Here is a 129,224-nt window from a genome sequence, read left to right on the forward strand (position 1 = left end):
TTGAGGTCGCACACATTTCGCATAAGGTAGTTTTCTTTACTTTGTGTGCTATAACCAAGTTACGGCATATAACAACTAACATTATAAATCGCCAATTGATCTATTCAGCCACTGTGCTTGCGTACAACTAGCCTGACGAGGTCGCGTGCGATGCGCCCTCCGCGGTGCGCCAAACCAACACAGTGAAGTCTGATGCCGTTCGGTCGGCGAGGGCCTACTCACGCCTACATGTCAGGCGAGCGTACAACATGGTGTAAATCATAATAGGTTTTACAGATAACCCACAATTCAGTGCGTGCATTATACTCATCATACGTCTACAATGCTCAGTGCCATTGATATACATAGTAAAATATCGAACTTAAATTCAACCAAAAAATATTAAAAGAACTTCCATGCTTTTTCCATAACAGTACTTTTTGACAACATGGAAGTATTCTGTCCATGAATAATTCACTTCGCCCGCTGAAAATGCAAAAATAAGCATGGTTCATGCGGAATGCTGAACTTTCTGAAAGAACATGTGGCATCCATCATGTCACAATTCATGAGTATTGGTCAATTAATAAACTGAATGTCCAGCAATATACTACAATTTAATCCTAGAAAAAATTATTATGTTTCTTGGCAAGCTTCAGCGATTAAATAAATTAAATTATAAATTGATTGAATTTGATAACAATATAATTTGCTGGAGTTCAAATGTTCGTAACCTTGGCGTTGATGAGTAAGGCAAATCATGATAGCTAGTTTTGCACTGTCATTTTATGCGTAGGATAAGTCTTAGGTTCAGTTACCGGCATAATACTGTCGTATTTTTCTGTGTTGTGTCAATATCATAACGTATTATAGTGTTTGGTTCTAGCACTGTGTGCCGTAATAGCGAACGTGGACGTTGCCACGTATGTGCGACATTTATGTTGATAAACTTTGATTTTCCCCCAATCCAACGCTCTTCTAATGAAATCACGAGCACGAGTTTTGACCTGGGAGCGACGTTCACTAATTTACGCCGGCGACTAATTCGATATCTTACAATAACAAAAACATTATCTAATTAAAGCTTAGTAACGTCCCAGTTTGTAGTCGTTGGTCGGCGCAACAGTCAAAATCGCCACCTTTCCATGACCCGTGCAAGCATGGTGAGACGACTACAGGCCTTTAAGCCAGGCACAGTCCCTCTATAACTAGCATTGCGAGAATTCCTATCGAGCTGTAATTGCGTTTTGGTGAAAATGCAATTCTTGAAAGAGTAGAGAAAATACTGTATTCTCGTTTGATCTTATTTTAGATGGTCTATGGTTTGATGTGTCAAGTTATTCTTTTTGCTGGTAAATAAATAAATAATAAAAAAAATGTATCAAGTTATTCGTTTTGCTAGTGAATACATAATAAAAAAGAATGTTTTCATCTATATTCATTTTCGTAAACTAAGAACTAATTTTACAGGGAAAAATGTTGTCAGCCCCGTGTATCTGTTATGTTGACTTGACCACCTAATAATTAACCTACCGTAAACAGCGCCATCGTCGGCAAAAATAGTGAAAACTTATTTAGGAAGAGGCAGATACTGCAATCAGTGGCTATAAACTTATTTTAATTTTATTTTGTATTACTTTTGTTATAGATGCCTTTTTATTTTATTTTATTATTTTACTTTGATTTTGGGATTTTTTTAAATTCCATCCTAAATACTAGATAAAAATAAAATAAATATACAAAAAAAAGCCAGATTGATCAGTAGTATGCAGGGTTATCGAGGACATTTCTTGTATACAGATTTCCTGTCGTTTTTTTTTTTCACATAAACTTCATCGAAAGAATGTAAACACTAAATATCTATAGGAGAAACTATCTGCACAATGTCGATTCTGTACTACTTCCGTTACGAGTAGTTATTCGGCGGGGATTTGGCTTTTTGAAACGTTTAATCAAGGTAGCTTTTCATGATATAATAGAAATACTGGTGTTTCGTCTTCCTGAAAGATTGAACATATCACATACGTACATTTTAATAACCATTGTTTTGTATTTATTCGCACAATAAAAAACAATTATGATAGATCAGAATTTTACATTAAAATGTCAAGGCATTCAATTCAAGTTGGGTATGTTTACATTACACATCAATATTTCAGTATTGGTAAATATAAACAAATATTTTACATTTCCAACTTTTAATTCATAGAACAGGTCGAAAAGAAAACATATTATTTTAACATCGGTACACATGTAACATTTTTACACCAGTCACGATAAATTGAATTGTTCGTCCTATATTTGGCTCTAACACTCTCACGTAATTTTTAAATTCATTCCAAAAATACTCAACAAAGTCACCGCTGAAACATTCGCCTTTAAAAAAAAAATCAGCGACCGAAACGTCAGTTTACCTCACAAATATTCTCCACCAAAAGCCTGCCACTTTTTAGCGATTATTGTCAGCTTTTACATAAACAGAACTAGAAAGAAAATAGCATTCGATCATTTGAATGAGAGCTTTTATCGCATGTTTCTAAATTGTCGTGAAAGGTTTTACAGTGCGTTGTACTTTCGCTGGTTCCCGGCATCCCTTGCGAGTGGTACGCCATGACACGTTGTACTGTGCGAATGTTATTCCACCACTAGAGGGCGCGACACACTTCACACATTGGATGGATAATTCACTTATCGTGGTTTCAGCGTTGAATTACATACAAGCACGTGATACAAGTAAACTCATACTTCTTTCAACCAAAATAGCTTCACATGATCCAGCGCCCTCAAGAGGCAACAAATATCTTTAGGGCAACTGAACATACCGTAAATACAGATGAATATGGATAGGGAGGCAGCCTTTTCTTAGCAGATAGATGAATCATCCACAAGATTGATGAACCATTTTTTAAAAAAAGTCCAATTCTTAGGCAATAATTCAATATCCTAATAAGCTTTAATCATGCACAATATGGGGGTAACGTTTGTCAAAATTGAAAATCACAGCCGAGTTAGGTGCATGGAGGTCGTAAATAATAGTCTAGTTGTTGAGAAATGAACAAACAGAAACTATATATGCATTATGAAAAAAAGGTCTTTTTTTATTTTTAAACAGAAAGGGGTGTGAGACGAACGTACAAGCATATCATGTGTTATCTAGTAAAGTTGTCCTTTGTCCTACACCTTCAATGTGTCAATTACATTCATAAAAAGAACAGTATAATACAATGAAATGTAATACAAAACAATGAAGATTCTAATCCATGCATGACTTCCAACAGCCCACCTTGCCCATATCTTGTACTTGAATCTCAGTGACACCCACCATTGCAACTTGTCTTGATTGGCCACAATTGTAGCTAGTCGCATGATCCAAATGATCACGATCAGTTGTAGAATGATCTGCTCGTAGATGGATTCCTGACTAAGTTCAGCACAGGAAAGAGGACCAATTCTTGCAAGTTTCCATTCAAGTACTACTTTGACGAGGCATTTAAAACCAGACGTAAACCTCTTAATCTCGTCAAATCAATCTAACAAGTCTCACTGTACCACTGAGCAGCTTTCTAAAAATAACCAAGGGGAACCCAACTCGAGTTTTAACTGGATGCAGGTAGGAGGATTTGTTCATTTTTTTTTTCTTCTAATATTTAAATTAATTTTACATAACTGGAAAAACAGTCTATAAGACATCAGATTGTCAATCAAATTGAAGAAACCACAGCAGAATCTTTGCCAACTCATTTCATTTTACCTCACCACACCTTTAGCCTGGAGCTATCTATCATCAATAATCGGCATAAGACTAGTTAAGTTCAAGACTCTTGACACAAATGTTTTTTTTTATCAAACCTTTATGCTGTTATAGATACATGTATGTAGAACAGCAGCAATGTCATCTACAATTGCTGAACCAGGGGGGATGAAACTAAAGACCCGCTAGGCCAAACAAAAAACAGGCGGGGGTTCCCCAGACCAAACAATGATACCAGAGACCAGTTGTGAAGCTACAAAAGACTCCCTAGACCTGAAATGAACCAAGCATCTTATGTGGCAGTGGGGGGTATACGTGTAAGTACAATTTTATTGGAAGAAACAGGAAAATTGGCAAAAAAAACACTAGAATTTAGAATAGGTACATCATAAAATAAAATATGAACATCAACCCCAAAACTAACTCTCCACAAAACAGATCAAAATAGCTATTTGGATGTTCCACTGTTTAAACTCTGATTCTAACAAACATTTTTTTTTTGCATTTGTCTTTGAACTTTAAGGAGACTAATTTAAAAAAACAAAAACGCTTCATTTACAAATCTGTGTAAGTCTCCTATTCTTCAATAAATAAGACAGTCTGTTGCGTCACTATTGACGAGTAGCTCACAGATGAGTACGCAGACACATGCGTACTTGCATTTAAAACCTTTTTGAGCATATATTTATAGGGCCAAAACGCGGCCGTTAGCTGAAATCTTGTACATTTCAAAGATACAAAACGTTATAAATACAGAGTGTGTAACAGAAGAGTTGTCGGTAATTGCGTACTTCAAATGCTGATGAGGAAACTCTAGGTTACTGAAGTTGTACAAGATTATTGGTCCAAAGAAACAAGGTCAAAAATGGTCTTGTGCGATTTTTGTTGTATGGTCCAGTAAAAGATGCGATTCTCAACTTGCTGTATCAAGTGAGGGAGTGAAGTACGTAAAAAACGCCAACTCTCTGGGGAGAATTATCGCAGCATGGTTCTATGACAGAAAATATTTAACAATTAATTCAGAGTTTTCAGCAATTTTATCGCAAACTGAAAGAACCACAAAGATATCGTACACCTTCACATCAAATTAAAACTTATGAGGGTCAATGAACAGGGTGAAAACAAACAAAGCTGAAACTGTGCTCAATTAATTTGCAACAAGAGAATAAGGTAAATAGCTAGCAATCACAGTAGATTTCTCAAAAAAAATAACCAAATTACCATACTCGTTCGACTTTGAGCTAGGGGTACTCGGGTCAAGAAAGCTAGTTTTCAAGAAGATAGGCATCGAGCAACCACCTATGAAAAATTATCCAAATAATTCTTGTTCACCATGACCAGATTATGGAGAATATTGCACATCTTCGGAGAAAATAAAATTGGAAATAAGTTGTGTTTTGAAAAACGTAATTTGGAAGTGAATTACTGATTTCTAATAAACGGCGAGATAATTTAAAAAAAAACAAACTGAGTGTCAAAAAAGTATTTAACACTTGTAATACCGTTTACATCCTATGTACAATAGTCACAACTGACGCTAATTATGCAGGAAAGAAACAATGTTCAATGACAGGGTTTCATTACATGGCGGTTCAATTTTGGGGTGTTTTGAGAGTAGGTTGTGGGCACTTAAGTCGAGCACGGGCGTCAAGTCGGACGAGTACAATATTAGTTCAGATAAAACAAATGGTAGAATAGTCATATATAGAAAATTATTTGCATGCTGCTTATTTGACCTGGTAGTGTATTTTACTTGCCCGCCTGGAACCCCATTTTCTCTGCACTTTCAGACCAGGAAACAAAACAAAACATTTTAACGGATAATGTACTTCACATTTCTAGTAGTGTAAATATTAATGTTTGCAGCAAACCGTATTTGATCTATTAGTAGCACTTGGGTAAATGACTGCCTCTATTCAGTTGAAATAAGTCATTTTAGTTAATGATATAATTTATTTGATTTTGAATTTCTGTGCATATCTATAAGAGATGAACCTTTAAGATAGCAAATAAGTAGTTTCATGTACTGTACAGAAACCATATAGCATATGATTGGCAATACAATTCAAAGATATATTTCAATAACTTTTTTCTGAATTGTAGTCACATTACACAATACAATACACTATGATAAGCTGTTGAATTGTAATTATTTTAATTTCATGGTGGGCGGGAAAGTGTCGAAAGTGGGTGGGGGTCACACTGGAGAAATTTCAGGAAAACTACAAACATCGCTATTTTTTTTTAACTGACTATTGGTGCAAAGTTTCGTACATTTTTTACATTTTCAATGAAATGGACAATTTCTCATCGATTACAAGTTTCGATCTCATTCAATATGACACAGCGAGGAAGACAAAACACAAATACTTAAGTGTTCTAAATCCCGTAAAACAATTCATGTCTGGATGCTTGACAGCAAAATTAAATAGACAAATACAGGTCAATATACAGCCCCTTTGAAGCAAAAAGTTGAAATCGCTAAATGATGAATAAAGAAAGCAGAGCACGAGGAGAGACCAATAACAGCTTTGTTTGTTTTATTTACACCCTGTACGTCTGTAACAATGGGTCAGCTGATTACATATATGCAACATAAGTGATAAATTATACCAAATCTTGCAGTCATATTATCCGTTATGTATTAGATGTGGATTCATTCTTTAACCTCTCAAGTTCATGTATCTGTTGTTGTAAGAATAATATCCTGTGAATAAATAAAACCATAAATTATGAATTAATGAATTATGAAAGTGGGTCGGAATAGAGCCATGGACAGTCCAGGGAATGCGTTAACCCCATATTTTGCTTCCCGGACTCCAATTATAGAAGAGGAACCCAGTTTTTCAGACAAGCTGGGGTCCAATCTCTAATAAAGTCTCATCCAGGGTCAAATTTCAATTTCTTAAAATTTAGTAAATGGGACTCGTCTTGCCGAGACACTAGCGCAAACCCTGGACACTACTACTTGTATGCTGTGGGTCAAACAGAAATGAGCAACATTAACTTTAGATCAAAGATGGATGGATGGCAGGCCGGCGGACGGACGGACGGACGGACAGACAGACGGACGGACAGACGGACGGACAGACGGACGGACGGACAGACAGACGGACGGACGGACAGACGCAGAAAATTTGTAGGGTCGGTACCTCACACAGGACCAGCAGTGTGATATTTTCTCTAACTGGACACTTGCAATATTCATGATGCTGTGTGGTGACACGCTCACTATTATGTCACACACAAGGTACAGGGCAACATACATGCAGGTGATGAAACACATTGAGTATACGTACAAACAGCTGGTGATGACTGAATGGGGGAGCGGAGTACACGGAGGTGATTTGATGCAGCTACTGTATAGCACGAGTACAAACTAAACTTGTTTGTTGGAGCTCATATCCTCGGGGGCGGAGCTACATCTCAGACGTTCTACGTTGCTAAGACGCGCATCACTGTACCACGTATTTCTATGGGCTTTGTGCGCGCTGCTGTGGAACGCCGGTGGAAATTCGAGAAAACAACACAAACTCAACTTTGAAGTAATCCTGAACAACCAAATTCATATATGTTACACACGTAGGGCTAATCTTGTTACACTGTTCAGGGGACTCTCAACAACCATCGCAAAGTACCGTTTTCTGGTCTTTGTTTTCACCGCCAGGGTTGCCAGGCGGTAGAAAATGCCCGGATGTCCGCCCCCGAGGATATCAATGTGCAAGTAGTTATTGGATGAACAGACCTACTATAAATTACAGATACTTTTGCAAGACAATGAGGTCAGTCAAGGGAATACCACAAGTCTCATCCAATATTGACCACTGTAAGCAACTTGTTAATTAGGAATTAGTATTATCTACAAAGTAAAGGTCAAGCTGAAATTATAGCACGGCGATAAACAGGCTACTGTGAAGAATAATCCCCCCCCCCATGTACTGTTAACACTTATCAAATGATGAAGTTTAATCCAATTGTTGATGTGATATTTCACACCATGCACCACAGCTGTGAATAATATGCAACATGATTGTGTGATAAGCAATTAACACATAGATGCATGCACACACACAGCATAGCAGAATCAATGTACGCACTGTTCTGTGCAAGTGGAAATCGAAAAGAACTATTGACGGTCCACCAATAATTTAAAATAACAAGTTTTCAGTGAAACATGTAACCATTTTTAAAATATGCATACTTGCAATATCCATGTGGTACTAACACAATGTGTCATAGTGCTACATACTCACCTTTGTTCTTGTAACGTTGATTGAATTTCGGAAACTCTTACTAATGATCTAGCAAACTTTAGATCCACAGATATTTGTGAACTATTCTGACTACCAATAATATGTGCCTCTTCATTAAACCTCTGAGCCTAAGTAATAATAACAGCATGCAAGTCAGTTTATTATGATATTGCGTTATTATTATTAAAAACTCACACAAACCAAAAATTCCATTTTTTGTATGCTGGATTATTAAAATATAACTTATTTTGACAGTGAACACACTTACGTATGTGTATAACGCTTTTAATAGAAGAAGTTTATGAATAAACAGCTTCGAGACCGAGTTTGTGTTCTGAATTTTACTGCTTTCACTGGAGAACTAACCCTGATTTGATGAACAAGCTGTCTGCAACGTACCTGTCTTTCAAGATGTTCGGCCGGCCACCCAAGTACATGATTCGTTAAAGTTTCATTATAATGCTGCACCAACGATGAAGTTAACGATACAGATGACGGTAGTTGTGGGGCTGATGGAAGGTTACTATGGCAAACTCCCGACGTATGGCTACCTATACTCCGTGCAGGACTTGCTTCCCTGTAATTAACAATAAATGATTACTTACATACAGTGTACAAATTCAATGGCTTGGAGGTCATGGATGTTTCTCCTGACATTTTCGTATCCAAATTTATTCATGTTCAACTGTTAATGGTAAAAACAGTGCTTTGTGCCATAAAACAATTATATTTGGGACTATGTGATATGGCTAAGCGACTTATAATGGCATTTTGGTAATAAACAAATTTGACTCCACAGAAAGTTTACATTAAAGATACACAATACTGATAGCATCATAGAATTCAAAATTGCAGTTACATAATAAACATCATCTCCGGGCTTACCGTGATTTATGGCTATTAGGCGAGTCCGAACTTTTCTCCTCATGTAACTGTTGTTTATTAGATAATGATGGTGTGGAAACATGTGTTGAATGCGGTGAAAATTGCGGAGATGACAAATCTGACGCTGCAGACGCTAAAGACATTGGCGACGCTTGATTTGTTGCTGTCAACAAAAGAACACAAATTAAATACAAACCCAGAAGTGAATCAAATTAAATCAAATTGAGTCTCTCTCAGTCTATGGTTATTTTTACACAGCTGCTTGATGGTCCTGTTCCAACTTGCTAGATTAAACTGCATGTAAAGTGATATTAGAAATCTGTGTACTGGTAATCAAAAACAAGGAAGTGTACAGTAAAATCTGCATTAGAATCCCCATCCCTAATGGAAGTCACACCCATTCTTTTTGCCCAATTTATCATTTCCTGAGTGTAGATGCTCTACAAGAAACCAAACACTTTCTTCTGTTGCAATATACCATTTCAATAGAAGTCAAGGCTTCTAATACATATTTTACAGCAATGACAATTTTTCTCCTTTTATTTCAGCTGTCCATAGAGGCTTTCAGTGGGTGTTGTGTTGTAGGTGAGAAGTAGCCATGGGCATGTAATGTTTCTGTATGACTAAAATCACTGTCATTTGGAAACCGAGTAAAGTCTACATAAAAAGAAGAGGAGTCTACTCACCACTTGTAATATTTTTCTCTACTTGTTGTAACTTTTGTTGTAAAGATTGACCTGAAATAACCACACAGAAATGACAAGATTACCGACAATTCAAATGAATATGCAGATTTTGTAATTCCTAATTTAAACTATATGAAAAGCAAAAATTAGTTCATTTTATAGTTCCTAGACTTGACTATTTGTTTTAACTACTTAAGAAAAATGTTGCAGGAAACATTAAAATGCCAAAATTGTGCATGTCTGATGCTGTCATACCAACAAAAGTACCAGGATGTGTGACCTTTAAAATTTCCACTACCAATTTTCCCATTTTCATCACAATTTCAGAAAATAGTTCCATTTATATAATCTGCACTTCCTTCAGAAGATTGGAACAAAAATAGGCACACGTTTTGAGTAATAACTGACAATTGATTCAAATTTTGTCTGTTGACCCCAAAATAAGGGTTCATTTCCAGAAATATTGAAGAATACAAGAAAAAGGTGCAGAATAATTTGAAAAGGTCAAGGGTCATGAAAGTAGCCTATAGCATTAGTTGTGATATCTCTTACCATTATAGGAAAGTTCATCTGTTCTTGGACCCTGTTGATTACTATTCACAACTATTGGTGACTTGGACGACTGTCGATGTAGTAACGGTGATTTGAGTGGATGATGATGATGCTGTGAATGTCGAGAACTTGTTGACTGGGGAGTGGTCGGTGATGACATATCCTGTACAAGAGGGGATTCTGCAAACAAAAGCACAAATAATAAAAAAATTATCCAAAAAATGACAGAGGTGCATGCTTTACTGTAAAGGCATATTAAACCTTTGAAATTCACGCTAAAAATTTAGTACAAATATTTTCACATTTTGTAAAATTTTCACTAAATCTCATTATCATACATTTCTTTTAGTTTTTGATCAAAAGTTTTGTCAATTTTCATCAACATTTTGTGCAGTAAGAAGCATACTGTATAAAATAATTTTGTAGATAGTGCCAAAAGTTGAAAATGGAGCTCTGAAGGTTTTTATCAACTGGCATAATTTTTTGCTATTTCCACTGATAAGTGTAATTTGCTAATCCACATGAACAGGTAGAATTGTAGTTGTACCCCCTGCTTCACTGTTAATTTGTCAACTGAAAACCCAGGGCATATGCTCAAAATAGTGAAATTAAATAACACTGAAAATAAATGGTTTACACTACATCGTATCTGCTCTATTTGTTGTATGTGAATGACACAGGTTTTCTATGGTTACATAATTAATGAATGATATTCTATGATAAATGCAAATTTGGTTGATACAGTATTAAAGGAGAGAGGCCTACTCATAAATGCAAATTTATCCATTTTGCAATAAATTGTACTTTAGTGGATATTTTGTCAGCATATTGCTTTTACTATGAAGCAGAAATATTATGCCACATCTCAAATTGTAGGCTAGTGATATAGGGTGAACAAAATCATGTATTGTTATTGATGGGATACTAAATAGCGTCAACAACTACAATTGTTCTATGGAATTATTCCAAATAGTGATTTTTGAAAAATATTAAGAATAGTTTTTTTTTCAAAATATGTCATTGTAAAACCTGAAACAAAAAATGCTATTTTCTGGTTTTATAGGACAATACCTCAATTATTTTACAAAACAAACCAGTGCAAATGAGTAGGCTTCTATCCTTGTATCAACATTCTTTTGCAGGCTCAACAAACTAATGAACATTGTTATATTAGTAGGGTAGTATGTCTCATTAAAATTTGTGGATTATTTAATCAAAGTTCAGCGGAATCTACAAATCATGCTCGAGTTACTTTAACATGCAGATGTATTTTCAAACTGGATAAATGAACATCATTAAAACAAGTCGCAAAAAGTAATAGTTGCAGTGTAATCTGATTACATCAAACATTTTGTCGGCAATCTCCACCAAATTACACCTATCTGATGTTCGTAATACAAATATTGGATGGTATGACCAGAGCAAATGAAGAAGAGCTATTCACATCTGACACCAAACAGATTAATTTACAACTTTCCTTTCAATGATCATTCCAAAATATATTTATTTCAAATACAACCATTGCAGTTAATATGTCTCAACGAAACAAGAGACGACATCAATGGCCCATGGATTGCGACTTTTGCAAAGAATGCAAGACATTTTCACAAGCAACATATATGTAATATACAGGTAATATTTTTCTCAGAGTGACGTGAATGAAAAGCATAACGCATTGTTGGTTTTCATCAAAGTACAGCTAACTAATACTAGTCAATTTGCAACCTTCAATCATATACAATCCTATCAGTAAAATTTACTCAGTTTTACAGTATTAACAAAGCACTGCAGGCAGTATTGACTTGAGACACAAATAAGATTCAACCAATGTGATGTACGACAGCAATAATTCAGATATCCAATAAACTCACCTATATTATGCCTGTGTAATGACTTTGTTGTTTCTGTCGTCGTCGGTGTGTTACTTGATCTTGAATTTTTATGTTCATGTTGTCTATTACTAGTTTGTTGTGTTGTATCAGACGTTCTTTGTAACGCTGACAACACTGGTTTGTGTTGACTTGGTCTGTCATACGTTGAATGACGACTGCTAGACTGGGTCTGGTGCTGTACAGGCCTGTTAGCATCACTGCTGGAATGCTTAGATTCAATTCCTATCAAATAAATATAGTAACTGGACATTAGTTTGATTTCAGACAGTGTATTTATTTGTTACTTTGAATGTGAATATGTGCGGATTTTTTCATTACTGTTAAAAATTATGACAAAGGTTTCTCGGAATTCTTGATCTAATCCTAAATGTCACTGCTATTTGTACTCAACACCAAAAAACGCAACCAGCTATATTGTTGACTGGATTATTATGAGCCCCTCCAGATCATTACATGATTAGAACAAGTGACGTCAAACCACCTTTACGAGGATGCGTCATTCGGCTTAATGCACTAATTTTCGAGCATTATGACACGCACCAGACACACCATCGCCTGTGTCCGGATATTTCATACTGTGTCAGTAGATACATTTTATTTGGATAACTTGACACGCATAGCAAATGAGCTGACAATGTTGCTGTTTTGGTGATCAGAACAATATGTCGTGAAAAAGAATAAATCAAGAATTCAGGAAAAACCAATGTCATAATTTTTGACAGTATAAAAATTTCTGTCCAAATGTGAATTTAAAATAACAATGCATAGTGTTCGTTATAGGTTCCATTCAACATACTGTAAAATACTTTATTTTTGTTATTTTCACTGAAGAGATGATTCTATGAAAATAAAACCCAGCAATTATACTCTTTTTCTTCTATTTTACATTCCAACTCATCTAAAATTGGTGAAAGACCATACAAAACATCCACGATTTTCTATGTAAAACAAAATAAAAGACAAATCCAGAAATCATGAATCAATTCTTCTCCATGGTTTCTTTCAACACTGAAGTGTTCAGTGGTACAAAATTTAGTGATTTTCCAATGCATCTGCGGCAAAATTAAGTGCTTACAGAAGTATTACTGCCCAAGGGAAGTGCCTCATGCTTCTAAATCAATAAACCAATTGTGAAAGTATTCTATGAAATTGTTAATCATTTCCTGCTTTTTGCGATATCAGATTTTGTTTCTACATACTTGAAAACATACATGCATTCTCAACTTGTATGTTGTTACAGGCCTTGACGTTCAGAGTTGAGAGGGCATTTAGTTTCACAAACAAATTTGCCTCAATGAATGATTATCCATATCTTTCGAAAGCTACCACAAACAAATTTAATTTCATTTTAATTTACTACTGTAAAATACTTTATTTTAGCTGCAATTAATTTTCGCTGAATAGACATTTTTAGTGTTTTGTATGGAATTTAGTTTCACAGATTTTTGACAGTTGACTGAAAGTATTCGCTGGATTTTATTTTCACTGAATCATTTCTTCAGCAAAAATAGCGAAAATTAATTCCAAACAAAAATAAAGTATTCTACAGTATTTTAATTTCACAAGAGTCAACTTTTGTGGAAAATGCGAAGCAGGAAAATTGCGGATTTTTTTCCTTATTAAATATATCGCAGTTTATAAATATATATAAATTGTCAGAAGTTGTTACATTTCAAATCACAATAAAGAGTTAAAATTACATATGCGTTTTTGACAAACCAAATACATTTCCTCCTGACTATGGTTCTTAAAGACTGTAGCAGTTTTTAGGAGACATAATACATTGAGCATTGGCCATCAAGGCAACTGCTTTTTATGTCACCATCAAGTTCAGCCCTGGCAATTTGTGATCAATTTAGCTCCAAACTAGTTTTGTTGGCATATTGGCAATGTGACAAGACTAATCACTGAAGGACCAGTATTTAGTCGTCCTTATTTCTACTTACCCTTTGATCTACTGCCACTACTACTGCTACTAATTGTATGTAAAGTTTTTGGTCTGCTACTGCTGCTACTACTACTAATACAATCTTTTCTCTCTTTGAGCTTTTGAAGCTCTTTGAGTAAAATATCCCTGCAAAGAATGAAAGCATCAGTATTAATTCATTTGTTATACATAGAATAGATTGTCTAACTGACAAGTTGAAGAAAACCTGGTGTCCAACGCATTAAACTGATGACAATATCGCAGATGTTATTTACATCATTAACCCTTGTGTTCTCAGCCTATAAGTACATGGGGATGACAAGGTCATGGTTAAATGTTACAGTTGCACTCTGAAATCATTCCTATAGCTTTATTTAGATCATTATGCAAAATATTAAATGGCACAAACATGTGCAAATGGCATGAAAAGGATTTGTGATGCATATTATTCTGAAACAGAGGCTAATCCTTGCGAGTTTTTAAATATTGGAACGCTATCCAAAGCAGTATTAGAACATGAACTATTAACATTCAGACATGCAAGAGTAATTTCAATGATTTGTACATTTTTACCACAAGTTCAAGTTCAAGTTCAAGTTCAAATTCAGATCATCAAGTCCAAATACATGTATGACCTCAGTGTACAACTTTAATCCAGATAGCATTTTACAACATTTTTTTTTCTAATTTCAACTTGTATCATCCTGATAAACATTTACCAGTTTCTAAGTCATGATTTAATTCTCCCGGAAAATACTCTAGCAGTGCAAATAATATAAATATGAAACATTAGTTGGTCTACTTATTAGTTGTTTATTTAGCTTCCAAACAGCAAAGTCGACACTACAAACAATTAGGCCATTAGAAATGTCAGTCTCTGAATTTCAAATAAAAGAGATATAACAAAATTCTACAAGATCTCATTTTATGTGTTAAAGAAAGTTGAATGATTTGAACTTTTTTTTATAGTTGAGTTTAAAAATACTGATCAGAGGAACATGCGTTGAGAAAAAATTACTTCACAATAATTGACAAGCATCAACAATATAAAACATGAAAATAACCATAATATACTTTTGTGTTTGCTGTAATCTTTGTTTGTGCTGTTTTTATGTTTCACACATAACACAGGATCTCAAGAAGTTCAGAAAATGGGACAATCATCAGATGAAGACCAGCAACAATATCACGACACAATTCACTCCAAAGAAACTACACACGCACTCGTATAGAAAAGTGATTCATAGAAGTGCAAAATCTTGGAAGGTCTGGGAAGGATAGTCAGGATGAAATTCAAGTAATAGAGTTGCATTTCTTTTATCTGTATGGTGACGTACCTCTGTGCCCATTCTTTGGGCTTTTCCCACTGTGAAACCTCAGTTCTGAAGTTATAAAAATATTTTTTGCCAGATGAGCTGATATGATCGGACCACTCAGCACACGCCTTATTAAGCTTGTCCAAAGTCTGAAATAGAAATGCAAAAATCAATGTTAAACATGATATGGATTTATCACTTGAAAGTGAAGTACATGACTGTGCAAATCTGGTGGATGACCAGACAGGGCAAGAAATAAATTGCGAATTCAGGACAAAAGCTGATAGGGAAACACTTTGCAATTTTTTATATGCACTTTTTTTTTTGAGTGAACTCGCCAACAAGAATCAGATCAATTGATGGCAGTATTAATTTGGGAAGAGTAAGTGGCACACCAATTCATCAATGTTCTTCCCATGAAAACATGCAAGTCAAGGCTTAAATCATTAAACAAGAAAAACAATATTATTATAAAGTAACTCATTCGATATTTGTGCAAAAACAACAATAACTGAACTGTATAAAATATCCCTGGCCATAGTGGAAACTTGAAAGTTGTGTCAGCCGTAAACAATCATAGCAGCTTGTGCGTTACCTCAATTAATACAGATCTACCCAGAATGCAGTATTTCAGTTGTTCGACATAGCGTTATGATTAGTATGCCCTCAAAAGGAAAAGCAAAACTGAAATAAACCAATGAGTACATGCCGACCCAAATAAATTCAGCAGCCTTTTTGTTTATGGCTGTTTATGAACAGCGAGGACGCATCTCGCAGAACAACTGTGGAAATCATAGACAAATGTAAAGGTGCGGAAATCAAGCATGGCAGTAATGTTTTTGAGAGCAGCGGCGGCGGCTGAAAAGAGTGGGGTTTCTCAGAGCAGCATTGCGGTAACTTAGGAAGAGGACGATTCATACCATTTCTTACATTAGAAGAACATAGGACAAGTGTCTGAATCAGAAGAACATACTAGCTCAATTCCAGATCCTCTTGGATTTACCTTCTAAAGAACTTGGACTCCATACACTTTGTAATTTAAAGTAGAGCATCACAACCTTAATTTATCCCTGAATGTCTATCTCTCATCATAATCTATCCCGCCTTGTTTTGACTTGTCTAAGCTTCAGAAAGTCAAGTTTAGAAATCATCATCCATCCATGATGAATTTAAAGTTTGAGAGTTGGTCTGCAAACATTGGACCATGTTAGCCTGATAACCTTCCAATTGTTTTGTAGTTTTTCTCCATAACAATTTAGTCATGTTGCTTAGATTTTCCTCACTAACCATGTAAATGTATTCCACAGTGTGTGCAGAAAAACATGCAACTGTCATCTATTGGTCAAAATCTTATTCAGATTATCAGCATCTTGCATATAAATCAGCCAATCAATCTAATGGCCACTCACTGACTGCCAAGTCAGAATCTAGACCACATTTCCCGACAGTTAGGGAGAGTACCCATGAAATAATAGGAAGATAACAAGGGTAAGCCCATTTGTCAGTTTTCATAATGTTTCACAAAGGGTACGTAGCTTGGAGTTTGATACTGAGAGACCAGTGAGCCTGAAGCCCCACATTTTATAGTGTTGATATAACACGTTTCAGAACGCGATAGTTTGATAACCAAGTATTTAAATTTATAACTATTTCAGGTCAACAACTTGCATCAAAAAGACCCAACTGTCACACGCAACGTAATATTACCGTAATTGGTATAGTACAGGTGTGATGGTCCAAATACCAAAATGGCAACAGTAACATAAAGACTTCCCTGGCGGCGATGATAACATACGAACACGGAGTCAACAGATGAGGTTTCAACTGGTACTGGTATTATTATACTCTGCAAACATCAAGTACAATAACTCGGTAAAACTCCAAACCTCCAATAACTAGATACTTAAACTCCAACACAATTCAACGAGATCTCCGATCTGATCTCAGTGCTGAACAACTCCCCTATATATACCCACACTGTCTATAAATAGACCATTACATCAGCATACATAATGAGTCTGGAACTTACTACAAATTTCTAGAATGTTCCATTACCTATTCAACCAGTTTCTAAAAATTCCACCCAGACACAGTACGGTTCTAGAACATTCTCAGTGACACGGAAGTGGTAAACAAGTCGTATGCGACATGCCTCCCCTCTCAAGAATATTATAACATATAATATTACATGACTAGCAACGACGTCAATAATACGAATACGATAACAATTTCAAATAAAACAACAATACAATATATCAAATCGAACTGAGTACATAAATTCGAAAATCACATACAGTAGAATATAATAAAATATGAAACACAGTCATAAACGAATAACATTCTACTATACTGTTCAAAAGTTCCTCAGTCCAGGAATATCCTCAACACGATGATTATATCCTTGCAGAGTCATCGCCCATCTCATCACTCGGTCATTTGCAAACTTGGCTTTATCCATGGTCGACATCAGTAACGCGGGATGGACATTGTGCTGCTCGATGACCAACACCCCGACATACAAAACACCGGATACTACTGCCCTGTCCCACATCAGTATTATCAATGGCAGTGTCATTATCGTTACGCCTCACCTTGTTCTTCGTGGATAACTGTCGATCATGTGCCACTAGGTACTGCTTTGCTATTACTGCCAACTCATCTAAATCTTTGGGTGCTCTTTCTTTAAGATAAACTGCAAGATATTTTGTACAGGCACCAATAAACTGCTCCTTCACCATCAAGTCGGTAACACCATCATATGTTGCTGCAGTGCCTGACAACTCAACCCATTTAGCAAAATAATTCTTAAGCCGCACAATTAACTGGTCAGGACTCTCAGAACTTTCAGGTTTAATTTCACGGAATCGCTTCCTGTACCCATCCTCTGTGAAATCGTATCTTGTCAACAGCGCCACCTTCACACGATCATAGTCAACTGCATCAGTGTCGGACATTCTAGAATATACTTCCAGTGCTCTACCAGTCAACAGCGCACTCAATTTTGAGGCCCATCCATCTCTATGCCAACTCGCATTCGTTGCAAACCTCTCAAACCGCTCAAATTTATTAATAACTATCAAGTTCGTCCTTACCATCCACAAATGCAGGCAACTTTGGTGACTGTGCATCACTGACCACATTTCGTTGACCGCCAAAATCAGCCTGTTGGAACCCCGGCATTGCTGCTTGCAGCTCTAATTTCCTTAACTCAAATTCTCTTTCCTTTTCTTCCGCTTCCAATCATAACTTTTCCTTTCTTTCCTCAATCTCCATTTCCTTTTCTCGCTGTTCTGCTTCCATTCGCAATTTCTCTCTTTCACCTGCTTCCGCTTCTAGCCGTAATTTTTCTTTTCTTTCCTCAATCTCCATTTTCCTCACCTCTGCTTCCCTTTCCTTTTCCCGCTGTTCTGCTTCCGCTTCCAGCCGTAACTTTTCCTTTCTCTCCTCCCTCGCCGCTTGTCTCTCAGCTCGCTGAAAACTCAGTTGCTCCAAAATAAATTTCCTTTTGTCTTCTCCAGTCATTCCCAGTTCATCTGCCCACTCCATCAACTCTTGTTTCGACATATCTATTATCCCGCTGGCCATGTTGTCTTCAATGTCTTCACTGATCCCGGACGACCCCCCAGTTGTCACACGCAACGTAATATTACCGTAATTGGTATAGTACAGGTGTGATGGTTCAAATACCAAAATGGCAACAGTAACATAAAGACTTCCCTGGCGGCGATGATAACATACGAACACGGAGTCAACAGATGAGGTTTCAACTGGTACTGGTATTATTATACTCTGCAAACATCAAGTATAATAACTCGATAAAACTCCAAACCTCCAATAACTAGATACTTAAACTCCAACACAATTCAACGAGATCTCCGATCTGATCTCAGTGCTGAACAACTCCCCTATATATACCCACACTGTCTATAAATAGACCATTACATCAGCATACATAATGAGTCTGGAACTTACTACAAATTTCTAGAATGTTCCATTACCTATTCAACCAGTTTCTAAAAATTCCACCCAGACACAGTATGGTTCTAGAACATTATCAGTCACACGGAAGTGGTAAACAAGTCGTATGCGACACCAACCATTTGGTGATAAATTCGGATGTAGCTAAATCATTGGTGCGCAAGTTTAAATGCTATTTCACAAAAAGTCTGGGACTTTCACTCAGTTGTTGAATTTTCTAAGACATACATCAGATTACTTAAGACGCAAGGGCATTGAATCTAGTTTTAATGGATTCTACTGCCTACTCAGTCAAGACGTTTCACTGATGAAGCAAGGATTGAATTGTGTACCACTATATGGTACAGAAAAGAACTTGCTTATCAAGATGTTAGTTACTGGGAAATTGGTTCTTTTGGGGTTCATCCAAGCATGGGCAATTGAGCATGCATCGCCAAAACTGAAAAACTATTTTGCAGGGTATCAAAGACAATATATAAAGTCTATGGAGGAACAATATATTATAAACCGAAGCAGGGTTTAAAATTAAAAATTAAAGTCAGCTGTCCATTGGAAAAAATCCCAATGATACTAGCAAGATAAAAAAAATTGAAATAAACCAGTCATTTTGGGTTTATCATCATTTTACAAAAACTCTAGAGCAATTAGCATTTTGGAATATCCTATCTGGTCAGTTAGTAAAAACTTGGTATCTTTTATTCAGCTGTTGACAGGTACAGGAAATTTATATATTACATATATATATTCACAGCCTGAACTTTTATTCAGTTGACTTCCTCATTCAAAGCACCAATTAGAAAGCATGCATTCAATTTTGTGTAAAACAATGCACTTTATACACGTGTTGCAAACGCATGGTATATAGGAACCGTAACATGGTATATAGGAACCGTATCAAACATAGTGCTTTACTTATTTGGAAATTTAGAAAACTAAATTCTTTAAAATTTTCTTCTCTTGCAATTTTGTGGGATTCCAGAGATCAGTAAGATATTTGATTTATTATACACGTCTGATAAGATATTGCTATCGCCAATATTTTGAAATTCTAAGAATTGCTTCAGTACGACACAGCATTCTGATTGGTTAATAACAGACTTGACCAGTCAGGTCAGAAGATGTTGCAGGTCAAATCGTGCATAATAACATCATGGAATTTACTTTGCATTGAGATTTTGCCTACAATCAAAAACATTTAATAACGAAGATAATGATGAAACTCATGATTATGGACGTTTGTTTCGTCATTATAAAAATGTAAAAATCAATGGTGACGCAACTTATCAGGCAATTTTTTCACCTAAAAAAAAATCTAATTCCCTTTCTAACCAGGCACTAAATAAACAAAAATTGTCATTTGCATAATTTTTCGAGAGGCTGCTTGAGAGAGGTTGATTTTTGTACCCTGTTAAGTCGGATGAGTATGGCAGTAACATGGTTTAACATCAAAACATATGTCCTCCATAATCAGTCACAAAAACAACCATTTCAAAATTAATTGAATATAGGTAAATACCTCACTGATATTTCTATCATGGTTACTATGACGATCGGAACTGCTATGAGAATTTGAGCCAGCATTTGATTGATGATTAGTTGAGTTTTCTGATGGAGATATACTGGAACCTGCAAGTAAAGAGACATCTTGTCAATGACAAATTATACAAATGCCACATAGACTCCAAAAAAGTTAACTTACTTCCCTACCTGCATAGTTCGACTACGAGTAATTATTAAGATCATTTGTAAGCATTCTGCCTAATAAATGAGGGGCAACAAATTTATTACAATGTTTTGTTTCAAAAGTATTACATAATTGTTGTTAATTTTTAGCTTTTTTAAAACAAAATTTTCTGAATCAGTTTCCATAGGAATTAATGATAAAACATTTCAATTTTTTAATAATAAATACCATTCATTAATTTTGTTATAACTACATGCTTTTTTTACCATAAAAAGAAATTTTGACATAAAAAACCCTTTTTATTATAAAAACAAAAGATAAATTGTTTGAAACATATTTCCAAGTATGTTTGAACGTTTTGCATAAAAGGTAATTTGATGGCCATTTATTTAGTTTAGTAAACAGCAACACAAAACAAGCAGCCTGTCGGCTAAGATAGCTCCGCTGTTAGCAATGCACATTTCAATTAAAGAAGATATTAGAAAATGAACAATATGTATAGTATCAAAGCAATGGGACTTGCTGTTTTCAAAAATATCACTTGTCACCAAAAATGACGAAAATATTCACCAAAATTAGCGAATTAAAGGTATCATTACAAAATGAACAAATCTGAGAGAGGTCTACATGTACCGGTAGTACCTATCAAAGCAATCAGACTTGCGGTCTTCAACAAGAAGTCGAAAATATCACTTTTTATCAAAAATGACAACAAGCAGCCTATCGGCTGAGATAGCTCCGCTGTTAGCAATGCACATTTCAATTAAAGAACTGAAGACATCATCACAAAATGAACAAATCTGAGAGAGGTCCACATGTAGTACCTATATATGTAATATCAAAGCAATCGGACTTACAGTTTTCAACAAGAAGTCGAAAATATCACCTTTTACCAAAAATGACAAAAATATTCACCAAAATTAGAGAATTGAAGATATCATCACAAAATGAACAAATCTGAGAGAGGTCCACATGTAGTACCTATATATGTAATATCAAAGCAATCGGACTTGCGGTTTTTAACAAGAAGTCGAAAATATCAGTTTTTACCAAAAATGACAAAAATATTCACCAAAATTAGAGAATTAAAGATATCATTACAAAATGAACAAATCTGAGAGAGGTCCACATGTAGTACCTATATATGTAATATCAAAGCAATTGCACTTGCGGTTTTTAACAAGAAGTCGAAAATATCACTTTTTACCAAAAATGACAAAAATATTCACCAAAATTAGAGAATTAAAGATATCATTACAAAATGAACAAATCTGAGAGAGGTCCACATGTAGTACCTATATATGTAATATCAAAGCAATTGCACTTGCGGTTTTTAACAAGAAGTCGAAAATATCAGTTTTTACCAAAAATGACAAAAATATTCACCAAAATTAGAGAATTGAAGATATCATCACGAAATGAACAAATCTGAGAGAGGTCCACATGTAGTACCTATATATGTAATATCAAAGCAATTGCACTTGCGGTTTTTAACAAGAAGTCGAAAATATCAGTTTTTACCAAAAATGACAAAAATATTCACCAAAATTAGAGAATTAAAGATATCAACATGAAATGAACAAACCTAAGAGAGGTCTACCCAAGGTACATATACACCAAGTATCAAAGCATTTAGGCTTGTAGTTTTCAAGAAGAAGTCAAAAAAGTACAAGTCATTGTCAATGACACGTCCCCGTTCCGTTCATATTTGAGTGACATATACATTCAAAGCAGATCATGACCGAAATGCACCTGCATATGTACAACACATTGTGCTAAATCTGAACAAAATCCATCCATGCATGACTGAGATCCGGTTCTGGAATTGTGAAAATATGTGATTTTGATGCATTTTCGGCCTTAAAATGGCCATCATTCCGCTATTGTTAAGCAGATCATGAAACAAATGCACATATCTATTTGTGACATGATGTACCATGTGTGTGTGAAGTTTGAACTTGATCAATCCAGACATGTCTCGGATACGGATCCAGAACTGAATTCTTTAACAAAATGGCCGCCAGTCGGCCATTTCGAATTTGATCCGAAAAAAAAAAAAGACGTGCATCAAGGTCCTATTATGTTTAATGTATGTACCAAATTTGAACAAAATCCATCCATGCATAACTGAGATACGGGTCCGGAATGGTGAAAATGTGCGATTTCAATGCATTTTCGGCCTTAAAGCGGCCCCCATTTGGCTATCGTTAATGAGATCATGAAACAAATGCACATACATATTTGTGACATGATGTACCTTGTGTGTGTGAAGTTTGAACTTGATCAATCCAGACATGTCTCGGATACGGATCCAGAACTGAATTCTTTAAAACAAAATGGCCGCCAGTCGGCTATTTCGAACTTGATCCGAAAAAAAAATGACGTGCATCAAGGTCCTATTATGTTTAATGTATGTACCAAATTTGAATGAAATCCGTCCATGCATAACTGAGATCCGGGTCCGGAATGGTGAAAATGTGCGATTTCAATGCATTTTCGGCCTTAAAGCGACCGCCATTTGGCTATCGTTAATGAGATCATGAAACAAATGCACATACATATTTGTGACATGATGTACCTTGTGTGTGTGAAGTTTGAACTCGATCAATCCAAGCATGTCTCAGATACGGATCCAGAACTGAATTCTTTAAAACAAAATGGCCGCCAGTCGGCCATTTCGAACCTGATCCAAAAAAAAAAATGACGTGCATCAAGGTCCTATTATGTTTAATGTATGTACCAAATTTGAACAAAATCCGTCCATGCATAACTGAGATCCGGGTCCGGAATGGTGAAAATGTGCGATTTTGATGCATTTTCGACCTTAAAATGGCCGCTATTCGGCTATCGTTAATCGGATCATGAAACAAATGCACATATATATTTGTGACATGATGTACCTTGTGTGTGTGAAGTTTGAACTTGATCAATCCAGACATGTCTCGGATACGGATCCAGAACTGAATTCTTTAAAACAAAATGGCCGCCAGTCGGCCATTTCGAACCCGATCCAAAAAAAAAAATGACGTGCATCAAGGTCCTATTATGTTTAATGTATGTACCAAATTTGAACAAAATCCGTCCATGCATAACTGAGATCCGGGTCCGGAATGGTGAAAATGTGCGATTTTGATGCATTTTCGGCCTTAAAATGGCCGCTATTCGGCTATCGTTAATCGGATCATGAAAAAAATGCATGTGCATATGTCCCATATAAGGTGTGATGTATGAGTGAAGTTTGAACTTAATCGGTCCATGCATGTTCAAGATACAGGTGATCACGGACGCACGGACGCACACAGGGCAAAACATAAGTCCCCGTTTTCGGACTGCGTCCGAACGGGGACTAAAAACATTGACACGGACGACGACGGACGACGACGACGGACAATCACTCATATGATAAGCTCCGCTCGACAAAGTCGACAGCGGAGCTAAAAATATTCATAGCAGAGCTAAACAAGCAGCCTATCGGCTGAGATAGCTCCGCTGTTAGCAATGCACATTTCAATTAAAGAACTGAAGACATCATTAGAAAATGAACAATATGTACAGTATCAAAGCAATTGGACTTGGGGTTTTTAACAAGAAGTCGAAAATATCACTTTTTACCAAAAACTACAAAAATATTCACCAAAATTAGAGAATTGAAGATATCATCACGAAATGAACAAATCTGAGAGAGGTCCACATGTAGTACCTATATATGTAATATCAAAGCAATTGGACTTGGGGTTTTTAACAAGAAGTCGAAAATATCACTTTTTACCAAAAATGACAAAAATATTCACCAAAATTAGAGAATTGAAGATATCATCACAAAATGAACAAATCTGAGAGAGGTCCATATGTAGTACCTATGTATGTAATATCAAAGCAATTGGACTCGGGTTTTCAACAAGAAGTTGAAAATATCACTTTTTACCAAAAATGAAAAAAATATTCACCAAAATTAGGGAATTAAAAATATCATTACAAAATGAACAAATCTGAGAGAGATCCACATGTAGTACCTATATATAAGTAATATCAAAGTAATTATACTTGCCGTTTTTAACGAGAAGTCGAAAATATCACTTTTTACCAAAAATAACAAAAATATTCACCAAAAATAGAGAATTAAAGATATCAACATGAAATGAACAAACCTAAGAGAGGTCTACCCAAGGTACATATACACCAAGTATCAAAGCATTCAGGCATGTAGTTTTCAAGAAGAAGTCGAAAAAGTAAAACATTGACACAGACGACGTCCAATCACTCGTATGATAAGCTCCGCTCGACAAAGTCGACAGCGGAGCTAAAAAGTACAGACAAATTTGGGCTAGTCCGGTGATGAAAAGGTAAATAATGAATGACTGACTACAATTATTGTTATACATATTATTAGTTCAGTTTTATTTGGGAATGCACCGCGGTAATGCACCAGCAAAACCCAATAGTTATGCTGAACACCAAAAAGGTTCAACTCTACCCTGGATGGCTGTACTGAAAACTTTATTTCCACTAGCCAAAATTCATTCACTAATGGTTGCATCTTTGGGAGAACCTTGGTTATGGTCTCAGGTGCTTGTGTTCGATCGGTCCAGGTTGATACCACAGTCCCAAACATGCATCTTCCTTTGCAAAAATGCATTATATATCAGCATTTGCAATTAACACAAAGAAGTCAAGAGAGACAAATGACATTCAATGTCCAGAATGCCTGGCACAAAACAAGTGAAGAAAAAACGCATGTCCAATCTAACCTTTCATAAAGGCTAGTCTATCTATGACAAGATGTCTAATAATTGACAGTTTCAGCTGGAGCAGCTAGAAGTTTGGGAATCCATAAAATAATGTAACATTTTGGAGACAAATTTTAAGACATTTTAAGTTGTTATCAATTTGCCATTTTAGTAGAGGAATTTTACCATACTTGTAACAGTAGGCTGATCATCTTAGTTTAATACAATTCACACATCTACTTTTTAAAGCACTAGCATTCATTTTTCTAACCTGGCTGGCTGGCTATAGCATGACAACCTAATATCTATTCTTTTGAGTTTTGACATGGCCAAAATTAAAATAAATCTGCAACACAACTTACAATACATTGACATCAAAATGTTCAATGTCGTTATCAATATTCCCTTCAAGTCCTACTTTTTGCAATATTTCCCAGTAAGGAACTTTCAGTAGTATTTTCTGCATTTTCTGCTACAAGTTCTTGAGATGAAATCAACACATTTTTTAGCGTCAAAATATCAGAGGGATACCGGAACACTGGCAGTAATACTACATATTCAGAGCGATAAACGAATATTTAACTATATTACGTTGTATGAAGGTCTGAAGGTCGTGATGAACTTTGGTTCAGAGAATGAAACAAATGATCCACAAAGGCTATACACCTCTTAACCTAACATGATTCTGTTTCTGATAATTATTTCAATAACTCTGCTATACATTTTGATCGATAAAAAAAATATACCAATCAATAAACATGTAATAATCAATACAAAATTTGCAATTATAAATATTATTCCAGGGAAAAAAAGACATAAAACACCTTCCCAAGACAATTTGTTCACAACTCTAAGAAATCAATTTTGCAAAATGTCCATAATGCTGCCAACAGTTCATGAAAATCCTGTAACAGTTGCAGTATTTTCCAGATATTTACGTCAGAAGCAGCTCTTTAACAAGCCAAAAATTTTCAAGCATTTTCAAAGATTACACACAGAATTTTATGATAGATGATTAGAGGATGGCCATATATTAAAATTATGACTCGTCCAAGTCTTTTTGTGTACAGCCCTTCACAATTTATAGGATGACTATTTTAATTAAGTTGCTATGTATTAACAATAATTATATTATACCAGTATATTGATGGTGTTAATCCATTGATTTGATTGGTCCAAACACAAAATTTGCATATGCAATCCATGGTATATTGGCTGATAATGCACGGCTAAACCAAGTGGCCCTGGAACATGAATTGACTACAGGTTTAATACGGAAATACATAAAACCGGTATTATTTGATTTTTAGGTAAATATAGTGGTTAAATTTTAGAAGAATATTGAAAAAAATACTGAATTAAAAACATCTGAAAAGTTATATAACTATAATATTGCTTTTTGTTAATGGTGGGATCCAAGTTGTGAGCGTCGGTCGTTGGGCGATTGTCGTTCGCCACACAAACCTAAACCACCGTCCCTTAACACCGTGAGGTGCCTACACGAACGCCAGAATGCTATGTTCTCAGTGTTGTTACTTTGAGATGGATTGCGAACTTCCAACAAAGAAAACATGATCTTTAACTACAAGATACAATTGAGGGATTTAATGACATAAAAATGCAAAAAACTATGAGTCACAGGCAAAAATGTATGCCACCAATAACAACCGGTGTCCGGTAGCGGCAGCTGACAAAATTGCAGTGCACCCGGGTAATTGTCATCTGTTTCAAAAAACACAGGACAACGCAGGATTCAACGGCGATATATGGTATTGTAATTCTTCACTATGGGTAAATAAATTACAGGAGATAATGAAGGTAATTTCGAAAGCTACAGATTTGTGCCGAGTGTACACCAACCACTGTATTAGAGCGACGGCGTGCAGTCTTTCGGCCGGAGTTGAGACAAGGCATATCATGTACGTGTCACAAAAACGATGCGAAAATCCGATCTTACACCATCAAACGGCGGGGGTTATTGCTTAAGTACTGTATATCATTGTTTTAGTTGTGATTACTGCAAATCCGTTTTGATCAGGAAATGCTTGCAAAACCTTGTTAACAACAGTTTTTCTGCCAAAGATACCCCAAATTCACACAGCTTTTACTTGTGAAGTCACAGAAAGAAAGATTTTTAGTTCTTGACAGATTATTGATAGAAATCTGACTTGAGTCTTTGTTTTTGGAGGAGACAATTCTATTGTATATACTCGCTTTCCAACGACATCAAAATCACAGGAAAAGTTGACGAGTACATTCATTCTATAAACTTCAGAACCCAGTGACCTGTCAAACAAAGCATCACTATTTCCAGTGTTCAAAGTTTTTCACGAACATCCTTTTGCAATAGCAAAACATGATTTACACCTATCAAAATATTAGGCTCACGTAAAGGTAACATCAAAAAAACTAAAATTGTGGACAGTTGCTTGATAAATGATGGTAAAATGTGCAGAAAGCTGTTGTTTCCTGGCAGGAAGACTATTGAAATCATTGAGGACGATGCTGAAATTATAGAAGTAATTTCAATAAATACTAATGTCATGAATGAATCACAGGTTAAGTACTTAGATGCCACATTGGACTTCCTGTTTGAACTTAATAGTAATGGAAAAAACGCTTTCAGGTCAATTAAATTTATCATGGTAATTTCTCAAAAAATAGTATTGGAAGAAATGCTTTTAGGTCAATTTATCATGGTAGTTCCTCGAAAAATATGGAAGTTATTAGTAATTGCCGAGGAAACACTGGTAATGATTGTCACACTAGAGTAAAAGACGTTCTGATATATTTTTATCTTTATCAAGAGATCAACATTTCTTTGATCTAAATTGTATGATAATCAGACATTGAATGATAATATATGCTGCAATCTCAGTTCATATCTGCCACCAGGTGCTCTGTTTCCATACAACAGTACTGTTATGACCTCTAGCAGTTTTGACCCAAGGTTGACACCGAACAAGATTTGACACCTCAGTCTCACGAGTATACGCGATGTAAAATTCCTATTTTGACACTAAATTAGTTGTTCTAAAATTAACTTTGTTGACATGTATCCCATAGTATAAATGTGTTAGCTGGCTTTGTCTATAGTGACAGTTATCAATAAAATAACGTGTGACCTCGACGAGGTCAAATTGACTAAGAATTGCGCGAAATGCTTTGAAGTAAGCTTACCAATCTCTTGTCATAAACTGCAACAGAACAGTGGTCATAATGAAAATCACAACATGACCACACCCCCTTTCCATGCTTTACACCACATTGTGCTTCCTTTGGCATGAAATTGATCAGACGAGAATGATTTTTCTTTTTAACGTTTACAGTGAAAATATTGTTGCAGCAAAAATTGTGCCTCCATTCCCATTGAAAAACAACCATGTTTGGTTGTTTTATTACCTCTCTGTTTAGTCCTTTGGGAGTATGACGATTTACTGCTTGTCTGTGACCCGATTCTCGGGCTGCCACTGTTGCTTCGACTATGTCTGCTACTCGGCGAGTCCGTCTGGCGTACACTTGGCGATTCCTTTCTTCTATCACTTCGTAATTCATTGTAATTTCCAGATTGGCTCTTGGATGGGTTCTTCCCAACAGTCTGAAAAAACAAAGCAGAATTAAATGTTCACAATGCACAACACTTATGATGGATGTAAACAATAAACTTTCATAAACAGTAAATTTCAAAGAAAAATTTCAGGAAAACCAGAACAGAATCACAAAATTAATCCAGTTAATGTTTAGCATGGTTCCTCATAGAATGTTTTTTGTCTAGTATCGGAGACAAATCATAACAGAGCTAATCAAAATTACATACAGGAAGTGCTAGGAGATGACAACCTCACAGGCCATGTAGAGGTCAACAAATTTAGGTCAGTTTTATTTTTCAAATAATTTAGCATAATATGTTCGAAGAATATCCAAAATACAAGGCTGCTTTGCCTTTTCATGTTTATTAGTCATTATTTTGGGGGTACTGATTTTTTTGTTTATTTTCTGCAGTGAAGCAGAATTCGATATAAACAAATCATGTTTTTCATATTTTTTAAATCAGATCGAAATGATCGGATACACTTTCGCTTTGGAGAACGGCAGGAAATGATTAGCAGTGAAGCATGCTGCAGTCTGTTCACCAAATTTTTAGTTCCGATGTAAAATTTTAACAGTGTTTCAATTTTTAATGTGCAGATGTTTTGCACTTGCACAGGAACGCAGCATGAAAGTTAATCGTCTCGTCGCCCTGGTTTATTTCGCGATCTTCGACTACAAACCTGGTATGGATGGGCTCGGTTTCTATCATGGTACCTACAGGAATAAACAAATAAAATATAATTAATATAATGAACCGATGTGCTGGAAATCTAGCTCAGAAATTGCACCACGAAAATGAGAATTATTCTGGGATTCCCTAACAAATATGGCGGATGTTGCCCTGGTCAGTCACAGTTTCGTCAAGGAAATAAATCGATCCGTACCCATCGTGGAGCCTTGGATGTGTTCTTGCATGCATTACCATTAATGCTAGTGTTTATGGAGTCGATTTCAGGGCAAATTAGCCGTTAGGATCTGTAGGAAATTTGACTATTCGACTCCACAACACAAGGCATCTCAATAAGGTGGGGAGGACGCCATGACACATACGGGTATTCTGAAAATATATCGTTACGAATCGGCTACGTTCGGAAAAAAAACTCGGATGTAATGAACGAGGGGTGAGTCTGGTGGCCGCGGAGGGGTCCCCGATAAACAACTTTTTAATACAGTAATTTAGATATTGACGAGAAATGTACATGTTTGTAAAACAAATAAACTATATAGACATACTTGACAAGTTATTTTAAGTAGTCACCTGAAACAAACATTTAAAAAAAATATTAATTAATATTTTATGAACTTATTCATAAACAGATGTGCAAGTAGCATGTTTTCGACGGATATAGATTAATTTTAATTATAAAACACGCATAATTTAAAGACCTGGCTACTATTGTAGCCGGTCTATCAGTTATCCAATAAATTCTTACCCGCCAAACAAATGGTATCACCCAATCAGTCAAGATTGGTCACGTGACGCACAGTTTCAAGATGGAGCAAAGCGAGTAGGCAAGGATGTGATCAAGGTAGGTGGTATTTTTCGAGACTTGCAGATTCCCATGCCCAATATTCATGTATCACGAAATCACCCTGGTTCCCCGTAATTGAAGTTTCAGAGACTATTGGTACAACATGTAAGAAATCGCGATGTTTATGCGTATGTCTCACAAGTGTACCACTACCTAGTGGGCTTGCCTTCGTGTTATTGTTTTTGATCGTGGAAGCTTTGGCGCGTTGCTCACCAGCATTTCACCGAGTCCCTGCAGTACAACGGCGGGTGACTCACTCACAGTGCTTCATATTTGCAACATTCTATCGCGATGTTGACATAAACCGTATGCTTACACCGGTGAGACTTAGTGATTCAATTGTGACTCATTGTACTTGAAAAAAATACACACGAAGCCATGGACCATCCGCACGCATTTCATTGCCGATCAATCGTACGTATTTCTGTGTTTCAAATAATAATTGCCGATTCAACACTAGCCTCTTCAACACTTCCCCGTTTCTTGTGCAATATGTGTGTTGTATCTTTGTTTCCCCGTTTGCTCGCGCACATTAGCAGTTTTGTCGATACGCAACATTTCGAATAAACCTCGTACGCTCTGTGAATCATTTGTTCCGAACTCGCTAAGTAGTTAATATTCTTTTTTAATTGGGTTATTGATTCTGTTTCCACCTCGTAAATATAATTGTACAATTATTCCTTGAGATATTTTGCTTGATCATGACGTATTTGTGTAGTCAAAGTTGATTTATCATCACCGTTGCCAGCCAATCACAGATGACAAATACGGAAATAAAAATCTTTATTATGGCTAATCCTTCAGTAATGTTTTGTATGCTTTGTAATTTCTTTTCAAATTACCATGAAATCGTGATCCCGTGAATATATTTCCTGCTAGATTTAGTTACAATATCAGGTGACCTATTAAAAGCTTATTTTGTCATTTTTTTTTTATGATTTCCAACGAAAAATCTTACTTTGGTTACTTATAGGTATTATGTATATAAGACAGGTGTGGATTATTTAGTCATTTTCAAAACCAGATGAAAGTATGTTTATCCATTTTTTTTAACTCACTGGTGTCTGAATTTAGAGTACAAGAAAAATAGTAATATCAGTATAAATGAAATTAGAGAAACAGCTGATTAATAAATGAAATTTAAGAATTGTTATCAGAAATATTAAGGAGAAACAACATAATTTATAATTGCAGTATAAAAAAGTAATTATTAGTCAAATAAACAATCAAAAGTTAATTCGTAGCAATCAGTCTTGGAAGGTATTTTCATCGCTTAGTATTTAGTGGGAAAGGATTTTTTCTATAGCATGCTTAAAATTCATTACTTGTACTCAGCGTCGACTTCTGTTATCCGGAGTTCGAGCATTTGTACTGTCTATACAAATCAATTTCTGAGATGGATAATTTGAATGGGTGTGTGTGTGGAAGTATGATAGAGGCTCTGAAAAGGGTTGTTGTCCTTTATATGAACTCTAATGTTTACATTTATTATTATTATTATTATGTCCTTGTCTTTTCAAGTAGGATATTCCCTTTTATGCCGTTGTCACTAAACTTTGCAAGTGTTTTATTTTTTACATGTGCTAGACTAATACAAAAACGAAAACTATGATTTACATATCTCAGGATATATTCCAGGATTAATGATATCTAAAATTAATGGATTAACCTAATATGTTTGTACTTTTTTAAATTAGCAATTTTTTTTTTCAAAAATCATGAATTAAAAAAATTAAAATATTCAGGTATTGTCACTAGATTTTATTTTCATTTAATCATTTTTTCATTAAATATAGTAAAAGATAAGTCAAAGCGAAAATAAAGTACTTGACAGTGTACAGAATTACTTTTGCTTACTAATGTGTTTAAAGGGCCAGCTGTCAACCCTTGGGATTGCACTGGGGAATCATGGGTCACCCATTGCTCATGTTTATAATTTTTTCGTTTGTTTACTTTTGTAATTTTGATTGGTTGAGTATGTTCACTCTAGATAACTGTTTTTGTGTTTTATTAGCACTGCTATAAAAGCCCAAAATTTTTATAGTACTTTTTTTAAAATGAAATACAAATCCATTTCTTTGTTATGTTAGTTTAGTCTGATTAATTGCCTTTAGAAAGGTTATGTTTGTATACTCGCTATGACACCAATTAACTGATAGTCTTGGGATATGTTAGGTACCCAGTTTCCTTATTTTTGATCAATGTAATGAATAATGAAGTCCCATATCTTGTATCCATGGTTACTAGATACCATATTTGATTCACTAGCAGGGCATTTCCTTATGTAAATTGTCAAAATATGTAATATTTTTATTATTCAGTATACAAAGAATGAGATTTATATGTATATTTATTTGTTTATATGCGCTTCTATTGGAAATGCGCTTCTAATAGAACAAATATGGTAATCCCTATTGCCCTAGTGTCCATTCTATATTAAGCTACGTTCTCACACGTATAAAAAACGTCGGTGTTAACACTGTTTTTTTTCTTGTGCAAATATTAGATAATCTGCTGAATTGTCTTCTCGTGTTCTCACTCAGTAAAAACAGCGGTGTTTGAGGTTTGAATGCTGGCCTTCCACCTAATATTTCGTGTAGTTCATCCCAAAATGGCATAGTTTTCGGATCTCTACTGCTTCTGTTGTTGTGCTCAGTCACTTCTCTGTACTTTATAAGTAAAGTTTTGGTCTTCCAATTAACTTTGTAATGACGTCCTGTCTAACCCCTTTTCAGCCGCTTTTTCTGCAATCACAGCATATACTATAGCATCCCTAGATGCTCCGTCCATCATTCTTTGAATATTGGATTCTCTCTATACAGATATGAGTAATTTTGTTTCTTCGTCTGACCAGTTCGACATTCGATCTGTAACCTCTGACGCCATCTTGTGTAATGACAAGCATAAATAAGTCGGCAATAGACGGAGTTTGGCCGTTGTATTGTGTTCACATGGCACATTGGGTTGTGCAAGAGCCGGTGTGACAACAGCCTTTAGGATCTGGTCCATCCTATTTACGACGGTGTCAAAAACGCCAACGCCAAAACGGCGTATTCTGTTTACACGCACACATTTTAACAATGTTCTCAGATAAAAGGCGTTGTGACAACAGCTTATTTCGTCCAGTGAGAATACCACTTTAGCTAAGACATTCTGAGAAATATTGGCTTTTTTCTGTCCTACATTGTTTGTGAGATTAACCTGTAGATAAAATATAGTATGCACAGAAATGATGATAAAACAATATAAACGAGGGGAGGCTGCTTCAGTTTTGTCAGCATTACCTTGTTTACACTACAACATTTTATCAGAGCCCAATGGCTCAAAGCAGCAAAAATCCCTGGGTAAACATGTTCAGCTCGAGTCGACTTCGGCTCCAGTATTGTCTTGGTGCTGAGTACCGACTGACTGGGCCAGACATAGCCCTGACTGTAAACTCATCAGAGGTTAAATCGCACACTCTATTGCTCTTACATCTGAAGGGTCAACATCGTTTGTAATTTCTCACCTCCCATTTGGCCCTATCCAGAAAGTGCAAGGAGCAATTCACCTTTGATAACATGCTGGCTTGTAAACCTAGCACGTATCAACAGATTACATACAGAATAATTTTTTTTTCAGTATTTAAAATTCAGTAGGAAACAAAATGACAAATCCAGATTACTTGTAGTTATCCTAGCAGACAAATGTGATTACATTGCGACCAGCTATAAGTCATGATCTTTATAGGGACACCACTACGTGTAACTACTAGTATTAAGTCTAATCTCAAGTGAAATTTACTCACTCATTAAAGTTGATTACTACGAAAACAAACATAAACAATGGCCTCCCGTGATTATCCCCTTTTCTGGGACTGACAACTTTCCTCTTAAAAGAGTTTCAGGAAATGTCATAGAAAAAATGTTAAAGTTGAAAATAATCTTCATCCCAAAGAAAATCAACTGAGCCATTAATTAAAGAATCGTGTTTCACAACCATGTCCACTGGTCTGTGCTGTATTCACTCAGGATTCATCATTTCTTTTTTCATCGAATTGTAAATCCTAATAGGTTTTTTGTTATATATTTATTCTAAAAAATTACATGGTAATATACAAAATATGCCATATAATCTCACAAATTTCGACCTCTCTTTTAAAACTAATTATTTACACTTGAACATTTAGAAGTTTTGGTAGTACAATGTAAAAAATACACCAGTGAAAATTCAATAAAAAAAAGCTATAATTTGTTGCCATTTTGTGATTCATCCTAGATCACACTGGATTCTCATTTCTCATAAAAGTAATGTAGAACCATAAAATATAATAGAATATTAATCACCAGTTAATGGTTGCCTGCATAGCTGCATAGATATCTATCCGGGATATCTAGTTGCATTTTGATTACATCAGTTTACGAGTGTTTGACATAACATGAATTTAACATCATTCATCATTCTTATACATTGAGAGAATTACATTTTGAAAACCCAGTGGTCAAATTGTGAAATATCTGAAATAAGATATGTGTATGTGTTATTGCATTTTGTGTTTTCTCCAGTATATTTGAACAGTGTGGTGGTAACCATCACAGAGCACTATGTGTCAGCACTAGAACTTGCAATTTGCACATACAAAAAAAATGTCCGGAGAGACAACAGTGACACTCAATGTCCAGAACTGTCGCCTGGCACAAAAAATATTTAAAAAAAAAAAAAAACCAACACAGTGATTTGTTTTACCACCACAGTCATTGTCCTTACTACCACAGTTGTTCATTTCCACTGTGCAAATGCTGACTTTTTAGATCAAATTGCTAAATTACTTAAAATTCAAGTCTTATATCACTCGTGACTCGCAATAAGAGATTTGTTAGTGTATAAATTGTGTGCATCATGTAATTTAGTATTTTATTCAGCATCATTTTGGTTCGGAATAATTATGCAAATAATATGCAAATGTTATGCAAATTAGTAAGTAAATTTTTAATTTTCACCTCAGTGGTTTAATTAGCTAAAGAGAACATTGTACAGTTGTTGAGTATTGTAGACATTCTTTGGAGCTACGACTCGTCCTTCACAATAGAGAATGATATAATAGTGATTTGTTCATGTGTTCTCATAGAGATATTGCTTGTGACTCCACGGGCGCTCTAATATCCCGCCAACAAATGGCGTTTGAATTACCGAACACACAAAGCGTCTATTTTATGTCTTTATGTGCTAGTACTTCAATAGTCACAAATAACGGTGAATTATATTCTGAGCGAACTTATGGAACTTGCACCACCGATAGTGAAGACTAATTTCAAACTATCTGAAGATAATGAATAAATACGTAATGTCACCGACAGTGAGGTAAATTAATCCTAAGGAAAGCATATTGCTTTATATAAAGTTACATTAGCATATCGTACTTGATAGAAGCACATCCCTAATAGAAACACACATAAAGATGCTTTTAGTGTGTACTAGACCATTTAAGTAAAATTATTTTGACCATAAGCACATCTGTTATTTACGTAAGGACAGAACTTTTAATATTTTAAGAAATACAATTTTTCAATTTTCTACATGACTCCGAAAAAAAAAAATCATGATTTTTTTCAATTCTGTCCCATCCTATTTGCAAAATGGCTGAAAAAGTTTACAATTTCCGTTAAAATTATTCTTTGTAGCTGCTACTCCTTAATTCTCAATGAAAGCCAAGATAAACATTTTGTTTGATAATAATTTATTTACGAGTTTCTAGTACTTAGAAGAAATAAGGTTCAGCAGAACTTTTAAGACAACCAATAGTCTGTAGCTTGTGCAAAATTTCACTATAAAGAAATGCTTGGGAAAAAAAAAATCTGCTCAAAAAAATTTTTTTTGTTAAGAACTTGCAAAATTATTTCTCATAACATTGAAATCACTAGTTTAAATTGTCTAATTGCTATTAGGAGAGCCATTTTCAAAAGACAATGCCTGGTTCACTTTTTCATGTTTGTACTGGAGTTGGTGTCTAGTTTCCGATTGTTTATTCTCTCAAGTTATCAGTTATACTACTGATATTTGTAATTGAAAATATTTAGCATTTCAAAAACAGAGGTTAATTTCTTTGAAATTAGATCCCAAATTTTCTCCTCGAGCTGAATCAAATTTCAGAAACGATTTCCACAATTTCCTGTGTCAAAGTTTAAGTAGGAAATTAATGATTTTATAAAAGGCTGCTCAGTTTGCTCAGTGAGGAACGATAAAAAAGCACAAGTTAGTCTGGGAAATGCATGAATATTTGTGGTAAATATCTATGCTAAAAACTGTGAAAATTGTTTTCTTTTACACCCAGAATTTCGAAAAACTAGACGATGACAGCTATCTTAGGAAACAAGTGAATGAAAACTACAACAATTTTAATTTCAAAGAATAATTTTTCATGAATTGTCAAATTAAGGAAATTCCTTGCAGGGATTGTTAATTAGACTGTTTACAATATAAAATTTTGTTTCTGCAGGTTACAAGTACCGGTATATAAAGTATCTGTAGATTGATAGGAATTCACGATTTGAGGGTTTTATGGCGCTAGAGACATTACTTGTCTTGCAAAATTAAAGCTGTGTACTGTAAATTAGTTCTCTGATTTGTATAACTGTTTGGTAGTCACTTCATTTTCCCTACTGCATATCTAAATCCTGTCTGGGGTGTAGATTATAGATTTAGTAACCTTAATTCTCCTCGGTTTTCAACTCTATACAAAAGCCGATTGTTGGTTAAGTGTTTGGAACTGACATGATTGACTCTTTGATCATACCAGCAAATCTCAGTGCATGTATTTAGTGAATGGACTATGTGTTCTTTTATCGCAGACATGGGTACTGTTTATTGTCTTGATTTCTCATGAATCTTAGCATCCCACTTGTTATCAAAAGTTTTGTTTTAAACCGAAACAGGTTGTGTAGTACTGTAAAATACGTAATTTTAGATTAGAGACGAATGGAAATGATTAGAAAATAAGTTTTTCCAAATCGCAAAAATGCACAATGTTGGGAAACAGTAATATATTTTTATTATAATATAGTATTTACTTTTTTAGAAATGCACACATACACAAAACTGTATTCATCATATGTTGAATATAAAATGTGATTTATTTTTTATCATAGATAGACCCCTATAATGTACTCAAGCATATATACTAATACACCTGTGAGACCAAACATTATTTATTATTAATAAAGGAAATGAAATAATAATTTTTTATATTTTTTTGCATAATTGTTGATCAATATAAATATTAACAAACAAAATATAGAAAAATACATATTAATAATGGGCAAAATGTTGCCCCAAATTGTTTGGTGAAGCCAAATTCAGATTTATTAAAGGTCCATGTCTTGCCACCCATATTCTCTTGTCGCATTTGTTTATGCCGTTTGCAATCTGGATTTGTCTTTTATTTACCATTGAAATTTTAAATCCAACAAATTTTTGGTTCTGTATATATTCTCGGAAATGCTTTTGTTCATGGACTGAGCATTTGTGCATTGCACTATGGGTAACTATGACCTCATTTAAAACAAACTGAATTTTGATTTGATGGATTTCTCTGATGTGAAGAATTTCTTGCTTGTTAGCGCCCTCACATTGGAAAATCATCAATGTTTTTTTTTGGGGGGGGGGCATTTTGTTTTCCAAAATCAAAGTTTTTTTTTTTTTTTATAAATTGTTATCAAATTTTTGTTTTTGTCTAATTTAATTTTCTAAAATTCTGCCTCAAGCCAATCAAGAGATTCTCACAGCAAAAAGAAATAAGTTATTATATGCATGTTTTTAACTGACGTGTGCAATGACCAGAAACATGAATAGTTTGTGTCTGAATCTATCTATCGTCACTATTCATAAAAAATAAAATATGTTTCATTTTCAACCGATTTTTCTCAAAATGTTGATCAAACCCAGTATCTGATAGAAAATTATATTTATTTGATTCAAAATGATCAAAAAAAATATAAAAAATTACTTGAAACAGGCAAAATGTTGTACCAAAATGTTGGCAGGAACAATTATGGTTTTCAAAAGGAAGAAAAAGAAAAGCTAAAAATAGTAAACATTTTTCATATAAATATTCATGTAAATATTTTTAAATCTTAAGTTTTTTAGTAAATTTTAGAAAAAATTAAATGAAGAGAGAGTGAGCATATTTTGTGAGGAATTTATTTATTCAGAGTATTTTTATCATAAATGGGAGGCTGGGAGCGGAATTTGGTTTCACGCAATCTCTGTTACCATGAGAACAAATTACTCGTAGATTATGTATTCAGAATCTGGATCTGACCAACCTATGTCAGAAAATATATTCATATGTTTCATTTAAGTAAATGATTAAAACTTGAAGGATGGAGGGATCATCGTATTGACCCCACTTTAATCAAATACTGCAAGTTTTCCATGTTTATTGCGTGATTAGAGTTGACAAGGATTTAGTTTCCCAGACGGATTGACTGACATCGCACCTGCTGTTTGGAAAGATACTCGAAGGAATCTTAAACACAGTCACCGTTCTATAAATCAATGATAGAAGTAATTGCTTTTATTGTTTTGTTGAAATGCCTCAGTGTTTATAAATATTGATCATGCAATAAAATATGTGTGATACTCCTCCGTTAATGTAAATCGCTTTAAATTTGTGGGTGACAAATACCTGTAAGTCTGTAAAAATTGTAAAATTTTGGAGCTATGAAAATTTTTCTAGGGTCCTGAAGTGTCAACAACTTTCGTGAAATTTTGACTCCACAATTGCCATAAAATAATTAAATTCCAAATCCCTTGCAGCGAAAAATTAAAGCAGGGGAGTCGTCACCTGCGCATGCGTCAGATGGCCATAGCGTGTCATTGTTTACAAACAAGCGTCTACCCATGAGCCTTTGCGTTTTTAACGTGTGTTATCGTCGCTTGGGACTCAATGCCCGCACGTGCACTGGTGATGACTCCCTCGCTTTAAGCAGTTTACAATATTTAGTCAAGCACTCCATATTTAAGACAGGGGAAAAATTAGATTTAACTAGCTAAATTTCTATAAACCTGTCAACTATTGTGTGAAACCATGAATAATCGACCAAAACCTGACTTCTGACTATGTTGCATTTCAGTTTTGACTATGAGGCATATGTTGCATTTTTCACTAATTTTAAAATATGTTAAGGTGAAATTTATTTATCTATGTAACCTTCTTTTCATCACAAATTGACAAAATATTCCTGTTTATAGTCTGCACTTTCCTTCAGAAGATTGAGACAAAAATAGCCAAATCTTTTGAGTAAAAACTGAAAATTGACTCAAATTTTGTCTGTTGGCTCCAAAATTTTTAATAGGTTTCTGCGTTTTGTAAATCAGGACCCGTTTTTTTCCTGCCAATTTTTAAAGAATGCCCTTGCCCTAAAAAAATTTTCAATAATTAGACATTCAGTCTTGAAATGTACATCTTTAGAATTGAATTATTTACAAATGTTTTACATCTGTGTCAAGAGTTCTACTCTGGGGATAAGATAGCATGCTGAAAACAGAATTTACATAGATAGCCAGAACATTGGGCCTTGTGTTGTCATTAACGTGAGAATCCATCTTTTGTACAAATTGCTCACCATTCTCAGCACTTTGATGTTTTAAATTAAGTCTTAGGGAATGAAGAAATGTTGCTCCAGGCAACATCTCAATTAATTCTACTGACAAGGTACCCTGGGATGATACCTTAGAATGTAACAGTTGTTTTATTGATCTAAGAATCTAGAATTGGGGGGGGGGGGGTATATCAGTTTTCTCTTTAATAGGACTGATTTTGTATATGGTAGTCAAAATGAAATCCTCAAAATCAAGTTTGGTCAGGTCAGGTGCTTGGAAGAGTGTTTTCAACGATGATCAATACTGTATGTGGTTGTATGGAATGTTGAAGTTGCAAACTAAAATGCTCATGTATCACAGCTAATTTGCATAACAATACATATAATTTGCATACTTGTATTCACAAGATAAACGAGCATAAAAACATCATTTTACGTAAGGATATGCACTATTAATAGAATAAATATGGTGATAGTAAATTATGTCTATGAGCGAAATGACTGCAGGGTGGTATGCTTGCACACTATGGCTCCAGATATGTAGTTTATGTAGTAGCTGGTTTTACAGCCTCTGTTGATGTAGTGATAGTATTTCTGGTCTCAGTTTTCAGTTAATATGTGTTCATGCTGCAGAAAAGAGGATTGAATTTCTGCAATAATAGTGCATCAAATCATGTCACACAAACACTCCACTTCAGACCATCATTTTGTCAGCATAGCGTCTGATTTCTGCAACAACTGTGCATTAAATCATGCCACACAGGCACAGCCGTCATCTTGCCAAGATCTTGATTTCTGCCAAAACTGTTTTTCAAATCAGAGATTGGATGAGCACTGAGCCAAATTTTGGTGAGTTAAATTCTGTGAGTTTTTGCACGGGAAAATTTTCACAATTTTTGTATTGAAAACCTTTTGTTTGCTCAATTATTTTCATTATACCTACTCGTACCAGTACATTGATCATTTACTTTTTCCCCACCAGACTTTCTTGCCCAATTTTTCTGCACATTTTTCTCATTTCCTTCAATATTTCCAAAAATAATAAACCATAATTTTGGAGCCTGCAGAAAAAAAAATTGAGTCAATTTTTGGTTTTTCCCTCAAAAAATTTGGCTATTTTTGTCCCAATATTCTGAAGGAAAGTGCAGAATTGGTGATGAAAAGAGAAAACTAGTGATGAAAAGGTTAACTCATCGAATTATATTTAAATAGAAGCTGACTTTTCTGCCTAAGTGGAATTTTCGCTGATGAGGAATACAGTGATCAAAATGTAACCGACTATAAAATTGTGTTCACCATGCTCGTCTCCACCATGTCACTCAAACAAAACTTTAGAGACCCATACTTTTTTTTTGCCAAAATTTTGGTGTACCACTTTTTAACAATTTTTTTTTCTAAATCATTTTGTTCTCTGTTGACAAAGGAGACATAATTTTCAATTAGCCTTTATCAAAATTTTTGAAAAAATAAGTGAAAAATGTCACATTTTATATTGTGAATGGTGGTGATAGTTTCCACTCAAAGGGTTAATTAGACGAGCATTGTCTTATCAAGCTGGGTGTCAAACTAATTAACACTGTTTGCAGCTTGCATGTAGCTACATTAATTAAAAGGCTTAGATCCAGATGTGGGTGGGATGTTAATTTCAAGGTAATTAATTAAATTATTATGTAAATAGAGTTTAATATATTCGTCAGTTTCAAATACGGGTAATTACACTAGGAATCTTTTGAGTTCTATAAATGGATCGTCCATCGTCTGACGATCACATATCGTCTGAGTAAGTACTTATGATGTTTTATTTGTCAGATTTCATTTGGAGAATTCAGATTCCTTAGAATTTGATGGTAATTGAAATGTCATATTGGTTCACTTCATGTCATTTATATTTTCAGTGTTTACCATAGAAACTAATGTCTTTGAAAGCCATACTTTTAGTTCAACGTTTTGCACATTTTATATATTTTTCATTTTTTTAAATAATTATGGACCGAATTGATATTACTTCGAACTACAGTTGGTTATGACTTAAAAAAAAAATATAAAATGTGAACAAAATATCACAGCCTTATTTTAGTTACAAAAGTTGACTTGTACAAGCTTTCATTTCACTTTTACTGTCAGTATATTATTTTCACTGGTATTTAATTTCACTATTGTGACATCTTGAGTGTGGCAAAATTGAAAGAAACTTAGTTGAAAAACGTCATCTTCAGAAATGAGTCGGACAGCAGCAAGATAAATATAAAAACTACACATAAAAAAATTAAATTCTAATTTGCATGTAATTAAAGATTTTATTTTCTTGTTAAATATTGATTGGAAATGGAGGGGGGGGTTGCACAAATTATTAGGTCCCTTATCAAGAACACTTTCATGGCCTATGTGTTATTGATAAATTATTGGTAAATCTGAATTTAATATTCATTTTTATTGAGAGTGGTGAATAGCAGTAAACATAAATTTAGCTAAATGGCTAGGCAAGTCACTTTTCATTTAAATCAGTAAGACTATAATCCAAAGCACTTATTGTTTGGGCTGTTGTGATTATTGTTCATTGGCCATTCATTAAGTGTGAACAGACATACTACAATATTTAACTAACTGGCATGATCACACGTCTTTTTCCCACAAGGAATTTTAAGCAAACAAGAAACTGGTTTCTTGGACTGAAATACTGTAAAGTAATTTATTTTTGCTATTTTCACTGATGGTATTATTCAGTAAAAATAAAATCCATTGAATATACTTTTTTTCCCTATATTTTACATTCAAATGTCTTTTCAGCGAAAATTAATTCTAGCCAAATTTATAAGTATTTTATAGTAGATTAATTTTGTGGACGATCTTGGGAAATATGTGTACATGTATGCCATTGCCCCCATTGAAGCCAGTCATTATATTATGCTATTGCCTCAATGAAGCTGGTCATTAGATGTATGCTATTGCCCCAATGAAGCCAGTCATTAGATGTATGGTATTGCCCCAATGAAGCCAGTCAATAGATTTATGCTATTGCCTCCATGAAGCCAGTCAATAGATGTATGCCATTGCCTCAATGAAGCCAGTCATTAGATGTATGCTATTGCCTCAATAAAGCCAGTCATTAGATGTATGCCATTGCCTCAATGAAGCCAGCCAATAGATGTATGCCATTGCCTCAATGAAGCCAGTCAATAGATGTATGCCATTTCCTCAATGAAGCCAGTCAATAGATGTATGCCATTGCCTCAATGAAGCCAGTCAATAGATGTATACTATTGCCTCAATGAAGCCAGTCAATAGATGTATGCTTTTGCCTCAATGAAGCCGGTCAATATGTTTTATGACACCATTTTAATGTCAAAAACACACATTTCAATGCATAATATAAAGAATAATATTAGTTGTCTGTTGGTTTTTTGTATTCCAGTTAGCAGCTGTGTACAAAACATGCAATAACTATGTAATGCAATTACTTGTTGTACATGTCTAGATTCCTTGTTTCTTTGGCATGGAGCCTGTTCAATTATAGACCTTATATCTATCCCTTTCCATCCACTCCCACTAACTGAATCATATGGCCCATCACATAGTACATGTCTCAGCGATTCGTTTCCATAATCTGTGCCCTGGTGTATTCATAATATACTTTATATAATATGCCCCCCTCCCTCACCCACCCACCCCTACTAACTGAATCATATGGCCCAACACAAAGTACATACAGGTCTCGGTGATTCATTTCCATCCCTTGATTTGTTAGTGGTTTGTGAGTTATGCTAATAGTGTTCTGACACAAGCGGAATCCCAGTTGACTTATTCGCTGTCAGTTGATTTCCAATGTAGACTTTCGATCGTTATCATTGTCTATTGCACATCAAATGATTGAAACTTCTAAGTACTCTAAAGATAAAGCCGTTAATTGAGATTGCTGCCATTATTGTCATGTTTAATCAGTGTTCTTCCCAGCAGGAAAATGCAGCATGGTGGCTAATTTGCATATGATTGTTTACTAATTATGTAAATATTTGGAGTAGAAAGTGTGTAATAAATTTTTCGAAAATTCAAGAATCGGGGTGCATCTCTGTGCTTGAAATGCTATTAAGAAAAAACTGCGAGTATTATTTTTTTTTTTATATTTATATAGCTTTTATTAAATTATTATTGCATAAATAATAGATAATACAAACTAAAGGATAAAAAAAGTAAAACAAACAAAACACAATCATACCACAAACTTTTCTAGTCTAGTGCATATAAGAACAGATTTGTCTGATCATTCGTTTATTTACCCAGCTGAAGATATACAGTAAGTTAATTTTAATGACACTTTAACCCATATCAGTCGTAAAATAAATAATTTTCTAAACATCGATGGATTTTCCTCTGTTTGTAAATTACCAATATTTAGTAAATCACTATGGGGTGCGTGTGGAAAGAAAGTGGTACAGTAATGTCTCGTGAAATACGAGTCATGTCACGATGTCATGTTTGTTGGGGCCATGCAATGGCAGATGCATAAAACATATTTTCTTTGCACAAAATTTGAACGTGTATAAAATGACTTATGATTTCTTTTTGAATATCATTTAAAAGTTTTGATTGCAAATTAATTATCTCTAAACTCATAAAGTTCATAAACTTAATTAAAGATTAAAAATTTTAACAAAGGTGTCCCATGATTTCATGGTGTAGTGTAATCCCAGGGACCTACCCCTTTAAAATGTTGTTTGATCTTCAGCACACTAAAAGTGCTACGTGTATAAAGGCTTTAACTTCAGCGAATGACTGACCAGCCTCAGGCAGCCAGGTGGAGTGTCCTCGACAATGGCTTTCATGGTGGCATTGAATTCAAGCCCTGGTTTAGGAGTAGATACTTGACACCTTGACCTTCTTTGTCCTGTCATGTAGAGTATGACAATGACTTTTTTTTAGTGCTAGTGGTTTATGTGATACTCTACTTTGTTAGTCAATTAATCACAAAAACACTGTTCTATCTACTTTGTGTCATGCCTTGTATTCAGAATGTATTGGAATTACTGTAAAAAAACTTTATTTTAGCTGGAATTAATTTTCGCTGAAAAAACATTTTGGGTGTTTTGTATGGAATTTATTTTCACTGATTTTTGAAAAGTTGAATGTAAAATATAGGATAAAAGGTCTTTGCTGAAGTGTACTTTCACTGAATCATCGCTTCAGCGAAAATAGTGAAAATTAATTCCAAGCAAAAATAAAGTATTTTACAGTAATATAAAGCTGAATATAATTACTAGAATTACCAAAACTAAACTATTTGTTGTACGTCTTGCATTTGAATTTTGTGTAAGCAGATAATGTATGCATGTTATTCCCGGTCGGAGGTTCGTTGCAGAACGTTCTATGTTGCTAAGAAATGCACTACTGTGCCATGTATTTCTATAGGCTCTGTGCGAGCTGCTATGAAACTCCGGTTGAGGAGCTGGGGAATATAGCTAAAGTTGAAAACAAACACAAACTTAACTTTGAGACAATCCTGAATAACCAAATTTATATATGTTGCGCATGTTATAGATGTAGATTTAATCTTGCTACACTGTACAACTTTACTATCCTTGTTTTCATCGGTTGTGGTTGTCAGGCGATGAAAATGCCGAGCTGATCCCTCTCAAAAATTGTTTTCACAATTCAGGATTATTTTGAAGATACCAGAGAAATTTTCACTGCTAGAAAAATTAGCAGTGTTTACTAAATCATGAAATTCACAAAAATTTAACTTGAATGAAATTAGAGTGGTTTACAGTGTGTGACTATGAATCCATATTGAACTTAATGCAGTGAAAGTGAATAACAAGAATCATGTTTCCTGTCACCTTGTATCTTTGTTTATGTTCATGTTCATGTTCAGTGTTTGCATTTTGTGTTACAACAATAGCCCTTGACCTTCAGAAACACTTATGTCAATGACCTATAACATCTATAAGTTCATATACATTTGTATAAAATGTTAAAGGCCCAGGTATACTATAAATACGGTCCTAAACAATAGGGATTATTTCCTTGCTTGTCACGCTGTAGTAAACAGCTCCAGCCAAGCCTCGATAAAAGCGCGTTTTTTCGAACTTACAGGTCGATTATGTCATGCCAAAGTGGATGCATGCGACTATGAATATCACAGCAGTGACTGTGTGTAGTATTTATGACAATAAATAGTGTACGAGCTGAGATTTTGACGGATAAAAGTCAAAAACTCGAACCGGGGAAAGGGACACGCTACTAATCTTGAATAATTAACTACTGTCAATCAAAGTCACGTGATGTTGGACCGCTGAAACAGGATGCGTCATAGGCTATGCAAGTGATTAACAACACTCATTAGCATAGTCACACCTCCAATTCACACTTGCCAGGGGCAAGTGAATTGGGCCTTTAAGCTACTTTGGTACAGACAGTTGTGAGTTAATAAGGTGAATGTTTTATTCTGTAAAATTTAAAATGTTGTATACTAGTATATCAAGCTACTTTGTTAGACAATTGTGAGTTAATAAGGTATATGTTTTATTCTGTAACATTTAAAACGTTGTGTATATCAAGCTACTTTGCTACAGACATTTGTGAGTTAATAAGGTGTATTCAGTGGCATTTATAATGACTGATGTCCAATTACATTTAGTCTTCTGAACACTACCCTGGTGGAACTTAGAGATTGATATATGTTGACTTGATTTGAAGATAAATATGAAGTTATTAAGAGGATACTGCAAAGTGTGCACGAAGACTGTACAGAGGGAGTATTGACCAACGCGCAGCGAAAGTCGATGCAATCGCGTACTGTCGAAGTGCATACTTTGCAGTATCTTCGTAATAACCTAATTTTTATACGTCTTTTCCTCCCAGGAATACATCATGGGAATGCCGAAATCCAAAACGTTTAGAACAAATTTAGTGAACTTCTTTGTGTGGGGGGTATGGTCAAACCCTGGGGGCAGCCATGTATGTTTTTTATTATTAGAGGACACTTACGTGCGTAATCGTTCCATATTCGGAATTTGTGTTTCCTAAAATTATGACATACTGTAACTTATGGCGTTTCTGTGACAGATGTATAATAAATATGGTTATTATCACATGACCTTGGTGCTTTTATGGCATCATGGATTGTATCCTCGGTTTGTGGATAATACTAGCCTATGACGTCACATTTATCGCCCATCACTACGAACAAGTGATATCAGGTGATAACCTTATAGCATTGTATATATATTTGCTAGGGCCTCTTTTCTGTCACTGTATCTGCTGCATTGTGTTTTTAATCAGAATGTGCATTGATATGAATAAACACACCGTAATATGCATGGCATTTAGACTTACTACATAATGCCAACTGATTATTATTATGTCAGGCATAAATAGATGCCCGTGTTATAACTATGTTATTATTTGGACCGAGTTAAAGGGTCTCATTAAATATGCGCATATTATTAGGTCAAGCTCAGACTTGTTGAATTGATGCCTGTGTTATAACTGTGTTATTATTTGGACTGAGTTAAAGGTCTCATTAAATATGTGCATATTTAATTAACCATGGGCTCCATTGACAAATTGCATGTCAATAAGTGCACATATGCATCAATCAGACTTAAAACAACCAAAATTGATTGATTATTTGGAAGCTATATAATGAGAAAGGTATTACAGTATTTATTGCAAGTATTTACACTAATGCTCTACTGTGTCACTGTCAACACATGTATTGTAATTCCTCTAGTAGAAGTGCATTGCCCTGAATTTAAATCAAGAGTCGCAATTAAGGCCTGTTCGCTGTCCCATACAGGCAGATTTTAGTTGGGACAGGTAAATATAGAAATTGGCTGTCTGAAAAATTGAATAAAGATATCAAGTTTTTACTATTTTGAAAATTTCAACTGTGGTAGGGCCCAGTTTTCAACTGGTCGTAGGACCTTGCTTTCAACACTTTTAGTGGAAATTATTCTGTAAATATAATCTGGTTGTATATTTGAAACCATTCACAAAATTATTTAGCATTTGTATGATATTTTGATAACAATTGACAAACTTTTTGATCGACAACTAAAAGCAATATCTCAATCTCTCTGTATGGCTCCAAATGGTGATGAAATTTACTAAAAATTTTACAAAATGTGAAAATATTTGCATTGAATTTTGGGCGGAAAAAATATCTGGCACTCAAAGGGTTGATTTCATTGGAGTCCAATTTCTGTAGAACAGATTATAGTAAACAACAGTTTGTTTTCAACGTATATTTCTATGACACCAGAACCCTGGATTTAGTTAGCAGTATTGAAATAATTAATTCCACCGAACCGAGACTAATATTCAGTTCAATAATGATAATGTTTTATTACATGTATGAAAAAATATAAATTTTCATTAGCATGGCAGTAAACGAGTGTGAAGACATGTACATTTCAGCAGTGATAAAATATTATCTAAATGACCGAAAATCGCAATAAAAAAAACCTAATTACTGATACTACTGTAGCATTAATGTATTAATCTGCCATTCAAAATTTAACACATTGCCTTTAGATACTGTTTAATATTTATTTTGGTTATCGGCTATCGAGGCTTTTAGCGGGGGATGTGTTAACCTTTATGCTTATGCCTATCCATAGTTTTGCTAAGTACTAGATTAGATGACTTGATTTAAAACACAAGAGTCCAAAATTCGACAGGTTGCAAGTCTGAAAAAAAGTAGTGACTGAACGAGCCAAGTTGATAGCTAACCGTCACCACGTCTGTTAGTGGTGACCATCAATTTTGTTTTTCGTTATGTTCCTGTCAGTTCCCATTTCATAAAATGACCAATTATGTTCAATGTTTACTATTAAGAGGTAATTGTGTTGTAGACTAGATGTCGTCTTTTTAATCTACGAATAATAGACTTGTGAATCGGTCTGAAAGGCTGTTAGCGGGCCTTGTGTATGGGTCAGTCTGTGCATGCAAGTTCTCATGGAAATATACTAAAGACACAGAGACAGCCAATCAGTGATGACACAGAATTCAGTGCTGTCTACGTATTTATGTAGCGATTCACCAGGCCATTCTTGAGTGCACTGGGAAGGATGCTCTGGATTCCAGGCTAGTTGTGTTTCTCATTTTGTTTTTTCATCAGATTCAATATCGCTAACTGATCGCCACTGAGCTAATCATATTACTGATTGTGTGTCTGTGTCAACTTTTTCTTTTCGGACTTCTTCTTGAAAACCGCAAGTCTGGTTGTTTTGATACTTTATGTATATGTACTATCGGTAGACCTCTCTTAGATTTGTTCATTTCCTGATGATACATGTTTCTTTAATTCTCTAATTTTGATGAATACTTTTGTCATTTTTGGTGTAAATTGATATTTTTCTGATTGGTTTGATACCCTACATATTTATACCCTGGGTAGACCTTTCTTAGATTTATTCTTTATGATGATGTCTAATTTAATTTTGATGAATATTTTTGTTGTTTTTTGGTAAAAAGTTGTATTTTCAACTTCATGTTGAAAACCGATTGCAGTAATACTATACATATAGGTACCGTACTTATCCGGGTAAGAGCCCATGCCTGGACAAACGCCCACCCCCCACTTTTGACACAATAAAGAAGTTGAGGTCATATCTGTGCACACGCCCAGGGGGTCTTTTTCTACACAAAACAAAAAACAAACAAAAAATATTTTCTATTCGTTGACTGTGGTTGTATTAACAGTTGACTTTCTTGAACTTTGTCGTGATACTTATAAAAATTGTTAATTGCGTAAAACAAGGGGTGAATGCAAAATAGCTGTGATAGCTTTCTACCTTCAGGGCAGCGCGTTCACCGCTGATTTTTTTCAGAATCATAACAGTCAGCAAGTCTATAAAAATAAATATTAAAGCAGAAACGGTATTTCTCTTTTTGAAATATGTCGTGGTCCTAAAAAGGGCCGGCCGTTTGGTTTGTGCTTCCTTAGAAATGATTCAAGCAAATAGTATAAGGAGAACCGCTAAGCAAGTGTCGCACTCGTTCCGCTTTAGCGTCGCCGACAATGAAAACAATGTTGCAATATTGTAGCAACCCGTACCTGGGAGAATGGTTGAAATCACGTTATTTTGGCTTTACACAATGTATAAATATTTTGTAGCAGCTTGCGAATCCATAACTGGGGCCAGCGATTTTGCAATGTCACGTCGAAGACTGCCAACTTTTTTACCATCTTTTATTACCGCTATTGCATTTCTGTCATGAAAACTATTCTTCTGTTGTTGGATAAAAAAAAAACTTCCTATTTCAAGTTTGACGCGATATCCATATAGTGAGACATTCCAACCGCCAGAACTTGTTGAATGATAACTTTCACCGTGGTCGAGTCTGATAAGAAAGCAATGTCACGATTTGACCTGTATGATGAAATACTAGTAGTGATGTCATTCTTAGCCAATCAGTAAAGCAGATGCATAAAGGTCAAAGATGATTGCTAGACTGTAAACAAAAGCATCGTGTGCCATCGCAGCAGAGCGACCCCATTTTTCTTGTCTCTTTATTATGATTAGACATGAATGAAAAGTGCCAAGCTGACAGACTGCGAAATCCGTGGATTAATAGTGCTAAGTCCAAATTGTGTGGGACGATATCAACGAACTTCAGGAATAAGTTGTAGGGATTTTGTTCGACCGCTACAGTGACGCGACTTGGACATTTGAGGGTGTTGAGTTTGACGAAGATGCCAATGAACGTACAAATAAAGATCTGAGAAGTTTTTTCAAACACTTATGAATTTTTATAATTTTTACTGTGTAAATTTGTAAATTATTATTGATCTTGTATGACGGTTGATTCGTAATTTGTCAAGACCGGAAATCATTTTACGCAGTTCAACCCCTGACATTTTAATTCATTTTGAGTTCACGCGTATTGGGCGTGTTTGTCGGCGGGAAAATTCTAATTCTAATGATTTCTCACTGTTGATTTTTATTATTTCTGGTTTATTTGTCAAATTATAAGCAATACATTATTTTTGTTTTACTTCTAGTGTTGCATATTGTTTCTTTATTTCCGTTGCATGTTTTCATTTGCCGTTCTATTCCCTGCCGCAGTTCGATCTGCGTGTTGTCAATTTTCGCGAATTTTCGTTTTTTTTGCCGGGGATCTCCTGGCAAACTTTCTTTTTGGCAATTGTCCATGTTCAGGACCCTGGGCTTATACCCGGATAAATACGGTACTAGTGGTAACCTCACTCAGATTTATTCATTTCGTGATAGTTTTTATTTGGTTTGAAATTACTGAAAAAATATCTTGAAAAATGTGAAAAATCATTTAGAAGAAAACATGCTGTTATCTTCAAAATCAGGGCATATGTCAAAGATGTTGCAATGTCAGTGGAATCTCAATGACTTTGATAAGAACATGTATGTTGGAATTTTAATCAAATTTTCTGTTTCTGCAGAGATGGTAGTATTAACCTTTTCACAACCAGACTTTTTTGCGCAAATTTTTTGCACTTTTTATATTCTTTACAATTTTTGGAAATGAATCCTAATTTTGGAGCCGACAGACACAATTTTAGTCAATTTTTAGTTTTTACTCAAAAAATTTGGCTCTTTTTAGCCCAATCTTCTGAATGAATGTGCAGACTATAAACCGGACTACTGTGGAATACTTTATTTTCACTGGAATTCATTTTCGCTGAAAAGGCTTTTTGGGCGTTTTGTATGGAATTTATTTTCACTGATTTTTGATGAGTTTATTGTGAAATATAGGAAAAAAAGTATATTTGCTGGATTTTATTTTCACGGAATCATGGAAAATAGCGAAAATAAATGCCAAGCGTAAATAAAGTATTCTACAGTATTTTGTGAATTTGAGATGAAAAGAAGGAACTGGTTGTGAAACAGTTAATGTTCAGTGGGAAAGGAGCGTTTCAGTTTATGTTGTTAAATTATTCGTCCTGAAAGATCTAAATATTTACAGTACGTAGGAGAATTCTGGATGTCTGGTTGTGACCTTTCGTGACACCAGGAATACTCCCTCGGTACTTCAGGCAATGTTTCGATTTGCAAGTACATGTTGTATATTATGTGTATAAACTAAAAGACATCTGAAGAAGATGTAGATAATGAAACCAATATAATTAAATTCCACATTTTTGTTGTAAATTGTCAACCCTCTAACCTCACATTTTTCTTTTGATAGACAGACTAGGCCATTAACTTGTAAAAATACTGCTAACAATCCGTTCTTGTAGTTATAAAATGTTGTCTTTCCCCTATTTGTCAAATATCGGTGAGTAACCCATTGAACACCAAAGGCAACTTTTGTCACTACTTTTAAAAAAAAAAAAAATTCATATATTTTAAAAATATAATCAAGACCTGTGGACAACAGAAAGTTTGGTTTGTTTGTTACAAAATTAACAAATTAACTTTTTGGTGGGAAAAATGAAGGATTTGTCAACGGGTTTAGCGTTCTGGCTGTATTTCTTGTCTTGGTTACTGTTGACGTATGAATATTGAACTTCAAAGAGGCTTCAAATATATAGAACATTTTCTGTTCACTGTGAGATCGCATTATGTGTGAAAAAGAACGTAAAAACAGGACAAATAAAGGTCATAGCATCGTGTCAAAATATTGAATGAATTCAACACTAAACGTATTCCCTACAATGTCATCTTAGTTGCAGACCCTTATTTTTGTATTTACCCTTGCTCATAAACATCACATAATCAAGCAATAGATCATTTTCCGTTCACTGCGAAATCCCGCGTTAAGCGTGAAATTGACAGTATGAACTTGAGAAACAAAGATCACGGTGTTGTAGTGGTGTAAAAACATTGTTTTTGATTTGATAGAGGCGGAAGTATTTTGGAGGTATTTCCGCGCCTATTAATGTGCAATACACATCTGATGTATATAAAGTATATTACCTTTTGACAATGAACTATGAAAAAGCAGCATATGTTAGGTCTGCGTTTTTCATACATTATGCAAATTCTTGCAATGACAAAAAAATCTTTATTATTATTCCCTTGTCGTTCTTTGATATTTCCTCCACTATTCCTACATAGTACAGTCTCAACTCTGAAATTCAAATTTTGATGATGTATATGTTGCCACGTTGTTTAATACATACTGTAAAAGTATTATTTTTCATTTAATTTCACTTTTGTTATATTCACTGGGTTTTGAAATATCCCATGAAACGACCATAATTCTACTGTAATTTTAGAACCTTACATTTTTGCGTATTTAATTTAGAAAATTTCGCTTCACTACTCGTGAAGAAATTTGAGAACCGGTGAATATTTTAATGCTCTTAGACTGTTCTCTGAATTACATAGTAGTTTCAGCTAGACTCATTAGTTGAATCCCTAGACCAATCAGATTTTAACCTTTGCCCATCGCTGCTCGTTGGCAAGAAAATTGACTATTTTGCCATGAGGGTAAACACTTATTAAAATTGCTGTGACCTAAGCACCCTCATTTAGCCCACCTATCCTCCTGGGCATTATCACAGCAGGTAAGACATCTCATTTGCATATTACCTCAAGTTACCAGTATATTTAACGACTATATTTTCACTGTCAATCTTCTAATTGACGTTGTTTGCATAAATACATGTATATACACAGTATTTGCTCGGTTAGTTGTGTAAACGCTTTATATGTACGCTTTATACGTACAGATGAATACAGAGGTGTTTCTATAGTCACAATATTTAATATTTTGATAATTCAATTTTGAGTTTATTGTAGATGTGCTTCTAATAGATCAAAATAGTAATGTTATGTCGTTAGAGTGTTATAAACTGTGTTACATCATGATTCCAGTAGAAAAATATGCACGCTTAGGTTGGGATTGCACCCAATATAACAAGTGTTACAAGCTTTCCTGCAAAATGAACAGAAATAGACACAACATAATGCTCAAAACAGCAAACACCAAATTTTTCAAAAGGCTTAAAAGAGAAGTCTCATACAGCAACAGATAGTTACGTATTAATATCAGCCAGTTCTTTTTTCAAAGATATCTGCTTTCTTTAACGAAAAAGAAACCCAACCAGTACCGGGGTAGCATTGCAATATAGCGCACTGTTTTGTAAATAAAGTAGCAATATTGATATCAATTTACCATTACAAACTGTTATATTAAAACTATCAATATTTCTGTTTCATTGGGATGATTTTTCATTCACAAGAAAAAAACAGTTCAGTGTTCACTTTCCAGCTATGAACTCAAACGTGTTCAATATGGCTCCCATATGACATAGTGTAAACAGCTTTGATTTCACGAGTGAACAATTTTGGGGAATTTTGAGTCGATGAAAGGCATGAACTTTGCAGCACCCAACATTTCTCTCCGGTCCTAATACAGGAATATTGGTGACTTTCGCAAAATGTTGTCTTCATGAACATAATAAAATCAAATCATGAAAATTTTCGAACGAAAATTAAACAAATTTACAGTATACAATACGTGTGTTTATCCAATATATGAACGCGTGTCGAATGACGACTTGCTCTTCAAAAGGGTGCGAGGTCAGCATTATTGTCAATATGCGATAATAAAAGGAATCTGATTCTCACTGTCATCTGTTTCAATAACGGTTTCTGTGGCAATTAAAATGCATGGTGTGTATTTGCTTTACGTTTGAGCGGCTGTCAGATACAAGTAGCAGAAAAAAAAAGTGTAATTCATCACTGGCATGAAGGAGTGTCAACAAGATAATTGAAAAGTTTACCACCGGTAGAAATTACTGCTGACCTAGGGAGACCTTTCAGGTTATCTTCTCTCTCAGGTTATCAAAGAAACATGTTACATTTCCTATGAAACAAATCACCCATGATAATGAGCATTGAAACTGCTGGTCTATTCAAAAAAACAATTCACATTATAAAGGGAATCAGTACGATGTTCGTGCAGTTATTTCAAACCTTGGTTTATCATGAACTAGTCGCAAGAAATTTATGCAAATAATGTTTGGAAAAGTGGAAATTGCTTATTTACGACAGGGAAGTGATGTCGACTGATGGGTATACCAGTATAAATAGACGCAGGAAGTATCTTAGTTTCATTTCCGCGCTATATAAGGAATCATTATTGTTGTTTGATGCAGTGTAAATCGTGGCTGCCTTTGTATTATTAACAGTTCAAAGATATGTCAGGTAGGATCTTCAATCACTACAGTCATAGCTTCAAACTCGCTCAAATTTCGTACAAATGTTTCACATGTGTTGTATTTTTTGCATGGAACACGTATTGAACAGAAGTACGTTACCTGAAACATTTCATGCATTTGTCTACTTCAGTAGATGAGGTTAAACCCTTTGATTGTCAATTGTTTCCCCGCTCAAGATAAGTACCGCAAAATCTGTATTAGAAGCCGCATTCCTAATAGAAGCCGCATCTATTCTTTTTGAACAATTGAGACCTAAAAATTCACCATTTCTCATATGTGTACATGCTTTAATAGAAGCCGCACCCCCTCTGTTGCATTTTAATAGAAGCCGCTGCTTTTAATACAGATTTTACAGGACATTTGTGCACATTTTCTGTAATTTTTACTGAATTCAATCTTGATTTTGGACTGAACAGACAAAATTTCTTGTAGTTTTTATCAGAAAATTTTTCATCAACATTTTCTGAGGAAAAGAGCAGACTGAATGAAACTCTTTTATATACTAGTCAATTTGTTATAGTGTCTGAAAATGACTTTAGCATTTGAAGGATGAATATCAAAATGTAGTTTAAACGTACATGTTTTATATAAAAGACTGTGTAGTCTGATAGAAAGTACTTATAGAAAAATCAAACACTTAGTTTCTGTTTCTCCGCTACAAATAGGACCCATTTTTGGTCTGAAATGAGGGTTCAATGGGGTCAGAAATTCAGGTTAACCAAGGTGAATTTCTATTTCAGTACTGTAAAATATATAGCTGGAATACATTTTTTCACTGTTTTGGTGTTTTGAATGGAGTTTATTTTCACTGAATTTTGATGAGTTGAATGTAAAATATAGGAAACAGGTAATTCACTAGATTTTTTTTTTCATTGAATCGCTCCTTCAGCGAAAATAAAGTATTTTACAGAACATTGTTTAAATAAAAACAACTTATCATAACTAGTCACTGGTAGCATAGTGGTTTTCTCATCAGACTCATGATCGGTAGACCCAAGTTCAAATCCTACTAGCCGAGGTTCATTCACCCACAAATGCAACTTTGGGGGAACCTTGGTTAATGTCCTCAGGTTCTTGTGTTTGACCGAACTTGGTGGATTCCAGGATAGCGCATTGAATTGCAATGACCACACAGCCCTGTCATGTTGTCCCAAACATGAATATGACTTCTGTGGCAAAATGCACTATGTGTCAGCACTTGCAATTTGCACTTAAAAGAAAATGTCAGGAGAGACAACAGTGACATTCAATGTCCGCCTGGCGCAAAAAAAATTATAAAAAAAAAACTTATCATTGCATGTATCACTCCTTTGTGTATACTACAGCTTACATCCTAAACAATAATGAGAGTACATAATTGAATTGGCATGATGTCACATGATTATTTTACAACAGCTACGGTATGTACAATTGTATACCTCAATAAATATCTCAAAAAAAGACAAACAAATTTCTATAATTATGTATTCGTGAAACAATAAAATCTGGCGACCAACAAATTCCAACTTCGCCACTAAATTTTTCAGTTAGCCAACAACAATGGCCACTAGGGGGAAAAAAATCTTTGATGGCTGAAATACGGAACATGTATGGAGTGGTTTGAAGTAAGTAACTTCTACATCTTAATGATACGCATCTGCTAATTACATTCTGGGTTTGTTTTGTCTGCTCAGATTTTGAACCAAATTATCATATTTTTGTTGTGTGCTGAGTGTGACTGTAATTTACTCTGCACTCGCTGAAAAGCTGCAAAATAAAATGAGGCCATGCAAGGGTAAAATCTATCCACAATAATGTATATTTCACAAATTTTGCTGATATAATATTTACTGTAATATTATCAGTGTATTTGACAAATATATACGTCAAATTATTGCAAAAACAGATTATTGTGTTTTGTTATAAGAGCACACTTCCGTGTGAGTAGAATTCTATTTCGTATTGGAGTGGCGTTGATTCAGAGCTTCCTGCATCCCCGTAGTTTTTCATTTATTTTGTTCATTAGGACAGCTTGCTTTCAGAATTATGTTGCGCCTATGTAATTATGTATAAATTTCAAAACAAGTTGCATAAAGGTCAGACTTGCTTTCTGTAATGTCTGATTAAGTTTGAACAATGTATGTCTGAGTGGGATAACAGCATGTGTTCGTTCAAAAAGAAAATATTGCCCCAGGATCTCAACTGAAATAAAATGCAAATTCCAAAAATTATCATATGTTCATAGCATATAACGTATCTATTTATATTGTATTGTAATTGTGTTGTGTATGGATATATTTATTGCTTTTTTACCAAAAGAAATATTGTAATTTCTAAGGATGCAATAAAACTTGATTATTATTAGTATTATTATTAGCACGTACCACTGACGTGTGATTTGAAATATCGCTTTTCGATTTGCTACGTTACACGTCAGCAACGTATGCTGTTTTGAAGATTATGTTGTGTCTATTTCTGTTCATTTTGTGGGGAAGCTCGTAACACTTGTTATATTGGGTGCAATTGGATATTTTTTCTACTGGAATTGTGATGTGAGGCAGTTTATCACGCTTGCACATCGCAGTAATCCAACCAAAGTATGTACATTTTCTCTTCTGGAAGTTAAGTTTGTAACACTTGCACATCGCAGTAATCCAACCAAAGTATGTATATTTTCTCTTCTGGAAGTTAAGTTTGTAACACTTGCACATCGCAGTAATCCAACTAAAGTATGTATATTTTCTCTTCTGGAAGTTAAGTTTGTAACACTTGCACATCGCAGTAATCCAACCAAAGTATGTACATTTTCTTCTCTGGAAGTTATGTTCGTAACACTTGTGCAGGACTGCAATCAAACAAAAGTATGTACATTTTCTCTTCTGGAAGTTGAGTTTGTAACACTTGCACATCGCAGTAATCCAACCAAAGTATGTATATTTTCTCTTCTGGAAGTTAAGTTCGTAACACTTGTGCAGGACTGTAATCCAACCAAAGTATGTACATTTTCTTCTCTGGAAGTTATGTTCGTAACACTTGTGCAGGACTGTTCTCCAACAAAAGTATGTACATTTTCTTCTCTGGAAGTTATGTTCGTAACACTTGTGCAGGACTGTAATCCAACAAAAGTATGTACATTTTCTTCTCTGGAAGTTATGTTCGTAACACTTGTGCAGGACTGTAATCCAACCAAAGTATGTACATTTTCTTTTCTGGAAGTTATGTTCGTAACACTTGTGCAGGACTGTAATCCAACAAAAGTATGTACATTTTCTTCTCTGGAAGTTATGTTCGTAACACTTGTGCAGGACTGTAATCCAACAAAAGTATGTACATTTTCTTCTCTGGAAGTTATGTTCGTAACACTTGTGCAGGACTGTAATCCAACCAAAGTATGTACATTTTCTTCTCTGGAAGTTATGTTCGTAACACTTGTGCAGAACTGTAATCCAACAAAAGTATGTACATTTTCTTCTCTGGAAGTTATGTTCGTAACACTTGTGCAGGACTGTAATCTAACAAAAGTATGTATATTTTCCTCTCTGGAAGTTATGCTCGTAACACTTGTGCAGGACTGCCATCAAACAAAAGTATGTTTTCTTCTGAAAGTTGGATATCTGATAGCTGTGAAAACACTTGTGTATATATGGAATTATAGTTTAACAAAATTGTTGGTATTTTATTTTCTTTACCATACATGTACCAGTAACGTAAAATAAAAAAACATTCACTTGGATTGTAATTGAATTATATATCTTGGTCATCTCGATAACTCGACAATTTGTCTATTCAGACTTTTCACTTACAAGTGTTTTTCTGTGGTACATTTATTTAGACACTCAGCACTATAGGATATATTACACACGCAGTCAAAGAAATTGATGCACTCTATAAAATGAGCAAGGTTTCACAATTACGACTACGTAATTGATAGAGCTAGTGATAACATAAAAACGGAGTAATCAACCGTATAAAAAAAAAACGTAATGTACGACTCAACAAACATTGTCACTTTTCATTTCTCAGAATAATGTTTTCTCTGTACATTGTCAAATTATTTTTTTCAACATTTGGATCAAAGCTTTTTTCACACTTACACATTGTCACTTTTAGCTATTTAGTATGATGTTTTTGAGGCAGTTAATTCGGTGTACGACTCTCCTCATTCAAAGAACTTCGGTGAAATTGACATCACTACTAGATTTCTTATTTTTTTGCCTACTAAAAAATAAACGAAAGTTAACTTCACAAATTAATGTTTGCAGTATGATATTGCTTCCAATTAATCTGGTTGTCAAGGAAACAAGTGAATTACATAGCGATAAAGTGAATAATCATGCTTTCGCTCCAAATAATGTAAAGGAAGACAACTGTTTTTACTTTATCCTTTTTACTATTATTTAGAATGCAGAAAAAGACAGGACATTTACTCATCTGTTAAAGTCAATATTGCTCCCTACTTTTGTACGGAGTAGGTGTGATTTCCAGTTTGCACCAGTAAGTCTGGAGAGCCAAATGTTAGTTGAAACCAAATTAGCAAGCGTGTATGCTATTTTCCCGTCCCAGTTCTTCAGTGATCAAATGCTTTGTCCATACCTACATGTACATGGATGGCACAAGTACAAGGTGGAGTTCAAACATTGAAAGTTGTTTTTCTAACACCTCTAATCCTCTTCATAAGCCAGTGAATTCCCACAGAATAGTAAGCTTGGCATGGAAACATGTTGAGGCACCTTCTTTGTATTTTAATCTGTCCATGTACCTACCGGTACTACAAACGACAATACAGACTTGACAATACAGACAATACAGATGGCTTTACGAGCTTGAAAATATATTCTACCCATTCATCCTGGTTAACGAAAACAGATTCTAAATCATGATTATTTTTCTGTGACATTATACTTATGTTTTTATGATCACTCTAATTTCACAATTAATACCTCATACCTTTTTATTTTGCATGATTATATTTAATGAAGAAATAATTTTTGAAGATTGTTGCAACTTGACGTGTGCAATACTAAATATTTGCAACCTAAAGTCAGTTTCTATGTACAATGTACTGTGACTCGGAATTGTGTAGGTAGGGGGCCTTGATTCCCACAATTCAACCAAGATTTTTAGATCTAGTGTAATAATATGTGACAATTCAGAGAGAATCAAAATGGTCATACAAAACAAAACAACAACAACAACAAAATAACAAAAAATGTATGTGCCACACCTGTATAATGTGCATGTGTATGTGTTCTACTTGAGTTAAAAGTCTTTAGTAATGTTCAGTGCTCTTCAGCGTGAAGTTCGTACTGTTCACATTTGATATCTAGGCATATGTCAAGTGTATGGGATTGGTTACGGCTGAGTCGAAACGTGTCGAAAAAAACGTAATCTCAGTCTATCTATCTGAACACTTGAAATAAGTCTAAATCATGCCCTCAGTGATGAACTTAAGAGAATGACTATATTCATTTTTTATGACAGGAATGTAGGTAAAACTACATTATCTCACCAATAGTTACTCTGGGTACGTTTCCACACTGTAGGAATTACTGTGACGTCTTGAATACCAGCTCCCACCATGAACAAAATGAATTCACGACATTGTCGGCGACGCAAATTTATGCAATGCTACATAGCTGAAAAAACTAGCTGTTCCAATTTTTTGCCGTTTTTGTCCACAATGATTACCGGTTATAACAAATACCCTAACAGCAAATAGCATCGGACAAATGAGCAGAACATGCATGTACATGTGGTCTGTCATCTTTGGGTCAACAGATGAATGATCGACGACACGATTTACATGAACATGTTGTAATCCCTTTGCAAACATGAAGGATTGAAAATATTTGACATGTGCCAAGATATTTGAAGCTGAACGTACATGTACATAATGTACCTATTGCCAAGGATTTGTGCACTATATAAATATTATTATTCCATTTGTGTTTGTATGTTTTGACTCCTACCGTGAAACTTTCAATGTTTGTGTTACACTCACGAAATAATTCTCCTGTACATGTATTTGGTCAGTAATTATGTAAATGATTATCATTCTCAACTACTCACCCCGTCTCCCCTCCTAACCAATCATCATCATCATTTACATTTTCAAAACAACTTATCAGTTGTAGTGTTAAAACAACCCATATATCAGTTTTTTATCATATGACAGTTTTTTTCGCCGACTTAGACTGAAGGAGTACCATGCGCAGGACGCTGATCGCGATCGCGATGAAGCTAGCCAGGACATGGATACTATTCACAACGCTCGTTTATTTGGAGCACCACCATCTGTGTCCTATTGGACACCACCACCTGGTCGTAATGATACTCTGGATCATTATATAAGTGTGTGTAGACGAGAAATACATACTATTAAGTTTAACAATCAGAAATGGCAAAATAGCAATATTACTCGTCAGGTACGTGACGCTCTTAATTCTCTTAAGTCACGACGTGATGAGATTGTTATTAAGCCAGCTGACAAGGGTGGAGCAGTGGTGGTTTGGCGTAGAGATTTGTATCTGGTTGAGGCAGAGAGGCAGTTATCGGATACAGACTCCTACCGGGCACTTGATGTGGATCTCACGAATGAGATACAACGGGAAATAGGTGAGGTGGTTAATGGCTATATTGCTAAAGGTGATTTGCCGATAGAGGCCAAAAATCTTATAGTGCGCAGACCACGGACATCAGTCTTTTATCTATTACCTAAGATTCACAAGGTAAACAACCCTGGTAGACCCATTGTCTCAGCATGTAATTGTCCGACTGAGCACATAGCTCGATACTTGGATTCAATGTTGAGACCTATTGTTGCGTCACAGCCTACGTATGTTCAGGATACTAATGATGCACTTAGGAAACTAGAGTTATTTCGTTTCACACCGGATATACCCAGATTTTTGTTTTCTATGGATGTAAAATCCCTTTATACATCTATCCCGCACACTGATGGACTGTTGGCTTTACAGCATTTTCTGAATAAAAGGACAGTTAAGGATCCTCCTACGTTTGTGTTGGTGCGCTTAGCGGAATTAGTTTTGAACGGGAATTGCTTTTCTTTTAATGGTAAACATTATATACAGAAACGAGGTGTGGCTATGGGCAGTTGTTTTGGTCCGAGCTATGCATGTTTATTCATGTCATATCAAGAGGAGTTAATTTTTTCGTCCTTTCAAGGCACTAAACCTGAATTTTATGTCAGGTACATTGATGATGGATTTGGTGCCATGTCTGGCAGTCGGGATGAGTTATTACAGTTCATTGACTTTGTGAAGAACTTTAATCCCGCCATACAATACACACATGAGATATCAGAAATAACACTACCATTTCTCGATATTTCTACTAAGGTAGATGGTGATCGCATTTCTACATCTATCTACACAAAACCTACTGATTCACATTGTTATTTACAGTATGAATCATCACATCCTACTAGAATGAAGGACTCCATACCTTACTCGCAGTTACTCCGGGTACGTCGTATTTGCAGCGATGATACTGATTTCCGTAACCAGGCGAGGATTTTATGTGATTATTTCAGAAAACGGGGTTATCCTCGTAATGTCACTGGGAAAGCATTGGCCAAGGTTGTGTCAATGTCAAGAACTGATTGTATTGGTTCTACGGTTTCCCGTGACAATCAGGATCGTGTAATTTTGGCACTTACGTACCATCCTTTAAATGTCAGGATTAAAAACATTATGTACAAACATTTTCACATTTTACAGACCAGTGAGGAGACAAGTTCTACGTTTCCACTAATGCCTACTACTGCCTGGCGCCGTGACACTAATTTAAGGAGGTTATTGGTGCATACGGGTGAAAGGGGAGACCCCGAGAAATATGGTTCTGTCCCGTGTAATCGTCCTAGGTGTAATACTTGTCCTTTTATTACAGACACTAATCGTATATTTGGTCCCAAGGGAGATGTTGAGGTCAAATATCCGTTCAGTTGTATCACTATGAATGTTGTATATTGCATTTCATGTATTAGATGCGGGAAACTTTATATTGGTTCTACAGTTCGTCGACTGGGTGATCGGTTTGCTGAGCATCTACGGCAAACTAGACAGAAAAATCGTTATTATCCGGTTTCACTTCATTTTAATTCTAGTGGACATAATATTACAGATATGTCTATTTCTGGTGTATGTGTTGTCAATGGCAACGAAAATCAGCTCAGGCGTGTCGAGGAGGAAACTATATTCCGCCTTGGAACTAAAGAACCCCATGGTATTAACAAACAGTTCAACTCATTTGTTGAGCTCACTACCTAAGGCGCGTTATTTGTTCTATTGTGGAATTTTTTGTGATTCTAACTTATAGTTCATGCGCGTTCTTACGTTCCTATGTTCTACCTGTACGTTTATCACACTTGCTTCTATGCTATCGATAAAGAGCCATTGCTCGAAACGTCTAGCTATTTTTAATAGTTATTTAGGACTACGATTACCAAATATTATCTTCAATATATCATATATCACTGTACCATATTTGCTCTATTAGAAGTGCACCCAAACCAACAATTGAATTTGTTATACTGGATCATTATATTATGACTTATTTTGACATCTGTCATTTACTGTCACAAGTGCTACTAATAAATCATGTACAGTACCATGAACCTAGATGCATCATTGTCACTGACATAAGTGCTTCTAATAGAGAAATAAAGTTGTGAGAGAGAGCATGGACTTGAAAGCATAAAATTTCAAGGTGAAGAAAAATTCTAAAAATACCTTAGAGACTCCAAACAATTTTGGAGGAAATATTTGATTATTTTGAATGGCATTGATTGATTGTGGTGGTATCTGGGCAACCGCCTCCATGTATTTGGAGCTGTATCACTATGGATAATGTATTTTGATTCTATAGATCTATTCTGGATTCAGTGTTGCCATCTGTACCATTGACATTTGCACAACAATACATTATTGTAAAATACTTTATTTTCGCTATTTTCGCTGAAGGAATGATTCAGTGAAAATAAAATCCAGCGAATAAACTTTTTTTCCTATATTTTACATTCAACTTGTTAAGAATCAGTGAAAATAAATTCCATACAAAACACCCGAAAAGTCTATTTGGCGAAAATTAATTCCAGCTAAAATAAAGCATTTTACAGTATATCAATCTCGGCACCCCTTACGAACAGCTTGCTGATTGGTGCTTAAATATATGCCATAAAAGTGGAATCATCTGTGAATAAACATGGGATTAATCTGTATCGATATACCATGCAGTCTGGTGCCAGAACATAGACTATAGTATACATGTACCAGTCTACATGGCACAGAATTAAATTATTTATTTTATTTATTTTATTTTTTTTATTTTTTTTATTTTTCAGATAACTGTAAGGAATAATAATGTGTATGTTTGTGTGTAACGTAACGTAACGTAACGTAACGAGCAGCCAGCCAATCTGGAGTATTCAAGAACTGAACCACCGTTAGCACCCTGCAACCCAAATAGTAATATAGTCATACACCACCAGTCATCACCATCCAGTATGCCAGCTCTAGTCGCCAGTCCCACTCCATCATCGCCTACACCAACTAGACATGATCCAAGTGAGTATAGTGCCCTCTATGGCATGTTGTAATAATCAGAAAGTTGGGAATGCCCATTGAGGAAGTCAGACACATTAATTTATCCATGTTTATTAGGTGTATCATACAAAACATAGTCATGCGATATTTTCAGTTCTGATATTAAATCAGCAAAATATCCTATTCATTTGACGATTGCAATATCAAAATCCATAAGCAAGCAGTGTAATCGCAAAAATGTTCTCACGGAAGTTAAAGAAGAGATGCATAAATTGTGTGATGATTACAAAATCGCAGGACATTTCAAGAATCTTGAATTCTGTCTGTGAAGGAACTAGTGTTTTATTGAAATTGCTCGTCCTTGTACGCAAAGCATATATTACGTGTGTTTTTTTTCTAACTACGATTATAATGTCGCTCATTTCTGTTTACCCAGTGAAACCTGTCCTAGTATCACTATGCAATGACATTCGTTAAATTACAGTCGTTTGATAGATGCCTGGATTCCTCAGAATTATATAATCTCCATCGTATCGTCTTATAATCCTTATTCTTAATTATAATATCGACAATTGTGACAATTCTATTCTCATTTCATAAATCCTATATTATGCTTGTTTTTTCACAGGTCTTCAACGGCTGATATTAGCATTGGATCAAATTCCAAATAAAATAGATGTAAGACAAGAAGATTTGATTTTTCTAAATAATTTGCTGCAAAGTTCAGAATTACAAGCACTACTCAAGGTAAAAATACCTATAATACTTTGTTACGGTGGCTTGTTAAGGCCATTCTTCTGTTTTTCGAATTTCTCACATTTTCACCTGTATTTTTCGGCTTCATTTCAAATTTCCGACAATTTCACTTTAATTTACACCTCGGTTTAAATATTTAAATTTCATTTTCTCTGTGGTTTAAATATTTACACCACGTAGAAAATTATTTCCACCATGGTTTAAATATTTCCAAAAATTATAATTTGTTTTTGGTCATGATATGTTAGCAAAAATTCTTTTTATTGTATTTGAAAGACCGTTGTACATCAGGTGATTGGTGAGGCAACACATACAGGGAAAGTTTTGAACAATGCATGATAAATCATGATACTTTAAATACTTTATTTTCGCTTGTAATTTATTTTTACTATTTTCAGTGAAATTAACATTTTTTTTCTTAATTTATTTCTAAATGTTTTTTGTAGATCCATGGTAAAGTGTCGACAAATGAATGTATAGAACCATGTCCTGTGGCATCCAATGCATCCCAGATAGCGTATGATGTAAGTACTGTCGTTAATAGACCTTATTCGCTAATGGCCGCCAAGACTTTGCTGAGCGAGAGAGCCACATGACATGTTTTAGCCGTCCAACGAGTTTCACATTATCTATCGTCATTGCGTTCATTGTCACTCTATATACCCGTAACCATGGTATTCGGAACAGTTTCTTTCAATGATATCTCAGCAATTCTAACAAGTATTGATAAAATGCAACAAGCAGACCCTCTTCATCAGTCTTTCCCCCCCAATTTCCTGTGGGAGATGCCTTTCAAAAATATAAAGTTTCTTAGATTTGAAAAAGCAGTTTCCTAAGCCTGTGCTTGCAGCAAAAACACGACTTCCCCCCGGTAGCTTCTTTCTGAATTCACCTGACAGGACTCTCCTCTAGGAATCTGTGAGGGCGCCAGACTTATGGAAAGGATCAAAGATTTCTGTTTTCTTTTTTGCAGGTTGGTGATGATTTACGGAGTAAACCTATGAATTCAGATGCCAAGGAATTATATCAAATACTAGCATTTCCACATTTCCAAGTATGTTACAATATTTTATATTGAATATTTGGATTTTTTTTACATTTTTGACATCTGTTTGACTGTATTGTGAACATTCTTTGTCATCCTTCTTTGTCATCCTCACCAGGGAGCTAATCTTACTATTGTTCACAAGTGAGGTGCATCATGGGAATACCACAATGCACATAGGAGATAAGCGAAATAAAATCAGATTGACTTTCACATAAATGCAGAAGCCAATAACATTGCAGTAATGTCCTCAACTTTAAATGTATCTGTATGCACAGTAAAATACAATTATCAACAATTTGTAGTTTCATTTTCATTTGTTACTTTTCCTGGATTAAAAAAAAAGAGAAAAGATTATGATGGTGAAAGCAACTTGTCATTTCATTGTTTCTTGTGTTTGTCATAGCATGACAATTTTTAATAAATGTTCATCAAACTATTCATTAGAATAACTCATGAAATCACAAGTTTGATTTTTATGTGTACGAATGTATAGTTTTGATATTTTTTTAATTTTTCTAGGCATTATTAGAATGTCATGACAAGATTGCCAGTAAAGATTTTATGCCAAGATTACCTGAATTACCGCTAGATATAGATGAAGGAGAACCGTCTGTTAAAATAGTTAGACTTGTGAAAAGCAATGAACCACTGGTAAGTTGTCCCAAATGCACTTTTAAACGTCACTTACATTGTTTCATGTCATTTATCCAATATTTTTTGTATCCCACTCTGATATCCAATGAGATCGCCGAATCATCACAATATGCACTATAATCCGCTGACAGAATTGCTTCCAAAATTATTAAGATGATACCATTGTGTGCCTAAAATCATAAACATTTTGATATCACTGAAAGGCAGCAAATTTGTTGCACGGGGGGACTGTGAATTGTTAGTAAACTTTATTCAAAAACAGCATTTGAATATGCAAAATATGCATTTGAATATCAAAAAATTCTTTGACATACTCACAAAGGTTACAATTCTGTATTTATGATAACAAAAAGCTATGAAACGAATACATGGGATAAATAGGATCTCAAAATGGTGACCGGTCTGATAACCCGAATGTCCCCTTATATTATTTCCCAGGGTGCAACAATTAAGTGTGATGAAGACAGTGGTATGATAGTAATAGCTCGTATTATGCATGGCGGTGCTGCCGATAGGAGCGGTGTGATACACGTTGGTGACGAGGTGCATGAAGTTAACGGTATTCCAGTTAAAGGAAAAGAACCAGATGATGTCGTGAGTATACTGGTAAGCATGATTTTTATAAACATGTTGAGCAGATTCAGCAAGCTGAACAAACTAACGTACTATGAATTTTAAAACCAGTAGCAACATTTTTCACAATAAATAGTCATGTGTCCCCCTAGTTTACTACATATTCTCGGGGTGGACATCCAAGCATTTTCACTGCTTGGCAACCATCAGTGAAACAAAGGCTGAACACTCTCTGAAAACGGTACTTTGGGATAGTTGAACATTGTAACAAGATTACCTCTACATGTGCAACATAAATAAATTTGGTTGCTCACAATTACTTCTGGGTTGAGTTTGTGTCGTTTTCTTGACTTTAGCTGTTTTCACCAGCTCTTGGATCGGCAGTTCACTCAGACTCCATTGAAATACATGGTACAGTGGTCTTAGCAATGTAGAACGTTGTGTGACGTAGCTCCCCCATGAGAATTGATCAATTCAAATATACAACAGCAATTTACAGAAGGTGGAGAACAATTTGCAGTTCTCCTGTTGAGTATTTGGTTCCCAAAAGAAGTTGTTAAATAGATTGAGTAGTGAGTAGCTCAGATATCGTTCAAGTAGCTGGCCTGTTATTGGCTTTTCAAAGTACCGATGGCCTCTAAAAATGGGTTGATTATTAAAGTAAGATATGAAAAATTATGAAATGAAAAATTATTCCACCTCCCCCAAAGCTTGTTTAAGTCACATGACTATGATATTGGGCTTGTCATATGTGAATCCATGTCTTGAGAAATTGTTTTTGTATTTTCAGGCTGGTATCAATGGCACCATAACTTTTAAATTAGTACCGGCAGAATTAGAGTTTGAAAATAGAATATACCGGGAAAGCCAGGTGAGTGAATGCTGTTTCTCTCTTTTATTCATCCGTAAAGTGTTGCCATATGTGGAATGGGTCTCATACAATATGTTACATCCGATTCTAACTCATGCTACGGTAAGATTTAACAAAAAGTGTAAACAAATCATTATGATAAATATTTGGTAATCGTTGTCCAAGTTATACCGGTAATTAACCTTGATCGCCAAAGTCAATTTTTGTCACCAATTTCCAACATAAAATAAATGTTGGCAGATTTTTTCCAAATTTTGGAATAAGACTTGCAGCTTGCAGATAATGATATCCATTTGGACCAAAATTATCACAAAATTATAGAAAAATACATAAAAACGGACGAAAAGTTGCATCAAAATTTTGCTGGGTAAAATTATGACTTACTGTTGCTTGTTTGCAAGAACCCATGCATCATTCTCTGAACAAATATTACAAATCATTCCAGTCTGTGTTCTCTATAATTATTGTAGAAGTGAGTTTTGTAATTATTAAATGGTTTGTTTTATTTTTCTGGCTGCTAGCTGCTTCACAAGTTCTAGCATTTATTTATACTAAAATTTAAACTTATTCATTACATTGGTTTAATTCCAGGTTAGGGTACGAGCACACTTTGATTATGATCCCAAAGACGATAAATTAATCCCTTGCAAGGAAGCTGGATTAGGATTTAATAAAGGGGATATATTACATATCGTAAATCAAGATGATCCTACTTGGTGGCAAGCCCGGAAAGAAGGAGATAAAAACCAACGTGCCGGATTAATCCCCGGAAGACAATTACAAGAAAGACGAGAAGCGTTGAAGAGAACGACTCCATCGTCTCCAGCATTCCAACGAGAACAAGGTAATGGTTTTTACTGCCTTACCAAAGGGGATACCGTTAAAGTCCTAATATAAACCGCATACGTAATAGTAACCGCACCCCCAATTCCGGCTTCGGGGTTAAAGAGTTCTTAACAAAAATTGAAAACTTGAAAAGTACCTATTACTAACCGCACCCCCAATTCAACAAGACCGTGACTGACTTCATTGTTTCAACCAGCTGTTCCAAAACGGCATTGTTCCTAATCCTATTCTTTGTTTCGACAACATGCCTAAAAATATTCACACCTATTTATTGTTCAGCGGTGATAAGATGTCAGACAGGCAATGAAACTGCTTTTGTTCTGGCGGCGACCTCTGTCAATACTCTTTCTGAATACGTCTGTGTTTCGTAAGTTTTAGACAATGAGCTTTTATCACCGTAAAAGTGTTAAACTGAGCATTGAAGAATAATTTATCTTTCGAAAACAAATAATTTCTTGATTTAAAAAAAAAATCATGCCGTTTTCCCATGGAAATCAAAGGAAAAAGATCGCACTACATTATCGGTAAATCTCTTCCGTGTTGCGTTCACCATGAGGTCGCTGAACTGTCATTAACATATTTAAATGAGCTATGTAATTTAGACACGTGGGCACCATCCAGCATTTTGATTGGTTAATTAGCGACTTGACCTATCCGGTCAATAATACGTCACGTGAGCATTCAAAAGCATGGCGGATATCGTATCGGCTGTTTACATGTGACTGAAATCATTCGCTTACGGGGAAACTAAGTTGAATTTTACTTGCATTTTATAACAATTCAACGAATTTATTTTTCGTGCGTTATTGTAATCACTACTAAATAATAATCACCAATATCAACACTTCGAAAACAAGTAAGTTATTCACTTGTGACCAGCAGCATGGCCGGATCGAGCTACCGTTATGTGATCATTTGCTACTAAGCAGTGCATTCGTGTTTTTATTTGAAACTTCTGTTAGAATATACTTTTCGTTACCAAGAAAATTAAAAAAAATAAATGCATATTACATTAAAAATACTGAGTATTTTTTGTATCATGTAGAATTTTTTTTTATTGTAATTTTTCAACATTTCGTAACGCCTATTCTAGAACCAAAATAAGGCCTTTCACTCTTCCCCGACGCCTATTCAAGAGATTGTACGGTGTATTGTTTGTTTTGTGCATGTGTTGTGGACAAAAAATGACCACGCCCATTTAGTGATTGCAATATGTACGTAATAGAAACCGCACCCCGAACTTGAGCTTTTGATCCCAATTTTTAAATTGATACATTGTAATATAAACCGCGGTTTATAATAGGACTTTAACGGTAGTTCAAAGTTGCTAATATTCAGAAAATTGCTTTCAGCATCTTTGAATGAAATAATGATGAGCCATTGTGTTTTAAATAATATGTCTTCACTTATTTTGCTAGGGATAGGTATATCATCAATTAGGACAGGCACTTTTATTCTTCATCGAGTCCAATGTACAGGCAACTTTAATTTTTAATTTCAGCCATGAAAATGGTTGGTCATGCCTTTGTAAAGTTTTACCCCTGCACAGTGGCTGCCATGAATGTAATTATCGACAAGTTTTAAAATTCATAATGATCATTTCAATAATCCAATTTTCTTCTCAGGGTCTCCAGGGTTACGCGGATCAGGAAGAGGTAGTACTATTAGAAATAGTAAACGAAAAACAAGAAAAATAATGTATCATGCCAAAGAAAATGACGGTAAGTCTTTCATTTATGACCAGTATAAACACTGTCAAATGTGGAGATTGTGAAATTACTGTGGAATACTTTATTTTCGCTGGAATTAATTTTCGCTGAAAAGGCTTTTTGGCCGTTTTGTATTGAATTTATTTTCACTGATTTTTGATCAGTTTAATGTGAAATATAGGAAAAAAAGTATATTCGCTGGATTTTGTTTTCACGGAATTATTCCTCCAGCGAAAATAAATTCCAAGCGAAAATAAAGTAGTCTACAGTAACTGCAGATTATGAATTTGAGCAGTCTCCTCAATCAGGCTAGATTTGTTGACAACTAATGCCGTGTTAGGTGGCTTTGTTTGATCCTTACATTGTAGGTATGGTTGTCTGAGGGTAAGACCTTCTAGTACTCTCAAAATGACACAAATTTTTATAAGTAAAATATATCATATTTTTTAATTAAAATAGCTTTATTTCAAAATATTTTATGGTTTTTAGCTTGCTCTGGAAGTGAGGTTTCACCAATTTGCTTAGTGGGGATGCAAATTTGAAAACTATTCGGGTATTTTTGAATAAATATGTGTCTGGTGTGTCATTGACAATGATTTGTATATCATGCATCTAATGTTGAATGATTTGATTGATTTTAGAATATGATAACGAAGAGATTATAGTTTTTGATGAAGTAGCAAGGTTTCAGGTTACACCTGGCAGATATAGGCCCATTGTAATGATAGGTAAGTACACGTACATCATCCTTAGTGTGTTTTCATTCATCTTCCATTGGCTCATATTCGTAGAGTGATATTAATTATGGCTACTAAGACACCACCCATACTGGTGTTAACTGTGTCTGTTTTATGGTTCCCTCTGTCTGAGATGCACGGTTTTGCTTTCATATCGAGCACAGATGTTTATATCCTAATTTTGCATTGTTTCATATGCCCATGAATATTTCCATGTATCCTTCCGCCTATGACAAACATAGTCCGTAATTTTTGTCACAATCGCCTTTGGTTAACGCCCAATGAAATTTTCATAAAAAGTGACCTGTATATAAAAGCCACCCGATCAATAAAACCGCCGAGAGCCATTGTGCTGATGGTTTGGTCAAATGCACCTGTGTATAAAACACAAAATAATGCAAGATGGTCATGTCTCACTTTAATCAAGACAAACATAAATTATTTCATTTACAATGTATTCTCTATTTTCAACTATCTGTTGACAAATTGCCCTTCAAACATACTTTTATACATGAATTACATAATCAAATTTCGCATAAAGACTTCCTGTTTATCAAGAAGAAGGAGCTTGGATTGTCATTTTACACAGTTTTCACAGTATAAATAACTATTTATTAATTTTAGCTGCTCCCGGTGTTGGAAGAAATGAACTAAAAAGAAGAATTATAGCGAGTGATCCAAGTCATTTTAAAGCCACAATACCTCGTAAGTATTAAAATTAATACTTTGAAATTAATGACATACATGTCTGATTTTACATGTTTCACAGTCATTTTCCATCAATCAATAAATGATTATTAGCGTTTATTCATTTTCTCATTCATTCAAATTTTATTTTAAATAACTAGTCTGTGAAGTGGAAAATCAAAAAAAAAAAATTTAAAAAAACAATTTTACAAACTTAAGAAAAACTACAACCAAAATAAATGGATAATACAATACAGAATATATATACGGTGACCCTTATTCCTTATTTGGTAACCCCTATTTCTTATATGGTAATACATATTCCTTATATAGTAATCTATATTCCTTGTATGGTAATACATATTCCTTATATAGTAATCTATATTCCTTATATGATAATACATATTGCTTATATAGTAATCTATATTCTTTATATGGTAATACATATTCTTTATATAGTAATCTATATTCCTTATATGGTAATACATATTCCTTATATAGTAATCTATATTCCTTATATGATAATACATATACCTTATTTTGCATTTGCAGATACATCACGACCTAAGAAACCAACAGAAGTTGAAGGCAAGGAATACCATTTTTTATCTCGTCTACAAATGGAATCGGATATACAAAACAATAGATTTATTGAGCATGGTGAATATAAAGGCAATCTATATGGAACTAGTCTAGACGCTATATACGATGTTGTCAATTCATCTAAAGTCTGTATTTTGAATGTGCATCCTCAGGTATGTAGCTTTAATTTTATTTTATTTTAATTTCTGTGTTTTCACAAGAATATACTGGTTCTAACACAGTGTCTACTTAAAGTCGAGGTGGATAGGGGGAAAATGGCGCCAGTATGCGATGAGTTTAGCAGATTGATAAAAACACTGGTACAGTACTGCCGACCACAATACCCAAAGCCTGCATTACTTTTCGTTGTTGATGTTTGACTTTTTAGTTTGACATTTCTGTTGGTCAGCCATATTGATGTTATAGTACACCCTGAGAAATACTTTTATTCCATTGAGTGCCAAAGCCAACTTTTGCATCCATTCATAAAATAAACCCCACATTTTTTTTTCTTACAAATTTTTGCCAATAGGAAATTATGTTCAGTTTATCTAAAAGTTGTCCAATAAATCATAGAAAAAACATAAAAATAAGCAAAAAATGTTGTATACAAATTTTGTTGGAGAAAAATTGTGGCATGCAATGGTTTAAATTTGCTTTAGTATACATAGAATGATTTTGTAATAATTTTATATTGTCGTTGATTTGATTACAGGCAATCAAACTTTTACGAATATCTGATTTGAAGCCTTACATTGTGTTCGTCAAACCACCGTCAATTGATAGACTACGTATGACAAGATTGTCAGCTCAAGCCAAGTCTACGTTAGATCCAACGCTTACGAGGACATTCAGTGTAAGTATATAGCTTAACTACAATCAAGGGCGTATAATTAAGGGTTTGTATGACAACATGTGTGAGGCAGAGTCAGTAAAATGATCAATGTAGAAGGATACTGTTATGTCAAAAATAGTTGATGCCATATTCATTATTCATAATGTCTGGTGTTAATTTTCAACATTTAAAGCGAAGGAGTTGGTGCATCACCTAAGCATGCAACATGAGTGTCATTGTTTACAAATAAGTGCCTGCCCGTGAGCATTTGTGTTTTTAGTGTGTGTTGTTAATTTCACTTAGGGCTCAATTCCTGCACATGCTCAGGTGATGACTCCTTGGTTCAAAAATCATGACATGTGTAATTTGCGAAACTGAACTGTAATGTATTCCACTTTTTTATTCAGGACGAAGAACTGCACGAGATGATCGCCACATCACAGCGAATTGAAGCATTATACAGTCACTACTTTGATTACACGTTAATCAATGACGACTTACAAGTAGCGTACAGCGAACTACGGGTCATAGCGTACAGAGTAGAACACGAACCACAGTGGGTTCCTGCAGGCTGGGTTAGATAACCAAGGACACGAATTACATATCGAGTATAACCTTTGAGCATCTTGCATGAACCGTATATCACCCCTTTGCATGGATTATCATACCCGGTGACCTCTATCGAAATTTGTATTTCACTTGCCTCGGCAGAAAGTATAGATGTTACGTGTTACAGATATTTTGTAGATAAACCTTATATATACATTCTTATATTCCAATTAATTCTAAGATAGCAATATCATACACGTGTATATTATAGACATCTAGAATCATTATTATATTACAAAGTACTTTTTTTTTAAAAAAAACACATTTTATTGTCCCTGGCAAAAGTTATATTTTACCGTGTGGTTATGATGGCTGACGTCATCTAATCAAGTTATCAACCTTGAATGAATTGTTGTCATCATTATTTTCTTTCATATTTATTTATTTTTACGTTGTTTCCTCTGCATTATTATTATTTGTGGATTCAGACATTGTTGTTAGATGTACAGTGTTTACTGTATAGGAAAACACATTTCTTATTGAAGTAGCATTTGTTGTGTACTGAATCAAATTACAATAACACACGCATCTGTCATTTACACAGTGCATGCACTACTAATAGAACAAATACGGTACTCGAGTAAAATTGCAGGCGACCCCTATCTCGGTCATAGTTTTTGTCATTTCTACTCTTATTTGTTGTCTCTTGCCTGCAAAAAGCAACATTGCTCTGAAGTTTACAGTATGTGTCTTTTTATTTAGAGTGGATATTTTAAAAAATATCACTGATCATTCCGTCTATTTATTTTTACGTAAAAAAACAAAAGAATTCTTAATTTTCATCATCAGAGGGTGCTATATTTTTTTGCCGATGCACTTATCTCCTTTGATCAATTGTAATTTCTCAAATTGATGTTCTGTGGGGTTTTCTAATTAATCTTTATATAATAATTTTGGTAAACTTACATTCATTCTTTGTTGAAATATTAGTTATATTCCAAGTAGAGCGTCCTCTACAACTTAAACGTGCCAAGTCGACTACCGGTACTGTAGAATACTTTATTTTTAGCTGGAATTAATTTTCACTGAAAAGGCATCTTGGCTGTATGTAGTTTGATTTTTGTTGATTTTTGTGAGTTAAATGTAAATAGAGGAAAATTAGTCTTTTCACTGAAAATAAAGTATTTTACATTATTCTCTGCAATATGTCATGCACAGTACCCTCTATATGCCAAGTACCTCTACATTAGAGCGCTCTCTACAATATACCAATAGAGCGCCCTCTACATGTGTGTTTGTATGCTACATTCATCTTTTTTTAAGCTGTCAGGAATTTTTTTTTTAAGGACACAATTACTCTCAGCGTATATGTCAGTAATGCATTAAGAAAAGATATTGATTTCAAGTAAAACTAATATTCTAATAATACATTGATATAAACTAATAGACTGTTATTAGAGTTGCATTCCTACTTTGTGCAGTAAATACCCAATTCATTGTGATCACCATGAGAAGATATGATCAGTTGGTATGGCAACAAATTCTGGGATACCAGATCACTGAAGCTAGCCGGCACTGGAGCTCTTGGTGTTTAATCACTAATCAAAACAGTCTCCATTGTTTTAATCATGGAGTGCGTTAACCCCATATTCTGCTTCACAGCCCCTCAATTTTAGAAAAGAACTCCTATTTTTAGTGAAAGAGGGAGTCCATTTATAATAATCACGTACAGCATAAATTTTGAAATTCTCTTCATTTTTGCATCGAGAAATGTTAATTAAGTCCATTTAGCAGTACCCTATAAATTTGAATACAGGATACTGTTGAATGAGATTTCTCATGAAATGTACAAAATCTGATGCACTTATGGATAATTACAGGGGTCAGTGAGATTTTTCTAGAAATAAAAAAAAGTTTGAATGCAACTTTAAATCTGGAAAATAATAATTTAATTGTACTGCCAAGAAACTCAGGACATTGATGAAGAATGAAATTTTGTTGTAACCATGACAACCCTTTGAACACCAAAGTAAACTGCAGAATTAAGTCAGTTTGGTGCAAAATTAGAGAAATTATAGAAAAGTATGTAAAAATAGACAAACTATTTCACTAAAATTTGGATCAGAAAAAATAAGGTGTACAAAGTGTTACAGCCGCTGTAATGGTTTACATGTTGATGAAGAAAAACCGCTGTCACCAATATTGATTGAAGTGATTGCCTTGTTACTGTTGTATGTTTATTTCATTTTTAACAGATTGTTCCAAATCTGCATATTTATTACTATTTTTGTCTACATTCCGATCAAGACGTTGAAACTGTAACTAACTTTTCACCACCAGACTTTGTTGCCAGAATTTGTCAGTACTTTTTTCTTATATTCCTCAATATTTCTGGAAATGAAACCTAATTTTGAAGCCAACAGACAAAATTTGAGTCAATTTTCAGTTTTCACTCAATAAAAATGTGGCTATTTTTGTCTCAATCCTCTGATGGAAAGTGCAGACCATAGAACTATTTTGCGAATTTGTGATGAAAATAGAAAACTGGTGGTGAAAAGGTTAAAGAGTTCGTCGCTATGCAGCATGTTTGAATTTTATGTAAATAAGCAATGTTTTTTACAATCTGTATACTGTAGAATACTTTATTTTCGCTTGGAATTTATTTTCGCTATTTTCGCTGAAGGGATGATTCCGTGAAAATAAAATCCAGCGAATATACTTTTTTTCCTATATTTTCACATTAAACTCATCCAAAATCAGTGAAAATAAATTCCAAGCAAACGCCCAAAAAGCCTTTCCAGCGAAAATTATTTCCAGCTAAAATAAAGTATTCCACAGTATCCTTTGGGATCAATGTCGAACATACTATGTTGCGACACTTGTTGTGGAGTAACCTGGATTTGAAAGAAATGTTCTGGTTTGAATTGTTGCTGCCAAGTATGTTTTGGCAAAACATTTTGTAGAAGTTACATTCATCCTTGAAGACACACCATCCAAAAAAAGACTCGTTGCTGGTCATGTGTTTGTTTGGTGAATTTTTTTTTTGAATTCTTTATTTTTAAATTGTCTGACATTCTGAATGACCAGAAACAAATCTTTTTTGGACCGAAAAAAAAATACTTGTTATTGTACAGTTAATGACTGCACACAATTTGTTGATGTAAATAAAAAAAACTGTTAACCTTTAATTAAGTTTATGTAAATTTATTTCTCCCTTATAAGTGCATTTGATTGTAATTGCTTGAAGAAAGAAAACCATAATTCAGTTTTATTCATCAAAATGTGTTGACATCTGAAAATTTTTTTTCAAAAACCGTGTTCGATCCTAACTTGGAAGTTAAGAAAAAAAATGTATTAAGAAAGAGAAATGACTTTAACATAATTTGAAATCCAACCCCAGTTTTTTCATCAACTGATAGTGTTTCAAGATTGCAACACCCCTCTACAGATGTATGAACAAACGTTCTCGTAATAGAAACAACTTTTTAGAAACACTTTGTTTTTAATTGGCCATTGGGTGTTTGAGAATTTCTGTGATTATAAACCATAACTTTACATGATATACATTATTAAAATATTGAAAATGTTACAAATTGAGCTGCATGTGCTCACAACTACTGTAAAACACGTCTTTTTCGCGAGCATGTCTTTTTAGCAAGAGAACTGATTCGCTAATTCAAGATGTTGCTGATGACTTTATTCTAAATTCAAAATGGCCACACACACTTTTTAAACAACACAAAGAAAGCGTACTGACATGATAGATACATTTTATTGAAAAGTGAATTAACACAAAAAAATAAACTTATTCATTGTGGTCATTATTTCAATGAATAAAAAACATAAATGAAGTGATACTGATATAGTTTTTCTTTGTTTTTATGGAGGTGATAACTCCACATTTGTTTTGGCACGCGACAGACAAGTATTGTGAAAACAGGAAATCAACAATGAGAGGTTTGCTAAATCAACATTTCACCATTATGTCATTTTACCACAATTACGTGTAGCTAAAATTGGCCGAAACTCTCCAATAGGTGATGACCCGGATAATAATTAGTTGGTATGATCTCTTGAAGGTTACAGCGCGTAAAGCTTGCGCTGATGTTTTATATGTCGTAACCATCACGTAAACTTATTTTACTTCCAGCAGAACATAAATAAAGAAACTGTGTTAAATTATTTCAGGTACTAAATTACCTGTATTTATAAATTCACCCTTAATTCCTGAAATACAAGCAGATTATAAAGTCAGCCCCAAAAATGGGGTTCCCAAGTTATCAACCAAACTGTAAACTCTTGAACAAGTATTTATGTACCCAGCTATTATTTATTTTCTGCTTTCTATGCTTTAGAATTTTCATGAAAATTTTTGTTCATATTTTTATTTGATTTAAGTATTTAGTTGAGTTCGTTAAAAACCTTTCTTCCACCAGTTCTCTTTTCATCACAAAATAGTCTTGTCTATAGATTGGCACAAAAATAGCGAAATTTTTCGAGTAAAAACTGAAAATTGACTCAAATTTTGTCTTTTAGCTCCAAAATTATGATTCATTTCCAGAAATATTGTCTGGTGCGAAAAGGTTAAAAAAAATGAATGTCTGGACATAATACTATTGATAAACTGACATAAATATCCCATAATTCACTTTGTGGTGTCAAATACGTGTGCACAGATAAAGGTATGATTGCACACTTTGTGATGAAAGCAACCATATTCAGTCAAGATGAATATTTCCAGATATGGAACCACTTGAACAGCGCCCTCTAAATGTATGTGACAAATCACAGACTATTCATGAGAGCAAGTTTGTGAAGTTAACCACTTCCTGAAATAGTCTGGTTCCCTGCCCAAGTTTTCACCGCTGAGGGCTCAAAGAAAAACAAGGTCAGGTACGGGCCGACATCTTGGTCAGATTTCTGGCCAAAATGGATGACAGTCACATGATGGTCACATGGTTACTTCGCAACAAACAAAATGGCTGCCTCCACTGTGACATGTACGCCGGTCAAGATAAGTAATTCATCTCAAGCGTGTTTTGTTTGTAGTACAGTGGGGACACGAACAAAAAAAATCCACGAAGGTACCGGGAAACATAACTTGAAGTTGTTGTTGTCGAAATATGGCGAAGTAGAGGTGATTGAGGGTTTGATTTGTAGGAATTGTGAACGCCATTTGTTGACACTAGATCGTCAGGTGAATGAATTTCGAGAGAAATGCCAAACTTCGAGCAGACTAAATTCGAATGTGAAGCGATGTGCGAGATCTCCATTGGTTGCTGAAGGAAAAAGCTTTAAGAAACACTCCAATTTGTCAAGTTGTAAGATCACCGAAATCACTGACAGTGTTGAAATAAGATGTGCAGAAGAATGTCCAACTCCATGTTTGTTTACATTTACGGGGAGCGTGACATAAAACTGTCGTCTTCACGGCAACAAAACAGCAGGTGGCCTGGTTGCGTCAGATTTCTTGAACGCGCTCGTAGTTTGTTTTAAAATTGGGTCAAGTCTCAGACTAGTACGAAACCTTTACTCTAATCTCGGGAAAACGATATATTTATTCAGTTACCGGTGATACACACTTCGAACCCAGTTTTAAAACGTTGAAAAATTATTCAAACAAATCGACCACTTCGGAAACATATTTTCTATATTTATTCAATCAATTGGCCCACCCCCAAAAATATTTATTTTTACATGGCCGAATTGATTGAGTTTTTACGGTACAATGTAATTCCCAGGGGACACTTAATTATAATAACTTATTTTGGTGAATATTTGTTCATCCAAACAATTCATATTTCTTTTTTCAAAAGAATTTGATTTTATATATAATGGTCAGCACATTTTGTGTGGCAAAACCCCATCACAAATATGGGTTCCAGGTCTTCAAGCGAGTCAGATTCCAGGGTTTTAGCGGTCCTATGCTATGTTATGCCACCATAAATAGTCTTTAACCCCTATGCTTATCTGATATCACATATTTAGTGTAATGTTTATAATGGCACTAAATTTCCTCTATGATATACTCGACCTCAGAAAATAAATTTACAAGTAATTTGTGTACCATATGTGTATTTGCTACATTAGAAGCGCACCTAAACCAAAATTTGAATTGTTTGTATACTGTAGTGTTAGAGTATCAATTATTTTTGCCAGACAGACCTTGACATGTAGTTAAGAGCATGCGCTTCTAATGTAACAAATACAGTACATCTAAGTATGAGTGAGTGGTCATGTTCACTGGATTTATAAATTAGAAACTGCAACATTTATGCGCATCACAGCCATAGAGTGCCATGTAAAAATCAAAATGTTATTGGCCCGAATGACACTAATGCTGTGACACTGATTTAAATGCATCAGCAATTTTACAAATGTGGGCTTCATAGTGTGACAATTTCCAGGGTTACATCTTTCCACCACTGTGAATATTACATATGCAAGTAAGACAGCACAATGTTTTTTTTAAGTTAAAGATAATCATTTATTATATACATGTTTCACTGCAAGTTTGGTACATACCACATAAAATATTTGTAAATAAACATCCCTGTCTCATCAATTTAGTAATTGTGTCATTGGTATTTTTCGACCCAAAGAAAGCTTCAAAAGGGCTCCCACATATTGTGAACAATCGTATTGGACAGACATCAAGAAATGTGTGCAGAGTTGCATGAACCTAATTGCACATTGCACAAGAGTTGTTACAAGAGTGAGGTTGACTTGATTGCATTAACAAACAAGTCATGCACAGCACAGTCCTTGTGAATTACCAACTTGTATGCTGTGTATCAGCACTTAGATATGCATATGTATAGAAATTAATTGCTGTAGGCTGGCATATCCAAATTATATATACATTTGTAAAACAAGCAGTCTATCGGTTGATACAGCTCTGCTGTATTGTGAAATGTACCAGCTTAACACATTTGAAATATAGCTGCAAGCAGCGATCAACTAGTTTCGTACCTATGGCAGCATTGGTACAGGGCTGTAATACACCAAATTTAGTTCAAGGGGTCTTGAAAAAAACTATATCACACCACCCTCTTCTCCCCCTCCAAATATAAGTCCCTTTAAAAACTTTAAAACATTCGATTGGGACCCTTACTCATCACACCAATTTTGGTTCAAATCGGTCACATGGCCTTGGAGTTAAATGAATTCATACCCCCCCAAAAAACACCCGCAGGGGTACTCTTTGTCATCACACCAAATTTGGTCCAAATCGGTCAAGGGGTTTTGGAGTAAAACGCAAATATATAAAAATCACACCCCCCCCCCTCCCCTCAAAATTGACCCTCTCAGAAAAGTAACACCATTATAACATTCACTAGGAGACTCTTTGTCACAACACCAAAATTGGTCAAGGAGTCTTGGAGTAAAACGCAAACGGTTAATGAGTGAGGGCGCTTGATTTATGAAAGGGGTCTATGTGCCATGAATTTATTGCTGTGAATCCTGTGCATCCAGGATATCAAATGGTCTAGCCCTAATCTAAATTGCAGTTGAGAGCAAGCATACAAATTGATATATATATATATATATATATAGGACTTCAAGACACACAGATTCAAAACTTAGGTGAAATATATTGTCAAAGTAAGGTGTATCACTGAAAACTGAGGGGGATTATGAACACTAAGGCACAGCGCTTAATTGATGTGTGTGATAAAATGTATCATACAAACACACATTTTTTTTCATGAACTAGAAATCATTGTCAAAAAGTATTGGACATCCAGTTGAAAACAGTATTGTTTTATCAATGTATTGCATGCCATTGTTTGAGCTCCCAATCAGTATATACATTGACAATATATAGAGTATCACTACATGCTAACAATAAGTGAGTTGCCATATTAAGGATAAATTAGTCTTTGGTCACTTTATTGAATATACGTAACAGTACTCCATCAACACATCCAACAAAGTGATCAACTTTCAGAATTTATCCTTATTTTTACAGCATGAAACCCTGCTCTAACAAAATGTCTCACTATTGTTTTGAATATGCATGTCTTGAAGCACCCATATTTACATATATATTAATTTGTATGCTTTCAACTGGAAGCAAACACATGAGCAAATAACATTTCCCCTCAGTTTCCAGTGAAAATTTGAGGTACATAACTATAAAGATTCTCCTCTTTCTACACTTGCAAAATAAGAGAAATTATATTATCAACATATTGATCCTCCAAATAAAAATCAGAAATCAAAAACTTGCGATTGGAGTATCTTGTATATTTTGAAGATATCTTCTCCGCTAAAGATGGTGTCCATCCTGTGACAACTGAAGGAGAAGGTGCATTATAGATGTTATTTTCAGCTTCAAAATACTGTAATAACACATCACATATTACCTGTGATCATCAAAATCACTTTCATCAGCATCTGACTGTACATCAGATTCTGCTCCTGATGGCTGCTAACAGCCATCAGTTTCAGCTGGCTGCTAACAGCCATCAGTTTCAGCTGGCTGCTAACAGCCCGCAACAATAGGATCTGATGTACAGCCTGATGATAATGAAACTGAGAATCACAGATGGTACAGTCACACAATAGCTTGCAATTGTCACAGCACTGATGTTTAATGATATAGTCCTTGGGAAATTCCTGACCAAAATGTGAGGCTAGTGACACTCTACGACATTCATCTGTTGTACAGTATTTCCTCATTTCCTCAGTCATGTCTTTCACATTGTGTGCTGTCAGATGCATTGTAGTACAAAATAGCCTCAGATTCTTCCCCCATCTCTCCCACATCTGCCAACTTCCTGAATGTATGCTAATGAACAAATGAGAATTGTATTTAACATTTAAGTAGCTTCACTACAAGTTACAAAAATAGTGCAATATGGTACTGGACTGTATTTGCTGTATTACTAGAGCATATGCATAGGTAAATGACATGGTAATATATCTCTATACAGTACAGGAAAAGTTTAGTTTATTGTACACTTCTATTGAAGATGCACTTCTCATATTGAGCAAATGCGTATTTTCATGAGTTCTCTTGGGTGACTGACATCAATTGTTATATCCATTCTATGATGTAACCTGTGGTATTTCATCATAAAATAACTTTCCTAGCCATCATCGTCATCCAATAACTACACTCATGACAGGATTACAGGATTATTGGGACTTCAGATTTTCTTGAACCAACCAATTGCTTGTGGTCATTAAATAATCAAAACAAATAAAACATTCAAAATGTTGGCAACACTTACAAGTAGTATAATAATAAGATCATGCACACAATAAAGGAACTTGGTTTTACACATTGTATGTCAAATATGTACAATGCGCTCTGAAAATTCATGAATTTTGTGCGTAACATTGCATTACTACATTTAGACTGAACTACATGCATTTTAACATACTTTCCATTGTTCTTGGTACACCAGCATGGATAATTCGCCTGACTTGTTTTGGATCTGCACCCATCCCATATGCCTCAGTTGCAAATAACAATCTGATACCACAATTCATGGTCTGCATGCCATCGATCACCTCTTTCTTCATCTGCTTAATGATAAAAGTATGATATATAAATTGTCAATATGCAAGTTGATATGAAATAGCCAAATGGCTCAAGTTAATTGTTGTGGCAAAGGTAATGTAACAGAATATCATATGATAGTTAAATGACAGAGGTGCATTTATAGTAAAAAAAATGCACAAATTATTAATATACAGAACAGTATACAACAAATTTTGATGGCTTATCTGTTCTTGTATTGGAGATAAACATCTAATATAGCAAATACAGTTAAAAGGGCACAGTCGCTATATCTTTTATACAAATTTGGCTTAAGTGTAAAGTGAACTGCATTCACCAATTTGATAAAGAACACACACTTATCACGTTATCTTTCAGTGTGTCATTTGATGAGGCAACAGCCACATTGTTTACCTAAATGTTATAGACAAAGCTGCTTATAAACCCGGAACAAATGATTTATATATATAACAATTAACAAATAAATATTCACTTTATTTTTTTATTGGTAAAACCATCAGAGGACCAATTTGTTATTTACTATACAACAACAAAAATAACATACCATACCATACAGAATATGGAAAACAATTGTTAAACAGTAGAAGTCATATCCAAGTTAGTATTTATAGTTAACAAAATAACTTAAATTTACCTTGTTAGTGCATGAGGCATGGAATTGAGCCACCAGACCAGATATATCATCTATATCACTGTCAAAAGTTGGCATTAAAGACAATTCGTGAGCAAATCCACACCATTTAAGTGATGAGTAAACAATTGTTCGTGGAAAACATTCCTGTTTACTGCGCAATTCATCAATAAGTGGTTTGAAGATCTCCTTAAAAGACTCTTCAATTCTGTTGTTTGGAAGTCTTTTTGTCACATGGAACATTATGTTTGGTCTATCTATGCTGGCAGCGATAATAACAGGATTGGTAAGCAGAAGATGTGATGATATTTCTTGCTGTGTTCTTTTCGTACCGGTGGCCATAGGTCTTTCAGATTTCGATATTCCGGACGGAAATCACTTCCCCATTGTACTACACAGTGTGCTTCGTCAACAACAATATGAGATACCTTGTGTTGCCAAATGTCGCCACGAAATACGGCGAAGAGTTTCTTGGTCATTATGTGTTCTGGGTGAGACAGTATATACAAATACTCACAACTAATGAAACTGGACAAACTACAGTCAAACTCCGGATTTAACCGCACTGACCTTGCGCCGAGTCTACGAGACTGTTCTTCTATAATAGCATTCAATGGCGAGATCAAGATCACTGTCCTGGGACTGTGTGAAGCTGACATGTAGGGAAGGCACTCAAAAATCAGTGATTTTCCATAACCGGTAGGCAACAAGCCTATACAATCACTATCAGTGGATGCCTTCAAACAATCAACTTGCTTTGGTCTTAAATATGTGTAACATGAATGACTGTTTGCGTTTACATGTGCTAAAGCAATCTTTGTTTTCATAACAAACTCCATGTCCATGGAAGCCGCCATGTTGAATTGTCTCAGTGACGAATCAGATGTTCCGTACGTAACTACCAATAACCGCCTTGGATGTAATACCCCGTACCTGACCCTTTTCTAAAACCGCCCTCAGCGTTGAAATGGGGCAGGGAACCAGACTATTCCTGAAATGGACTACATAAACAGCGCCCTCTGTCAGGCTAAAATTAGTGTCCTATAACAAATTATATTTTCATTTTCTGTTATTGATAAGAAACAAATCACAATTATTCTTGGGATGTATAATGAGCAAGTGGAATGCATCTGGAAATTGACTTATTGTAATATCCTCTTGAAAACCATAGCGCCCTCTATCATTGACAACAGGTTTTAACTACACAGTCAATACAATATTTCAATTTATGATTATGAATGTTAGATGTTATTTAATTATATTTTATAAAATATATATAACTAAATACAAGTTTATACAGCACCTAGTATCCATCGCAGTGATGCTCAATGACGCTTAGTTTCACAGATAGGCTTGCTGAAACAGGTAGGATTTGAGTTTGGTTTTGAAGATGTTCACATTTGTAGCAGAACAGATGTCATTTTGTAATTGATTCAATAAAGACGGTGAGCAGCACAGTTTTGAGCTCTCTGAAGCTGGTATATCTGTGAATTTGGTAAGCCATAGAGTAAGGCATTGCCGTAATCCAGTTCAACGGTTATGATAATTGAGTGAATGAGTTTAAGACAGGTATGCTCAGATAGATGTTGGCGGATGAGTCCTATGCATCTGATATGCATGTATATGCTCTGGCATGTGCTGATGATATGTTTACTGAACGGAAGTGAATCATCAAAGATGACACCAATGTTGCGAGCTGCTTTAACTGGTTTAACGAGTGTTGATCCAATGTTGATACCATGCAAGGGGTTTAGAGAGAAGTCAACATTTTTAACGGATTAGCAATATCTCAATTTTACCATCATTTAGCTGTAATTCGTTGTTAACCATCCCAGACTTGATGTTAGATAGGCAATTTTCAATTTGGGATGTGGCAGCTGAAATGTCATCAGAGAAATGGTGAAAATGAAGATTGTGGTGACGAATAATTTTACCAAGAGATGAGATATAAATTGAGAATAACAGGGGGCCGAATACTGATCCCCTTGGGGAACTACATAATGAAGAGTTGTTTCTTTAGATGAATGACCATTAATGACAATTGACTGATGTCTGTTGGTGAGATATAAAGCTAGCTATTGCCAGGCGAGATCACATATGCTCATATCTGCTAGCCGTGCAAGAAAGATGACGCGGTTGATCGGTTGATCGTGTCAAAGGCAACAGACAGGTCTAGGAGGACAAGGATAACATATTGTCCTGCATCAATACACATTGATATGTCATTGTGGACCTTAATGAGTGCTGTCTCAGTGCTGTGAAATTTCCTGTATGCAGACTGGAGAGGTTCAAAAAGAGAGTTCCTAGCGAGGTAGTCATTTAGTCTCCTGGCGACGACTTTTTCCAGAACTTTTGAAAGGAAAGGTAGGTTAGAGATGGGTTTTTCTTTTTAAGCAGTGGTATGACAACTGCATACTTCAAATTAGCTAGTACGAGTCCTTGTTGGAAAAATAGGTTGATGAGATACATGAGCCAGGGTATGATCTGTGATTAAACTTTCTTGAATAAATATGTGGGAATTTGGTCGAGACAACATGATTTAGATGGTGATTCCTTAAAAATCTTCTTGAGTTCATGTGTAGTAGTAGGCTGGAAACTTGAAAGTTGGTCGTACATGTAGCATTTGATGTAGAAATGACTGGATTATTATCACCCTGTCTGTCTAAATCCAAACCATGCCGAATATTGGTGATTTTATTTGTGAAGAATTCACTAAATGGTTCTGTGAGTTGATTGATTGAGTGAAGAATGAGTTGGCAGTGGTGATGTTTTATCAGTGGTTAGATTAGATGATAACTGAAATAGTGCTTTTTGATTGTAAGCGTTCTCTTCAATTATATCTGAATAGTATTTAGATTTAGCATCTTGAATAAGCTTGTTAAAAATGCATGTTTATTTAGTAGTTTCCTGAGGCACAAGTTGTAATGCGAAACAGCCACGTTCACATCTGCTGAAGGTTGACTGGAGTTTAGAGCATCCTTAATGTCACATTCAAGATCTTCCACAACAATATCTATTTAATTTCCTTTTGAACTAATGGGGGTTTAGGTAGTAGACTTGTGTACGGATTGGAAAATGATCTGAAATATAAACAGTGTCAACAGTGACATTGAGGATCAGGTCAGGATTTGTGAAGACCAGATCAGGTGTGTGACCGTGGGTGTGTGTTGGAGCGTTCACCCACTGCTTTAAGTTACATGAGTCCAGTAATTCTTGACATTTGCGAGTATTGGGATCAGGTGATCCATTTGCTCAGTAAAAATTGAACTCCCCAATAATAGATATATTGCTAGGTATGTAGATAAAGATTCAAGAAGATCTCCAAATTTATTGAGGAATTTGGAGACAGTGAATTTGTTCTTTGTGTAGGAAGGTGGACGATACATAATAATGACTTTAAAAGTAATACCATGGTAACGCAGAGTGACTTCAACAGCCTTAAAGGTAGTAGCATTCTGTAGCAGCTTCCAGGAGGTAACTGTAATACTAGACTTAAATATAAATGCAATCCCTCCACCAGTTGATTTCACACGCGGAAAATGAAGGTAAGTGTATCCAGCTGGTGTAACTTCGTTAATGATTGGTTCATCGCCACTGGCTTTCAGCCATTGCAAGTGCATCAATATTATGTTCTACAATGTAGTTGGAAATTAGTATAGCCTTATTCCTAAATGTACGTTGTGGGTGAGCATTCAGCTTACGAGTACCAGCTCTTTTTTTCTCTGTGGGTTGATGACTTTGACTGAATACCTAATGATCTGATCTTATTCCAGACTGAAAGAGAGCATTTGTGCTCAATAGTACAGATGCTACTGTTTCTTTTAATGAATAGATCATTTTTAGTATAATTAATTCTCCTGGAATGACTGTTGCCATTTGCATGGTAATGATAATTAGTAGGACAAAAAGAATTTCAATGAGTCTTTTCATTTGAACTGCTGAGTGGTGACAGGTATTTCCAGGTGTGCATGTAAATGAGTCTATTGTTCATGCAAGGTAGTTACCATAGAAATGGTGACTGAATTGAAACACAAAACAAAATGAATATGAAGAAATTACAGCAAACAGCAGTCCTGGCAGACAAAATAACAGTTCTGCTAGTCCAACGTGTTCTCTGACTGTTCATAGATGGAGTAGTAACACAAAAACAGTTTAATAATCGATGGTATTCACTAAACCAAACAAGTTTGGAGAGCTTCTGTGAGGGGCAGTCTGCTAGGCGCACACCATCCATGCAAACATATAATATTAATTTTGTGTTTTATCATATTGCTTAATTTAAAGTGCATTCCCACTTCGCAAATATGTGAAGCACGACTTCCAGAACAAGCTAAAAACAAAAAAATGTGTTAAAATGGTTCTGTTTTAGCTTAAACATGAGATATGTTAAAAATATATATCATACCTGACAATTTCCACTCATTTCATTCGGAGGAGGGGGTCTGGAGGGTCTTATCCCATTGGCAAACATACCTACAAAGCCCCCTAACTCAGTGAGTGTGGTCAATAATTCAAGCTTAATTTAGAAGTCTTGCATAAATTCAAATTCATATCATATCTAATCTAAATTTTTGATGTTGTCCATATTACCAGGGAGGGAGAACTGCATCACAGAATGTTCTTACATTGCTAAGACGTGCCACTGTACCATGTATATCTATGGGCTCTGCGAAAGCTGCTGTGGAATGCCGATCTAGGGAAGGAAACGACACAAACTCAACTTTGATGTAATTCTGAGTAACCAAATTTGTATATGTAGGTGTAATATTGTTACCTTGTTCAGAGAGTCTAAACAACTATCCCAAAGTACAGTTTTCTGTGAGTTTTCCACATTTGTTTTCATCGTAATTGTCGTCCGGCGGTAAGCATGCCCGGATGTCTGCCCAAGAATTTGTCGGAAAATGGTACTTCACAGAGTTCCTAAGAGGGAATGCTACTCTAATCTTGACTGTTTTTATTCTTAAGGTCAACAGAAGTAGAAATATGCAAACACCAGATTTTATATTTTAATTCTAGCTCTTTTCCCAGGTTATATATGAAGACGTTTTGTGGTAGACTAGAACTTAACTTAACTTTTAATTCAACATTAAATATAACAATAATTGATATTTGAAGGGCGGTGGTCGTCGTGTTGCATCTCGTTCGATTTGGAACTCATAGTGACATACACAACGCATGTAAAATACATTGTTTTTTACATGAAATTCAAGCATGCTCTGTGCGATGACAACTGCCCTTTAACCAGTAAGTTTAGATGACTCCTAAGCTCACAGCCAATACCATCTCCGGAAGATAAGCAACCTTAACCTTAACTCAACTGGAATTTGTGTATTTTTGTGTCACGAAAATACACAAGAACATCAGCAATGACCAGGAAATTTCCAATGCAATGATTTAGGCATACATTATACCAGGACGTTATACAACATTGAAGAAAGGTCTTCTCAAAGAATGATTGTCGCGCCACACATGCGCAGGATACGGGTCTCATATGAACACAGATGGCAATTTTGACTGTTGCACGGACTAACGAGTACAAATGAAGACATTACCAAACTTTATTTACATATTTTTTTGGTGATTGGAAGGTATCGAAATCGTCAAATGTGGTAATTAGTGCATGCCTGTACCAGGTCAAAACCAGTTGTAGTTTCCATTATACAACAAGTACTTTAGGGTTGTGCAGTAGAAACAAATGTAAAGTAGTTTAAATTCATATTTGTATATTCTGTGATCAGATAGTCTGACCAAATAATACTTAATCCTTACATGAAGCATCTACATTCGAACTTTGCAGCCGTGCATACCAATGTGCAATTGATTTGGAAGATCTGGCGACATGCTAGCTATAAAAGCCAAATACCCCAATATATGCATGGTTTTATTATATGGAGATTTATCTGATTCAAAAGAAAGAAGCACTAGAGAATCCATGGTATTATATTTGCTAAATTTCTTGTATCAAAGATTTCCAGTTTTCAGATTTGGCGAAACTGTACATTTGGTGATACTGATTTGAAAGATTTGGGAATCAGATGAATGGGTTCATACAACAATTCATGCACAGGAAAAGGCTAAAGAAGTGTTCTTGTTGTTAATGTGAAGACATAATGTTTCTTCATAATGCTTACTCTCAGCTAGGACTTCAGCGCTATACATTTGTCAAAAGCTTCTCAAACAGTATTAAGTGTGACATTGGAAGGGCAGAGTATTAAACAATAATCTGAAAAACTACAATATTTGAAAGACAGCTAAGGCCACAAATCAACTATCACTTTTCAACAGTGTCAAACGTGTACAACCAATAAGAAAGAAGAATAAGACACAGTACTTAATGCGAACCACTATTGCAATTGTATATGTGACTAATGATTCATGCCAAAACAGGGAAAAAAGATCTGGTAGATGAACTACACCATCTGGAAATATGTGTACCATACACAACTCTGTATGATTCAGATTTCAAAAGAAGAAAGTTGTATACCTACTGAAACTGTGGCAATAGATAACATTGATCAATGACACAAGTATATCTCTATTTCAGCACACAAAATAATATTATGAAGTTGATGAAACATTTTTTTTCTAATTGATGATAATATGTGTTCTGTGAAAAAGTTAGATCATTTGCCTGATAGCTCAAGTGAAATACCTCAAACAATTTATAAAGACCCAATTCCAATTCCAGTTCCAATAAGAGACGACTTAGAGATGAAAATTGGCGAGACATTGCAAGATACAAATGCAGAAGAGGCTTGGTTACAGACAGTGAAAGAGGTTTGTGGACTGCATACCCTGCATACATTAGAAATGCACTTCTTCTTCTCCTCGCACATCGTTCCTTGAAATGGTTCGTCAAGGAATGAATATCATAAAATCAGCTATTCAATACTGTAAAATACTTCAAACGAATATATATTTTAAATTCAAATTCAAAAATGAGTGAAATTAAACTCTATACAAAATAAAAATACTTTTCAGTGAAGATTAAACCAACTACAATCAAGTATTTAGTATTTTTAGCTACCATAAACCAGACAAATTACACAATAGCCAAACTATAAAACAGAATTGATAGATAGTCTTGGTGAAGACTTTTTTGTAACTACGCTTGGTATGTTTGGAGGACAACAAACAAAATGACTGCTTGCAAGTAGCTGTAACCACTACAAAATCGAAAAGCCTTCCGAGCCTCTAATCCTGGAAGGAAATTTGGCAGAGAATTGGCGAAGATGGAAACAAAGGTTCGACATCTTTATGCAAGCCAGTAAATCTGACCAGGATGACAAAAACTTGCAGTGTAGCATACTTCTTCATGTCATCGGAGAAGAGGCCCTCGAGGTGTACAACACGTTAAACATTCCCGCCGCAGATAAAGGCAAGTTTGGTGTGTTGACAGAATAATTCAGACAATATTGCTGTCCCAGGAAGTTTTCCACATGTGATCAACAACATGGAGAGTCTATCGACCATTACGTTACAGATGTCCGTAATCGAAGTAAGTCATGTTAATTTACCCCCTTGACTGATAAAAAACAGAATTGACATTTGCCGTGCATCTGAGCAGTCAAAAAGTTATATGCAAGACTTGTCAGTGAACGAGGATAACGCTGTATACACAATGCAAAAGAGGCCCAGTGCAGGAAAGTTTAGTGCTAGAAGTAACAGAAAGAAAGTACACGAAGCTCCAGATGCTGAAAAGAAATTCAAATGTCTCTGATGTGATCTTGTACATGCTGCGAGAAAATGTCCGGCTTATGGTAAAACGTGTAGGAAGTGTCAAGGTAGAAACTAAGTCTGTAGATCAAAGAAACTTGATACACTTAAAGAAAATAATAGTGACACATATTATGAACCCAATAGAGATTTGTTTTCGGGAATTATCGAAAAACAAGACAATAGGAATGATACGTAAATCTGGTGGTTGACAAAAATAAAATGCAGTTTAAATTGGACACAGGTGCCCAAGTAAACGTCATCCCAGATAGAGTATACAGTCGCATGAATAACAAACCAGATATACATATGAAGAAAACAGATATATGCTTGACATCATATGGTGGTCACAAGATTAGTGCATTGGGTGAGGCAACATTAACTTGCAAACACAACAATACAGAAAAAGACCTGAATTTGTTGTAGCAGATGTAGTGTCAAAACCTATCATGCCTGTCAAAGTCTTAATTTAATACGAAGAGTGATGATCATAGACAGTAGTGATATTCTGAGTGAATATAGTGATTTATTCGAAGGACTTGGTTGTGTTGAAGGAGAACATCACATTCAGCTTGATGAAACAGTTCCCCCAGTGGTTCACCCTCCATGAAAGGTACCATTTGTGATTAGAGACAAACTGAAGAATGAACGGCAAAGAATGCTGGATCTTCAAGTTATAGAAAAGGTTGATGCACCAACAGATTGGGTCAATTTAATGGTAATAGTAGAAAACGAAGGCAAAAGCCTAAGAATTTGCCTAGACCAATGTGATTTAAACAGAGCTGTGAAACGTGAACATTTCCAATTGCCTGCCGCCAACAAAGTGACTAGTAAGTTATTCGGTGCTACATTTATCAGCAAACTAGATGCCAAAGATGGTTTTTGGCATGTGAAACTAGATGCAGAGTCATCCAAATTAACAACGTTTAACACCCCATTCAGGCGATACAAATTCAACAGGTTTAATACCCTTTGGATTAAACTCAGCAAATGAAGTATTCCAGAAGAAAATGCAACAAGCATTTGAGGGTATAGATGGAGTTGATGTCATTTTCGATGACATATTGATCAATACCAAAGATGATGAGGAGCATGATATGCGCCTTTGGCAAGCACTAGACAGAGCGAGAGAGAAAGGCATCCTACTCAAGAAACAGAAGTGTAAAATAAAGATACCAGAAGTTACTTACATTGGTGATGTGATACCTAGTGAAGGGTTTGAAACCAGACAAGACTGATGTTGAGGTGATAACAAGCATGCCGAAATCAGAAGACAAACAAGGAGTCATGAGACATGAGACACACAAAACATGTCTACAATTACAGAGCCAATACGTTTTCTACTGAATGGCACTGGGGACATGAGCAAGACGAAGCTCTATGTGAAATAAAGAGAATACTGACTAGTGAACCAGTGTTAAAGTACTATGATGTTAGTAAACCTGTTACAATATCTGCTGATGCATCAAAGAGTGGATTGGGTGCAATACTAATACAACATGGTCATTCAATTGCATATGCATCCAGAGCAATGACAATTACACAACAGAATTGTACACAAATCGAAAAAGAGGCACTTGCAGTTGTATTTGGATGTGAAAAGTTCCATCAGTACATATACGGGAAAGAAATTGACATAGAAAGTGATCATAAGCCACTAGAAGCTATATTTTAGAGACCAATTGGCAGCGCCCCACCAAGAATTCAGAGATTCATGCTAAGATTACAGAAGTACAAATACAACATGTACTATAAACCAGGCAAATATATGTACATACCAGATACATCATGTACACTATCCAGGGCATACCCTAACAAATGTGATGCAGATGACGACTTGGAAATAGAAGCCCAAAGTTCACATGGTGACAAAAAGCTTATCCTTGACACCTGAACAACGTCAAAGGTATCAGGAAGCAAACAAAAATGACAAGTCACTACAGACCCTTAAAGAAACAGTTAGGAATGGTCGGTCTAATAGTAAGCAGGAAATTCCATACAACATAGCAGAATATTGGAGTTGTAGAGACGAGATAAGCGAGGCTGATGGACTAATGTTTAAAGGTGAAAAACTGATAATCCCTTGTGAACTAAGAAGTGACACACTCAAGAAACTACATGAAAGTCATATGGAAACCGACAAGACTCGCAAACGAGCTAGAGATGTAATATTATGGTCAGGAATGTTTTCTGTGATAACTGACATGCTGTCAAAGTGTAGTACATGTTTGAAGTATCGACCAAGGAACCAAAAGGAACCCTTGATACCACATGAAGCCCCAGAAAGACCATGACAGAAGGTGGGGACTGATTTGTTTACATTCGTGGTAAATGGTAAAGACTGTCTTACAACCATTGACTACAGTACAGTTATTATTTAAAATGACAGTACTGTGTCTGCAGAGATCATGACGCAGCTGAAATCAAGCTTTGCTAAATACGGTACTCCAGAGGAAGTAGTGTCTGATAATGGACCCCAGTATGCATGCTACACATTTCGGAAATTTGCAAATAATTGAGGGTTAAAACACACAACGTCCAGTCCACGATACCCACAGTAGAAAAAAAAAGCAGTTGGAACAGTGAAAGCATTACTAAAGAAAGCAATGGATACTGGAAATGATCCATACTTAGCACTACAGGAATACAGAACAACGCCAATTTCTGGTATGAAGCTCAGCTCATCATGAATAGACGACTGAGAACCTAGATAACAACATCCCACTGCCTCCTACAGCCAAAGGTGATACCGCAAGTACCTGAAATACTGAAAGATAGACAAGCATTGCAAAAAAGATTCTACAATAAGAGTGCAAAGCCACTACAAAACATATATACAGATGACACAGTCACAATGAAAGTTGGAAGGATTTGGGAACCTGCATTAGTGGTTGAGTAAGCTAATACACCACATTCATGTGTTGTGTCTACGCCAAATGGACTAGCAGACATATCGTTGAAATCATCATGACCTTATTAAAACAGTGGAACCACCACCTGAAATTGAGGTTCCATACCAAGACGACACCCGCTAGAAACACCAGACATATCGCCAACCAAGCAGTTGTCCACAGCACCACAATTATCAAGAGTTAAGCAAGAATATAGAATCATCCGGAAGACTTGTAAAGAAGCCAGCAAGATTCAGTAATGAATAGAATATTTAATAGACTAATTAGATGAACATCAAGTCACTGTGGCAGAGCAAAATAATCTCTGGCTTGATGTATGGAGGCAATAGTCTACTTGTTCTCCATTTAAGGTTTATTAGTTGAGTTAAATTTATAGGTGTGGTTATTACTAGTTCAGTTAATTATCACATTAGACAAATGATCAATATTATTATGCAGCTATGACATTAACATCAACAATTTATCGAATCTATACACAAATTCAACAATTGACTCAAAGTCCAGACTGCATGAACATATCATCCAACTAAAAAGAGGTGTCATAGTAATGCATGTTAAGCATTTATATTTCAAATATGAATATGCATGATAAACAAATACCCCGATCACTGTATTTCACACATGCACAATTGCACTTGCTTCTTGTCATGTTGTTTAATAAAGCAGTCACGTAAACAAATTGCATTTCTGAACAGATAGAGGGCGATATAACCATTTGATTTTAACAACTGATATAAAGGCACCACATTCATCATGCCACCTCTTATGTGGGCCCAAGGTTAGATATATGGATATTCCATGACATGTACACTATTCAACCAGCGTATTATTAGATATACAAGTGACCTTTAATGTAATGTTCAGTCTCCTAGCCATTTATATTACGTCCAAAATCTAGGTAACTGGTGTAATGATGAGTAAGCAATACAAGAAATAACTGACAAATGTAACCAAATGTGAAACATTTTGTATTTGCCATTTTTCTCTTTGGAAATTTCTTACTATCTGAATTAGTAGCGAGTAGTTTCAATTGTGAAATTTATAAATATTTATTAAGATGAAAGGAATGCATTTATTGCACTGAGAGCAAGTGTAGTGTTATTATTTATATTGATTTCATAAAATTTGAATACAACTATTGAGTTCATTTTTCAAATAAGAATGACTTTATAATGTAAACATGAACCTATATAACCAATATACATTTGAGAAACTTGGTACGGTATTTATCTACTGTTTGAATGAACAATGTTTAAAGGGCGGTGGTCTTCGCGCAGTGTCCTGTTCGACATGGGAATCATACCAATGTACATAATGCATATAAAATACTTTGTTTACAAGAAATTTGAACATGCACTGTGCAACGATCGCTGTCATTAAGTGCATCTTCAATGTGCATGTTCATGCAATGCTTTTAACCATTCTATCTTCAGGTAACAAATTGTTAGTCCTATTGAAACAAAGTATACACAACCAAATTCACCCAATTCCGTTTTTTTTGCATGAAAAACATTTTAATAATTGCACAAAAAACAGATTTGCCTAGATACAGTAAATCATGTCTAAAAGCAAGACTGAGAATATCGTTTCATTTACAGACTGGTGTTTTATTTTGAAGATGAGACTGGAGCAAGCAGAATTAACAAACAAACAATCTGTCAGTCTTCAAATACATCTTTCTTCTTGATGTTATTAGCTTTGAAGTAATTTGGGTTTCCACCATATGTTATGTACAGAGTGTACACTGGCTGGAACTCCGGCGATCGCACGCAGATGACATACACAGATGACGTTCAGAAAAACCAGGTTCCAGCTTTATTCATCCAAACTGTGAGCTGGGGAGTAACACCCCCCCCCCTGACTCCTTCTTTCCTTAAAAAATCTGAAAAACTAAAATAAAACCTAAAGGCATGGAAGAGTAAATGTGCGATCAGCCAATCAGGTATGTGTCTCATGGTTAAAGCATTGCGACATTGCCAATACTGAATACAATTAGTCAACAATCTATTTATAAAATTCCTGTAATATATGTTTAAAAAGTCTACTTTAAACATGCAAGTTGTTGCTTCTAAATAATACTTCAACGTCTTGTGAACAAAATATGCGTACATGATGTCGTTATGGCAACAGTATTCTCTCTAAACCATTAAAACGCAACATTCAACGCAATTGTAAATGTGCGATCAGCCAATCGCTGCAGCCGTTGGTTGTTTACCAGGTATGTGTCTCAGCATTGCGACATTGCCACTACCGAATACAATTAGTCAACAATCTATTTATAAAATTCCTATAATATATGTTTAAAAAGTCTACTTTAAACATGCAAGTTGTTGGTTCTAAATAATACTACAATGTCGAGTGAACCAAATATGCGTACATGATGTCGTTATGACAAGAGTATTTCCTCTTAAACACTTAGCCACAACATTTGTCGCAATAGTATTGATTATGGTAGTATAAGTACATGCAGTATAAAATAGGTAAGCTGTTATTTCTACTTTCACAATTCTATTAAGTTTCAAATCATGCACATTTGTAGTTAATTTGCTTAAAACAAGTACAGTTATACTCAATGTTATGAACTGGATAAAATTCAATAGAAATGCCGATTGTGTTAAAACGTTAGCCATTTGTATAAAACACAGCGATGTATAAAACACAGCGACACTTTTCCACAACTAAAGATGCAGGAGAAATGAATGAGGTGTGAAAAAACATGGAGGGCGGATACAGAGTGCGGACAAGAAAATAGAATAAAAACACACTCTCAATCTTTTCCACTATTACAAATTAAGTGATACAACAATTTACGTAAACATTTTTTGTATTAAGAAATTTTCAGGCAATAATTTATGCAAATGCAATTGGTAGCTACAATGATGAAACACGAGGTCAATGACACTGCAATAACAATGTCGCCCACAATAATGCATGCTGTTACAGTCCTAGATCAGGTAGTACCATTTCAAACTAGTGTACTACTCATTATGTGTTGATTCCAACACCCATACATAAATGCATTAGTTGGTAGTTTTCCAGGTCATGTATATTATTTGCCGTCCATTGTTTTCCCACTCGCACGCTGTCCATTTCTGAAAGTACGTTATATTCGCCCTCAGTGTTTTTCACATCTCGATATAAACACATTATAAGTTAAAACCCAACCTCACTGCGGCATTTGTTTTGCCTTTCACCAGAAACAAACAGACCAATAAATTGTAAATGTTCATAGTAGTCATAATCATATCCAATAGACCGTACTACTCCCAAAGCAGTGTTAAGTGCTACACAGAATTCAGGACAATATTATACAACACATGCCAGTAACCAAATGATAAGACAATTCATTCTCCAAATGAAGAGTATATCCTTTTGTGATATGTTTACTTCTACTTCATAGTGTTATTTATAACAAATTTTCAAATTGTATAATAAGTGACCTTTTACATGTATAACGTGTTATTTAGAGGCATAGTCGATGATTTTGTTTTGCAAGTTCATATAATATTTTACTTTCATCCACGACAGATGAACTATATCTGCAATTAAAATATGTTCCATTGTGTGTATTTATATTTTCACTCAACGAAGACCGTAATGCATTTTTTAGTGTTATCTACAACTGCGATTTTACCATCAATGCTGACCGCTATAGCAAATAGTTCACTCCGTGTATAACCACCACAACACCAAAATGTTTCACGCCATGTATAATCACCATCATCATCATCAATCCCAAATAGTTGACTCCATCTAAGATCAACAATCTTACGAATAAACTGACCATTGCTGTCATACTTATTGACTCTACAACAACTGCTCACATATACAAAATCATTTTCATCCACAGCCACACCCCTGGGACGAGACATTGGAGTGGAAGAGAAGGCAAACATGAATTCATCATCATTGTTGAATACCAGAATTTGGTTGTCAACCTGATCTGCCACATACACTATTCCATCACTGTTGATAGCTAAGAATTCAGGTTGGTATAACTCTTGTAATCCAGATCGACTTCCAAATGACTTGACATAGTTACCATCTTGTGTGAACTTCCTAATACATCTCGTTACATCCTGCAAATCAGTCACATACACGTACTTCGTAACAGAATTAATTGCAATCCCATATGGGTCATCTAATATGGAACTTCCAAATGATCTGATAAACTTTCCATTTTCATCAACCACAACTACTTTTTGGTTTAACGCATCTACAATAAAGTACTGATTTTCATTAGATATTGAAATATCTCTTGGTTCAATCAAGTGATCATGAGTAAATTTAAACGATTGTTTGTATTTTCCATGTATGTCATGTATAGTTACTCTGTTGCTATTAGCATCTGTTGTGACAAAGTCACCATTTTTATTGATGGTTATTCCGAAAGTATCATTTAAATTTCCAACTGTTAAAACATATCCACTGATGACATCAATATTGAATGGTGATCCTCGTATATGTTGTCCATCGGTTAATCCAACCTTCACTTCAATTTTGTGTTGCCCTGCCATTTTCCCAGAAAAAGTCACAGAGTAAGTCCCATTATTGTTATTCACAATGTTTATATCTTGCATAATCGATTTCGAAGGAAGTGTCATTTTCGCACTTACATGTGGAGGAGTTTCAATTCGTTTTCCTGTAGAATCTCTGATTGTGATCATCAGGTTGACAGATTCACCTTTCACGAGTTGTTTTGGGATGTTTTCAATAGTGCTTTTGAATGGAGAGGCAACTTCAACAACAATGTAAGGTTGTGCAATCACCATGGCAATAAGAATAATTGCTACTGTTATTGCTATCTTTGTCAATAAAAAGACATCACACTGTTTTTTCATTTTCACCATCAGCTTGTTGACAAATTCCCATTTCAGTTTTCGTCTTGGGATGTTTTCGACACTATGTTTGGGTGGACAGGTATCAAATTTGACCACACCAAGCAGTCCATGTGTATCAATGTTACTCCCTTGATGGAATTCAATAACACCAAATGTGCTATGTTTGGTTTCCATAGCAATCATTTCACCAACATGTTTAGTTGTTTCATGTCTAGTCGACAACAGGTGAACAGCATTCCCATGATGCATCAGTATTTCTAGATAATTTTGGGTACTGACAGTGTTAGCATGGTGAAATTCTATCTCCTCAATATTCAATTCTGCATCTTTTATTTGTTTCCTGGCATTTACATCTAAAGCATCTGTGAGCTCCTTCTCGTCGCTCCTTACTTTCTCTATCACCCCTGTTGCTTTATCAGTAATTTTCTTTTTCTCTGCCTCACAATGAGTTTGGATTTCATCTGGTGTGTTTTTTGCCGCTGCTTTTTTCATCTCAAGTTGTTTTTCTTTTGCTTTCAACTGCTCCAACAGATTTTTGAGTTGTCTTTTATATTCCTCTGCAACCACCTGCAAGTCTCTATGGACATGTTCAGGAACTCTGTGATTGACTATGGTGCAGTCTGAGCATATAGGTACCTCACAAGTGTCACAGTAGAACTTTAGATGACTGTCTTTGTGATCACTACAGAATGCCTTGGACAAGTCAATACTATGAGCGCTAGACTCTGTGTACTCATCAATTGTAAGCATGTTATGGGAGCGGAGAGCAGGGACTCGCTCATGGATTTTAACACATGAAGTGCAACAAAACTGAGAACAATCCACACACCTGTGAATTGCTGGTTTCTTTTCACACATATCACATATTATGGGATGGTGAGATTTGAGCTGCTTCAGTTTCTGGACAGAGTCTATTAAGCTTGCTATGAAGAAATTTGACTTCAACCCCTGGATGGGAGTGTCACACTGAAGTCTGCATGTTGCACATCGTAGAACACCTTCAGATTGTGCCTTATAATCCACGAGACATTTCTCACAGAATGTATGAAGACAGGGTAGAAATCTAGGTTTCTTAAAAAATTCGAAACAAATGGAACAGCTAAGGAAATCCTCCCTGACTTCATTCAGGATTGACTCGGCAGATACAGGTGCTCCAGCCATTGTGACTGCAGTGATGTGTTGCAGTATCACTAGGTCATCAGTGCACAGTGAGTGTAAAAACCTGTAAAAAATATGTAACAAAAACATTTAAGCATAATTGTAATGGAATGTGAATTATGGCATATTTTATTTGCACAATTTTAAGTCATGGTACTGGGCTTCAATCCAACCTATGGCAGGCTCAACGTGTCAAAGTTAACACTATTAGGCTTGTCACAAAGGATATTGGACTTTAATCCTCAGACACTACCTGGCGTACAAATCAACCACCACCCTCAAGGTCTGGTCTTAAAATCCACTATAAATTGCTCTATACAGAAACAATGAAGATAGGTAGGAATCGTGGGGTTTTGAAAACTTCTAAAGAGATGAACAAACTGGAGATATGCTCACTATTTTTTTTTTTGAGTGTTGAATCAAATTCAGGTCGAGGTATGTGTGTGTGTAGCACTATCCGAAATAGTACTAGATCTAGGGGTAAAATGGTACTAGATCTAGCGCTAAAATGTACACAGTGAGAGTGGCATTGTTATCGCATTGTCAACAACATTGAGACGTCTCGTAATTACGGTACGTTTCACTGACAAACTGCACTGCAATCTGAATCATTACAAATATAAGAATCCAGGTGCGATTTCAAAAATTCAAGTATTTTTGGGTCACTCGTGTGGTTTTGTCCAGTAGGTCCATGGTCTGACCTATGAGCGTCATGAAAAATGTGGTCAATTGGAGTTTATTGGAGGTGTTGCTAAACTTTGCATATCCTGTGTTTGCAGAAACCTCATAGTTTACAAGCTCATAACACTAATCTTCAGAAGCGTCAATGTGTATAGCGGTCTAGTCAGGCTTGCTTTCTATGAAAATTCAATAAATTGGACAGAGTGTATCGATGTAAAGAGCGGTGAAATGAACCGACGGATGAACAGACAAATGGATGGACTGAAGTCAAAGCACTAGCTTTTGACGGACTACGTCCACGAAGGTTAATCATAGTGAGACTGTGTCACAATGTGACAAGGTCGCGTTCCCATGCACCTTTGAACTTTGATCAGGGGCTTAGTTTCTGTTCTTGCTGGATCTGATTGCCCTGCTCATTTTCCAAATTCAAACTGGATCTGTCGGATTTGAAGGCACTGCTCGCTTTCAAAATAAGAATCATAAATACATTCTCAGGATTAAATAAAGAAGATTGTGAGATTTAATATGGCAATCTAGCACTGGCATGTTAAAAGAAGTGGTGGCGGTGATTTTTTATGCCAAATCAGACAGTGTAGCCAGGTATTGTAAAATGGTCTGAAGCGGTGTACTTTGACACTCTGAGGTGAGCATTGACACAAGGCATTGTTGTGAACGCACTATTAATTTACTACTATTATCATAGTCAGTGTGGGGAATGCACTCTATAAAGCTATATAGTTCACCTAATACATTTAAGAGATATCATACCATGATGCAATTTGGCAAAATATTAATAATAAATTATTGTATTTCCCGGTTGTGGATTATTCTGTTTCTGGGTCAAATACAAAATAAATCTAAATAAATAAGTAGGTGAAATTGTGTTTGATCTGTCCATATTTCATCACTATTTATATTATTTTTAAAATACAACTTTTAGAAGTAAGAAAGTAAGCTACCTTTTGATTACGCCTGGGATTCATAATCTAACCCCAAATTTTAAGTTTGTTCATTTGTGATTATTAATATTGTTTACTGATGTTTAGATCAAACAAACAAAGCAGTATTTGTTAATTGATGTGGTAATATTATTGGTTAGAAAACAAATATTTCGATTGGTGAGGACTCAAAGGACATATTAAAATGGCTATAAATTATATTTGTTGTTAATTGCAGAATACAACAGTAACTTAGACAAACATCACCCCCATTCAAGAAACGTAAAGTAACTAAGCATTTACTGGAGTAGAAAGTGGAAAGAAAATTCTTCATTAGATGGAAGAACAAAGATGAAAAGATTTAATTTTAAAAATAAGAGATTGGCAATGTTAGAACAATTACAAAACAAGAAACAATTTTGAGTTTCATGATAATGAGATGCATGTTTAACATTAATTTGATATGATTTTAAGTTATTCTAATAAAATAAGACAATTATCATAATTTTATTTGTTGTGTATTTTACATATTTTATATTTATATCTGTATAACATATTACGTTTCACTGAAAGGCGGTGCTATTTTTCCTGCAAGTAAAATGCCCTTTGTGGTACTGGGATAATGCGTATGCATTCCACGAATCTTAAGCGTGTATTGAAATCTTAAAGTACGGCGGTCGTTGCGCCGCATCCTGTTCGATATGGGACTCATATCGACGTGTACAACGTGTGTAACAGACATTGTTTATTTACGTGAAATTCGAACACGCACTGCGCGACGACCACCACCCTTTAACCTCTCTACTGAACGGCGTGATTTTTTACTGTCATCACCATATTGTTCCGAACACCAAAACTGCAACATTGCCAGCTAAGTTGCTGACTGCTTTGGTGTACGCGTCTAAAGATCGTTATCTTACTTGACCTCCTCGGAACAACTCATTTTTAAGAGGGGGTGCCACTCGACTCAATGTGGGCAGTGTAAGTAAGCTCAAGTTAGCACACGCCTATTTCTCTCAGTGTGCTTGTTTTGTTTATTATTACAGCAAGTCTAAGAAGTATTTGGGCAGCAAATTGCAAACTCGCTAACGAATTGGCTAACTGCTTGGGTTTTGACTAAACAGTTAGCTTTTGAAGCTCTGGCGCCGACTCGTGGTCGCGTACACTCTGGTTGGAAGAGTCTATATTGCATTAAGGGACATAGAATGTTTTTACGTAGCCTGGAATTGCTTTGCGCGGCGTTATAATGTATAAGTAGTTTCTCTGTAGTCATAGTACAAATGTGAAGTAAACAAAATTATCAAGAGTGATTTTGGGTTTGTTGAAAAAATATCCGAAATGCTGTGACATTATAATTGGTGATGGGAATTGCCAAGCCAGTGTATAAAATAGTGAACACAAATTTTCGTAAATATTACTGACCGGGAAAGAAGCCCAGTGTCTTAAGTGTCTTAAATATAAATATTATACTATAGAACGGTATATCTCTCTTGGAGGATGTAGTGGCCCTGAAAAGGTTCATTTTGTTTAGGTTTCCTTAGTATATAGCGGTCCATATTAAAAATCCGCAATGTTGGAAGAAACCTCTAGAAAGTTCTGGTGTGATCATGTTCAGGGCATCCAGAATAGCGAGTTCAGTGAACCGATTAGCAAATACGTCATTTCTTTGCAATTCTCGTTTTAGATGCCGAAAACAAAGCTCGCAGGTATTAAATTGTGGGCTATATGGAGGCTGAAACAAGAGAGTGACTTGTCTGGCATCGAGCATCTCGCGGAGAGCGGGTTCGGTGAAATTACCGTGATGAAAACCACAATTGTCCATCACAACAGTGTCATGAATTTGTTTTTGCGTATCTGTTGACCGACTTAATTAACTGATTATTAGCTGAATTGCTGTGTTATGTCTGTCATCGTTTAGGTCTATTTGAAGTTTTGGACGGAACTTGGCTCAGTGGTTTGGAACTAATTACAAGATACCGTCGCTATTCTGACATTCGTAGTTATTAATGTAGTGAACGATTAATCAAAAGATATGACGTATTCAGTACTTAGTTTGATTGGCTTTATGATTGAAGTTTACGCCTTAGAGTCTTTTTACTGCTTTGTAATTGGTTAGAGTTTTGAAAATGAATAAAGAGAGTTTGAGTTGGTCTTGGCGAATACTCCAAGACAGACGCAGCCTTGGACAGTCGAGTCCAGTCTGAGAGAGAGTCCAGTCCAGGGGCGAGCCTTGAGAGAGTCCAGTCTTGGGCGAGTCTTGGTTCAGCCTTGGATAGTCTTGGGGACTTTTCCCCAGGGCGCTGTGTCTTATAGAGTGCTCCAAAAGATCGACTGAGACGAGAGTTGAAACGTATTTCGTTGTGTGTGTCTTATTTGACTGTAAAGTTAAAGTGACTTTCCCGATCCCGTACCTCAAGGGGACGAGATAGAGAGACGAGACGAGTTCCCCCCCTGGCAAGTGTGGAGAACCCCGAGAGAAAGAGAATTTACCCCTGATAACAGTGTCGCCTTCTCCAATAAACGACAAGTTGAGAAATCATGTCAATATAATTCATGATTCTATCAGGGGTAAATCTCTATTCTCGGGGTCTCCACACTTGTCAAGGGTGAATCTCGTCTCGTCTCTCTATCTCGTCCCCTTGAGGTACGGGATCGGGAAAGTCACTTTAACTTTACAGTCAAATAAGACACACACAACGAAATACGTTTCAGCTCTCGTCTTAGTCGATCTTTTGGAGCACTCTATAAGACACAGCGCCCTGGGGAAAAGTCCCCAAGACTCTCGCAAGGCTGAACCAAGACTCGCCCAAGACTGGACTCTCGACTGCCCAGGACTATGGAAAGCCACAGCTATCTTAAGTCGTAAAATATTATGTTGTGTAGTGCATTTACAATGTTATGTGGTGCATTTACCATGTTGTGTAGTGCATTTACCATATTATGTGGTGCATTTACCATGTTGTGTAGTGCATTTACCATGTTGTGTAGTGCATTTACATTGTTGTGTAGTGCATTTACATTGTTGTGTAGTGCATTTACCATGTTGTGTAGTGCATTTACCATGTTGTGTAGTGCATTTACCATGTTATGTAGTGCATTTACCATGTTATGTAGTGCATTTACCATGTTGTGTAGTGCATTTACCATGTTATGTAGTGCATTTACCATGTTGTGTAGTGCATTTACCATGTTATGTAGTGCATTTACCATGTTGTGTAGTGCATGTACCATGTTATGTGGTGCATTTACATTGTTGTGTAGTGCATTTACATTGTCGTGTAGTGCATTTACCATGTTATGTAGTGCATTTACCATGTTGTGTAGTGCATTTGCAATGTTATGTAGTGCATTTATCATGATATGTAGTGCATTTACCATGTTATGTAGTGCATTTACATTGTTGTGTAGTGCATTTACCATGTTATGTAGTGCATTTACATTGTTGTGTAGTGCATTTACCATGTTGTGTAGTGCATTTACCATGTTATGTAGTGCATTTACCATGTTATGTAGTGCATTTACCATGTTGTGTAGTGCATTTACCATGTTATGTAGTGCATTTACCATGTTTTGTAGTGCATTTACCATGTTATGTAGTGCATTTACCATGTTGTGTAGTGCATGTACCATGTTATGTGGTGCATTTACATTGTTGTGTAGTGCATTTACATTGTCGTGTAGTGCATTTACCATGTTGTGTAGTGCATTTGCAATGTTATGTAGCGCATTTACCATGATATGTAGTGCATTTACCATGTTATGTAGTGCATTTACTATGTTGTGTAGTGCATTTACCATGTTATGTAGTGCATTTACATTGTTGTGTAGTGCATTTACCATGTTGTGTAGTGCATTTACCATGTTAAGTAGTGCATTTGCAATGTTATGTAGTGCATTTACCATGTTGTGTAGTGCATTTACCATGCTATGTAGTGCATTTACATTGTTGTGCAGTGCATTTACCATGTTGTGTAGTGCATTTACCTTGTTATGTAGTGCATTTGCCATGTTATGTAGTGCATTTACATTGTTGTGTAGTGCATTTACCATGTTATGTAGTGCATTTACCATGTTATGTAGTGCATTTACATTGTTGTGTAGTGCATTTACCATGTTATGTAGTGCATTTACCATGTTGTGTAGTGCATTTACCATGTTATGTAGTGCATTTACCATGTTATGTAGTGCATTTACCATGTTGTGTAGTGCATTTACCATGTTATGTAGTGCATTTACCATGTTGTGTAGTGCATTTACCATGTTGTGTAGTGCATTTACCATGTTGTGTAGTGCATTTACATTGTTGTGTAGTGCATTTACCATGTTATGTAGTGCATTTACCATGTTATGTAGTGCATTTACATTGTTGTGTAGTGCATTTACCATGTTATGTAGTGCATTTACCATGTTATGTAGTGCATTTACCATGTTATGTAGTGCATTTACCATGTTATGTAGTGCATTTACATTGTTATGTAGTGCATTTACCATGTTATGTAGTGCATTTACATTGTTGTGTAGTGCATTTACCATGTTATGTAGTGCATTTACATTGTTGTGTAGTGCATTTACCATGTTGTGTAGTGCATTTACATTGTTGTGTAGTGCATTTACCATGTTGTGTAGTGCATTTACCATGTTGTGTAGTGCATTTACCATGTTACATGTATGTAGTGCATTTACCATGTTGTGTAGTGCATTTACCATGTTATGTAGTGCATTTACCATGTTGTGTAGTGCATTTACCATGTTGTGTAGTGCATGTACCATGTTATGTGGTGCATTTACATTGTTGTGTAGTGCATTTACATTGTCGTGTAGTGCATTTACCATGTTATGTAGTGCATTTACCATGTTGTGTAGTGCATTTGCAATGTTATGTAGCGCATTTACCATGATATGTAGTGCATTTACCATGTTATGTAGTGCATTTACATTGTTGTGTAGTGCATTTACCATGTTTTGTGTAGTGCATTTACCATGTTATGTAGTGCATTTACCATGTTATGTAGTGCATTTACATTGTTGTGTAGTGCATTTACCATGTTATGTAGTGCATTTACCATGTTATGTAGTGCATTTACATTGTTGTGTAGTGCATTTACCATGTTGTGTAGTGCATTTACCATGTTATGTAGTGCATTTACCATGTTATGTAGTGCATTTACCATGTTATGTAGTGCATTTACATTGTTGTGTAGTGCATTTACCATGTTGTGTAGTGCATTTACATTGTTGTGTAGTGCATTTACCATGTTGTGTAGTGCATTTACATTGTTGTGTAGTGCATTTACATTGTTGTGTAGTGCATTTACCATGTTGTGTAGTGCATTTACCATGTTGTGTAGTGCATTTACCATGTTATGTAGTGCATTTACCATGTTGTGTAGTGCATTTACCATGTTGTGTAGTGCATTTACCATGTTGTGTAGTGCATTTACCATGTTATGTAGTGCATTTACCATGTTGTGTAGTGCATGTACCATGTTATGTGGTGCATTCACCATGTTGTGTAGTGCATTTACCATATTATGTGGTGCATTTACCATATTGTGTAGTGCATTTACCATGTTGTGTAGTGCATTTACCATGTTGTGTAGTGCATTTACATTGTTGTGTAGTGCATTTACCATGTTATGTAGTGCATTTGCAATGTTATGTAGTGCATTTGCCATGTTGTGTAGTGCATTTACCATGTTATGTAGTGCATTTACATTGTTGTGTAGTGCATTTACCATGTTGTGTAGTGCATTTACCATGTTATGTAGTGCATTTACCATGTTATGCAGTGCATTTACCATGTTGTGTAGTGCATTTACCATGTTATGTAGTGCATTTACCATGTTGTGTAGTGCATTTACCATGTTATGTAGTGCATTTACCATGTTATGTAGTGCATTTACCATGTTATGTAGTGCATTTACATTGTTGTGTAGTGCATTTACCATGTTGTGTAGTGCATTTACCATGTTATGTAGTGCATTTACCATGTTATGCAGTGCATTTACCATGTTGTGTAGTGCATTTACCATGTTATGTAGTGCATTTACCATGTTGTGTAGTGCATTTACCATGTTATGTAGTGCATTTACCATGTTATGTAGTGCATTTACATTGTTGTGTAGTGCATTTACCATGTTATGTAGTGCATTTACATTGTTGTGTAGTGCATTTACCATGTTATGTAGTGCATTTACCATGTTATGTAGTGCATTTACCATGTTATGTAGTGCATTTACCATGTTATGTAGTGCATTTACATTGTTGTGTAGTGCATTTACCATGTTATGTAGTGCATTTACCATGTTATGTAGTGCATTTACCATGTTGTGTAGTGCATGTACCATGTTATGTGGTGCATTCACCATGTTGTGTAGTGCATTTACCATATTATGTGGTGCATTTACCATATTGTGTAGTGCATTTACCATGTTATGTAGTGCATTTGCAATGTTATGTAGTGCATTTGCCATGTTGTGTAGTGCATTTACCATGTTATGTAGTGCATTTACATTGTTGTGTAGTGCATTTACCATGTTGTGTAGTGCATTTACCATGTTATGTAGTGCATTTACCATGTTATGTAGTGCATTTACCATGTTGTGTAGTGCATTTACCATGTTATGTAGTGCATTTACCATGTTGTGTAGTGCATTTACCATGTTATGTAGTGCATTCACCATGTTGTGTAGTGCATTTACCATATTATGTGGTGCATTTACCATATTGTGTAGTGCATTTACCATGTTGTGTAGTGCATTTACCATGTTGTGTAGTGCATTTACATTGTTGTGTAGTGCATTTACCATGTTATGTAGTGCATTTACATTGTTGTGTAGTGCATTTACCATGTTGTGTAGTGCATTTACCATGTTATGTAGTGCATTTACCATGTTATGTAGTGCATTTACCATGTTATGCAGTGCATTTACCATGTTGTGTAGTGCATTTACCATGTTATGTAGTGCATTTACCATGTTGTGTAGTGCATTTACCATGTTATGTAGTGTATTTACCATGTTATGTAGTGCATTTACATTGTTGTGTAGTGCATTTACCATGTTATGTAGTGCATTTACATTGTTGTGTAGTGCATTTACCATGTTATGTAGTGCATTTACCATGTTATGTAGTGCATTTACCATGTTATGTAGTGCATTTACCATGTTATGTAGTGCATTTACATTGTTGTGTAGTGCATTTACCATGTTATGTAGTGCATTTACCATGTAATGTAGTGCATTTACCATGTTGTGTAGTGCATGTACCATGTTATGTGGTGCATTCACCATGTTGTGTAGTGCATTTACCATATTATGTGGTGCATTTACCATATTGTGTAGTGCATTTACCATGTTGTGTAGTGCATTTACCATGTTGTGTAGTGCATTTACATTGTTGTGTAGTGCATTTACCATGTTATGTAGTGCATTTGCAATGTTATGTAGTGCATTTGCCATGTTGTGTAGTGCATTTACCATGTTATGTAGTGCATTTACATTGTTGTGTAGTGCATTTACCATGTTGTGTAGTGCATTTACCATGTTATGTAGTGCATTTACCATGTTATGTAGTGCATTTACATTGTTGTGTAGTGCATTTACCATGTTGTGTAGTGCATTTACCATGTTATGTAGTGCATTTACCATGTTATGCAGTGCATTTACCATGTTGTGTAGTGCATTTACCATGTTATGTAGTGCATTTACCATGTTGTGTAGTGCATTTACCATGTTATGTAGTGCATTTACCATGTTATGTAGTGCATTTACATTGTTGTGTAGTGCATTTACCATGTTATGTAGTGCATTTACATTGTTGTGTAGTGCATTTACCATGTTATGTAGTGCATTTACCATGTTATGTAGTGCATTTACCATGTTATGTAGTGCATTTACCATGTTATGTAGTGCATTTACATTGTTGTGTAGTGCATTTACCATGTTATGTAGTGCATTTACCATGTTATGTAGTGCATTTACCATGTTGTGTAGTGCATGTACCATGTTATGTGGTGCATTCACCATGTTGTGTAGTGCATTTACCATATTATGTGGTGCATTTACCATATTGTGTAGTGCATTTACCATGTTATGTAGTGCATTTGCAATGTTATGTAGTGCATTTGCCATGTTGTGTAGTGCATTTACCATGTTATGTAGTGCATTTACATTGTTGTGTAGTGCATTTACCATGTTGTGTAGTGCATTTACCATGTTATGTAGTGCATTTACCATGTTATGTAGTGCATTTACCATGTTGTGTAGTGCATTTACCATGTTATGTAGTGCATTTACCATGTTGTGTAGTGCATTTACCATGTTATGTAGTGCATTCACCATGTTGTGTAGTGCATTTACCATATTATGTGGTGCATTTACCATATTGTGTAGTGCATTTACCATGTTGTGTAGTGCATTTACCATGTTGTGTAGTGCATTTACATTGTTGTGTAGTGCATTTACCATGTTATGTAGTGCATTTACATTGTTGTGTAGTGCATTTACCATGTTGTGTAGTGCATTTACCATGTTATGTAGTGCATTTACCATGTTATGTAGTGCATTTACCATGTTATGCAGTGCATTTACCATGTTGTGTAGTGCATTTACCATGTTATGTAGTGCATTTACCATGTTGTGTAGTGCATTTACCATGTTATGTAGTGTATTTACCATGTTATGTAGTGCATTTACATTGTTGTGTAGTGCATTTACCATGTTATGTAGTGCATTTACATTGTTGTGTAGTGCATTTACCATGTTATGTAGTGCATTTACCATGTTATGTAGTGCATTTACCATGTTATGTAGTGCATTTACCATGTTATGTAGTGCATTTACATTGTTGTGTAGTGCATTTACCATGTTATGTAGTGCATTTACCATGTAATGTAGTGCATTTACCATGTTGTGTAGTGCATGTACCATGTTATGTGGTGCATTCACCATGTTGTGTAGTGCATTTACCATATTATGTGGTGCATTTACCATATTGTGTAGTGCATTTACCATGTTGTGTAGTGCATTTACCATGTTGTGTAGTGCATTTACATTGTTGTGTAGTGCATTTACCATGTTATGTAGTGCATTTGCAATGTTATGTAGTGCATTTGCCATGTTGTGTAGTGCATTTACCATGTTATGTAGTGCATTTACATTGTTGTGTAGTGCATTTACCATGTTGTGTAGTGCATTTACCATGTTATGTAGTGCATTTACCATGTTATGTAGTGCATTTACCATGTTGTGTAGTGCATTTACCATGTTATGTAGTGCATTTACCATGTTGTGTAGTGCATTTACCATGTTATGTAGTGCATTCACCATGTTGTGTAGTGCATTTACCATATTATGTGGTGCATTTACCATATTGTGTAGTGCATTTACCATGTTGTGTAGTGCATTTACCATGTTGTGTAGTGCATTTACATTGTTGTGTAGTGCATTTACCATGTTATGTAGTGCATTTACATTGTTGTGTAGTGCATTTACCATGTTGTGTAGTGAATTTACCATGTTATGTAGTGCATTTACCATGTTATGTTATGTAGTGCATTTACTTTATGTAGTGCATTTACTATGTTGTGTAGTGCATTTACATTGTTATGTAGTGCATTTACTTTGTTATGTAGTGCATTTACCATGTTGTGTAGTGCATCTACCATGTTATGTAGTGCATTTACCATGTTATATGTTATGTAGTACATTTACTTTATGTAGTGCATTTACTATGTTGTGTAGTGCATTTACCATGTTATATGTTATGTAGTGCATTTTTGTAACAAATATAGGCTGTCAGTGAAAACATTCTAGATAGAACTATGGAATGTTCAATATATTAAATATTGGCCAGTGTAATTTCCATGAGGCCATTTCCAGTTTATCCGAGTGTGGATTAGTTTGTAACCAGGCTAACATTTCAAAAATGGCTAAAATCAATTTAATTCACATAATTGTGAAGAAATATGTACTTTAGTCAGTTATTATTTGGCCTGTACAGACTTCCTTGATTAGTAGTTTCCTTCCAATTGAATTCAAAATACTATTTACATTGAAAATAAAACTTTAGTATCAGTTACAGGAACAGGGAACTGTTTAGGTTTGAAAACTAAAAATATATATTTCAGTATTGACAGATGATGGGGATTCATTCATTAACTCTAACGAATCACCAAATAGCATTGCCAGACTGCTATCAGGGGGAAATCTTTCTTACTCTCGGGTTTCTCCACACTTGTCAGGGGGGAATCTCGTCTCGTCTCTATATCTCGTCCCCTTGAGGTACGGGATCGGGAAAGTCACTTTAACTTTACAGTCAAATAAGACACACACAACGAAATACGTTTCAGCTCTCGTCTTAGTCGATCTTTTGGAGCACTCTATAAGACACAGCGCCCTGGGGAAAAGTCCCCAAGACTCTCACAAGGCTGAACCAAGACTCGCCCAAGACTGGACTGCCTCAAGGCTCGCCCCTGGACTCTCTCGGACTGCGTCTGTCGTGGAGTATTCGCCAAGACCAACTCAAACTCCCTTTATTCATTTTCAAAACTCTGACCAATTACAATGCAGTAAAAAGACTCTAGGGCGTAACCTTCAATCATAAAGCCAATCACACTAAGTACTGAATACGTCATATCTTTTGATTAATCGTTCACTACATTAATAACTACGGATGTCAGAATAGCGACGGTATCTTGTAATTAGTTCCAAACCACTGAGCCAAGTTCCGTCCAAAACTTCAAATAGACCTAAACGATGACGGACATAACACAGCAATTCGCTCGTAATCAACTAATTAAGTCGGTTAACAGATACGCGAAAACAAATTCATGACACTGCACTGACAACTAGCTAGATGGCTGTATGAGTGATTCTACGACAAATTCTTAATTTGTTATGAGTTGCCTGCTGAAAAACAAACTGAAAGTTGAAAAGCAACAGTTCTAAAGCATACATTTTGCAGTGGGATATACTATATAAAAAATATATAGAAACTTACTCCAATATTTGATGAAAATATGGAATAATGAACACAGATGACACATTTTTCTTAGCTTACTTTAATTTTTAATGCAGAACAGGTGTTAAAAAAACATGTTAAAAAATGTTTTCAATACTGTTTTCATAATACTGCTACAACTAGTGTAAATCACAAAACTGATGCAAAAGTCAACACATTATAGAAGCTGAATAAAAAGCAAAATATTTTTAATATAGAAAACATCTTTATAACTGTGTGTAGCCTAATACTATGAAATACTTTAATTTCAACAAATCTTATTTTCGCAGGTGACTTTGTACAGAAATAAATTTCACACCATGAATTTCACAAAGTGTCATATGGACAATACAGTAGACGATAGAGTAGACGCAAAACAAACTAAAGAATACCTGTAAACAATCCTTGAATAAAATCGAAATACAAGATATAAATATCAATCATTACTTGGACATTCGCCTGCAATACTTGAAATTTAACCAGTGATACTCAAATTGCTTGATTTACGAAATTACATTGTTAATGACACAGTCCTCATTCAAAATTTTGTGATCTGACATATCAATTTGATGCTGATGAAGTCATTGAGATTAGATTGAAATGGAGATGGATTTGTAAAAAAATATGATTTAGTGCTTTTACACGAGAATTGGACATTGGACAGTCATATTGAATCAAATTACAAAAATAATGTTCATGTTGATGTACCTATTGATATACAGTCTTTGTATAAAATTTAAACAAAAATGTTCATTGCATTCATGGGAAAGTAGGCATGGGTATCATGAAAAACAAAATGGCCACCAGTCAGCCATATTAGTTTGAATCACAGAAAAAATATGACATGCAACTATAACCCAATATGTAGGATCACCATATCAACTTTGTTTTAAATTGGCCTAGTCATCTCTGAGAAACAGCTCCGGACATGTAAAAAATGACGATTTAGCGCTTTTACATGAAAATTGGGCATCGACCAGCCATATTGAATCAAATCACAAAAATAATGTTGTTACAAATGTATCCCTTGGTATACTATCTTTGTACAAAATTTAAAGAGAAACGTTCATTGCATTCAAGAGAAAGTAGCATGGATACCATGAAAAACAAAATGGCCACCAGTCGGCCACATTTGTTTGAATCACAGAAAAAATATGACGTGCACCTATAACCCGATATGAATGATCACCATACCAACTTTGATCCAAATTGGCCCAGTTATCTCTGAGAAACAGCTCCGGACATGTAAAAATGACGTTTTAGTGCTTTTACATTAAAATTGGGCGTCGGCCAGCCATATTGAATTGAATCACAAAAATCATGTTGGTGCAGATGTATCTCTTGGTATACTATCTTTGTACAAAATTTAAACAGAAACGTTCATTGTATTCAAGATAAAGTAGCATGGGTACCATGAAAAACAAGATGGCCGCCAGGTGGCCATATTTTCTCGAATCACGAAAAAAAAATGATGTGCACCTACAACCCAATATGTATGATCATCATACCAACTTTGATCCAAATCAGCCCAGTCATCTCCAAGAAACTGCTGCGGACACGTTTAGGTATCAGAAATAGCAAATTTAACATCCAAAATGGCCGCCAGTCGACCATTTTCCCCCGATCATAAAGTAACTTGACACGTAAGACATTATGTATTGTCTTCATGTAAAGTTTGAATGAAATCCGTCAATGGGTGTCCGAGATATAGCCTTGGACGTACGTACAGATGGATGGACGTACCGAGCCCAAATTAAAAATAAAATGCAAAGACAGTAATCAATTGGAAGAAAGTAAGGACAAAACTTTGACAAAAACAAATTTTACAATGCAAGTCATGAAGATCTACTTTATTTGCCAAACATCTGTTATTTGCAGTTTTTACTTCTTAATTGCTGGTGAGAAAAATTATCAAAGACAGAAAAAAATGATGTCGCATTAGCTAGAAAACTACTGTAAATTAAAAGAGGTTTTATCCCACCTGCAGGCGAAGGGCCGATAAAAATGAGTCTAACCTGACCTCTGTAAATACCTCATTTATACAGTGATTTAGAACTGGAGATTGGCAATCATGGGTATACAGCACACTTTGTGACATAACGACTGATACATGCTGGGAGATAAACAAGATAAACAAAATCTTTTTGCCAAATTTGGTGTAATTCCCATGATATTTTTATTTATTTTATCAAGGATTTTATGTTTGTGTATTTTGACACTGAAAAGTCAGGTACCAATGAAAAGCAACAAAATCTATGCACCAAGAGAACGAAAGAAATCATGACACTGTTTCGCATGAAAATATAGTATTTCTCAGTATATCAAAAAATGAAAGTGCAAATATTGAATTAGGACTACAACTAAATGGAATACAACGGGATACAGTTATAATGTCATGAGCATATCACTCTGTCCAGATTTGAAAAATGAAATTGGACTTAAGGAGTAGGCAAAACAACAAGAATTTGTTTGGTTCTGGAGTTGCACACAGTATATAAAGGTGCACTGCGGGTTCAAGTTTCAACAGATGCATTATGGGTTCATTATCACCAGGTGCAATAAAGGGCGATGTACCGGTAATAACATGGCACTTTTATTTGAAATGTTCTTCTAATTGAACAAATACTGTAAACATGTATAATGTCTCCCTATAAGTAACTTTACATGCATATACTAGTACCAGTATATGGAATCTGCCACCACAAAGGGCAAATTGTAGCGGACTATATGGCATCATATATTGTCTTTGCACCCAACAGTAAAATATCAATATAGGCCATCAACTTGAATTACATAGATGTATTAACAAAACAGAACCATATAAAAAGTTATTTTATACAGCAGTTTTAATCTTTACCAAAGTATGTATTAGAGAATGCAAAGTCATAAACATTAAACAACCTATTCTCCTCTGGTAAAGTGTCGCTGATAGTTGGTCGTGGTAGGATCATACAATGTATACATGTATTTGCGACAGGTAAGAATCCTTGGTACACTTCAACGAAGATCACACAATGGAAATGTCTGGTGACAATCTTTGCAAGTTTCCCTTAAACTCGACGCGGACGTCAATTATGGAAGGCCAAGTGTTGCAATATTCATTAAAAATATTTATGTGCGAGAATTTAAATTTATATTTATGAATTACATATTTGTATTCATAAAACCTTTATTTATATTCTTAAAACCGTCATTTGTATTTGTAAAACTTCCATTTGTATTCGTAAAAACCTCCATTTGTATTCGTAATGCAAATTTGCATTTGGTTTTGTGAAATTTGCATTTATATTCGTAAAATCTATATTTGTATTCGTGATTCATCTATTTGTATTTGTAAAAAAAAAACGTGATAAGTGAGCATAGAGGGCGCTATGTATACAATACAAATGTATATTTGTATTGGTGAAACTTCCATTTATATTAGTCAACCTCTATTTGCGTTCGTTGCATCATGTTTATATGCGCCGAGTGAGCGCAGAGGGCACTCTTTGTCATTGACTTCGATTCAACACATAGATTGTAACAACAGCATGGCGGCAAGTGTTAACTCGCATTGGGTGCTTTGCCAAGCAAACGGAAGTGATCCAGTGCGGGACGGTGTTTTACACCGTTCCATCCTGGTCTCTCAGTTCCCAGGCGCAACAGGTTTGCGCTATATGATCGAAAATGCTCAAATGGCAATTGCTTATGACGCAATAAATGACAGTTTTTTGGCGCCGGAAGGAGGTTGGGCGAGCAGAACATACACAGTAGTTTCCTCAGCGACCACCGGCACTGTGGTTGATCAACCAAAACAATCGGGTGTTATTGGTGAGTATAGTTTGTAATGTACAAAACTGGATCTTGAACAGTAAATATTTTGAGAATTTGGGGATTTTGGAGTTCTTTCTCAATATGATTTCATTTTGAGCAATGGATGACTATAAAAAGAATTTCGAGTTTCCGGGCATCATTCCTTGTTGCCATGAAAAAAAGATTTTACATTTTGTAATTATATCAGCTGTTATTGTTTCACGGCATTCTAGAATCAAAGTACATATATAAAATATTGTTATTGTATTTTTTAATTATCTCTTGTCACTGTTAGTATCATATGTAGTTCTGTTCAACTTAAACTTATCTTATTGTGCAGACACTGTTAAGAATGAACAATGTGCGAGCATTTTGCAAATGCCTACATGCTACATTAAAAATACTTAGGGGGGTCTGAAGAGATCATGGCCAGGTCATTAATTAATCTCAGTTGTGGGAGGTTGAAATAAACCACTGTTGAGGGGGGGGGGGGCTTGAAAGCTTGTTTAATGTCAGAAGACAAAGGAAATCCTTATCCATATACTTAAAACAATATGTTTAAATAATCCAGTCAGTGTCAACCACCACCCTCCCCATATCAGGGTTTAGTGGGGATTTAGAAATTATTGTGGGCAAGAAGGATAGGCACCCCCCCCCCCACACACACACACACACACGCACCAAGCACAATAAAATCTCACACATACATCATACATAATATTGTACATATGCACATTAATTTGTTTCACGATCTCTTTCAAGATGTCAGAATAGTGGCCATTTTTGTGCTAAAAAAATCATCAAAATCAAGCATTTATGGATGGAACTTTTTTAAACCTGGTACCGGTACATAAGTTTGACTTTATTGAACCTTGATGCACCACATTTTATTTTTCAGATCCAATTTAAAATGGCCAACTATCAGCCATTTTGTTTTAATGAATGCAGTTCTAATGCCATATATCTGCCATAATTTGACTGATTACGTTCAAATTTTATATATTCATTACAGATCATGTCATAGATATACAAATATATTTGTTTGACTATCTGATTCAAAATGGCCGAATGGTGGCAATTTTTGTGCTGAAAACTCATCTAAATCAGGTATTTCTGGCATTCTGGAACGGGATCTTGGTCGTTTATAAATAGATTTTGTTCAGACTTGGTACATACATTAAAGATTATCGGTTTCTGTTGTACATCATTTTTTAGATCGGATTGAAAATGGCTGACTCGTGACCATTTTGTTTAAATAAACATGCTTTTAGAGCCATATCTCTGATATGCTTTGACTGACTCGTAATTAACCCTATCTTGGTGGGACTGAGATAGCTGTGGGTGGAGGTGGGGCTAAAAATTCTATGCCTGGTTTAGGGGGGTGCCTGGAAAAAAATGTGGAATAAAAATCCATCTCGTCAGGGAACCCCCCCCCCCCCAACATTTTTAATGTAAGCAGCCTAAAATTTAAATGCATGCTGTAATTGAATTTGAGGTGATGGCTAATTTAAATATTGAATACAATACAATTACACCACTTATATATAATTATAACACAAATTTTGATGGGGGTGGTGGATTGACGAACATTTCAACGACTGAGGGCAGTATTGCATTAGCTAACTAAATACGTAACAGATGTAACATTCCGTGTTAAAATATTTTTCAGGTGTGATCCTGATAGAAGTAAACACGGAAACAATAATGGAATACAAAACTGAGTACGAATCACATTTATCATAATTTCCATGTTTTTTAACCCATAAACAATATATAATTTTGTTTATAGAAAATGAAGTAGAAGTAACTCTAAAAGACATTATGGTGTTTGCCACCGGTTTGGAGAGTATTCCTCCTTTTTGATTTATTCCATCTCCAAGTTTAGAATTTTTAATTGGTGAAGACAATAATATGAATTTGCCAGTTGCAAACACATGTGGCAATGTGTTGCATATACCTGTAGTCAAGTCATATGAAATATTCAAAAACTCAATAGAGTTTGGAATTTTGAACAGCCCAGGATTTGGTCGTGTGTAAGGTATGATGTTGCTCATTCTGTTTTTAACTTGTTTGTATCATCATAGATGGTACAAGGTATTTGTTGTTAACTTTTTCTTATTACAATAACTCTCTGTTTCTCTCAATAACTCTCAATTAGTCAAGTTCGAAAACAAGGACTTATAATTTTTATTATTTGTTTAAAATGTAATAACTTGAACATGCTTAGACATTTTTTAATCGGGCCTAGCTTACTTAACACATTATTTTGAACTGTTATTTATTAAAACTGCAAATTTGAGGACACTGCCTTCACCATATTTTTCAACACAAGAGGGCGCTTGACTTGTAGAAGGGGTCTATTGGCCACTTTAGTCCAGAACTAACAATACAATTACAAAGAGTTTGCAATTGCTGTATTTCCAATCCCTATCGAGTTTGATGTAAATAAACAATCTGTTGTATATGCCACTTGGGACTCAAGTTTCGACTCAAGCTCATTGACACGATGAAAATAAAAGGAATTACTGGTTGGAATTGGAAGAAATGAGGCAAAGTTCACATTAGTATTTATTTGTGCTGCAAGTTTAGGCCCTATATTTGTGAAAAAAGTTGTATGTGCCACTTGGGACTCAAGTTTCAAGAACATGCTCATGGCAACCCCTTCGCTTCAATATGACGAGCACAAAGAGAACTTTCAAAATTTTAACAGGAACTGTGTCACTTTCAATGACTTATTATACATCTTTTTCTTTAAGGGTACATCATGAGAATGCCAAAATCCAAAATATTCAGAACAGAATCAGAGAACTTTTTTTTGTGGAGTCAGGTCAACCACTGGTGGCAGCCATGTTTGTTTTTACTATCAGAGTATGCTTACGTGCGTAATCATTCCATATTTGGAATTTGCATATATTTGCATTTCCTAATATGGTAGGATGGAATTACAGAGTGCTGGAACTTATGGCGTTACAGTGACAGATGATGTATAATAATAATTTGTACTAAGTACTTCCCAAGTGAATTCATTTGCTCAAAGCTATAATTCATATGCTATTTAATGATTTCTTACCCAACACTTCAATCACTTCACAAAGTCAAGTGTCAATGTTGGTGGATCTGCCATCTCTGATGACTTTCTTGTTTTGCTTATATTACTGCACTTTTTTTTGGGAACTTTCCTGCAATTCATTTTATATTATTCTATAATGAACCTTTGGATTAATACAGTACACATAGTATTATTTGAAGAAATATATATTATATACTTTGGGGTAAATGGCAGACCTGAGCCTGAAATATAATATTTGCTGAACAGCTTTTTCAAGTTGGACCAAATTTGGTAGAGATAAACATTGATGTAAACATTTCATGTAATTTTTGGTTTAATTTGCCAAGAAATTTATAGGTTAGATATAGCTTAAAATCCCTGTGATTTAAATTCAAATTATATTTTATTATATATATATTTAATTTATATTATTTTTCCAGCTCTTTTCAACCAGCTCCATTGCATTGGAGAAGTAGGTCAATTCACACAATGAAAAGCATTTACTCGTGTAAGGGTGTTGTTTCTGTGTTCATATTAGCTGTATTCAAGCAGACGTTCATTGAGGCACAAGCTCACAATCTTTTCTAGAATCATGTTTGATTGACAGATATTGCATTACTTAATGTATTTTAACTGTGTCCAGAAACATGCATAGTGATTGTTGATTATAGTTATGAGATGTTTAAATTTTGGGAACTCACTTTTACTTCAACTCTGTACTTCTAATTTGTTATATTTGTTATATAATTGATTGCATTGATGTCTATTAAATTGCAGTGTCAGTTGTGTAGTATGGAGTCTGAATGTAAAATTTATTAAGTAGTTCTCATAGCTACATGATCTAATGTGTGTATAGTTCTTTAAACTTGGTTTTGCCTCAATATTGTTGGGATATTATGTTTTCTGTTATCTACTGAATAAAAGAAAACTGCTTCTCATAAGGTTTAAGCACTTTATTCTACAGGTTTGCTAACACGCATTTACATAAAGAGTTCTTACCAAACATCCTTAGTGACTACTACCAAGATCCAGATGTAACACAAATCAATTGATTAATTGATTAATGTATTGGATCATTCTAACACTATGAAAAGCAATAACAATATCTATTCTTTTTGTTGATTTGATTTCACTGTAAATTTCAGCTGTTTTGTTACAATATAGATGAAATATTTTTCATTAAAATTTACCTACTCATTTCTTACACATCTGTATTAAAACCCAACCAGATATGACCATCATTCAAGTGTACATGACTGTCAAGTTAGATATGAAACTGCACAGAAATGGTTGAGATATCAGAACAGGGTGTTGTTTCTGTGTTCATATTAGCTGTATTCAAGCAGACGTTCATTGAGGCACAAGCTCACAATCTTTTCTAGAATCATGTTTGATTGACAGATATTGCATTACTTAATGTATTTTAACTGTGTCCAGAAACATGCATAGTGATTGTTGATTATAGTTATGAGATGTTTAAATTTTGGGAACTCACTTTTACTTCAACTCTGTACTTCTAATTTGTTATATTTGTTATATAATTGATTGCATTGATGTCTATTAAATTGCAGTGTCAGTTGTGTAGTATGGAGTCTGAATGTAAAATTTATTAAGTAGTTCTCATAGCTACATGATCTAATGTGTGTATAGTTCTTTAAACTTGGTTTTGCCTCAATATTGTTGGGATATTATGTTTTCTGTTATCTACTGAATAAAAGAAAACTGCTTCTCATAAGGTTTAAGCACTTTATTCTACAGGTTTGCTAACACGCATTTACATAAAGAGTTCTTACCAAACATCCTTAGTGACTACTACCAAGATCCAGATGTAACACAAATCAATTGATTAATTGATTAATGTATTGGATCATTCTAACACTATGAAAAGCAATAACAATATCTATTCTTTTTGTTGATTTGATTTCACTGTAAATTTCAGCTGTTTTGTTACAATATAGATGAAATATTTTTCATTAAAATTTACCTACTCATTTCTTACACATCTGTATTAAAACCCAACCAGATATGACCATCATTCAAGTGTACATGACTGTCAAGTTAGATATGAAACTGCACAGAAATGGTTGAGATATCAGAACAGGGTGTTGTTTCTGTGTTCATATTAGCTGTATTCAAGCAGACGTTCATTGAGGCACAAGCTCACAATCTTTTCTAGAATCATGTTTGATTGACAGATATTGCATTACTTAATGTATTTTAACTGTGTCCAGAAACATGCATAGTGATTGTTGATTATAGTTATGAGATGTTTAAATTTTGGGAACTCACTTTTACTTCAACTCTGTACTTCTAATTTGTTATATTTGTTATATAATTGATTGCATTGATGTCTATTAAATTGCAGTGTCAGTTGTGTAGTATGGAGTCTGAATGTAAAATTTATTAAGTAGTTCTCATAGCTACATGATCTAATGTGTGTATAGTTCTTTAAACTTGGTTTTGCCTCAATATTGTTGGGATATTATGTTTTCTGTTATCTACTGAATAAAAGAAAACTGCTTCTCATAAGGTTTAAGCACTTTATTCTACAGGTTTGCTAACACGCATTTACATAAAGAGTTCTTACCAAACATCCTTAGTGACTACTACCAAGATCCAGATGTAACACAAATCAATTGATTAATTGATTAATGTATTGGATCATTCTAACACTATGAAAAGCAATAACAATATCTATTCTTTTTGTTGATTTGATTTCACTGTAAATTTCAGCTGTTTTGTTACAATATAGATGAAATATTTTTCATTAAAATTTACCTACTCATTTCTTACACATCTGTATTAAAACCCAACCAGATATGACCATCATTCAAGTGTACATGACTGTCAAGTTAGATATGAAACTGCACAGAAATGGTTGAGATATCAGAACAATTGTTTGAAAGGCGGTGGTCGTCGTGCTGTGAATGTGTGACATTTGTGTTGATACACATTGATTTCCCACAATCTAATGCACTCTTCTAATGGAAGCATATGTATGAGGTTTGGCCTTGGTACGACTTGCACTAATTACCACTGATGACTCTTTTGATACCTTCCAATCACCTAAAAAATACCTAATTAAAGTTTGGTAGCATCTCAATTTGTACTCGTTGATCTGCGCAACAGTCAAAGTCGCCATCTTTGTTTATACAACCCCTATATATCTCGCGCATGCGTGGTGCGACGACTACCGCTCTATAAAGGAAACATCAATCCAAACAACATAATGACCCCTAAAGAAAAAGCTCCACAAATGTAGGAGAATGCAATTTACAGTATTTTTATATCACTTTTCATTCTCTAGATATTCAACTTTTCATTAGTATTATGTAGTCAGCCATCTTCATTCTCAAGCAAAGGAGCACTATAAACTTTCATGTGATGAAGTCAACATAACATAGAATGTCATGTAAGTTGGTTAAAATGTAGATTTTCTGAAGGGAAGCAAGGCAGCCTCAGTAGTGTTTTCCAAAATCAGCAACATAGGTTTAATCTGTGTGCCTATAAGTTTCAAAGATAAACTTATTAAGACAAAGCAATGTTAGGATGTGTTATCAGTAGCTATCTGACACACAATGAGTGTTTCCAAACATTTTAGTGGTTTGTCTCCGCCCCTGTTTATTTCACAGATTAGTCATTTGCATATGAATGTGTCAGACACAAAGTCACACAGCCACTGAAAAAAATCATTCATTTTGGTGTTTTCATATGCCGAACTTATCCAATTATAGCTATCCCATTCCTTTATTTTTTTGGTTTCCAATAGCCTTACACATTTGGATGTCCCTACACATGTTAAAACAGACCTTGATGGGAAAACATATTGATTGTGCCGTTAAACAAGCTTGAAAATCTTTGCTGTTACTTCATGGACGTTTTCTAGGAGTTTATGTTTTTCAGAATACAAGGTCTTTAACAAAAAAAAAAACGTATACTTATTGTCGTCGAATTAACACCAAATTTTCACAGCTTTAAGGTGACAGTGAGAGGAACTCGAATGTGTCCAGACAAACTATTTCATCGATTATTTACCAACGAGTTTTGGTTTGAGTTGGGGGCAATGCGACTAAAACAGTAATTGAAATTCAGCACACTATTTTTTAAAACGCGTTGCGTGAATAAAACTAACCAGACACATTCAATTTACCAGACTATTGAACAACTAGGAAAAGTGAAAAAAATACTTATTATCGCCAGCATAAATGCGTAATTATTTTTTTTACAGAAAAAGTAATTTTTCACTTTTGATTAAGTAACGCGTCATAGAATGCAGATACGGGTATAGCAAACACACCTTTGTAAAACTTGAAGTCTGGCGATTCTAAAAATATTTACTTTCCTGGGTCTATTTGTAGTCATTTGGTCACAATTAGAAGATGAAAACAAGTATGCAAATAATAGTCCCGCTACCTTAACCAGATTTGTAGTGGGGACCAATCTCCTTCCGTTCGCAGACCATGCCTATTGAAGGCAGCAGTACTGTTGATTCTAGGGACAAAAACAAAGTGCAAACAAAACAGACCCACTTCACTATCCACATCTAGATTATTTTGTGTCTCCATATGATAAAACAATACATAGAATGTTTGTATGACAGCATAGTACACATCTCTCCATAGGCGTTCAATTCGAGAATTATGAACAGAGCGTCCAGCAATAAAACTTCCTCTGTTTGGTCCTCTTTGTGTTTCCATAAAGTCAGATACACGAACATTCTCTGTACCATGGTCAGCACGAACTGTTGATGGAAGACCATATTGGTCTACAGCGCCCACAAACAAATCCACTACAGTTATTGCTCTTTTATTTGTAGAACAATGCAAATATACAATTAATCTGCTATATCCATCAATGGCCCCATGAGTCACTATTCTCCATCGTATTAAAGCATGATGGCCACCAATGTGCCATAAATTATTTGGACCAGGTACAGAATAAATCCTACGTTGTGCCACTAAACCCCATCGAAGAGCAGAATTGGCAGGATCAATTCTGTGCAAAGCTGATCTTACTCTATGACGCTGCACTGCTAAGCCCCTTGATTTTAAATGTCCCAGCATCATATCAACACCAGTATGTGGATGATTGTGATAAATTTCACCGACAAGACGACCATCACTCAAAGTAGTATACCGTGTAAACTCTACACCTGCTCGGCGGATATTCCGCCACAGTGTTGTTCTGTTTACAAGTAACATCGCTGAAATAATTGTATATGTAAAACCAGCTGATAAAAGAAACTCTACCTGTTCCAAATCTATATAAACCCTGGGAGGTCCAGGCGAGTTTGATTTAATTAACTGCCGTTCCCCAATCAGTGCTGGTATTGTACATCGTTGGGTTGATAAATGCAGAAGACGTTCATTCCAGATGTCTTTTAAGTATCGTAAACAGTAGACGAGAGTGTCAATGCGTGAATGCAAATCAGTGTTATCGATACCACTGTCATATATAAACAAAACTGTTCTCAAACATCGAATTAGACGTTCAATAACATACCGCACAAACACAACGTCCTCACTCTCAAAATGATGGTCGCATAAATTCAGTAAATCGGCAATATGATTAAAGAAAGCGATCCATGCATCTGCGGTCAGTGTCTCGTGATCTTCTCCCATCTTTATTACAAGCAGTAGTAGCACCTCCACGCTTGCAAGACACGAGTAAGTGAATGGCGATTTTACAAGTACAAATGAAAGTTTAACGAATAGAAATGGGCATTTTACAAACACAAATGGAGATTTTGTTAGAAATGAAAAAAAAGTAGTTTCACGAATACAAATAGAGATTTCACTTACACAAACAGATTTTACGAATACAAATGTAGGTTTTATGAACACAAATAAAAAAAATCAGTAGAAATAGAAAATGTAATTTCACGAATACAAATAGAGATTTCACGAATACAAATATAGATTTCACGAATACAAATAGAGATTTCAAGAATACAAATAGAGATTTCAAGAATATAAATAAAGGTTTTATGAATACAAATATGTAATTCATAAATATAAATTTAAATTCTCGCACATAAATATTTTTAATGAATATTGTAACACTTGGCCTTCCATAGTCAATGATTCAATTGGTTTCATGCTAAGGTTACTTTGTATCGGTCGAAGGTAAAGCTTTGCTTGTGACCCAACATTACTTTTCAATTCAGCTACGCTCCAAACACATTGAACAACTAATAAATTTCGACAGTTTCCAGTGCAATTCATTATTTCAAATCCACCACATCCCTGGAGTTGCGGATATTCTGCTGTTATTTTTTTCATAACTTCATCTTCGTCGTCATCTGCGTAAAAACTAATCTTTTTGAGTCCAAGCCCAGCCTTGGAAAGTACCCCTCTTTCTGTCGTATTGGGGATTCTGTGCGCATGACAGTCGGACAAACATATAAAGTTCATTGTCCACGTTCGAGTTTGTTTCGCCCTTTTCGTGGGTCGACTTTCACCAATCTGTCGGCTAGATCTGCCTGGGCTGAAAAGGCGGTATCTTTCGCGACGTACGTTCGCGGCTGGAGTTCCACTTGCTGATGGCGAGTCGTGGTCAACAACCTTGCACCGTTCACGCAATCGAACGCGATCGCCAATTGTTGAGACCCCAAGCCTCATAAGTTCCGCGTCAGTCATGCCAGATACTATTCGCGGATGTATCTTTTCTGCCTGGAAATTGTGCAGTATTGAACCTAATTCGAGGTCATACGGTATGGCTTCCATGCTTGATTTAACGATGTCTGCTTCAAAATACCGCGCGAAATGAGAGAATTATGATGTCATGCGCAGAACGGTATACGGCGTCGCAAAATATTCATTGCCGTATTTCATTTTACGACTCACAGCACAACATGATGAATGCACCACCACATAACGAGACGAATGGACATCATAACACAGTGTACCACAAGATAACATGACAAACGCACCACACAAGACGAAAGAACATCACAACAAGATGAAATCACAGCATATCATGGCGGATAGTATGCATTTTTACGATATGATTTAGATTTGCATACAGTCTCGTTTATTACCAAACGCTTCAGCGTGGTATTAAGATTTTGTTTTCAGGCTTGGGTGGTACCAAGGTGGAAAATGGTTGCACATATGGGGGGTAATTCCTGGAATTGCAATAGAGAGGGTTCAGGCCGAAATACATATATATAGTGTTTCCATGTTTCGTCTGATATTTCTGTGGTATTCTGCTGCTGTAAATAATGCAAGATTTGTTCCGAAATTCAGTGTGTTGTGTGCACTCCAGGGTTATTCGTTTTTTTGCTCAAAACACCCCTATTTTTTAATGGGAGAGTCGAATAGTTTCACTCCCACTGGGAAATCTGCATTGTTACTTGAATGAGAGATAACTAAACACATTTTCCAGACCGGCGAAAGTGTATGCAACAGCCAATGTTAACAGCCTGTCACGTCATTTTAGTCTGGTTGTCAACATCAAAAGAGGCTAATCCATTTACGCAGGTAAAACTGGGAATAGAATATGTGAGGGATTGTATCAACAGAGATGTGTATAATGAAAAGTAACATCTATCCTTCTTTTGCATCGCTGAGCATTTCTGTTTTAGTATACTGGTTTGAAAATGTTGAATTTGCATGATTTGCAATGTGTTTTTTTACTGAAACTCCCCTATTGATCGAATCCCGGGTTTGAAAGCGAACGGCACACCACGTGATTCGTTTGAATACAATGGTGAAGGCACGCAAGCATGACTTACGTTGTCAGCAGTAGTCGCTGAGCTTCACGCTACAACTTCACTTGTGATGTTGCTTGTTAGCCGTGGATTGAATTAATCTTGATTACCGGTTAAAATGTTGCTTATTTGGCGTTGGTGATCTTTATTTGGAACTGGGTAACGACGCCAGCAGAAACCTCCTGCGATTTTGATGTTGATGGTTGCGCCTCCATGGCAATCGCTAATTTTACTGCGGGTGGATCTTCCAAGAGCCCTTCGGAGTTTATAAAACTCATTCAACATACATAAAGTTCTCTCAGTCGTAGTAGTCCATGTGATGTACACCTAATATGCCAAACATGTTGCTGAACGATTTTGCCAATGAAAACAAGTCGGTTGGCGATCCACTCCACTA

The 129,224-nt window shown here is 35.2% G+C and overlaps 2 protein-coding genes, 1 long non-coding RNA gene and 1 pseudogene across 4 annotated transcripts; 2 read left to right on the forward strand and 2 right to left on the reverse strand.

The window, feature by feature from the left end:
* Positions 1-3,052: 3,052 nt before the first annotated feature.
* LOC100376003 (WW domain-containing adapter protein with coiled-coil-like) lies at positions 3,053-30,281 on the reverse strand. Its single transcript, XM_006812836.3, has 13 exons — positions 30,106-30,281; positions 29,902-29,935; positions 29,033-29,228; positions 20,736-20,845; positions 15,263-15,390; positions 13,945-14,072; positions 11,978-12,220; positions 10,107-10,286; positions 9,555-9,605; positions 8,869-9,031; positions 8,383-8,560; positions 7,984-8,111; positions 3,053-6,437 (listed from the first exon to the last, which is right to left on the reverse strand). The coding sequence occupies exons 1-13, from the start codon at positions 30,144-30,146 to the stop codon at positions 6,368-6,370; spliced, it is 1,650 nt and encodes a 549-aa protein (XP_006812899.1). The 5' UTR covers positions 30,147-30,281; the 3' UTR covers positions 3,053-6,367.
* A 409-nt stretch (positions 30,282-30,690) lies between these two features.
* LOC100375857 (MAGUK p55 subfamily member 7-like) lies at positions 30,691-78,053 on the forward strand. Its single transcript, XM_006812837.3, has 15 exons — positions 30,691-30,750; positions 64,817-65,039; positions 65,647-65,765; positions 66,221-66,298; positions 66,748-66,828; positions 67,342-67,473; positions 67,915-68,082; positions 68,840-68,920; positions 69,512-69,764; positions 71,392-71,487; positions 72,117-72,203; positions 72,837-72,917; positions 73,452-73,654; positions 74,197-74,337; positions 74,724-78,053. Exons 2-15 carry the CDS (start codon positions 64,979-64,981, stop codon positions 74,898-74,900), a joined length of 1,758 nt encoding a protein of 585 aa, XP_006812900.1. The 5' UTR covers positions 30,691-30,750; positions 64,817-64,978; the 3' UTR covers positions 74,901-78,053.
* A 4,757-nt stretch (positions 78,054-82,810) lies between these two features.
* Positions 82,811-85,963, reverse strand: LOC146728661 (uncharacterized; annotated as a pseudogene).
* A 13,633-nt stretch (positions 85,964-99,596) lies between these two features.
* Positions 99,597-103,632, forward strand: LOC144344957 (uncharacterized). Of its 2 annotated transcripts, none has more exons than XR_013419298.1 (2): positions 99,597-99,644; positions 103,513-103,632. It is a non-coding gene; the product is annotated as an uncharacterized LOC144344957 (long non-coding RNA). The 2 variants fall into 2 exon arrangements; XR_013419299.1 differs by lacking the exon at positions 99,597-99,644 and adding an exon at positions 102,882-102,979.
* Positions 103,633-129,224: the final 25,592 nt, after the last annotated feature.

Source organism: Saccoglossus kowalevskii, chromosome 22 (assembly GCF_978046115.1).
Source record: "Saccoglossus kowalevskii chromosome 22, keSacKowa6.1, whole genome shotgun sequence".
Classification (NCBI taxonomy): domain Eukaryota; kingdom Metazoa; phylum Hemichordata; class Enteropneusta; family Harrimaniidae; genus Saccoglossus; species Saccoglossus kowalevskii.

Excerpts from the sequence above, each read along its gene's own strand:
- LOC100376003 (XM_006812836.3), bottom strand. The coding sequence starts at position 30,146 with ATGGTAATGCATGCAAGAACACATCCAAGGCTCCACGATGG. Across the intron at positions 10,287-11,977 it reads ATTACACAGGCATAATATAG|AATCCCCTCTTGTACAGGAT; the intron begins GTGAGTTTATTG and ends TTTTGTTTGCAG. Across the intron at positions 6,438-7,983 it reads TCAACGTTACAAGAACAAAG|GATATTATTCTTACAACAAC; the intron begins GTGAGTATGTAG and ends ATTTATTCACAG.
- LOC100375857 (XM_006812837.3), top strand. The coding sequence starts at position 64,979 with ATGCCAGCTCTAGTCGCCAGTCCCACTCCATCATCGCCTACACCAACT. Across the intron at positions 68,921-69,511 it reads GAATATACCGGGAAAGCCAG|GTTAGGGTACGAGCACACTT; the intron begins GTGAGTGAATGC and ends GTTTAATTCCAG. Across the intron at positions 72,918-73,451 it reads TTTTAAAGCCACAATACCTC|ATACATCACGACCTAAGAAA; the intron begins GTAAGTATTAAA and ends TTGCATTTGCAG.